The sequence below is a fragment of the Myotis daubentonii genome, chromosome 10, assembly GCF_963259705.1.
Source record: "Myotis daubentonii chromosome 10, mMyoDau2.1, whole genome shotgun sequence".
NCBI lineage: Eukaryota > Metazoa > Chordata > Mammalia > Chiroptera > Vespertilionidae > Myotis > Myotis daubentonii.
Genome location: NC_081849.1, coordinates 22,318,541 through 22,458,665, shown reverse-complemented (window position 1 = coordinate 22,458,665; position 140,125 = coordinate 22,318,541). Strand labels below are relative to the sequence as shown.

At 50.3% G+C, this 140,125-nt stretch overlaps 5 protein-coding genes and 1 long non-coding RNA gene across 11 annotated transcripts in view; 3 read left to right on the top strand and 3 right to left on the bottom strand.

Annotated features, from left to right (window-relative positions):
• Positions 1-9,158: 9,158 nt before the first annotated feature.
• LOC132211334 (speedy protein E4-like) lies at positions 9,159-9,910 on the bottom strand. Its single transcript, XM_059656056.1, has 2 exons — positions 9,628-9,910; positions 9,159-9,595 (listed from the first exon to the last, which is right to left on the bottom strand). The coding sequence occupies exons 1-2, from the start codon at positions 9,908-9,910 to the stop codon at positions 9,159-9,161; spliced, it is 720 nt and encodes a 239-aa protein (XP_059512039.1).
• A 4,237-nt stretch (positions 9,911-14,147) lies between these two features.
• On the top strand, positions 14,148-31,807 carry IMPDH1 (inosine monophosphate dehydrogenase 1). 4 transcript variants are annotated; one of them, XM_059711721.1, is made up of 16 exons: positions 14,148-14,410; positions 19,308-19,406; positions 21,934-21,982; positions 24,412-24,513; positions 24,661-24,735; positions 25,008-25,214; positions 25,349-25,436; positions 26,261-26,460; positions 27,083-27,173; positions 27,402-27,497; positions 28,855-28,998; positions 29,087-29,231; positions 29,516-29,659; positions 29,814-29,897; positions 30,431-30,447; positions 31,051-31,807. In XM_059711721.1, exons 1-16 carry the CDS (start codon positions 14,253-14,255, stop codon positions 31,161-31,163), a joined length of 1,812 nt encoding a protein of 603 aa, XP_059567704.1. In that variant the 5' UTR covers positions 14,148-14,252; the 3' UTR covers positions 31,164-31,807. The 4 variants fall into 4 exon arrangements, with proteins under 4 accessions (XP_059567704.1, XP_059567703.1, XP_059567706.1 ...); XM_059711720.1 differs by having other exon boundaries at positions 19,305-19,406; XM_059711723.1 differs by lacking the exon at positions 30,431-30,447.
• An 18,912-nt stretch (positions 31,808-50,719) lies between these two features.
• Positions 50,720-61,137, top strand: PRRT4 (proline rich transmembrane protein 4). 3 transcript variants are annotated; one of them, XM_059711718.1, is made up of 6 exons: positions 50,720-50,994; positions 52,145-52,869; positions 52,954-53,058; positions 53,643-53,762; positions 58,779-59,005; positions 60,040-60,360. In XM_059711718.1, exons 2-6 carry the CDS (start codon positions 52,218-52,220, stop codon positions 60,226-60,228), a joined length of 1,293 nt encoding a protein of 430 aa, XP_059567701.1. In that variant the 5' UTR covers positions 50,720-50,994; positions 52,145-52,217; the 3' UTR covers positions 60,229-60,360. The 3 variants fall into 3 exon arrangements, with proteins under 3 accessions (XP_059567701.1, XP_059567700.1, XP_059567699.1); XM_059711717.1 differs by having other exon boundaries at positions 58,779-61,137; XM_059711716.1 differs by having other exon boundaries at positions 52,145-53,058; positions 58,779-61,137.
• A 4,980-nt stretch (positions 61,138-66,117) lies between these two features.
• On the top strand, positions 66,118-101,121 carry RBM28 (RNA binding motif protein 28). Its single transcript, XM_059711715.1, has 19 exons — positions 66,118-66,343; positions 70,555-70,713; positions 71,010-71,104; positions 71,484-71,559; positions 72,025-72,117; positions 73,068-73,139; positions 74,168-74,366; positions 74,535-74,677; positions 78,247-78,319; positions 83,492-83,601; positions 86,988-87,061; positions 88,552-88,687; positions 90,490-90,554; positions 92,289-92,447; positions 94,486-94,635; positions 94,969-95,043; positions 97,612-97,868; positions 98,467-98,566; positions 100,598-101,121. The coding sequence occupies exons 1-19, from the start codon at positions 66,226-66,228 to the stop codon at positions 100,730-100,732; spliced, it is 2,289 nt and encodes a 762-aa protein (XP_059567698.1). The 5' UTR covers positions 66,118-66,225; the 3' UTR covers positions 100,733-101,121.
• Positions 100,965-101,850, bottom strand: LOC132242727 (uncharacterized). Its single transcript, XR_009454698.1, has 2 exons — positions 101,712-101,850; positions 100,965-101,486 (listed from the first exon to the last, which is right to left on the bottom strand). It is a non-coding gene; the product is annotated as an uncharacterized LOC132242727 (long non-coding RNA).
• Positions 101,851-137,296: 35,446 nt separating this feature from the next.
• Positions 137,297-140,125, bottom strand: part of LEP (leptin) — a 3,675-nt gene continuing 846 nt past the window's right edge. The window contains exon 2 of the mRNA XM_059656105.1: positions 137,297-139,286. Within this exon, the coding sequence (XP_059512088.1) occupies positions 138,927-139,286 (360 nt within the window). The 3' untranslated portion in view covers positions 137,297-138,926. The remainder of the gene's footprint in view (positions 139,287-140,125) is intronic.

Here is a 140,125-nt window from a genome sequence, read left to right as displayed (position 1 = left end):
TTTTTTTAGTTTTAGTTTTATTCATTTCAAACGGGCCGGATCTGGCCCACAGGCCGTAGTTTGCCCACGGCTGCTCTAGCCACTGAGCAAAACAGGTCAGGGCAGAGCTAGCTTTTAATATTTCATTTTCTGCCTGAGCAGTGTGGCTCAGTGGTTGAGCATCTACCTATGATGGTTCAGATTATTTTGTAATTCAGATTTTGATCTGAATAAGTGCCGGAAGCTGGTCCATCCTTGCTGCTTGACACAGTCGCTACAGGGAAGAAACATCTGCACAGCATCTGTTTCAAGGGACCTGGCATATATGGCATACTGTTCTTAATATGCTTGCTCACCTTCTTGGCGCTATGTGTTTTAACCAAGGTCACCTCTCTGAGAAAGGTTGTTTCCCCAGGTAGGGATTTTTTCCCTGAAGTTAGGGAGGGAATAAAACCCCTTAACTAAATGCCAGGCGGGTAGTTAGTCACTTTAACTACCAACAATCACCCTTAAGCTACATAATCTTTACTCCCTGGAATGGAGATAAGAAACACCCTAACCTTTGGAATAGAGATTGACAGGATTAAAATCAACTGGTATAAATACAGATGTAACAAGACAATAAAAGAAAGAACTTGGCTGGAGATCCTGGCTAGAGATCCTGGCTAGGCTGCTGATCAACTGAACGCTGTCTCCGTGTCATTCCTTCTTCACCGACTCTGTCCACACCTTTGGGGATCCCTGGACCTGCTGAAGTTGGACCCCAACATCTGGTGCCCAAACAGGGACCTGTAGGTAAGCCCTCCCGCACTCGGGACAGATAGGACTGCACTGTAGGGTGCTTCAGACCCCCCTATAGAGGATAAGTAGGGTAAGAGGGTGGATAGTACAGAACTTAGATTGATAAGATGGGTCATACTGAGTCTAAAGAAAAAAGACTCTGTATTGATCTTTTAACACATATGCTTGCTAGCAGAGGAGTTAAGGTTACTCCCAGTCAGACAGAATGTTTTATACAAAAAGTATGTCCATGGCTTCCTGAGGAAGGAACTGTTAATTTAGAAACTTGGACTAAGGTAGGAGAGCAATTAAAGAATTATTACAGCTACCATGGATCTGAGAAGGTCCCGGCAGATACCCTTTCCCTCTGGAATTCAATTCGTGACACCTTGGCACCAGAGGCAGAAACGGTTGAACTTTCTCAAACTTTAAATAGTTCCTCGTCTCCACCTAGAGAGGACACATCATTATTGTCTCCAGCTCAATCTAAGAGCAATTTAGCTATGCCTACTGATCGGAAGGAGAATAAATATCATAAACATGACCCTTGGTCCTTTCAAGTCAGTAGAGAGGAGAGAGGCCCTCCCATTCAAAACAGGCTCCCCAAATTAGAAAGGAAGCCTAAACCAGGTCCTCTGGCTGCTATGAGCTCCATGTCTAAGTTTCAAAGGGCGATAAGAGAAGCTGAAGCTAATGGAGATCTTGAATTCTCACTCTGCTTCCCAGTTGCATATGAGAATGAGTTTGGTGAGGATGAAAACCCCACCTGGGAGTCTATACCTTACAAAATACTTAAAGAATTAAAATTTGCCTGCTCTGAATATGGACCTCTAGCTCCTTACACACAAACCTTGGTAGAAATCCTAGCCAGTAAATGGATGACTCCTTATGATTGGTCACAGGTTTGTAAAGCCTGTCTCTCAGGAGGCGATTACTTATTATGGAAAACTGAATATGATGATCTTGCTAAGAGAGCTGTAGCCACTAGCAAAAATTCCAGGGGAGGAATAACCCTAGACATGATATTAGGAGAAAGTGATTTTATCACGGCTCAGGAGCAAATGTATATGCCCAAAGAGGCACTTATTAAAGTAAACAGTTGTGCAGTAAATGCCTGGAAATCCCTACCTTGTACAGTAGGAAAAACAACCATCCTTACAGAGGTTAAACAGAAGGTCGAGGAACCGTATCAGGATTTCCTTTCTTGCCTCATGCAGGCAGTCAAGAGAGTAATCAATAACGAAGAGGCAGCCGACATCCTAATTAAACAACTGGCTTTTGAAAATGCTAGTAATACCTGTCAGGCTTTATTAAGGCCGATTCGCAGAACGGGAACTATAAATGATTTTATAAAACAGTGTGCTGATGTAAGTCCAGCATTTATACAGGGTGTAGCTATAGCTGCAGCTCTCAAAAGGGAGACATACCCTCAATATGTACAGGCTATAGGACAAGCCAGCAATAATACAGGTAATAAAAGAAATATGTACTGCTACTCTTGTGGCTTATCTGGGCACTTTAGCAGAGAATGCCCAAATAAAAATAATAATACTCAGGCCAGATGGCAAGCTCATCGACAGCCTGGAAATACAACAGGAAATAATATTAACCCTCCAAAAACTGTTTGTCCCCGATGTCAGAAAGGATTTCATTGGGCAAAGGAATGTAGATCAAAATACCACAAAAATGGTCGGCCTTTAAATTCTACAAACCGCTCTCAAGGAGGCTCTATCCCATCACCTCAATTGGGAAACTTGAGAGGGGGCCAGCCCCAGGCCCCTGCAATAATAGGGGCATCTATACCTTACAAAATACTTAAAGAATTAAAATTGGCCCGCTCTGAATATGGACCTCTAGCTCCTTACACACAAACCTTGGTAGAAGCCCTAGCCAGTAAATGGATGACTCCTTATGATTGGTCACAGGTTTGTAAAGCCTGTCTCTCAGGAGGCGATTACTTATTATGGGAAACTGAATATGATGCAAATTTCAATCAGTCAAATTTGCAAATTTCAATCAGTCAATGACCTCTTCAGGGCAACCCCAGGCAGTGCAGGATTGGACCTCCATTCAACCACCCACGCAATACTAACCCCAGAATCGCCAGTAGCAGCCGTTCCTACAGGAGTGTCCGGGCCACTGCCTGAGGGAACTGTAGGTTTAATATTAGGACGGAGCTCCACCTCATTACAGGGGATCTTAGTCATCCCAGGAGTTGTTGATGCAGACTACACAGGAGAAATACAGATTTACTTTCCCCACCCACCACAACTATACAGATTCAGCCCAACCAGAGAATTGCCCAATTAATCCTGTTACCAATACATAAAATAGGGACAGCTGTTACCCAGGAAGCCAGAGGGGCCGGAGGCTTTGGATCTAGTGATGCAGCATTTTGGATACAAGAAATCCATGCTGCTAGACTTACAAAAATTTTACAAATTCAGGGAAAACCAATTGAAGGTCTATTGGATACAGGAGCAGATGTTTCCTGCATAGCAGGGAAAGATTGGCCCTCTTCATGGCCCACGAACACCACCTCCACTTCCCTAGTAGGAATGGGCAAGGCATATAATGTAAAAAAGAGTTCTCAGATTCTAACTTGGGCTGATGAAGATCAACATTCAGGAACATTCTGTCCCTATGTAATTACAACTATCCCCTTTACATTATGGGGAAGAGATATCTTTTTTTTTTTTAATATTTTATTGATTTTTTACAGAGAGGAAAGGAGAGAGACAGAGAGTTAGAAACATCAATGAGAGAGAAACATCGATCAGCTGCCTCCTGCACATCTCCCACTGGGGATGTGCCCGCAACCCAGGCACATGCCCCCGACTGGAATCGAACCTGGGACCCTTCAGTCCGCAGGCCGACACTCCATCCACTGAGCCAAACCGGTTTTGGTGGGAAGAGATATCTTGTCTCAAATGGCAGTTCTATTATATAGCCCCAGCGGTGTTTGATTTACTCCTGTTACAAAATATTACAAGAAAATGAGTTTAAATATTCCTCTCCTCATCATGTTCTATATTTGTAATATACTAAATGTAGATTCTGAGGGAAATTCCCCGATGTACAGACATTGGAACCCTGATCTAACTAAAACTAAAGCCCTCATCAAATGGAGAGACTTGCTTACAGGAGCCTGGAAGGGACCTGATGTACTTTTAACCTGGGGGAGAGGATATGCTTGAGTATTTCCACAGGACGCAGACTCACCTGTGTGGATTCCAGACCATCTAGTCCGACCTTATGTCTCACCGCCCTCTGTCTCCGCCTCACCCTGGCACACCTGACCAGTGCCCGTCTGCAGCAGATGTGCAGCCCTGAGCTGGAACAACCTGTCCATTGGGAGGATCACATGTGCCTCCTTTTTGTCTGTCCATATGTCCCAGCTTTGCCCCACATCTCCTTTCCTTTTTTTTTTTTTTTTAATCTGACTACTTGTTTGCTGGTTCTTTGGCCTTTCTCCTTCTCTCCTGAACACAGCCTTTTCTAAAATCTCTCTACCCTACTGTTCCAGGAAGGGCACCTCCCTTTTCTGGGGGTGTCTGGTATATGCCCCATACGTAGAGTTGTCTTGTGCCAAGAGCCTGACATCCTGGGCTGAGAAAGCCCTGTCTCGGGACTCTCCTTTGTCCTGTATTGGCCCCTCTTGCCCTTGTGTCATGAGGGACCCCCTTCTCACAGTCCATTTGCCCACAGCTGTTGCCTGAGCTCTCTGTTCATGCTGAGGTCATGGTGGCTGGTACCATGGATCTGTCTCTTGCCCAATGGCATGAGCTGGGCCCTCCCTGGAGAAGAAACCTGGGTTCCCCAAGATATGTGATCAATGCCGGGGCCCTGCCAGCAGGCAAGGGGAGCCCAAGGCAGTCGCTGGGCGTGGAGGCCACAGGGGCATAGGCTACCAAGGAGACAGAACTGAACCTCACATCACCCTGTTTGGCCCTGGAGGATGCTGGTTAGCCAGAGACGGGTAAGAGTCCTCAGGGAAGGAACAACCTAAGACAGGCACAGTCGCAGAGGGGCCATCAGGAGACAACTTGGGGGTCAACAGAGGTGGGGCACAGACCCTCACCCCCCCAACTTTGCAGAGGCCTGAACCCTCACCCCTTCTGAGGGAGGTTTCCTGTCCCCATGGCTGTTTCGCTTCCCACGCCCAGCTCAGATCGGGACCCAGGTAAAGACAGAGACTGGCTGACAGCAGCTGCCCTCTCACCGCAACAGGACTTGTTTCCCATTTCTACCTTGGACCACAGGGAAAGGGGCAGCTGAAGGAAAGGGCTGTGTCAGGATGCTGCCTTCTTCCCTTTCTTCTCCCTCTTTTTTCTAAACATTTCCATGCCTTGTAGTTCTTTTGCTTTCTCTTCTTTTTCTCTCTACTACCCTCCATTTCCGCCTCATCTTCCTCTCTGGTATCATCCATATCGGCCGACCCAGAGGGCACAGCTAACTCCTCCCCGGACACGAACACCACCATCAAGCACGGCCCTGATGGACCCTTTGATGCAGCCCTTCAACTCGCTGATGCTTCAGGAAGCCCGTCGCCAATGACATCGCCCGCTAGCCAGATCAACAAGGACAACCAAACCCCCGACTTGAGGACAGCTGAAATCTCTTGACTGAAGAGGCCAGCAACCTTCTACAGGAACAAGGCTCCTTGTGCACTCCATCCACTATGTTTATAGCTGTGCTCGCTATCATTGCTTGTCAGTCTTCTTCCGAGTCTTAAACAACCCAATCTGAGAGGTGGCTGCTGATTTACACGCGCTATCATTTAAAAAATAAGAAAGGGGGAATTTGCTGGAAGCCGGTCCATCCTTGCTGCTTGACACAGTCGCTACAGGGAAGAAATATCTGCACAGGGACCTGGCATATATGGCATACTGTTCTTAATATGTTTGCTCACCTTCTTGGCGCTACATGTTTTAACCAAGGTCACCTCTCTGAGAAAGGTTGTTTCCCCAGGTAGGGATTTTTCCCTGAAGTTAGGGAGGAAATAAAACCCCTTAACTAAATGCCAGGCGGGTAGTTAGTCACTTTAACTACCAACAATTACCCTTAAGCTACATAATCTTTACTCCCTGGAATGGAGATAAGAAACACCCTAACCTTTGGAATAGAGATTGACAGGATTAAAATCAACCGGTATAAATACAGATGTAACAAGACAATAAAAGACAGAACTTGGCTGGAGATCCTGGCTAGAGATCCTGGCTAGGCTGCTGATCAACTGAACGCTGTCTCCGTGTCATTCCTTCTTCACCGACTCCGTCCACACCTTTGGGAACCTCTGGACCTGCTGGGGCTGGACCCCAACAAATAAGTATCACTGGAAATATGTGGAGGTTAGCTTGGAAAATTTTTTGTTGCAGGTTCCATTTATTGTAACAAAATGTCTGCAGTAGATATAGCAAAGTTTCTTGCTAACAATCAATTGTTTCTAAGATTTGATTTGTGGAGAGAACGGACTGACCATTTAGGAGTAAATATGAATATCTCTACCCCATAAAAGTGTAACATAGGCCTAAAGTTAGCTATAATAATAACTTCAACTGGTATTTTTGTAACATTTGAAAAGCATGTATTGATGTATTCATCAGATATTTATGGAGCACATGACATTAATAACAGTGTGCCAGGCACATTAGGGCATACAAAAGAATCTAACCATAAAAAGGAAATACATTTTATTGATTTCAGAGAGGAAGGAAGAGGGAGAGAAACATCAATGATGAGAGAGAATTATTAATAAGCTGCCTTCTGCAAGCCCCCCACTAGGGATCGAGCCTGCAACCTGGGCATGTGCCCTGACCAGGAATTGAACCATGACCTCCTGGTTCATGGCCAGGTGGTTTCCATACATTTTTGCACCTGAATTCCCAAAGTCTAGACTAACTTCCACCCCTCAATTTTATTTTTAAGAAATGTTTTATTTATTGATTTTTTTTTTTTTTTTTTTTTTTTTTTTGGAGAGAGAGAAACATCAATTTGTTGTTTCACTTGTTTATGCATTCATTGGTTGCTTCTTGTATGTGCCCTGACCGGAGATCGAACCCACAACCTTGACATATGGAGATAAAGTCCTAACCACTTGAGCTATCCGGCCAGCGCTACCACTCAATTTTATAGCCCCCATATTTATTGCATCCTAATCCTATACATGTATTGATTCACATACTTTGTTTCAAGCTAGGAAGGACTTTCCACAAGATCTAATCCAATACTCTTATTTCTCAGACCATGAAATAGGCCCAGTGAGGATACCTAGGTCTTTTATGTGCAAAAACTGAAACAGTCCATTGCCCTGCCTGCTTTAGGAAGATTAGTTTTGCTTTAGTTCTGGCTTCTTCAAATAGTTCCTTTAGACCCGTTTCTCCATCTCAGCACCATTGACATTTGGGACTGGATAACTCTTTATTGTGAAGGGCTGTCCTATGCACTGTAGGATATTTAGTGGCGTTTCTGGACTCTACCCACTACATACCAGTAATATGCCCCCCCCCCTTAGTCATGACCATAAGAAATGTCTCCAGACACTGCCAAATGTCCACGTGAGAACCACTGCTCTAGACGTTACTATAGGTAAGATCCCTTCATATGAAATGAAGCCCTCGGGTTATCCCATCAAAATGTGATTGTTTTAATGAATAGTTTGCTAGCAAATCTCATTTGTAGTCAACAAGCTCCAGAGAAAAGACAGAGCCACTCTATAGTGAGCACCAGGTCCAACCAGGACTCAGGCCCACTCATTATGTGCCATTTATTTATCATATTCTGTCTACTTCCAGGGGCCTGACTCACTTCTTTCTCAGAACAACTGCCCCACTTTGTGTGTTTCCCATGAGTCTGGGCTGTATGGAGGGTGCCCATCTGAGCCCTCCCCACATCGTCTTCTTCTTTTTTTAAAAAAAATATTTTTATTGATTTCAGAGAGAAAGGGAGAAGGAGAGAGAGAAACATCAATGATGAGAGAGAATCATTGATTGGTTGCCTCCTGCACACCCCCTACTGGGGACCAAGCCCACACCCGGCATGTGCCCTTGACCGGAATCGAATCCAGTACCGACCCTTCAGTTCACAGGCCAACACTCTATCCACTGAGCCAAACCAGCTAGGGCCCCGCATTGTCTTCTGAGTGCATTTTTCTTTCTGCCCCAGTGGACTTTAAGGCCCATGACAGCAAAACAATAACCATCTTGTTCACCATTAAACTCCCAGCATCTAGGTGGCGCGTGGGAGGTATCCAACAAACATTTGTTGAATGAATATGTAATAGAAATTATAATACATTAGCTGTGAGTCAAAGGTGCAGAATTTAGCTACAGCTCACATAGTTTACAATAATCATTACTTCTGTTTATAAGGAGCCTACCACGAGGCAGGAACTTTGTGTTATCTTGCTAATAGCAAAGCAACCTTATGAGATAGCTATTATTTTTTTTAAAATATATTTTATTGATTTTTTTACAGAGAGGAAGGGAGAGAGATAGAGAGTTAGAAACATCGATGAGAGAGAAACATCGATCAGCTGCCTCCTGCACATCTCCTACTGGGGATATGCCCGCAACCCAGGTACATGCCCTTGACCGGAATCGAACCTGGGACCTTTCAGTCCGCAGGCCGACGCTCTATCCACTGAGCCAAACCGGTTTCGGCAGCTATTTTTTTTTTTTTTTTTGAAGGTGAGAATTTCATCTTTATTATGCTTCCTCAAGAGATGCGTCGCACCGTGCTCCTTAATGATCTACAGTATCATACAGACTGTCATCCAGGCAAGTTAAAGAATTACAACTCAGGCCTCGCAATTCAATAAGCAAGGCCAAAAAGTAAAAATGTATAGTTTCAACAATATGGCAGAACTACCCACCTAGCTGTAAGATAACTGGTATTATATAAATACAATGTAAAAACCCTTAAAAATGCAAACAAAATTATATTCACAAATATATATATAACAGCTGTAATGCCCATCAAAAAACTTTGTAGAAGCAGCATGTTTTCAAAACTACGCCTTTTTAAAACTATTTAAAATAGATATACAAATGTTAAATATAAGAATAATAGTCCAGTGGGCAACATTTTCAAAGTAAAGTGATAAAATGCGTGGCCTACATGAACCCGATGGCTCTAGTTTTATACTTTTCAGGTGTTCCCCTGCCATTCTGAGCCCCTACACGCCTCCTTCTGATGGTTCTCGTCTATTGAAGTCAAGCATCTAAAAAAATGGAACCTCCGATTTCTACCTCAGGGGAGATTTGAAGGAAAGAATCTGAAATGTTGGGTGGTGCCTTAGGAAGGGATGGAACCTTAAAAAAACACCTGGTTCCTATTGTCCTTCTAAGCCCCAGGGACTAGAAGTGGCCCCGGGAAATGTGATAACTATCCGGCTCCTTCTAGAACATTCTGGGTTCTGCGAGACAATCTGCGCCGGAGGTCCTCCTCCCCTTCCTCGTGTCTGTCATTAGCGTCTGCATGGACTCCCTGCTGAAAACTGGAGTCCCCCCTGGGCTCAGCGATCTGAGGCTCGGGCGGTCCCGCCCCCACACCCAGAGCTGGGGGTGGAAAGCCTGGATCTGCTCATACTCTTCCCGCGTGACCCTGGCCCTCCGGCCCATGGAGCGGAAGAACTGGAACAGCAGTTTGTGGAACAAGGGGCGCCCGGAGCACCTCCTCCCGTAGATGAAGGACAGGATGGCCTGCTTCGGGGCGTGGTTGTCCTCCTCCATGTCGCTGGCCAGGTAGAGGGCCAGGAAGAAGTGGACGCGCTGGTACTGCCAGGAGAAGAGGCCAGCGCGGCCCAAGTACGCCACCACCATGGCCAGGAGGTACTGATGCGGGGGGACACAACAGAATCCTCACCCTTGTCGGAGACCCTCAGGTCGCTGTCCCAGGCCAGGAACCGCTGGATGACGGGGTCCTCGAGCAGCCTGGTGAAGGCCTCGTGGTGCTGGGGTAGCTCTGGAGACACGCGCTGCCTCTTCAGCTTCATCCTGAGCCCACGCAGCCTCACCACCACCCAGGTGCCCCTCGTCCCCGGGGCGGCCTCCTCCTCCTCCGTGGACCGCTCCCTCCTCCCCTTCCGGCCGGACGCTGGGGCCGCGGGCAGGACCCCTCCACCCAGGGCGCTTCTCTCCTTGGATCTCATCTCCTCACCCCTTCCTTCGGCCAGGCCTCCCTTTCATGGGGATATTCTTGTGCCCCACTCCCGGCTGCTCCTCCAACCCCTGGCTTTCTGGGTCTCCGCGTTGGGTGACGCACCAGATAGCTATTATTAACCCCATTTGAAAGATGAGGAAACTGAAGCTCAGAGAGAGTTCATGACCCAGATTTGGATCTAGGCTCATGTAATTGCCAGTCCTAGTCCTCTCTGATAGGTTCTAGACCTCCCTTATTTAGTCTGAAACCTGTGTGTTGGTTCTTTCTGTGTATAGAATGAGTGGTTCATGAATAGGGACCAGAAAAATGACCATCATTGTGTACAATTTAGATCTGTCCACCTCTACCTCTTTGAGATAACGGCAGGGATGTGGAAGTAATCTTTTTAAAAAATATATATATTTTATTGAATTTTTACAGAGAGGAAGGGAGAGGGATAGAGAGTTAGAAACACTGATCAGCTGCCTCCTGCATGCCCCCTACTGGGGGTGTGCCCACAACCCAGGTACATGCCCTTGACTGGAATAGAATCTGGGGCCCTTCAGTTCGCAGGCTGAAGCTCTATCCACTGAGACAAACCCGTTAAGGCGGAAGTAATCTTGTTACACAAAATCGTCTTAGTCCATTCGGGCTGCTGTCACAAAAATACCAACATTAAACAGCATTTACTTCTCACACTTCTGGAGGCTAGGATGTCCAGATCAAGGCACTGGCAGATTCAGTGTCTGGTTTTGGCTCAGTCTTGGTTCATATATGCTGTCCTTGTATGACATTAGGGGCAAGGGAGCTCTCTGAGGTCTCTTTTATAAGGGCACTCATCCCATTCATGAGGTCTCCATTCTCATGACCTAAGCACTTCCCAAAGGTCCCACCTCCAAATACCAGCACACTGCGAATTAGGTTTAACATAGAAATTGTGAGGGAACACAAACATTCCCTTTAATAGCAACTATCTTGTCTAGAGTGACAAGATTTCACATGAGGCCCATGGTCAGAGAAACTGTTTTAATCCTGAATCTGGAGAGTGGGTGCATACATATATAGGAAAAGGTACCAGGCAGGATAAACGTTAAGATCTTGCCATTGGCCCTGGCCAGGTAGCTCAGTTGGATAGAGTGAGCGTCATCTCGATATGCCAAGATGTGCCCGTACATCAGGGCACATACAAGAATTGAACTATGAATGCATGAAGAAGTGGAACAACAAATCTCTCTTCCCTCCTCTCTCTAAAAATCAATTTTAAAAACTTATCATTATATAAATTAATTTCCTTAGTTTTTTGAATATTAAATTTTTTTATTTCCTCTCATCAATTTCCTTTGTGAAATAGTTGCTGACCCATAACTCTGCTTTTTAAAAGAATATTAAATCTTTATTGTTGACAGTATTGCATAAGCTCCCCCATTGATCCCTTCTATGCCCCTGTCCCCTGCCCCAGCCTTCACCATCCTATTGTCTGTGCCCATGGGTTATGCACATATGCATACAAGTTTTCTGGCTGATCTCTTCTCACACACCACTGCCTTCCCTCTGAGATTCCACAGTCTGTTCCAGGCTTCTATGTCTCTGGATCTATTTTGTTCTGATTGCTTAAAAAAATGTATATATATAAATTGATTTCAGAGAGGAAAGGAGAGGGAGAGAGAGATAGAAACATCAATGATGAGAGAAAATCATTGATCGGCTGCCTCCCGCATGCCCCATACTGGGGATCAAGCCCACAACCGGGGCATGTGCCCTGACAGGGAATAGAACCGTAACCTCCTGGTTCATAGGTCAGTGTTCAACCACTGAGCCACGCTGGCCCAGCTGCTTTGTTTTTAAATCCTCACCTGAGGTTATTCCCCCCTTTTCCATTGATTTTCAGACAGAGTGGAAGGGAGGGAGGAGGGGGAGAGAGAGAGAAAAAAAAACAAAAACATCCACATGGGAGAGACACATTGATTGGTTTGCCTCCCACACGTGCCCTGACTGGTGTTGGGTATCAAACCCGGTACGTGCCCCTGACCAGGAATCACCAGGAATCGAACCCTCGACCTTCAGTTTGAGGGCCAAAGCTCTAATCACTGAGCAAAACTGGCCAGGACAACTCTACTTCTTTGAAATGCACCCAATGTCAGTATTTTTCTTTTTTATCCTCACCTGAGGATATTTTTCCATTGATTTTTAGAGAAAGTGGAAGAGAGAGGGAAAGACAGAAATAGCAATGTGAGAAAAACAACATGGATTGGTTGCCTCCTGCATGTGCCCTGACCAGGGCCTGGGCCAGGGAGGACCCTGCAACCAAAGTTCCCGCCCTTGACCGGAATCGAACCTGGGACCCTTGGGTCCACAGGCCAACGCTCTATCCATTGGCCCACTGTCACTATGTTTGTTTGTTTTATTGTGTTTTTGTTAATCCTCTCCTGAGGATATTTTTCCATTGACTTTTTTTATAGAGTGGAAGGGAGGGATCTAGGAAGGGAGTGGGGGAGAGAGAGATATCAATGTGAGAGAGACATTCATTGGCTGCCTCCCGAACTCGTGGATCCAGCCTGCAACCCAGGTACCTGCCCTTGTAGGAATCAAACCTGGGACCCTTCAGTGTGCGGGCCAATGCTCTAGTCACTGAGCCACACTGGCCAGGGCAGATTGTCAGTTTTTAAAAAGTATATGGTATGAATGATACCAGAAAGGGGACCTGGCCCTGAATGGGTCTGCCTAGGGCTAGCTGGTAGTGTGTGGGTTCTTGACTTCATGCAGGAAAATTCTCAAAACATGAGTCCAGATTCATTCTAGAGGCATTTATTAAAGCTGGGGACAGAGAGACAAGAAAGGGCTGGGAAAATGAACCTGGTCTGCTTTGGCTCACTAAGAACTCCAAGAAAAGGGCTCTGGGGATAGTTCCAGGGGTTTGCCCATTACTGTTAGGGGATGAACTACCATTGTCCGTTGCTGTCCTGATTGCAAGCCTCCTGAGATCCCTTAGAGTTTAAGAGATTCGTGCCTGTCGGGAAGGAGGAGGAAGCGCGGGCATGCACCCGGGAGGGAGAGCAGGAGCTGGACCTTTGATTTTTTTTGTTTTTTCTTTCTGGACCTTTGTTTTGAGGGGTTATAAAGGCTGGGCCTTTAAGGAAGGTCTTAGGGGGGATCTCAATGGAATATTCATCAGTTTTATGCTGATGTGCCAAAATGAAATTTCTTCCCTTAACTTTGTCTGTCCAGTGGCTGGCCAATGGCACTAATTGGATTTCTGCTGTCTCCCTGAGTAGGGTGATTTAAGCATTTACCCTCTGGTTGGGGAGACGTGCAAACCATTTACTTGTAAGTGTCTCTGGTTTAGGGAAGATAGGATTTACTAGATGCCTGCAAACTGCTTGGCATCTAGATTTTCCATTGAACTCTGCCTCAGTTTCCCTGTGGTCCTGGCTTATGGGCCTGTCTCCTAAGAATTGTTTATCTACTGTCTTCTCAAAGATATTGCCTGAGGGCAAGGACTCCTACCTCTTCTTGCCACTTTTGCTAGGTGCTCCACCAACAGTCAACAATGATAACAAAGATGACTTAGGAAAAGGTGTGCTTTCCAGCCAGTAGGTGAACAAGTTTGAGGCCCTGTGCGCTGAACCCCCATCCCTGGTTGTGGGGTAACTCAAGGGAAGGCAGGCAAGGACTGTTCCTTAAGGCGCCTGCAGCCTTCTCTCTTCCTTCCTCAGGCAGGGGCAGGTAAGAACCGAGGAAAATCTACTTTCCTTCCGTCGGAGGAAGTCTGTTGAATAGGCAAAGAGGGCAGAGCGAAGGGAGGCGGGTGGTCCCCGCCTATTCTGTCCTGGCGAGGGAGGTCTGCCGCTCGCAGGTCCTAGGCCAGTGATGGCGAACCTATGACACGCGTGACAGGCATTGGGACGGGCACAAACCACGAAGAAAACCCCGGCCTCTAAAGACACTGCTCTCCTTTCCTCTTCTGGGTCCTCAGAAGGGACCAGGAGGACCTGGAAGGTCCGTAAGGCAGGCAAGGGGCAAGGGTAGCTCGCTGAATCCGGGACGGTAGAGACTAGGGAGTCTGGGCGGCAGCGCGGAGGGGCTGGGGGGAGCGCTGCGCCAGGGCGGAGTCCCGAGGACTCCGGGCCTTCCCTTCGTCCCGCCCCCCCGCCGCCCCGCCGCCCGAGCTGCCCCGCCCCCCCCGCCCCCCTGCCCCCCCCCCGCCGCCCGAGCTGCCCCGCCCCCGGCACACAAGCCCCGCCCCGGAGGTCCGGCTCCGTCCCAGGGATGCGGCTGGCTGCGCTCGCTCCCCAGCTGGGGCCCGGGGAGCCTCCGGACGGAGAGGCTCCCGCCCGCCCCGAACCGTAGGCTGCATGGAGGGGCAGCTCACTGTGCCACCCGGGTTGGGGCCACCGCAGGAAGGCGGAGCCGCCGCTGTTCCGGAGCTGGGACCCCGGCAGCACCCGGGACACGAGACGGCGGCGCAGCGGTACAGCGCCCGCCTGCTGCAGGCCGGCTGCGAGCCCGAGAGGTGACGCCCAGGGCAGAGCGCGCGGGGCGCATCCGGGGCGGGCGCGGCGGCGGCTCGGGGTACCTGGCGGCTCTGTGCGGGAGGGCAGGGGCAGACCCCACCCTCCTGACCCTCTTACCGCCTCCACCTCTAACTTCCTGAAAACGGGGGGCTCAGACGCCGAGCACCCAGCTTCGGTTGGGGCATGCAGGCAGGCACTGTGAAAAGGGTTCGGTGTTGCGGTGCACCGGGGAGTAAATCGGGAAGAAAAAAAAAAAAACGCTCCCTAAAATCTTAGCCCTGGATCAGACCTCCGAATACACACCCGACGACACCTGGCCCAAGTGGCTTCGACTACAGGGGTTCAAACAGTGCTTGTTGGAGAACCTACCCAACTGTGCTTCCTCCTCCTTAGCTTGTTTCCTCTTAGAGTCTTCTTACTGGCAGGTGTAGGTGTCCCGATGGGTGGCCTTCTCAGAGCTGGTGACGCTGTCCCCTCCTCACTGCTCACTGAGGTCTGATGAGGCTGCCAGTGCAGCTCACATCAGGATCGCTCCTAAGATGCAGGACCCGCTCCTACCCTTAGTCTGCTGGGGTCTGTAAGGGTCATTGGAAGAGTGGGAGTGTTGAGCCGGACCCCAGGGGACTGGCTGAAAAGGAGACGGTAGCTAATCTCTGGATTGTATCACAGCTTGAAATGCAGGCCCACTGTCCTTCCGGTCCAGAGGATTTGGACTTCTTTCTCTGCCCCATCTGTTGGTGCTCAGCAGCTTGGGGAGGTGACCGGGAAGCTGGGTTGGGGGGAGAGGGGGCGAGTCTGGGGGGAATTAGCCCTGCAGCCGTACCCAGGGCCTGGCTGATTACGTAAAAACTTCTAATCTAACCGCTTAAGGGGTGCTGGGTAAAGCCTGGCCTCTCCTGCCCCATAGGCTGCCTCTCTAGAATTGAGTCAGGTTTGGGCAACCCCATCCTTCCTCCTATCCTGGAAATCTTAACTGCTGGGGCTCAGGGTCTGGGATGATACAGAGAGGCCACAGGATGTGAGGGAGTGGGCTGGAGCACCCCCCGCTTGATAGAGGCAATGACCTGACTAGAGCAGGTATTGAAGTCTATCAGAGCTCAGACCAGGCCCACCTAGGAGCACCCCTTCTCTGCACCGAGGGCCATCCCCACCCCACCCCAGGCTCCAAAGAGCCTGTGTAAAACCTGAGCCCCAGGCAGGTGGTGTAATGAGATTCAAAACCTGCTGGCTAACCTCCACCTGCTGCTGCTGGCTGAGAGCTGTGGGAAGAGGACAGGGTTCCACGAGAAGCCCTGGGTTTTTTTTTTTTTTTGTAATTCTTTATTAGTTAAGGTATTACAAATGTGTCCTCATCCCCCTCCATAAATTCCCATCCCCTCCCCCCCACTCATACTCTCATCCCCCCGTTGTCCATGTCCATTGGTTTGGCTTATATGCATGCATACAAATCCTTTGGTTGATCTCTTCCCCTTGCCCCCTCCCTCCCCTACTTTCCCTCTGGGGATTAATAGTCTGATCGCTGTTTCTCTGTCTTTGGATCTGTCTATGTCAGGGGTGGGCAAACTTTTTGACTCGAGGGCCACAATGGGTTCTTAAACTGGACCGGAGGGCCGGAACAAAAGCATGGATGGAGTGTTTGTGTGAACTAATATAAATTCAAAGTAAACATCATTACATAAAAGGGTACGGTCTTTTTTTTTTTAGTTTTATTCATTTCAAACGGGCCGGATTCCGGCCCGCGGGCCGTAGTTTGCCCACAGCTGGTCTATGTTGTTCTCTATATTCCACAAATGAGTGAGATCATGAGGTATTTATCTTCCTCTGACTGGCTTATTTCACTGAGCATAATGCTCTCCAGTTCCATCCATGCTGTTGCAAAAGGCAAGAGTTCCTTCTTTTTCCCCCTGCAGCGTAGAATTCCATTGTGTAAATGTACCACAGTATTTTTAATCCACTCATCTGTTGATGGGCACTTAGGCTGTTTCCAAATCTTAGCTATGGTGAATTGTGCTGCTATGAACATAGGAGTGCATATAAGATATGCCCTGGGTTTGAGGTCAGGGTTATTGCTCTCTGGCTTGTTTTGGGGTAGCCATGTCTCCTGTCCCAGCTTAGCAATGCCAGTGTTGTTATTGCCCCCACCCCCCACAACTACCCTAAAAATGTTTTGAAATCTTGCCCATTCAAAAGCCCAGGCCAGATAAAGACCTCAGGGCTGCCTGCATGGATCTTGGTGCCCAGCTAGGACACCAGTCCCTTCCCCCACCCCGAGGAAAGGACTGGAAGGGACTTAGGCCCGCTATCCGGCCCTGCTGCCTTCACAGCTGCTAGGTGGGGAGCCTCAGGGGACCAACAGCCCTTCCTTGGCTGAGGAGGCCCACTGGTTGCCTGGTGTCTCCTCCCCATGGAGGAAGCAGCTAGGGGAGATCAGGAAGAGGGAGGAGGGAGGAGGGAGGGGGGAGGTGGATTAACAGTCTCTGGAAAAGGGCAGCCTAACCCAGGGCTGAGCCCAGCAGCTTAGAGTAATGAGGAGCCCTGACACAGGTCAAAGCAGGAGGAGGTGTGGGGCGACAGGAGAAGGGGAGTAGGGCTGTGCGGTCTGTTGTCACCAGGAAAGGGACCCTCCTCACAACTCAGTCTAGCAGCCTGCTCCCCTGGGTCTGAGCTGTAGATTGGGGCACATGTCACTAGAGATGGCAGAGCCCAGCTGCTATCCTGGACTTCCGGCCTGGTGGAACCCTAAATAGTGCCCTAGCCACTTCCCACCCATGCTTAGGGGGTCGTGACCCAGGGCAGGTTCCTTAGAAACCCAGAGCGATCCCATGGACAGCCTGTGCCCTCTGCCTGCAATGCCATTACCAGAGCGATCCCATGGACAGCCTGTGCCCTCTGCCTGCAATGCCATTACCAGAGCGATCCCATGGACAGCCTGTGCTCTCTGCCTGCAATGCCGTTACCCAGGCTGCCATTACTCTGAATGGCCAGGGTGCTGTCTTTGCCTGGCCTCACTACTCTGCTTCCAGGTGACCACTAACAGGTCCTAGTGCTGGTCCCCTCAGGGTAACCCCCTTCCCCACAAGGCGCATGTCCTCTAGATGAGTTTATAAGAGCTGAGAAATCGGAAGTGCTCCCAAGGCGTCCATGGCAAGCCTCAGCAGAGAACCCCAGCAGGCGGGCTTTCTTCCTGCCAATGCCAGAGGGCCTTCAGAGGCCCCCAACAGGAACTCTCCTTGGGGCTCCACTGGCGGGGAGGGTCTGTGATGTTCCAGTCCTTCACAGGAAGAGGAAAGAGGACACTGCGGAAATCTGTGAGCTCCTCCAGCACTCCCAGCCTCATCGTCCTAGCTCTGTGAGAGGCCTCCCCTCCCCTCTGCACACAGATGGAACAGTCTGTGTTTTCCTGGTAGGGTCCCCGGGGGCGGGGGAGGGGGGCGGGGGGGGCGGGGGGGGCGGGAGGGGTGTCACTGGGGGGGAGGCTGGGCATCTCAGGGAGACTCCCCTGGGCCTGGCTGTCACCACACTGCTGAGAGGTAAACAAACCCAGACTCCCAGAGTTGGGGAGGAATGGGGAGAGCACTACAGACAGCCACCTTGCCAGGGAGAGGACTGTGTCCCTGCCCAGCCTTTCTCTCACCTCACCACGAAGTGAGCTGTGGGGACCACAGGAAGAGAACGGGGGGGACCAGGCGGTTTGGGTGGGGGAATCTACTCTCTAGCTTTGCTCAGGAAGTAGCATTAACAGTGCTGATCACCCAATAGGAAAGGGTCTTCCCCCTGCCACACCATCTCTCCCCCCCCCCCCCCCCCGCCCCCCATGTGAACCAATTTGCTGCCAAATCTTTCTGCCCCCAAGTAGGAATCTTGATCTTGCTGGACCCATAGGACCTCCAAACTTCTGCTTTGGCTAATTCTCAAAACTTCTCTAGCCTTTGCCCCAATTTGCATGCATCCCTACCTGCCTAAGGCAGGCCTGTGATCCTCTCTCTTCTTCCCACCACACTGCCCTCCCAAATGAAAACAAACTTCTCCCTCTGGTATCCCTACCACGTTCGGAGCTGGGGACGGGAGTCAGAGGCAGTACCCCCCACCCTTTTGCTTTCTGAACTGTGGGTTTTGCATCTGTAAAGTGGGGACACCTAATAATGGGCAATTTAATAGATTGTAGAGTGAATATGCTCATTGATGAAAAATGCCTTGTAAACTGCAGAGGGCTTGAAGGCCCCCCAAAGATCAGGGAGTGTCATTGGTAAGAATGCCCTCCCTCTAGGAATGAGGTCGGGATTGGGGAAGGTGGGATTTGAGGGAAGGTGCATCCTTAAACTCCTATGTGTTGGGGAGCTGTTGGCCCCGGCAGGACTCCGGACTCCTGGTCACAGTTTGGGCCTTAGCCTTGGAAAGCCAAACCGTGTTAGAGGTCCCTGGGGGTGTGGAGGAGGCCAGGGGAGACCCATGCCGGTGGAGGCCAGGTGGACTGGGGTGGGCCAGGCAGCGAGCGGGCCCGGGGACGCGCTGCAGGGGGCCTAGGAGGCGGGGCCGGGCGCGGCGGAGGGGGCGTGTCCCGGTTTGGCTCGCGGGGCGGGGGTGCACCCCCTGCCCCTTCCCGATTCGCACCCGCTACCCCAGCCCAGGTCGTGCGTGTGTGTGCGCGCGCGCGCTGGGCTGGCTCCGCGGGGCCCTTTGTGCGGTGGCGCGGCGCGGCGCGGGGCGGAGGCGGTGGACTCCCGCGGGAGGGGCGGGAGGAGAGGGCGGCGCCCAGGGCCAGCCCGGCTGCCGCAGCCCCCGCCCCCGGCCGGCCCGGCCCGCGGTAGCGGCGTGGCCTGGGCGTCAGCAGCTGCGGGAGCAGCGGCGGGGCGGCCCGCGCGGGTGTTTATGTCGGGTCGCGGTGTGCCCCAGCAGCATGGCGGATTACCTGATCAGCGGCGGCACCGGCTACGTGCCCGACGATGGGCTCACGGCGCAGCAGCTCTTCGCCAACGCCGACGGGCTCACCTACAAGTAAGCGCGGGGGCCCCGGCCCCACCGGAGTGCGGGGACGAACGCGCCGCGGTCCCCCGGCTCGGGCCCTGCACGTGCGCCGCGTCTGCGGTGGCAGCCGCGATCCCGGCGGCTGGGAGCGATCGGGCGGGGAGGAGGAGGATGGGGGGCGGGGGGCTGAGCAAGGGAAGGAAGGCGGCCACTGCCGAGTGCAGATGGACGTGGCATAGCGACCTCGCGGCCCTAGGTGCCATGCCCCGTTTCTGGGTAGATCCGGGCCCGGCCTTGCCCCTCCCCCTCGCATGGGCATATTGGCTGCTTGAAGGGGCCCTGGGGTGTGTGGGAACCTGAGATGTAGGAGTTATGGAGACTTTGCCCAGACCTTGGTGCAGGACCTCCTCTCACTCACTCGTAGCGTCACTGGGAAGGCAGAGAGGGCCTGCAGCCCAACTATGACAGCTGCTCGGGTGTTGCCCCCAGGAGAGGCCCAGCTGGACCGTGGGGGTGTCTGTCTCCCTGTTCCCATCGTCCAGTCCTCTTTACACTGCGCCTCTGTCGGCCCACAGGCTAGCACTAGTGCGCCCCTGGGAATGAGTATTGTGTGACTGCCACCCCCAAGGCCACCCCACATGGGATTTTGGAGGAGATCAAGACCTTTTTCTCTCTGCCTCTGGCTTTAGTTTGCTTTTCTGTGGGCCCTGGGCCAGTTGTCCTGCGGGCTGCAGGCCTGGCACTAGCTCTCCTTCTGGCTGCAGGACTGTGTCCATGCCAGGAAGGAGCATCAGAAGCTTGGGGCTGAGGCGGAGTGGGGCTGCTGGCCAGCCAAGAGCACCCCTGCCCAGTCTCCTGCCAGTCCCTGCCAGTCCCTGCCCTTGCCTGTAAGCGCTTCTGCTGGGCAGGCAGTTTCCCTAGACACCAGGTGTCTCCTGCCTGCCCATAGCTGGGATGTGGGCCAGGTGAGGGGTGCATAGATACCTAGGACATGTCAAGGGGCCCAGACTCTTGCATTTCTTCTCCAGCCTGAACGTGAGCCACAGAGCCTCTTTGCTATTCAGCAAGAAGGGCTGCCATGGGTCAGAGGCAGTTAAGATTCTCTTCCTTCGGCAGTCTTTTTCATTTTTTTATAATTTTTAAAATTTTTATTGATTTCAGAGAGGAAGGGAAAGGGAGAGCGATAGAAACATCGATGATGAGAGAAACTCATTGAAGGGCTGCCTCCTGCACGGCCCCTACTGGGGATCGAGCCCGCAACCCAGGCATGTGCCCTTGACCGGAATTGAACCCAGGACCCTTCAGACCTCAGGCCGACGCTCTATCCACTGAGCCAAACGGGCTAGGGCTCTTTGGCAGTCTTTGATGAGGGGGGAGAGAGTATCCCTTTGATATATTTTTCACTAGAGTCTGCCAAGGAAACTCCCTAGGGATATTGCTCTGAGTTGCTCTTGGCCTTGGGAGGTTAAAGACCCCACCCCTCCCATTCACCCTGTTGCTTTTCCTTCCTGTGCTCAGGTGCCAGCTGCTTTTCTTAGTCAAGTTGGGAGTGTTCCTGAAGTGTGGGGGGACTGAGCCATCGGGGCCTCTGGGCTGTGTACTGTGCTTTGCCATGCTTGTGCAGGCCTGTACCCCCTTCAGGGGTTTGCTGTGACCACAGCCCAGTCTAGTGTGTTACAGCTGCCATGCTTTGGCTGGGGTCCCAGGGTTCTGGTCCTAACCGGAAGGCCCCTTCCTCCCCTTCCCCATCTCAGGCCATGCCTGTTGGTTGCTTCAGTCCAACTGGGCAGGCAGCAGTGCCTGCTTTGTCAGAACATGCCCTGCTCCTGCTCAGCCCCTGGGGTCCCTCGAGCTCTTACGAAACCTGTGTGACTGAGCAGCCCTGACACTTGGCTGTGTGCAGCTTGTCCTGTGCTGTGTGGTGTTCATATGCTGCACTTATAAATTGTTCTCAGGCTCAGCCGGCGTGGCTCAGTGGTTAAGCGTCGACCTATGAACCAGGAGGTCACGGTTCAATTCCCGGACAGGGCACATGCAGGCTTGATCCCCAATGTGGGGCATACAGGAGGCAGCCGATCAATGATTCTCTCTCATCGTTGATATTTCTATCTCTCTCTCCCTCTCCCTTCCTCTCTGAAATAAATAAAAATATATTTAAAATTAATAAATAAGTTGCTCTCGGGTTCATTCCCTGTCATCTCCCTCTATTAAGATAGAGACGCTTTCGAGGGCAGGCCATGTATCTGCCTTGTGTGGCATTGTGGGAACTTTTCCTTGGTGAACTCTGAGCCCTGGAGGCAACAGACATTTGAGCAACTGCCTTGGTGCCACCCCAGATCCATAGACCTTCCACTGCCTTTGTGTGTAGCTCTCTGAGCTGAAATCAGCAAGATCCTAGTCGGGGTCACAAGACGGGTTCAGCCCTGAAGGGACAGCAGGGACCAGAGGGCTCCAGGCGCTGCCCCTCTCCCTACCCCATGCTGCTTCCCCTGGCATGGCAGGCCCTGCCCCTTTTAAGTACCCCTTCTCAGTAACACTCACTTTTCTCTCTCCATAGCGACTTCCTGATTCTCCCAGGATTCATAGACTTCATAGCTGATGAGGTGGTGAGTACCTCTTCTGCCAACCCCGGGGAGAGAGGCTGTGCATATGGTGGAAGAGTCTGATTTCTTGCTCAAGGGCAGGAAGAGAAGAGGCTTTTCTTGGGAATGTGGTGGATGTAGCCTTTATTGCTGCCAGAGAAGCTGACACAGTGCAATGGGCTGTGCTTAATGTGGCAGAGGCAGCTGCAGGGATTCGCGGTCTCCTGAGTGGTGGGCCTGGCTCAGGGCCAGAGGGCTCTCTGTCACTGACAGAGCCTGCCACAGGGTTCACAGGGAAGGGGGTGGGCGTGCATGTGGCTGTCTTTTTTTTTTTTTTTTTTTTTTGTGGCTGTCTTTTTACTGTAAACTGGAAGGATCAGGTTTTTGTCTGAAATGCTGAGCAGGGACATGATAGAAGCCAATAAAATGATGCAGACTTTGAATGACATGGACAGACTTGTTCACAGATCCAGATATACAAGAATTGGCAAGAGGGTTTAAAGAAGTTAGATTTGCCTTGCTTGCCTGAAGGGTTCAGCTATAAGCCAAGTGAATGAGCAATATCTTTTACCTAATTAACATATGATGAACTCACAGAATCTAGGGGTGTAGTGCTGATAGAAGTAAGTTATTTCACAGAAAAGTTTGATTATTTGCTTGGCCGGCGTGGGTCAGTGGTTGAGCGTCGACCTATGAACCAAGAGGTCATGGTTCAATTCCCAGTCAAGGCACATGCCCAGGTTGCGGGCTCAATCCCCAGTGTGGGGCGTGCCGGAGGCAGCCTGTCAATGATTCTCTCTCATCATTGATATTTCTATCTCTCCTTTCCTCTCTGATATCAATTAAAAAATATTTTTTAAAAGTTAGATTATTTTTAAAAATATATATTTTTATTAATTTCAGAGAAGAAGGGAGAGGGAGAGAGAGATAGAAACATCAACGATGAGAGAGAGAATCATCGATTGGCTGCCTCCTGCTCGCCCCCCACAGGGGACCAAGCCCACAACCCGGGCATGCGCCCTTGACTGGAATTGAACCTGGGACCCCTCCAGTCTGCAGGCCAATGCTTTATCCACTGAGCCAAACCAGCTAGGGCAAAAGTTAGATTATTTTAAGGTGAATTCATACATACTAAAAAACATTCCTCTTGTCGCTGTTATCAGTGATATTTACTGAGGTCTGATTCTCTTGAAAGGCCAAAGGGCCTAAGTGTGCCTGGCTCCCTTGACCCGGGGAAGTGTTGGCCCAGCCCGTGTAGCCAGTGCTGACCCAGACAGATTTTTAGGGGGAAATTGGAGCTATTCTGGATATTTGCCTTACGACAGCAATAAGGAAGCCTTCATGGCTCAGCTGTTCAGTTGAACCAAGTTTACCCAGCACCTGGCTTTGTGCCAGACCCTGGGTAGGATTCTAGGAAGAGGGGGACAGAACAGATCCCTTCCGGCCATCGAGGGTCTCTGTCCTGTGGCCTCTGTCGGGAAGGCTGTGGCTCTTCGGTGGTGTGATGGGAGAGGAGAAGGAGGAGTTCTCTAGTCTATGGGTCCAGGGCTCTTAACCAGGGTCTATGAATGGACTTCAGGGGCCTGTGAATCTCCAGAAACTATATACCAAAGTCTGTGTCTGAGCATTTGGGGTCTAGGATCCATAGCTGTGGCCCACACCTCATGATCTGGCCCTGCCTACCGTTCATAGGCAGATACCTCCCAGATCTGTACCCGGAGCCCTGACCTTTCCTTGAGCTGCAGTCCCTCGGCCATCTACTTCCCTGGATGCCGAAAGACGCCTTCCCATGCCTTCCCCCTCCCTGTCTCCACATCCTCTGCCTGGACCTGTCAGCGGTCTCCTTGCCGGTCCCCTTGCCCCAGGATTTGTCACCTAGAATCCATTCTCCATTCTCCACATTGGAGGCCGAGTGACCTCTTTAAAATAAGTCAAATGGTGCCTCTCTTCTGCTTGTGACCCCGGCAGTGGCTTTTCATCTCCGAATCTAAGCTGTCCCTGGCTTTCAAGGCTACACTTCCTTGCCCCTGCCAGCCACCTGCCTCTCTCACTTCCCTCTACTCCACTTGCCTTTTTCTTTCTTAAATGCATCTCAGGAAGACTGGGAATCAGAGGCTGGAACCACAGTCCCTCAGACTTGGACTGGCTGCTACTTGTCGTCTCCTGAGAAAGAGGCTTTCCTGACCACCACACCCCTCTTCCCGTGGTCACTTTTCCTCTTGCTTTTCTTTGGAGCCTTCATCCTGGCTGAAATGATTTTGTGCATGTGTTGCATGCTTGTCTTCTACTTCCCAGTGGAGATTAAACCATGGGAGCGATAGCAGGGGCCTCATCTGCCTTGTTCACTGCTGTATCCCCAGGCCCTTCCCGGGGCCGGGCACATGCAGGAGCTCTGTGAATGTTTGGGGAGTGAATGATCACACTCTTCACCTGCACTGTGCCTTCATCCTCAGGACCTGACTTCAGCTCTGACTCGAAAGATCACGCTGAAGACGCCCCTGATCTCCTCCCCCATGGACACTGTGACCGAGGCTGACATGGCCATCGCTATGGCTGTGAGTTGGGCACCTGGGTTGGGAGTCCAGGGTTGAGGGGACGGAATAGGGTGGGCTGGCAGCAGGAGGAATTGGAGTCAGGGGTGGGGTTTTCAGAGTGAGGAGGGGCGGGCCCCTGGCTCTGACCGTGCTTCCCTCCCACCCCAGCTGATGGGCGGTATTGGTTTCATTCACCACAACTGCACTCCAGAGTTCCAGGCCAATGAGGTGCGGAAGGTGAAGGCAAGTACCAGGCCTACCCCCGGGAAGAAAATGCCACCTGGCAGCCCCCAACTCCCTGGCCAGCCCCGCAGGCTGGTGCATTCCCTAGTCGATTGCCGTGAGGTCTTGTCTGCCCTTATCCACAGTGGGGGGCACAGGGCCCAGCCCTCATTTCCCACTGGCCCCTCACCCCACTCAGGGCCCTGGCCAGGGCACCTTCTCCCCCTTTGACCAGGCTGGACACCACCTCAGGCTTTCTTCCAGCCTTTCCTTTCCCCTGTCTCTGCCCACAGAAATTTGAGCAGGGCTTCATCACGGACCCTGTGGTGCTGAACCCCTCGCACACCGTGGGCGACGTGCTGGAGGCCAAGATTCGGCATGGCTTCTCTGGCATCCCCATCACGGAGACCGGCACCATGGGCAGCAAGCTGGTGGGCATTGTCACCTCCCGAGATATCGACTTTCTCGCAGAGAAGGACCACACCGTCTTCCTCAGCGAGGTACCTGTAGGGCAGGGAACGCGTGGCCGGGGCAGAGAGAGGACCCCAAGGTGTCTGTGACAGGGACCAGAGGGAGGTCTGGCTCCCTTCTCTCTCACCTGCCAACCTGCAGGCAAATGTTCCTGGCCCCACAGGTGATGACACCGCGGAACGAGCTGGTGGTGGCCCCAGCAGGTGTGACACTGAAAGAGGCAAATGAGATCCTGCAGCGCAGCAAGAAAGGTACCAGGGAGCAGGCAGAAAGCTCCAGACCCGCCCCAGCCGGGCTTCCTGTACCCCGGCTCCCCCTGCTCCTTCACAGCCGTGCAGGTTGTCCCAGCGGGCAGACGGGGCCTTGGGGAAGGCTTGAATGACCCCAGGCTGGAGCATGATTCCTGAGGTCCTTTTCTTGGCTTAGGAAAGCCTGCCCCTTGTTCAGCATCTTCACGGTATTGGTTTCCCCAAAAAAGTAGCCCTGGGAAATGTTCATCATGAAAAAAGGGCTCTGTGGGCTTATAAGTCGGAAAAATGCTCTTTTCTATATTCCCTATCAATGCATAACAAATTGTACATTAGCTTATTAAAGGCTCCGAGAAGCCCTGAAATCAAGTCAATTTGACATGGGATTGTTGACATAATATTCATTAGTCCCTGGGAGACACTGGGACGTGCTTCCCTGGCCCACACTGGGTTGTTCTCTGGGGGTGGAATTGTACAGGGCACATGTTTCTCCTGCAGGACAGCCTCACGTATGTGCCCTGGTTAGGAGTTTTTGACCACTGTGGCCTGTGGCCCAGCAGGTGAGAGGCTGCCAGTGCTCAGGGGCTGCCCACCCCAGCCTGGCCAGGCCCCAGGGCAGGAAGTGCTCCAGGAGCGCACTTGGCTTCAAGGTTCCTTTGCTTCCTGTTCCTGGGGAAGAGGTCCAGGTCGCTAGGAGGGCTTCCTGGGTGGTGCTGTCACCTAGCGGCTGGTTTGGGTATTTCAGTGGACTCTCTGGCGTGGTCCACCCCACTCCCAAGAGGACTCCGGAGGCGGCTCCTTCATCTCACCGCTGCATTCCTCCTCAGGGAAGCTGCCCATTGTCAATGATCGCGACGAGCTGGTGGCCATCATTGCCCGCACCGACCTGAAGAAGAACCGGGACTACCCTCTAGCCTCCAAGGATTCCCACAAGCAGCTGCTGTGCGGGGCAGCGGTGGGCACCCGCGAGGACGACAAATACCGCTTGGACCTGCTCACCCAGGCGGGCGCCGATGTCATAGTGCTGGTACGGGCACCCCCCTGGGAGCAGCGGGGTTCCGTACAGTAGAGGCTTAGGGAGATCCAGGTTCGGCTCTGGTTGAGCCTGGAGCCACAATCAGGAGGGTCCGTGGTACTGACGGCTAAGACCAACTGTGGGCCCCTCTGAGGGCCTCTGGGCGACTCACACGTTGACCTGATGGTTATAGCTCACATTCATGGGGAACCTCCCACTTGTCAGGCCCTGCTCTAAGACCTCTGTGTCTCATTCAGCCTTCCCAACAGCCCCCCGAGGTACAGTTTCCACACCCCTTGTCAGATGAAGAGAGGGAGGCGGAGGAGGTTAAGTTCTTCACTTGGTGAGTGAGTTGTAGGAACAGGACAGGCCTCAGGTGACCTTGCTGTGAGGACCAGTCCATCAGTGGGTGTGAAACTATACATGAATGGTCTTAGCTTTTGGAGGAAAGCAGGCTCTTTTGAGACTCAGCTGTCAAGTATCTTCCCAGAAAAAAAAAACTAAAAAAAAAAAAAAAAAAAAAATTCTCAGAGCATTTTTGTACAATTTTAGGAGTTTGTCCACTCAGAACCCCCTCTCCCAGGGAGGATCCTCAGCCATCATAGCCTAAGCTGCCCTCTTCCCCTCCTCTCAGGACTCATCCCAAGGGAACTCTGAGTATCAGATCGCCATGGTGCACTATATCAAGAAGAAGTACCCCCACCTCCAGCTGATTGGGGGGAATGGTGAGTGTAGAGCCCCCATCACCCCTGGCCCTTGCCCCCTCACCATGTAATTTCCTGTCCCTCCGCATCCTAAGGTGATGGCAAATCTACATGGGAGCCTGGGGGCTGAATGAATGGGCTTTGGTCACTGTAGGTGGGGGTGGGGCTGGACTGGGGTCCCAGGGCAGGGCGGGGGCATCCCATCCTCATACTGTTCCTCTTTCCCTGCCACTCCCCACCTTCCCCCAGTGGTGACAGCAGCTCAGGCCAAGAATCTGATTGATGCTGGTGTGGACGGGCTACGTGTGGGCATGGGCTGTGGCTCCATCTGCATCACCCAAGAAGGTGGGTATCAGTAGGAGAAGAGTGACTGCCACTGAGAACACCCCAATGGCCCTCCATAGGCCCTGGGGCCTCACTCTTGTCCCATGGATACATGCCGAGTGGCTTGCTCTGCCTGGCTCCTTCCTGGGATGGTGGGTTCGGGGGGGGGGGGGACCCAGGCTCAGACTCTGCCTGTCTGGCTCAATGACTTGGGGGGAGGCAGGTGTAAGATGAGGTTACTGAGAGCTTTAGGTGTGTGCCAGCCTGCTTCTCAGATTCTGGTCAAGGAGACCCAAGCTAGAGGCCCAAGGCTGTTGTGGCTACTTCTCTGGCTGGTGCTTATGGGAGGCTTGCTCACAGTTTGGATTAGCTTCGTGACGAGGCAGATACCTAAGCCAGGGAGACGCCATGTCCTTAAATGTCTAAGAATGTATACTTTATCACCATGTGCTGCTAGCGAGGGAGGGGCTCCACTCAGTCACAAAGCCCTTTTGCAGGGTAGACACCCAAACACGAAGAGGAGGGGAGTGGGACCCTGACCATGTGTCCCCCCTGTGGTTGAGGGGTGTTCCTTGGAGGCTGGAGGCTGACGGGTGGGTCCTTGCTTGGCCTGAGGGGAGGGACTGGCCCCTCTAGGGAGGGTCATTTCCCTAGAACACTGAGTGATCAATTTGGGGTTTTCTGCTCAAAACATCTCCCTTTCTGGCCTTCAGAGCCTCTGCTTTTAAGTTTCTACCCTTCACTTTAGCTGACCACTGCGATGAAACGTGGGCCTTCCATTCAGTCACTCAACAAATATTGAGTACCTATGTGTCAGGCATTGTCCTAAAAGTTGGGATTCAATAGGGATAAAACAAAAGACCCCCTGGAGAAGGCCTCTTCCTGGCTTTATCGGGCCTTGCATCCATCCCTACATACATGCTGGTTCCTTATCATTCCCATTTGGAACCTCACACTTAAGGACCTTGGACAGTTAAACTTAAACAAATGCAAGGCAATAATATCCCGAAGGAGGTGATGATTACCCTAGTAGCAGGCTTTGCAAACAGAGCCTCGAAGGGGAACTTGCATATGGAGACAGGTGAGGCTGGGGGCCACCAGGCCTGAGTGCGCCAGTGTAGGGGGTGCAGTACTCCGAAGGCCAGTACTGACCCCTCTCCTATCAGAGTGCCCCATAGCGCTGCCGTGGATGGGGTGGTCTGGGTCTTTGGAGTGACAGCCACCCTAGTGTTATTTGCTGCCACCCGTCTGTCCCTCAGAAGAAACATCGAGGCCGGCCTGTCCCTTTTCCTGAGTGGAGGTAGGACACAGGGAGAAGGGGCCTGTCTCTGGCCCCTCTGTTGCTGTTGACATCTCTGTCTTGCGTCCCCTCCCACAGTGATGGCCTGTGGTCGGCCTCAGGGCACCGCCGTGTACAAGGTGGCTGAGTACGCCCGGCGCTTTGGGGTGCCAGTCATAGCTGACGGTGGCATCCAGACTGTGGGGCAGGCGGTCAAGGCCCTGGCCCTGGGAGCATCCACAGGTGAGGGGGTCTGCTAGGGATTGGGCAGGCCTGTGAGGGGCTGGGAGCTGGGCTAGAGGCGCTGACCCTGCCCCTCCCCCCACCGCAGTGATGATGGGCTCCCTGCTGGCCGCCACCACGGAGGCCCCTGGCGAGTACTTCTTCTCCGATGGGGTGAGGCTCAAGAAGTACCGGGGCATGGGCTCCTTGGATGCCATGGAGAAGAGCAGCAGCAGCCAGAAACGATACTTCAGGTGCCCTGCCCTGAGCCCTGGTCCCAGGCCGATCAGCCCGCAACCCTTCAAGGGTCCCCACATGCCTTTGACGTCCCAAATAGCACCGAGTCTCCATATTATATTTCTGGGAACTGAGTCACGGGGCACAAGGAGCGGACCTCCTGACTCGGAATCCATGCTTGCTTATGCTTTAGCCCGGGGTGTGGCTGCTTTGGGGGTTCTTCCATTGGTGCCCTTGAGAGATGGGGTGAGGTCCCCTGAGCCATGGGCTGTCTGGCTCAGTCTCCCTGCCCTCCATACAGTGAGGGGGATAAGGTGAAGATCCCACAGGGCGTATCAGGTTCCATCCAGGACAAAGGCTCCATTCAGAAGTTCGTGCCCTACCTCATAGCAGGGATCCAGCATGGCTGCCAGGATATTGGTGCCCGGAGCCTCTCCGTCCTGCGGTGAGTGCTGTGACTGGGGGCAAGGGCGTGGCAGGTGGGTGGCACCTGGGAGGCTCTTGGCTCCCCCACCCCTGCTTCCTTCCTCTCCCTCCCTCTCTCTCCTCCCTCCCCTCTTCCCTTGGTGCCCTGACCTGCCCCAACAACCTGCCTGCAGGTCCATGATGTACTCGGGAGAGCTCAAGTTTGAGAAGCGGACCATGTCGGCTCAGATCGAGGGTGGTGTCCACGGCCTGCACTCGTAAGTCGGTGGCCTCCTTGCCCCAGCTGCTGGCACTGGGTCGGGCAGGTGGGACCGTGGTTCAGAGGCTGAGCTGAGGTTTCAGGGGCCCCGCGGACCATCTCCACCAGGGATGGTTATTGCTGCGGGATGTCTCCATCACCCTCTCCTCCAGGGCCCAACCCACCCTGGAGCCCTGTCCTTGAGCCCTTAGGCAGACAGGCCCCTCCCCTCTCTTTGGGCCGCTCCTCCTAGGCTCCCATCCCTTGCTTCCTTACAAGCTTGGTGGCTGGTGGCTGGTGGCAGGAGCTGGCAGTGTTGGGCTCTTGCTGGTGGCAGCCCCAGGCAGGCAGGTATAGGCTAGGGACGAGTCCTCTGGCGGGAGAAGCAGAGAGACAGCTGCCAGGGCCAGCGCTGGGGCGACCATGGGTGGGAGCAGTGCTGGTCAGCAGCAGTAGTAGCAGGCATGTGGCCCCACCTGGTCGAGAGGGCCTGTCCCCCCAGGCATAGGCGGGCATCTAACCTCTGTCTCTTTCTGCCCCACCCTCCCGTAGCTATACCTTTCTGCCGTGTAAGTAACTGCGCTGCCCGGGCAAGCGTAGAGTAGAGCAGGGGCACTTTGGGTGGGACCTGGGCTCGGGGTGGGAGGGGGGCACTGCATTGGGGGCGGCCCTGGGGTGTAATCATGGGACATGGACCCTAGGACTAACACCGTGGGGAGGGCAGCCAGCAGTGGCCCCTCCTCCAGCAGAATCTGTAGTGCAGTGCGATGTCCCTGACCACAGGCCCGAGGCTGCCTGCCTTGGACTGGACCCAGTGACCACAAGGGGCCTGGGCCACCTGATGGGAAGGGTTGGGATGGAGATGTGGGCAGCAGAGGTTCAGTGTGGTCAGGGCCATGCCTTCCTGACGCTCCCCCCCAGCACTGAGGACAGTCTGCTCAGCTCTGACGGTGGCCTGAAGGAGCATGGCTGTCTCTGGGCCTGGGAGGACAGAGGCACGGGGCCTGCTCTCCCCCCCCCCCCCATGGCTGAGAGGCGGGAGCTTCAGCAGTTCACGGCCTCTCTTTCATCTGGGGGGCTGCCTGACACCCCTGGGCCTAGGCAGGGGCGTCTGGGAAGGGAGCAGGGTCCACAGGCCCACTTTCAGTGCCCCTCCTGCCTTGTCCCCACAGTTACGAGAAGCGGCTGTACTGAGGACGGTGGTGGAAGCTGTGGTGGAGGCCGAGGTGGCAGAGAGGGCACGCCCCAGGGTCCCCCGTTAGGCACAGCCTCCCTCCATCACTGAGTGGTCCACAGATTTGCACTATGGGGCCCAGTTCCTTTCAAGGGCGAGAGCAGGGGAGGCTCGGAGGGTCTGCGGGCCCTGCTGGGCATCCCCTGCAGAGTCAGGGTGCTCCTGGGGCCTGGCTGCCCTAGGAGCGCCCCCACCGGGTTCCCCTTCTTCAGCCCTCCCTCCCCCCGAGCCCACCAACCTGGGCTCTCAGGCCTTGCGCCTGCCTCAGGTTTTCTCACTGCAGTCTGCTCCGGCCTGGCTCCCTCCCCTGGGGCGGGTGGCCCCTCCTGGCTTCTCCTATAGGGTTCCTTCCTCCCCACCCCTCACCCCAGAAATGGTGCTCTCCTGGCCCTGCCTCTGGCTCCTTCCTGGGCTACTGCCCTCTCAGCCATGGGGTACTTCTGGGCTCCTAACCTAGGCCAGAGGGAGGTCTCTGCCCCCTTCCCCTGGCCCTAGGCCTCCTGCTCCTCAGGCCACTCTCTCTTCCCCTGCTCTGGGGAGGGGGCAGCCCATCATTTCTGACTCACCACCATCCCCAGGTGGACCAAGCCTGCCCTCTCCTCTCAGCTGCAGTTGAAGGCTTTAACTTTGCACACTTTGCGTCACAGTTATGTTGTATATTAAATAATCTGAATAAATCAAGAGGTTACAATGTCTCTGCTGTCCTGTCTTTGTCCCTTGTCCACTGAGCAGTTGACCCCCATCCTGCTGGTGAGCTGGAGCTCAGAGTCCCATCAGAGCCAGGCCCAGCCTCCCCAGGAAGGTGCTGAGGGCACTGAGGTACTCCAGGGGGTGCGGTACAGGTCGGCCATAGTGGGAGGCCTCCCAGACCCGCTGCCAGCAGCTTGTGCAGGCAGGCAGTATTGCAGAGGGGAACCTCATCCGAGGCTGCCAGAAAGCACCCATCACAGCCTCATAATGCCAAATGGTTCAGCCTGGCACAGGTGGGATTAGAACATGGCTGTGGCCCTGACCCCCAGGCCTAGGGCCTTGGTCTCATCAGCTGAGACACACCTGTGGGGACCAGGTGGAGGGGGTTAGCTCCCACTGTTCGTGTGCAGCTCATGACCCACCTCCCAGCCTCAAACCCCTTCTGGTGCGACAGCCCGACACATGGACTGCTGAGTATCCCTGGCTGTCCCGGGACAGTCACATGGTCTCCCTCTGACTCTGTTGTTACAGTTGGGCAATGGTCACACAGCTGCCCTCCTAAGGTACAGACACCATTCAGGACAGAAGCAAGGAAGGTGGCCTGGGATACTCTTGTGTTGGGAATGAGCAGAGGGTGCAGTGAGGACCCGGAAGCATTCCCATGGCTGTGTGGTAGGCAGCAGGAGTGGCAGGAACGGCACCAGGTGTTGGACCCGTAGGGTCAGGCCAGACCTGGCTCAGCAGCCTCGGTACTTGAGTTCTGGCTAGGAAAGAATTCAGAGCCAAGACCCAAACTCTAAGAGACCATTCATTTATAAAATATAGAGGTAGAAGAAGTAATTTGTAGAAGAAATGGGCTTAGGGAACAGGTTATAGAGCAAAGGAAGGGCCCGTGGAGCTTGGGAGTGAGGAAGGTGATGGTAATGCGCCTGGGAGGAGGGGAGAGGGAAGGAAAATGCGCTGGCGTGCTCCCACTGCGTCCTGGGGTCATCCATCTGTGCGGCAGTCCTGACGTCAGCCATGGCACTGCTTGTCTGGTTTTGCTGCTTTTCTGGGCCTGGAGCTGAAATACCACTGAGGCCTCTATGGAGGAAAGGTCAGGGGGTCCAAACCGCAAGGTAGAGCGATATGCTAGGGGAGGAAAGGTCACCCTGGGGATGAGGTCCCACCCTACAAGTGTCCTTTGCGAGGCACCCAGGTCTTTCTGCCCTGTGACCTTCTCTACCTGGCCCATCATCCTTGCTCTGCTCACGTCTGACTGCCTACCACAGCTGCCTCCCGGCCACACTTGGCATGCCATGCCAGTACCTGCCCTCCCTCAGGCCCTTCCTGAAAGAGTCACTTGGTCTGGGGCCAGCCTTTCACTGTGCCACTTTCCAGCTTTGTGGCATCATCAGGGATGAGAAGGAAAAGGCTAGATGGCAGGACTTCTGGGTGGGGTCAGAGCTGGTTCAACCACTGTTCCTGGAGTTGTTGCAGAGTGACTGGCTCATTGAGTCCTCAGAGGCCTTGTGCCCTGGAGTCTGTGGCCTCCATGAGCTTCTAGAGCCCAACATGACCCAGCCGGGTGGGAGAAGGATGCCTGGAGACCAGGGGATGGGAAAGGATAAGAGGGGGTGGACCAAAATGATGCCATGTTTCATGGTTTGCCTTGCACATTGGTTACCAAAACCATGCAGGAAGCAGCTTGACCAACAGCTGAGATGGAAGAGATCGAAGGGGTTTTAGAGAAATGCCATGTCACTCAGCATCAGGGATGCGAGTGATTCAAAGAGAGAATTCTCCTTTTGAACTAGACCTAATTGGCCAATTAGAGCCGGCCAATAGAATGGCTTGCCTGGCATTAATAGCCGTCCAGTAACTTGAGGTATGTTAGCATTCATTCGGCCTTTCCAGAGGAAGTTTAAACACAGTGATCCTCAGACTTCGGTGTGTCCGATTCCCTTGGAGAGCCCAAACACACCCAGAGGCCCAGGCCCCCTGGAGCAGGGTGGGGTCTGGGCCTCGCAATTGTCCCTCGGCCTCAGGTGACTCTGATACATACCAAAGTTTGAGTATCACTCTTTTAGAGGACATTTGAACCTCCAGCTACATGAGACTCTTTCCAAAGCATGTGCCCTAAGAAATGAATTTCAGATGACATAGCCCTCCCTCGTGGTGCATTGTGGGGATGATGGGAGAGAATGTATGGAAGGTCATAGGGGCTCAGTCTCATCGTGTCCTGTTTGGCATCCCCTTCCCCAGAGAATAGCTGCTGGAGATGAATACATGCCAGGCTGGACCCAGACAACACGCTCGTTCTGGGCTGTAAATTCAGCTGGAGTGGGGGAGGCCCGGTGGAACAAAGGGTAAGGAGGGCACATCAGGTGGACATTCAGAGGCAGTCCAGAGCCACGTTTGGGACAGATGCAGATCGCAGACCCCATGGTGAGCAGAATGTGTCCACCTGGACTTCAGCCTGGCTTGTGTGGCCCAGGTGCCCGCTCACTTTCCCCCCTGTCACCCTCACCCAGCGCTGAGCCGTCGAGAGTGCCCATCACCAGGATGTTGAAGATGTGGCTCTGCAGGTGCCAGGCCACACCCAGCTCCTGGCTCGTGAGCAGTGACATGTACGCAATAGTGTAGCCACCCAGGGGGAGGGCGTGCAGCACCAGCAGGCGGCTAGCCAGTGCCCTCGGCTACAGCGACTCCAGCGCCCGGCAGCCTGCCCCGGCAGTGGCTCAGCTCGTTCTCCACGCCAGCTCTCCATGCCAGCATGTCAGAGCCACCGGCCAGGCAGAGCTACAGGTACTTGGCTTGCAGGAGCAGAAGGAGCAGCTTGGGATCCTGGGAGGCCGGGCTTGCAGTACCGGTGGGTGGGATGGGACAGGGCCAGGCTGTTGCACGCTGGAGGACAGACATAGGAGGAGCATCACTTCACTCCGGCCCGACTTTTCCTTTCACATCCTCAGGCTGAGAACAAGGGCCCTAGAGCGTACGACCGGGGAGATCAGGATGAGCCAGACTAGCCCACTGAGGGCCCTTCCAGTTTCTTCTTCCACTTTACCCTGAGCTTTTTGTCCCTTCAGGGTCTCTCCTGGCTTGTAAGGGCCAGAACCCCAACCCCAGACTCTCTGGGTGCCCTCCTACTTTACACACAGGCTGCCCTTATTAGGGGTTTGGGGGGGCAATCCTATCCACCCCAATTTAACCCTAGCAGCCCTTCTGCCTTCAGCTGAGGAGACTGGAGGCAGGCCACCTGGTCAGAGGGTAATGCCAGCGTAGCCCGTTGTGACCTCTCAGGCCCTAGCCCCACAACCCTGCTCCCTACACCCACTGTCCTTGGGACAAGGCCCCTACCTGCAGGGTGTGGGAGTCACCACCAGGATCCTCCTTTGCTTCCTGTCAGCTCGGGAGGGAAGATGGGTGGGGTCAGGTACCCAGCAGACTTTGTTCCCCAGCTTCCTGCTCTACGACCTTTTAAACCATTAGGTGGTGCCATTGGCTACAACAGCCACTGGGTACCCGGCTCCCAAGTCAGCTATGCCCTCACCCCCCGCCGCCCCCCTCCTCCCCCAGCCCAGCTGGAGTCCGGGAGGTAGCCCCCCAGCCCAGTTAGAACACGTAACAAGTTGTAGTGCAGTAATAGCCTGGGACAGACGGCCTTTCCCTCTCCATGTGCCTCAGCTCTCTACCTGTGATCCTAACAGAGGGAAGAGGACAGCCCCCCACAGCACTGCCCCAACAGCTTCCTGTCTTTTTTTTAACCCTCACCCGAGGGTATGTTTCCATTGATTTTTAGAGAGAGTGGAAGGGAGGGGGAGAGACACACAGAGAGAAACATCAGTATGAGAGAGACATTGATTGGTTACCTCCTGCATGTACCAACCTGGGGCTGGGGATGGAGCCTGCAACTGAGGTATGTACCCTTGACTGGAATCGAACCCAGGACCCTTCAGTTGGCAGGCTGATGCTCTATCCACTGAGCCAAACTGTCTAGAGCAGCTTCCTTTCTATTTTAAAAATTGATTTTGAGAGAGTGAGGGCTAGAGAGATTGTTCCACTCATTCATGCATTCACTGGTTGCTTCCCCTATGTGCCCTGACCTGGGATCAAACCCCACAACCTTGGTGTTTCAGGGCAGACACTCTAAGCAACTGAGCTGCCCTGCCAGGGCCAGCTTCCTGGCTTTTGATCTCACACATCAGCTGCTCTGCTTCACCCTTCACCTTTCAGGGCAGGCTGAGCTCAGGGTGCCTCCGCAGCAATCCCACAGGAGACCTGTCCTCTCCCTACCCCCCCCCCCCCCCCACAGCAGCTTTCTGCTTCTCCCCAGCATTCCCTTTGAGGCAGGCTGACCTGACAGGCTGTCAAGGTGTGTGGGAAGGTTCTCCCCCCCAGAGAAGGAAAGGGGGGTCAGGACTAGGACACTGCCAGGGCAGAGCAGCTGGGAGGGAGGAGACAGCCCAGAGGGGATGTTGTGTTAGGACCTTGCTGTGACCCCACACGACACCCCCACCCACAACTTTAACCTTTGCCTCCCCACTGCTCCCTCCCTGTGGAAGGCGGGCTGGTGGGGAACGGAATGTGTGTCTGCACTGCGGACTCGCTTCGAGCTTCTCGGGGAAATCAATGAAAGAGAAGGGATTTCTTCTGACCCCACACTCCCCGGAGTCCTGCTCCTCTGTCCTTGGTCCTTCCCTGGGGAAGGACGTGGCTCCCACCCTGCCTGAGGTCTGTGGTGCTTCCAATTCCTTTCTATGCTTCTGGTCTCTGGGAAAATCTTGGGACAAAGAATAGGAAGGATCTTTGATAATGGAGATGTTGGGGGAGGACCGGCAGGGGCCCTGTAGGGTGTTCCCTGCTCCAGGACATGGGACTTCCAGGTCTGGGTGCTTTAGGAGCAGTGTGACCCCGAATCCAGTAGGTGGTGCCAGGACCCAAGGACCCGTGGGGCCCCAGGGAACGGGTGTGGGGCAGTTTCCTAGGCAACAGACAGCCTTTCTGGAAGCCTGCCCTTGGCAACTATTCCCTGGTTGCTGGCGTCCGTAGTAAAATATGGCTTCTGAAGACAGGAGAGGCTTGGAGGTAAACTAGTCTAATCTCAGAGCGGCGGGAGGCGGGCTGGGGCGGGGAGAGGAGTCTGGAAGACCTGCTTCCCGCTGTCATGGATTACTGAGCACCAGTCGCTGGCAGGTGCATGCCGGCAGCCTCAGCGGCCCTGCAGCAGCACGTATTCCTATATTGTGGGGGAACGGGAGGCACAGAGAGGCACGGCTGCTAAGAGGCGGGCCTGCGAAGACGCTGGGCCTGCCTACACGTCCTCCAAGCCTCCGAGGGGCAGAGGGCAAGGCCTAGTGGGAGCCTCGGAGCTGCAGCCACGGATCAAGCGAGAGAAAAACTGAACCTCCCTTTTCCAGCCCGGCTCTCCTGCCTCCTCCACACACACCATCTCCGACCCACCGTGGGGCTTCTCTCTGTCGGAGGACCACTGAGTTGAGGGGAGTAAACTTAGGAATTCTGGAGGTTCTGTGAGCCCTAGAGAAACCCAGGACAGGAGCGCCCTCCAGGAAGGACGGGACTGCAGCGCTGGTCGGGGAGCAGCAGGAAAGGATTCCATTTCAGCAGTTGTGTGAGGAGAAAGCCGGCTCAACTGGGTCAAGGGACAGAGCTTTGGAGGATTCAAATTCAGTTCAAAGATCTAATCTGCTCGCACTCCCTGCGATCCCATCGCCTGGCTTCCTCCACACCCCCCCCCCCCCCCCCCCCGCCAGGACCTCATGCTGGGCACCACCAACGGGGAACTCCTGCCTCGTCTCCTGGTGTGGGCTCTCCAGAGGAACCAAACCCACAGGAGACGCGTTATAAACATGTGAGCTCGTGTGTATTATAGGAATATGTGGGGACCGTCATCACCCTCATTTCCAGAGGAGAAGACAGGCTCAGAGATGCAAAGTGATTTGCCCAAGGCCGCCCAGCCACGCAGTCACGGAGAGGAGATAGTGACCCCATCACTCACTCTGTGGCCCCCAAATACCTCCTCTTCCCACTCTCCCCGGCAGCGCCCAGGGTTGGAGAGGGAAAAGGAAGAGAGGAAGGAAATGCTTCCCGCCCACCAGGATAGAGGTGTCGCTGGCCTCCTCCCTCCATTCCTGTACCTCTGCAGCCCTGGGGTAACTGGGCTCCCGCCCCTGACACCAGCCTTCTTTGCCACACACACACCCTTGCCTGGGGCCTGTCTGCGCAGGGATCCCTTTCTGGTCCAGTGAGGCATGTCACCCCGGGCTGACAGGCGTCCGGATGCCAGGACAGCTGTCGCTGGCCAAGGGTGAGGTCACAGGCTGAACACCCCACGCTGGCCTCTGTTCACAGGCTTACTCCTCGCCTGGCCTAGTTGCAAAAATTGCCCTCTCACCTCCCTCCTGCACCACAGCTTCACCCCAGCAGGCGCTGGCCTCCTCTGGCAAGGCCTAGCGTATTAGTTTCCTGTTGCTGCTGTAACAAACTACCACAAACATAGAAGCTGGAAACAACACAGATTTACCATCTCGCAGTTCTGGAGGCCCTCCAGGCGCTGCCCCTTTTGGAGGCTCCAGAGGAGAATCCTTTATCGTGCTTTTCCCAGCTCCTAGGGGTGCCTGAGTTCTTTGGCTCATGGCCCCTCCCTCCATCTTCAGATCTCCTGTCTTTCTGACCTCGGCTTCCATTTTCCCATCTGTTATGATTCTGACCCTCCTGCCTCCCTCTAACAAGGACTCTCGTGATTCCATTGGGTCCACCCGGGTAATCCACAGTCATCTCCCCCCCTCAACACCCTGACGTAGTCACATCTGCAAAGTCCCTTCTGCCGGATGAGGTCACACGCACAGGGTCTGGAGAGCGGGGCATGGACTTTTCTGGAGGGTATTACCCTCTCGCACCTCGCTAGGATGCTCCCCTCCGTAGCTAGAGGGAGTATCTGAGGCGTGTGTATACCCATGGACATCGCACACCATCCCTAGGAGGTGGGCCGGATCCCCACGGTAAGGATGAAGAGCCTGGCTGGCTCCAGAGCCCATGGACTCGCCGTGAACCCAAGGCTGACTCAGCCTGGAAATGGACCGCTCCCTCCTGGAAACCACACAGCCACCTCGGCTTTGGCTGTGAGTCCTTTGGGTTTACCTCTTGGCCTGGCCGGTAAGCTCCCTGAGGCCCGGGGCACAGAGGATAGGTACCTGGGCAGTGTCGGACCGAAGGAGAGAGAACTTCGTGGCTGGGGCTCGGGGATGGCCCCTGGAGGCTCGATGACCGCCTGCCGTGTGGATGCAAGATTGTGTGTCCGTGCCCTTGTCTGGGCAGAGGGAGCCAAACTTCCACCAGATTCTCAGAAGGGGGATCCACCTCCAAGGATCAAGAAGCCCTGCTCTAGGGTCTGCCCTCACCCCCTTTCCGGGGCTCCCTTCTCCGAACCAGCCTTTTACCAGGTTCATTCAGCCCCGGGGACAAGGCGGGGGGGGGGGGCGCTGTGAGGAGGCGCTGGTCCATGAGGCTCCCTGTGAACCGTGTGGCTCTAGAGATCCACCTCCGTCCCCTTCTCCCTTGTTCATTCAACGAGTGGGTATTTTTTGAGCTCTCGCCCTATGTCACCCAAGCCCCCCAGACACTGGCTGTGAGGGCTGGGGCAGGAGCTGCACCCACTTTCCTTCCGTTGGCAGAGCCTGGTCCCCCAGGGAAGTGCACAGCCTTGCCCAGGGTGCCCGGATGAAGCAGTCTCTCCTCACCTCCGCTTCTCAGTGTCGCCTCTGGGTCCCCGTAGCGCCGCCCAAGCTCCCCCTGAAGATCCGGAGGTCCCCACCCCGCAGGCCCTTCCTGCCCTGCCCGCAGACATGACTTCACCTTCCTATCAGCAGCGGCCCAGCCCTGAGAGAAGGGGCAGGGCCTCCTTCACAGCCCTGCCCAGGACAGGACCGGAACACAGTCCTCCCAAGTCACGCGGACTCAGACTCAGTGTTAGGATTTTGGAATTAGGGATGAGTTCGCTGAACGGCTTATTTCACCTTGTGAAACAAGAGGTGTTTTAAGTAATCTGCTCTAGTAGCAGAGGCTCTAGTATTTCCAGTTAGCCCCCCTCACCCCGGCCCTTCTTCCCGGAAAGGTTTTACAAAGGGGTTCCTCCAGCCCCGCTCCCACAGGCAACCCGATCAGGGGCTACACCTGTGGTGGGAGCAGGACGCCTGTCAACATAAGCTGCTTGTACCCACAACCGGCACGCGAGATATCACACTTCCCACTCAAGCCCAGGAGAGGAGGTGGGTGAGGGGGAGAGAAAGGACCGGAAGGCATCCAGAAGGGTTCCTCTCTTCTCACCAGCAGCCCCAGGCACGGAGCACGTCCCCTCCCTCATTTCCTGGGCAGCCCAGGCCCTCTGGTAGGTGAGGTGGTTGCGTGTCCCCAGCATCAACTTTACCATTTAGTAATTCTGACATTTACATAACGGAGGCCTCAGGTATCAGGACGCGGGAGGAGGGCTGAGATGAGGACTAGAGATTGCTGCGAGATTCCTCCCAGCCCTTGCCACGGGGAGGCGGGAGGCCTGCACAGGTGAGCTGGGGAGCCCCCCTGTGTTGGGCTGTTGGCTTAGAAGGAGAGGGGCGTGCCTTCCACCACCGCCAGCCTGACCAGGCCTCCCGTGGATGATGCCCTGGTAACTCTGTTGTGTCCTCCCCCAGCCCTGCAGGCCTCTCAGCTGCTCCTCTCTGTCCTCCAAGCACCTGAAGGATGGGGGCATTACCACGGGGTGGGGGGTGGGGGTGAGGGTCAGAGGCAGAAGCATCTAGGGGCAGCAGGTCTCCATTCCCCTGCTGTGGAAACAGCTGAGTTCCTCAGGCACTTGTGGGAAGGCTTCAGGCTGTCAAAAGGCAAACCCCAGCTGAGGTTTGCTCCTACTCCAGTTTGTGTGGGAGGAGGGGCTTGGAGCAGAGCCCCCAGCGCAGCCACTAGCCTATCACCCATCCCACCCCCAATCCCGTGCCTGGGTGGTCCGTGGGCGGCAGCAGGATGGGAGGGGCAGATGAGGGGACCTCCGCTCTAGGAAGGGACTGTGCTTTTTCACCGGGATGTGAGAACCAGGACACTTTCCCCTGGGGCCTACTCTGCCCTATAAAACTTAAACAGATCTACTTTGCAGATGGCATCACAGCTCCTGCCAGCCACAATCTCGGTCCCTTTACCTGCTGGCTAGAGCGCACCTTGTAGGCCATTCCTGGTAGGAATCCTCTCCCAGCCACTTTCATCTCTTCCTTGTCCCCACCCTCTCCTGGTACCCCCATCCCCACCAATCTCTTCTACTCACTGTCCCCAAACTTCTCCTCCATTCCCCCCAGTGGGTTTATTTGTCACTCCTGGAACCATGACACCATCTATAATAATAAAAGGGTAATATGCAAATCGGCCAAATGCCGAACAGCAGAAGACTGTCTGGATGACCAAGCTATGACAGGCACTGGCGCCAGGCCAGCCAAGATGGGTGCAATGCAATTGGTTGGGGGGCCTCCACCATTGCCCCATGATTGCCCCGCAGAGGGAGGCCCAGGCCACTGGCAGGCAGGGCGATCAAGGGGGGGAGGGCGGGGCTCTGCAATCACCCCAAAGAGGGAGGCCCCAAAGAAGGCAGCACTGTGGTGGGCGGGCGGGGCCTACCTCTTTGGGGCCATGGATTGCAGGGCTCCTGGACTGTGAGAGGGCGCAGGCTGGGCTGAGGGACTCCCCCCAAGTGCATGAATTTTGTGTACCGGGCCCCTAGTAGTAATATAATAGCGAACATGTCCATAGTATTTTTATGTGCCATTTCTATGTGTTCAGAACACTTCGTATATACTAATTCATTCAGTGCTCCTGGTGACTCTGTGAAGGAAGCACTATTATCGCCCCCACTTTGCAAATGAGGAGTCTGACACACTGGAAAACAGTAAGGGTGAGTTAAGTCTAAAGGCTGCAGAAACGAGGAGATGGAGATCCATGAAATACACATTTGGAACAGCTGTCCTTGTCAAATGATTAAAGCATTGCTTTGTTTTTTTAAATTACAGAGTAAAGCGTGCAGCAGACCTCCCTGACCCTTGCTCTATCCACCCCTAATCCCCAAGAACTAAAGACACAAAGAGATGAAACGCAAGGGACTCGCTGGAGGGACCCTCTGCCAGTTCCACATCTACCTCTCCCCAGCCAAGGAGCCAGCCACAGGAGGGGAGGGGGGAGACCAGAGCAGGTAGGGCTCCTGGGTTCCCATCTCTGTTCCTCAAGCCTCCTTCCCCTCACCGCTCTGCTTCTCACTCGCCCCACTTTTCTTTACCTCTCTTGGAGAGAGCAGGCAGTCACCTGCAGGCACTGGCCTTCTGGGTGCTGGGAAGGTGTTCTGACCTCCTGGGAGGGGATAGCCCCACAGAGCTGGGCTCAGGAGCCCGCCCTGTGTCTTTTTTGCTGATTTTGCTGTGGCCCTTCTCCCTGTCATCCCCCTCCCTCTGCCTCTCAGGACCAAACCAAACGCCATTCTCAAATGGCGAATGCAAGCCTCATGCTGTTCCTGGTCCACTGTCCCCTCCTAGGAGTACCCTGGAATGTGCACCCCCTGTCCTGGGAGAAGGGGCAGAAAGCCTCTTAGCATGAATGGAGGGGATGTGACAACCAGGATCCCCTGGAAGTGAGAGAACACTTGAGCCCTGGAAGGCTAGACAGGGAAGTGACTGCAGGGACTATGTTAGCCAGGACACTGGGAGGAGATGAGGGGGATCCTAGCATGGGATCCAGGAAGAGAACAGGATTCTTGGATGGTGGATGGGTTCAATGTGTTGATACACCCACCTGGGTGATGTGTGTTGTATTGATTAAGAAGTAATTCATAGCCCTGGTGGGGTAACTCAGTTGGTTAGAGCATCGTCCTGATATACCAAGGTTGCAGGTTTGATCCTGGTCAGGGCACATACAAGAAGCAACCAATGAATGCATAAATAAGTAGAACAACAAAATAAAAAAAATTAAAAAAACAAAAATTTGCCCTAGCCTGTTTGGCTCAGTGGATAGAGCATCGGCTCATGAACTGAAGGATCCTGAGTTTAAATCTGGTCAAGAGCAAGTACCTTGGCTGCAGGCTTGATCCACAGTGTGCAGGAAGCAGATAACCCATGTGTCCCTTTCACATCGAGGTTTCTCTCTCTGTGTCTCTACCCTCCCTTCCACTCTCTCTAAAAATCAATGAAAAAATATCCTCGGGTGAGGATTAACAAAAATAGAATTTTTTTAAAAAATATATTTTATTGAATTTTCACAGAGAGGAAAGGAGAGGAATAGAGAGTTAGAAACATCGATGAGAGAGAAACATCGATCAGCTGCCTCCTGCATGCTCCCTACTGGGGATGTGCCCGCAACCAAAGCACATGCCCTTGACCGGAATCGAACCTGGGACCCTTGAGTCCACAGGCCGACACTCTATCCACCGAGCCAAACCGGCCAGGGCCAAAAATATAAATTTATATAAATTAAAAAATTAAAATTTTAGCTCAGCCAGTGTGGGTTGTAGTTGAGTGTTGACCTATGAACCAGGAGGTCACGGTTCGATTCCTGGTCAGGACACATGCCCAGGTTGTGGGCTCAATCTCCAGTATAGGGCGTGCAGGAGGGAGCCGATCAATGATTTCTCTCTCTCTCTCTCTCTCTCTCTCTCTCTCTCTCTCTCTCTCTTTTAAGATTTCCAGATTTTTATTCCTGGAATTGTACAGGTATTAAAGTACAATAAATACAAAATAATGCTTAAAAAAGTCAGTGTTTATGTACAAATATTAAAATCAATGCAACAACTGCAATTTCCTCTTGAACATCTGTTAGATCTTAAGCAAAAGAAGCCAATTTGAAGAGGTACATAGTGTATGATTCCAATCAAATGGCATTCTGGGAAAGGCAAAACTATGGAGACAGTAAAAGGATCAGTAGTTACCGGAGGCTGGGGAGAGGAAGCAGTAATCTAGGTGAGATGTTGTTGGTGATGGAGAGGTGAGGGGCATTGATGTGAGAAGGGTTTTGGATTGCTGATGAATTAGATGTAAGGGTGAGAGCAAGAGAGGAATGAGGCACAGCAGCTCTATTTTTGGCCAGTCAACAGAGTGGAGAAACGTAAAACTATTAAATAAAGTAGGAAAGAATGGGAGGCTGAGGAAAAAGATCTTTTGGTAATGGGGTGTGTGTGTGTGTGTGTGTGTGTGTGTGTGTGTGTGTGTGTGTGTGGAGAATGGTTGGGAAAAGAATTCCATTTTGGACGTGAAAAGTTGGCAGCATCTCTTAGCTAAGTAGAGGTGTCAGGGAGGTGGTTGAACAATATCAGTCTGGAACTTAGAGGTCAGAGTAGGTACTTAAAGCCGTATTACCAAGTGAGGTCACCTAGGCAAGGAAGACTGGATGTGGAGGAGGCAGAGGGGCAAAGGAGGAGAGCTGGGTAGGTGCAGTGTCTCCAGAATCGAGAAGAATGAGTGTGCAAGGAGAAGTGACCGATGGGTCTACGGTTTCAGGAAGGTCAAGGAAGAAGATTATGGTCCATTGGACTTGACCATTTACAGGCCATGGCGACTTGACAAGAGCTGTTTCGGAAGCTGGACAGGAGGTAAGAAAGCAGAGACGATGGTGCAGACGACTCTGGAGAATTTCTGCTGTGAAGAGCAAAGAAACGGGGCAACAATTTGGTTAGTGCTTCTTCCCGCTGCTTTGACCTTCCTATTGATTCTTGTGCCAGAATCACAGTTTTGTAAGAAACTATTGTAGCTCTGTAACATAGTTTAATATTTATGTAAATGATTTTTAAATCATTGCAACTTTGTAATTAGCTTAATATTTATGTAAATGAGTACATATTACCCAGGGGAGCAAGTTTTTGCCATACATCCTATTGGCCACTCTTCTTTTCCCAAAGGTTCTCCAGTTAGTCTTACGGGTGAGCATTAGAATAATTATTTCAAATTTTAAAAATCTCATTGATATTTTATCTTAATTGGAATAGTACTCAGCATATAAATCAAGAATTGAATGACCTTATAAAATGTTGAGAGGTTGATCCAAAAACATTTATCAAGGTCTTTTCCTTTTCTTAAGCTTTATTGATGTATAGTTGACAAAATTATAATATAGTTAAACTGTATAATGTGATGATTTGATGTACATACACATTATGAAAGGATTTATTGAGGCCTCTTTTATATCTCTCAGTAAAGTTTTGTAGTTTTCTTCACACAGGTTCTTTTCATTTTGTAGAAAGTTTCTCTCTTTAAAGTATTTTGCCTATATAAAATGTGATTTTTCTTCCAATCCTTATGTAGAAAAGCTATTGATGGAAATATTTTGCTTTAATTTAATTATATTTTTCTAATTTTTTCCAAATGTTTCACAATGTAATGATATTTTGGCTTCTCCTTACTCTTTTCCAATATTTTACATTTATTTTTACTTCTCCTCTTCTCCTTTCTCTATTTCTCTTCATCTTCCTCCTCCTTTTTCTTCTCACCTTTTTGCAATGGTAACAATTTGCAAGTCAAAGTTAAATGTCAGCATTAATAGCAAGATTTCCATTTTTAATTTTAAGAAATTTTAAAATTTTCACTGTTAAGTATAGGGTTAGCTATTCTTTTGAAATAGAATTTTTATCAATTTAAGAAATATCCTTCCATTATGATTATAGTTTTCTTTTAAATATTTTTATTGATTTCAGAGAGGAAGGAAGAGGGATAGAGAGAAACATCAATGATGAGAGAGAATCATTGATCAGCTGCCTCCTGCACGCCCCACACTGGGGATTGAGCCTGCAACTTGGGCATGTGCCCTGACCAGGAATTGAACCATGACCTCCTGGTTCATAGGCCAGGTAATGATAGTTTTCTTAGTTGGTCTATTATATTATTATTATTATTATTATTTGCAGGGCCCACATTTCACATTTTATTGCACTTTTTCCACAATCACTGAGTCCTGCTGGGCTGTGCCCAGGGCTCCAGAGCCAGGACCTGGAAGGTGAGGCTGCGCAGCAAGCCATTCCCATGGAGGGGCTGTCCCAGGGACCCCGTGAGGGCGACCTCATGGCCATGGTTGGGAGACCTGTCGAGGACTGAACCCCACACCCAGCGCCCACGTAGGTGGCCCTCAGGTCTTCCCACCGCCTCCCGGATGCTGAACCCAAACAGGGTGGCCTATTATATTATTGAATGCATCTAAATTGATATTGAAAAAAATGTATCGTCATTCAGAAGAGTATCTAAAAGTACATGCAAAAAAGTATATATTATTTTAAAACAAATAATACAATGAACACCTATATATCTACCACATAGGGTAAGAAATAGGACATGACCACTATCTTAGAATCCCTGAGTTCCCCTCCCCCAGTCATGTTAACTTCCCTGTTCCTGCTCCACCCCAGGGAAGGAGTCTCTTGACTTTCAGGTAAATCCTCCTCTTGCTTTTGTTAATAATTTCACCACATATGTGTATATTCGCAAATAATGCTGAGAAGCAAGCACAGTCCTAACTGTGGAAGGAAAGGACAATCTCATGCTAGGTGAAGACTTCGGGAGAAGAGATGCACAGAGCCTCTGGATCTTGGTGTGGCTTCGGCTTCTCTGAGAGTTTACAAGGACCTTTTCTGGGCCCATCCATGGGCAAGGTCCTGCGGGAGTCCTGGAAACACAGACCTCACTGAAGAAGGGCTGCAGTGTCCACCAGACCTTGGACAGCTGGATGGAATATAGTCAGGGGCAGTGGGCTGCCTTGTGCTCTCTGCTTCTGAGCGCACTCCTATCTCCTCCTCTCAGGGGCAGATCAACGCGGAACATTTCCTGGGCAGGCAGCAGGGCCGGAGGGGAGAACAGTAGCCTCAGTGCACTTGGTCAAAACAAGGCAAGTACAAGGAAGAATTGGAGCAGGCTCACCCAAATATTCTGCCCTGAGATTCCAAAGCTGGTCTCCCGGCATCAAGGATCTTGGCGGTGACTGCCATCAACATCTCCTGATTAGCTGCACTGCTCCCATCTGAACTGGTGCCTGTGGAGTACAGCTGACATTCTGGGGTCCCCTTCCCCACTTCCACCGAGCTCTCGCCTCTGCCTGTGGTGGCTCTCCTGTGTCCTGCATCCCACGTGTCCTTCCTTGATTTACTCTCTGGTTTCGGTAGAGCACGTTCTCTAGTACCTTTTCCAGAAACTGTGCACGGGAGGTCAGCTTTCTGAAATCTTACATGTCTGAAAATGTATGCATTCTATCATTTTACTCGACAGCTTGAGTGGCTAGAAATTCTAGATTGAAAGTAAATTTTTTTCCCAGCATTTTGAAAGCATTGCTTTTAACTACTAGTGTTGCCTCCGTGTGGGTTTATTTTCATCCACGATCTTGGGTCTTGGTGGATCCAAGACCCTTATGATCTGGCAACTCTTGTCCTTCTGTTCTGGAAAATGTCCTCAAATGAGTTCATTGGTGATTTTCTCCCTTCCATTTTCCTCCTTTTTTTTCTTTTCTTTCTGAAACTTCTATAGTAATAATAATAATAATAATAATAATAATTATTATTATTATTATTATTATTATTATTATTATTATTAATCACTCAAGGATATTTCTCCATTGATTTTTAGAAAGAGTGAAAGGGGTGGAGGGAAACAGAGAGAGAGCTGGCCAAGGGTGGGGATTGAACCCGCAACCAGGTATGTGTCCTTGACTGGAATCAAACCCAGACCCTTCAGTCCACCGACTACGGCTGAAACTTCTATTATTTTGATGTTGAACTCCTAGCATTGTCCTCTAAGGTTCTTATCTTTTCTGTCCTATATGTTCTATCTCTTAGTATGTATGCTTTACTTTCTAGGGAGACTTAATCAGCCTTATCTTCCTATCTTTCTGCAGGTGTTATTGCCTCTGCTGTTGTGATTTTATTTTTCAAGACATAATTGTTGCTGTTGCTATTCTCTGGATGTTCCTTTGCACAGCAAATTGTTCTTATTTCATGGATAGTATATCTTCTCTTGTCTCTCTAAGGCTATTAACATTGGTCTTTTGGACACTTTCTTTTTCTGTATAACTTGTTTCCTCCAAGTTACTTTTCTGGTTGTTTGTTTTGTCGCTCTCTTCTGCATTAGAAAATTTCCTGGACATCTGGTGATCTTTGGCCATGAATAAGGTTGTGGGGGGTGGGAGGGAAGCTAGTCAAGGACGGAGCTCACAGGTTGGGGTTGCCACTGTTGGGCAATTGAGCTGGACAAACGCCTATGTCAGTATCTTTAGGCCTTTCCTGTGGACTAGTGACATACCCCAGGGTAGAGTCTTCCAGCCTCCTGCCTACATGCCAAAGGTCCTGCTCCCAGTGCTTTGGGGATTGGACCTACAACCAATGCGGGGGGAAGAATCGGGCTCTCTGCACTCAGCATCTCACATGACATGTGGTCCTCTAGCTTCCACAATGTTCAGCATACTATCTCCATTCATAACCGTACTTGAAGCTTCTCCAACCCCATACCCTCCATTTTACCTTCTTCAGAGTAAATCCTCCAGCCTCGCTGGGATAGAGGAGGGGCTGTTCCCTAGTGACTTGGAGTTCTAACTCCTTCACTTGTTGGTCCTTATATTAGCCGCCTCTCCCACAGTTCCAGAGGTGCCTTGGATTGCAAAGTTCTGTGCCTTCTGAGAACCTTGGACTGTAAGTCAGGTTGGCTCTCGATTCCCTCCACTACCAGCTGACACGTCTGTTTCTTCAGGGCTGGTAAGTCAGTAACCGCATGGGTGCCTGCCAACCTCCTGCAAAACTTTCGTGGCTGTTGTCTTTTTTTCCTTTTTGCTCCATCCTTGTAAGTTTATCTCTTGATTTAAAATTCTCTTTATTGATATTTTAGTGGGGGTTGGGGAGGGAGTGAAATTAGAAGTATTCATTCAACTGCCATCTTAACCCAGAGCCCTCATTCTCTTTTTCAATATATTTTTAAAAATATAATTCCTGGGAATAACCCTACTTGGTCATGGAGGATTCCTATTTTAATGTAGTGGGGTTTGTTTATGTCTGTCTTTCCATTTAGAAGTCATTAAGTGAACATGACTAGCAGGAAATGAGCCTTTCTGTGAGGAGGATTCAAGGAAAATGTCTCTAGCGAGATCATTTTTATTCCGTATATGAGAGAAAGCCAGCGGCTGGCTCCCAGTATGCAGCCTCCAGGCAGCCCCTAAAGGACCGGATGCGATGGTGAGCTGTGAGGGGATGCCCTTTGCAATGTTTTGCCTAAGGACCCACAGTAAGTCTCAGGCTTCACTTGACATTCCCTGGAGAGGGGCTCAGTGGTGGTCTGATTTTACCTTATATCAGTTGGGAGGATTCTGTGATAAGAAACTGAGTCCTGGATTCCTTTTTTATTTAAAACAATTTTTATTAAATGTATTGGGATGACACTGGTTAATAAAACTATGTAGATTTCAAGTGTATACTTCTATAATACATATTCTGTATTTTGCACCCAAAGTCCAATTGGATGCCTTTCTAACATGAAACCCAGTGCTCATTTGGTCCCCAGAATCATTCATTTGTTCGTTATGCAGGCATCTAATATTCACTGAGCATGTACCACGGGCAAAGCGCTATGCCAGCTCCCTATACCCGAGACAGACCTGTCCTAGGTAGCTCTCTAAGCACCCCCTGGAGAGCCTTGGAGAGCAGCTAGGGCGGGGTCAGGATCACATACAAAAGTGTAACATGGTGACAATAACTTTTCTCTCTGTGTGGCTTGTGATGAGGAATAAGTGAGGGGACTCCTAAAGCATCCAGCATGGTTCCTGGCACACAGTAGGGTGTCTGGATTTGAGGGACAGCTTTATGTGGTGCCCTCCCATGTTCTCTCTCTCTCTCTCTCTCTCTCTCTCACACACACACACACACCCTTTCACTCACGGTGACAGCATAACACGGTCCATGAAGTATTCACAGTGACCACCCTGCTCTTGAGTCATCTTCACCCCCAGGCAGCCTTTGCCTGGGCTCTCGGATTCCCGAGGCTGCACACTTTCTTTGACTTCCCTGTTTTCCTCCTGCCCGGATTGGAAACACGTTGTAAGCTTAGCTCACCATTCTCTCTGGCCGACATTTCTGAAATTCTAAGTACTTTTGAGAAATCAGTTTTAACAACAACAAAAGAAATAATAATACACACATGAACTGACACTCGCCAGTCCACCTGTGCCTAGGAGAGGCGATCTGTGTAGCAGTACGACTGTTGAAAGCCCGCAGGTGGTGGAGAGGGCAGCCGAGAGACTGGGTTCAAGTCTCTGCCAACTGTGAAACTTGGGCAAATGTGTTCATTTTCTGAGCCTTCATTTACCTATCTGTGAAATGGGATCACACACAGTCTTGTGGTGAGGACTCATGAGACAAAAGGTGTAGAAGTTAAGTGCCTATTACACTTCTACTCACAGCTGTAATGAACGCGGTGGGTCTTCTTCCATGGGGGTGACATTCTGGGGCCAGGTGTGTGTGTGTGTGTGTGTGTGTGTGTGTGTGTGTGTGTGTGTGTGTGTGTACACGAGTGCGCGCGTGCGCGCGGGGCTCAGGCCCGCGGGGGTGCTGCCCGGGGATGGGGAAGGCGTGCGTGAGGATGGCTGTGTGTGATGGGCCGCCCCGGGAGTGCGTGGCTGCCCGCGCCGGGCTGAGAACGAGGCGCCCGCGCCCGCCGCGGCTGATCGGCAGCTCTGGGTGAATGAGCGCGCGTGGGGGAGACGGGCACGGACGTGCGCGCCCGCCGGCTGGCCAGGGTGGGGGGCGGACCCCGGGCCGCAGGAGGCTGGGAGGAGGCGGGGAGCGGGAGGGGGGCCGGGGCGAGGGAAAGGGGGTGGGAGGCGGTCCGACCGCGGTGCCGCGGAGCCGGGCGCGGGAGGGCGGGCGGCTGAGCCGGGAGCGGGGCTCGCAGCCAGGAGGCGGTGCCGCGGGGAGGCAGCGCGGAGCGGGCCGGGCCGCCCGCCAGGGGGTAGCGCTGCGGGCCGCCGGCCGGGCCGGGCCAGACCCGGGGCAGCGCGCTGGCGAAGCCGCGGTGGCTGGGACCAGCCGAGGGGCGTCGGGCACGACCGAGAGAACCAGCGAGACTCCGCGGAGCATCGCCCAGCTGGGTGCCGGGGCCGCGACCTCCCTTCTCCGGGACTTGGCAGAGGAGACGCCTCCGGGAGGGAGCGAGAGGAGCAGGTCGGCCAGTCCGTGCAGGGGGAGTGTGTGTGCGTGTGTGTGTGTGTGTGTGTGTGTGTGTGTGTGTGTGTGTACGCGCCTGCAGGGTGCGTGTGGCGGGGATGATGTGTGGTGTGTGTCTGTAGGGAGTATGTGAATGTGTGTAGGGGTGTGTATCTCTCAGTGTGACTGTATATACTGTGTGTGTCTGTGAGGTAGGGGTGTGTGTGTGGGGGGGGGGGCTGAGAGCTCACATGAACCCATGTAGGAGGGAGGGTGCTCGGCAGGACTGAGGGTGTGTGTGTGTGAGCGCACTTGTGTGCAAGGCTGTGTGAAGGGTGAGTGGGTGAGTGTGTCATGGGTGCTAGGTGTGGCTGTGTGTGAAGTAAGGGTGCCGGGTGCACATGTGTCCCTGGCTCAGCCTCCCCTTCCCCATCAGATGTGCGTGCAGGGAGCGGTGCCTGGGGAGCGGGTAGGAGCCTCCTGCAGCAGCGCCTTGCCCAGCTTGCCTGCCTGGCCATCTTCCCCAGGAAACCAGAGATGGCCAAGCTGCCCCTCCCCCAAATGCTCCGAGGGTTAAGGGGAAGGGAGCAGGCCAAGCCCCAGGAGAGGGGAAAGGCTGAGGGACAGAGCTTCTGCCTTCTCCATCTCTGCCAGATCACCCAGCCGGCCTTGCCCCTCCCAGGGCCCTGTACTCCCGGGTCTGAGTGGTGCAGGGCCAACCTAAGAGGTTGTGGGGGTGGGCCTAGGTTGAGACTCATCTGTGAGGGTTCGCTTGCTCACAGTTGTATTACCAGAAGGGTGCTGGGCACACAGTAGCCTCAATTAATATTTGAGGTTGGAAGGGGGGATAGAAGAGAGGATGGGAAGGGATCTGAGTCTGGGAGTCAAGTCCATCCCATCTACTATCTGTCGGGGATGAGAGCAGCTGGTTGTGGTCTCACCCCAAATTGAGCAGGTGGGGGAGGCAGGGGTTCAGGGAGAGGAAGCCTCAGGGAAACTGAGGGGGAGAGATTTATGCTGGGCCCTGAGAGGAGGAAGGAGCTGGCACTCTGCTGGGCAGAACCCTTTGCATCCTGCCCCCTCTGCCCGCTTCTCTGTGATCAAAAGCCTCTCTCTGGGGCCATTCGCCCCAGGCAGCCAGGGCTCATGGTGCCTCTCCTTTCTCCAGGACCTTCGTGCTCTAAAAGCGCTGAAGAACAGAGGCCCTCACCCACTGAGGCTACCTGAGACCAAGTGGGGCCATGGCAGGGCACGGCTGTCTGGGGCTGGGGCTGTTCTGCTGGGTCCTCCTCGCTGTTCCTGTGGGCCCCCAGCCTGCTTCCTCCATCCCAGGCGCCCCTCTCACTACTCTGACCCCACCCCCTCAGAGTGAGGCCTCTATGCTGTCTCTCAATCTGGGACTTAACTTCAAATTCCACCTTCGGGGACCTGCTGCGGCCTGGGGGAGCCCTGTCACCGAGACCCACCCACTGTCTCCTGGACCGAGCCAGGAGCTGGAGGAAGAGGTGGCCAGTGGACTGAGGACTGACCCCCTTTGGGAACTGCTGGTGGGCTCCCTTGGGAACTACTCCCCAGAGTGGGGTTCTGCTGAAGGCAGTGCTACGCCCTGGGCCTCCTCCCTGCCTCTAGAATCCACATCCCCCCTCTCTGGGCCCACCCACCGGCCGACGGCTCCCTATCAGCCCAGGATGGGGACGGTGACCTGGGACACGGCTCTGATGGCTACAGCCCCTCCCTCCAGTGCCCCCAGGCCCCACCAGACTGAGCTGGAACTGAAGTTTGACATGGCACTGAGAGCAGGCGCAGCCCCCACGCTCGGGCATCGAACTCTGCCCCTGCTGCCCAGCCTGCGGGCCAGCCTGGCAGAAATTGCTGGGCGCCTGGGACCGTTTGGTGAGTACCCACTCCGCCCTGAAGAGAGCCTTTGCTGGGCTGCTTGGCAGGCAGGAGGGAGCTTCAGCCGGGCTCCTTTTGCAGGGTTCTTTGGCACTACTCTGTCCCCACTCCGGAACTTCTCCGGCATGAGCCCCCCAGGCCCAACGGCATCCCCAAGCTCTGCCTCCAGAGTCTCAGATTCGCCGGGTGAGTGTTTAGTCCAGCGGTTCTCAACCTGTGGGTCGCGACCCCTTTGGGGGTCGAACGACCCTTTCACAGGGGTCGCCTAAGACCATCAGAAAACACATATATAATTACATATTGTTTTTGTGATTCATCACTATGCTTTAATGATGTTCAGTTTGTAACAATGAAATTGGGGGGCACCACAACATGCGGACCTGTATTAAAGGGTCGCGGCATTAGGAAGGTTGAGAACCACTGGTTTACTTCATTGCAACTTGCATTGACAGACGACCTCTGCATGCCAGGCCCTGTCCCGGAGGCCTATGCCACACGCCCTGCCCTTTCTTCCTTGACTCAAGGGGAGGTCTGCATTGCTTCCTCCTGACCCTGGGACGTGGGCCACTGCTCCCAGGAAGAGATTCCCTCTTTGCCCTATTGAGTTTGGTTTGGTCCATGGAGCATAGCTCCTGGTGGACATGTGGCTATAATTCCTGAGACGGTGGCTCTCTGAGGGCAAGTTCTGGGGAAAGACCGGCTTTTCACCAAAAGCCCAGAGGCCAAGGCTGGTAAGATGGCACTCAAACCCCGCGTGCTCCCTTTTGCAGGGTTCTTTGGCACCACTCTGTCCCCACCCCCATCCTCCCTGGAGAGAAAGCTCCCAAGCCCAGGCCCACTAGACCCAACTGCTTCCCTGAGCGCTGCCTCCATTGCAACAACATCACTAGGTAAGTGTCCTATATTCATTTGAATGTGACAGTTATTTATTGAGCACTTACTACAGGCTAGCTGCTAATTGGTGTCCCGGGACCCTTTTGTTTCATTGTCATTATAATCATAATCACCATTCTCTTCATCATCACCATGGAGATACATATTAATGGTTTGAGAACAAGTGTTGCCGGGGCCAGTCCCACACAGAGTTAAGTAATGGTCCTATGGGAGTTTTGCAATCACAGGCAGAGCAGGATGTAGACAAATTATCAGGGGCAAACAGACACAGGAACTCCCTCATGAATTCCACAGCCTCAGTGCCAACCCCACCCTCCACTCCAGGCTGTCTGGCCTGACTCCCCATCCCAACCCCAAACTTGGGGCTCTCTCCTTTGCTGCCTGATCTGACGTGACATGCTGTCAGATATGGGCAGGGCTGGGCCCCTCATCAGGAAGATCTTGAGCAGACAGGTGCCATCCTTGTTCAAGAAAACATGCAGACAAGCCGCTGGTGCGGAGGAAAGACCAGGGGCTCTGGAATCTTGAGCCTTGGCTTTGCATCCCAGTTACTAACTGGCTGGGTGACCATAGGGCAAGTTATTTCCTGTTCCTGAGCCTAAATGTTCTCTAATATCTAGGGTTTAATAATAGTACCTATTCTGTTATTGTGAGTTTCTAGATAATGTAAGCTCCTGGCATGAGGATGGGCACAAAGTAAAAGCTCATTAAATCGTAGCTGTTAACCTTGCTTCTTCCCCAACTCATTGCAAATACACTTCCTGACCCTTCCTCTGAGAGATTGCAGACACTGGCCCCAAGATGTGATAGGAAAGCACATAACCCACAGGGCAGAAGGCACACTGGTTGGGGAGAGGTTCTGGTAGGTGAGGCCGAGGGAGCCATGGAGAGGGACTTCCAGGCCCAGCTTTGCTCTGCAAAGGGTTTCCTGTCGCTGTGAACCCGCTCAGCCACCCCACACTAGGAACCAGCTCAGCTTCTGGAAACCACTGGTCACCCAGCTTCTTGCAGCTCCAGACTCAACACACCCAACTCTGGCTTACCCCTGCTGCTCACTGCCCTCGGGGGCATGTGGGTCGGGAGGCTGCCCAGGAGCTGCTATGAGGTTGGGGGCAGGCTCCGTGGCCTCAGGGGAAGGATGCTGCCTGGCAGCCTCTCAGCATTGGTGACAGCAGCGCTGCCAGGCAGGTTTAATGGGTCTGGACAGTATCAGGGGCAGCCCAGCTCGCCAGCCCCACCCTCCGTCCCCCTCCTCACTGATGGCTGCAGGAACCCCGCCTCTTCCTGAGTATTCCTCTTGGACAAACCCAAGAGAGCTACAGTCCCCTCGGAGAGAAGGCCAAGGGGCCTATTGAACCAGCGGTGTGTGGGGGGAGTGGTGTCAATCAGGGGACAAAGGGAGTCTCTTTGTCTCCTCTAGGACCTCTACCTTAGGTGCAGTTACCCTTTGACCCCAGGGCTTCTGTTGCCTCGCATTAGGCCCCCTCACCTAGGCCAGAGCTTGTATTCAGCCAGTACACACAGAAACAGTTGCTTAAGTTGTGAAAGGCTTTTATTTCATTTGATAAGTACCCACTGACCTTAGCCCCCGAGCACTCCCCTCCACTCCCTGACCACCCTAGCTGGCACCTGTGCCATTTCCAGTTGTTAAATATTTCAAATGTCACTCTCACAAAAAGTGTCAATCCTCCATAGCCTGGAGGTGGGGGTGGGGAGAGGGATGGGGCCAGGACATTGAACAGGCTGCCGCTCCCAGCATCCACAGTGGAGCCTGCCCTTTGATCTGGGCAGCGGGTGGATAATCAGGCCTGACTTTTCCATAAATCCAGCGGTCTCCTCTCTGGGCTCCTCCCCAGCTAGCTCAGCCTCACCAATTACTCACATTGACATCCCATCTCCTCCCTCGTCCCTGAGGTCAAGAGGGGCCGCAGGGCCAGAGTGGGACCGTCTTGTAAGGGAGGCCTGCTCAGGAGAGGGATCCTAGGAAGTCACTCTCTCCTGGGGGAAACTGAGGGCTCCTCTGGGGAAGCCGCGAAAGGTGAGACGTGGGCTGAGGTCAAGTAGACCCTTTAGGCAGAAGCTGGGTCTTCCTCACCTGCCCCCACCCACGTGGCCCAGTGCTGGGTACACCGGGCATGCCGTGCCCCCTGGGAGCAGTGCCTCTACTTAGAACTCCCTCCTTTGACACCTGAGCTGTGCCTGTACTTTGCCTATTTTCTGTTTTTTATTCCTTTTCTGGCTTCTTAGGAATGTTGAAACTTGCTCTAGTTGCCATAGCGCTTTGGGACAGAGGTGAGAGATGGGGTTTCCCATGGCCCTCAGGTGCGCAGACCTCTGAGAGCTGCCCTTGTCTGTACAGTGAGCAAGGAGGAGGCGTGCGGGTGGCAGGCTGGTGGGGCTCTGGGCACGGTCTTCCTGCCTTGCTGCAGAGCCCACCACGGCCAAGGAAAGACCAGGCAAACTCATCCACTTTGCAGAAGAAGTGGGTTGGGCAAGGGCATCTGAGGGGCCCAAGGAATGGGGGTGAGGGAGGGAGCATGTGGTGCCCACCCCTCATCACCAAGCTGTCCTTTCCAGCTATGTCTTTAACTCCTCATAGCTATGTCTTCATTAGGTGTGCAGGGATGGTCAGTCCATCCAAACAGTGTTCTTCAAACAGGGTTTACAAAGTGTGATTGTCTTGATGTTCACTCATTTGAATAATCGTTGATTTTCTAAGCAAGTTTAGGATGTGCGGAGGGACAACAGTCTTTTGTTAGTTAAATTGAGAACTAGTTTGAGGCCAGAAATGGTCACACTAACACAATCGCAAGCGGATGATTGGTGATCGACATTAGCCAATAACGATGACACCAACAACAGTCACATACTGAATGCTTATTATGTTCCAGGCACTCCAAACAGCTTTGCACACATCAGCCATTTACCCTCGTAACAGCCTATGCAATGGGTACTCTTCCCCGTTTCATATGTGAATGCGATGGAACAGGGACCAGGGCACATGTTGCCATTTACAGTCGGCAGTGAGCTGTGGAGATTTAATATTTTGGCTGCTCCCTCTTTGCCCTCCACAGTTGTCTGATTCTATCTTCCCGTCCTCTCTTTCCAAAGATGATTTCTGCCTCCTCACTCCTTTTCCTTGTTCTCAGGACTGCTCTGTTTTGCAAGTCCCCAGCAGGAGCTGGCACAGCCTGGGGCGGGGGTGCTCCTGGGGCCTTCCTGATTGTGCAGCTGAGGCGTGGGTGCTGGGCATGGCTGGGCAAGGCCAGGCAATTGGGGCAGGAGTCTGTCAGGAGACCCTCCCCATCATTTTACAGCTGCCTCCTGTGTATCTCCCCATCCGCATCAGGCTGTCCCCACCCTTCTCCACCATCTTTCTCCCTCCACCCTAGCCTGCGGCTGCAGCTCTGCTGAGCCTGGTAGGTGGAGAAGGGAGAGGTTCCGCTTCCAGCACCCTCCCTTGCTGCCCGACCATGGGGAGAATCCTTGGATCTAACTCTTTCTAAGTCATCTATTGCTCCAGGAGGGTAGAAATACAGATCTTACTCCTCACCTCTTATTTGACTTCCCTTTCTCTCAAGATGTGGGGAGGGTGTTGGAGCACAAGATGAGGTTGGGAGCCCGAGTTATCGAACCCCAGAGCAATCCCTGAGGGGCTCACTCACTCAGCATTTTATCCCACTATGATCTCCCCAGTTGTTTCTTCCTAGGAGTTCAAGGGTAGCCTCAAGCCCCAGGAAGTCCATTCTCAATGCCACCTTCTAGAAAATGGAGCTAGAACTAAAGAGGCATCTATATTAAGAGCCTTAGACCAGTGACTTTGTGATTGAGTCAGGATGGGGATCACAGGCAAGGGGAGGCTGAGGGTGGGGGTGTAGCAAGCAGGGAGGCAAGTGGATAGGAAAGGTATTCTCCTCAGGGTGCTGGGTGGGGACAGGAATGTCTCACTTTTCCTCCTGCTGCATATGTGTGTAGGCGCCCCCATGCACAAGAGTGTGTCTGTGTGCCTGCCTGTCTGCCTGTCTGTGTAGAGGCTTTTCCTGAAGAGATAGGGAAGCAGTTGAAAAAGGGCAGGGGAGCCTCTCCCAGCTCCAGGATGGGAGTGGGGAGTCAGAGGTGCAGAACAAGAGATAAGCAACTGGGACTAGGAAAAGGCTCTGGAATTCTGGAAAGGGGCTCCGCTGAGGCTCAGATATGGATTCCAGTGGCAGCTCTGTCATTTGTGACCTGGACAAGTCATTTTGCCTCTCAGCAGGCCCTTAGTATCGTCACCTGGCAAGTAAGAGGATCCATTTATTCCGTGTATATCCTGTATTGTCCGGGATATCATTTACCCAACGCTAACTCTGTGCCAGGCACCATGTTAGGCTCAGGGATTCAGATGTGAGCAAAGCAAACAAAACTTCTTGTTCTTCTGAAGCTTCCCTTCAGGTGGGAGCATTGAACTAGAGGGGGCTTCCACCTCCCTCTTCCAGTTGTAAAATTCTGGGACTTTTTTTAAAAAAAAAAATCTTATTGATTTTTTACAGAGAGGAAGGGAGAGGGATAGAGAGTTAGAAACATCGATGAGAGAGAAGCATCCATCAGCTGCCTCCTGTACACCCCCTACTGAGGATGTGCCTGCAACCAAGGTACATGCCCTTGACTGGACTCGAACCTGGGACCCTTCAGTCCCCAGCCCGACGCTCTATCCAGTGAGCCAAACCGGCTAGGGCAAATTCTGGGACCTCTTAAGAAAAATCCTTTGCAGTAGAATCACCAAGTGAGGAAGGGAAAAGCACAAAGCAGGTGGCTGGGGGTGGAATGGGGGGGGGGCGGTCTATGACAGCTGAAATGACTGCACGAGGACTTGGATGGGGAGGGGAAGGTGAGAGGTCCAGTCTCATATTTAAGACGGGTGTCCTGGGTGCCATGAGGCCTCTGACTGGCACACAGGCTACTGGCTGCGGGGAGAACAGGAGTGGCAGGGGAGGGCTGCACAACTGCTTCAGACAGATGTTCTTTGCCCACAGGCGCCACCATCCCGACCTCCGGGCCAGATGACCCCTCTCCTACCAGCCTCGGAAACCCTTCTGTGCAGCCAGGGTGCGGGCCAGAGTCCTGCAGCGCTGGAGAATTGCCTGAAGGCGAGGGGCAGCCTCCTGCAGCCCCGCTGTCCCTCTTTTTCCTGACCCTGGAGGCCGACTGGGCAGAGGCCAGGGCTCGCTGGGGGTTGGCCTGGGAGGCCCATGTGTACGGGGTAGGCACCCTCTTCGGCCTGGTAGCCCTGCTGGCGCTGCTGGCTCTGGCCCTCCTGCCCTGGCGCTGCCCGCCTGGCGCCCCCTGCCTGGCGCTGCTGGACGTGCTCCTGCTCTCGGCTGGGACCACGAGGGCCTTCCCGCTCTTCTACGACGCCTATGGGCATCGCGACCGGCTGCCCGCGCTCGCCTGGCTGCTGCTGCAGGACCTCCCGCTGCCTTGCCTGGCCGCCGGCCTGGGCCTGGCCTGCCTGCTGCTGGCCCGGCCGCGCCCGCCGCGGTGTCCCGCCGGCCTGGCCGCGCTGCTGCTGCTGGGCCTGGCGCTGGCGGCCGCCGCCGCGCTCGGGAGCGCCGCCCATCGCCCGCTCAGGCCCCTGCGGCTCGCCTCCCGCGGGCTGCACGCCTTCCTGGCCGCCCTCCTGTCCGGGCTGCTGCTGGCGCTGTCCTGCTGGGGGGGCCGGCGGCGGCGGGCAGGAGCGCCCCTGGGAGGGTCGGGCCTCAAGGGCGCCACGCCTCTCCCGCAGGCGCGCAGCCCCTTCGCCCCGCGCGATTCCTGGCGGCGCGCGGCGCGCACGGCCCCGGTGGCCGGCACCTTCGGGCTGCTGAGCGGAGCCCTGCAGGGCTACGAGGTGCTGCACGCCCTGGGCTACGGCGGCCAGCCGGGCCTGGCGGGGCCCTGGCCCTGGTGGGCCTTCCAGCTGGGCCTGCGCCTGGGCGAGGTGGGCGTCGCGCTGCCGTTGGCGCTGCTGGGCCTCTACCCCGCGCTCTGCAGCCCCCGCGTGCCGCCGCGCTGCTGGGCCAAACTCTTCCGCTTGTCCCCGGGCCACGCGGCTCCGCTGCTGCCCGCGCGCTGGGTGCCCGGGTCCCCGGACAAGGAGCCCCCGGGTGGCGCCATCGCGCGTGGCGACGCGGAGCTGCTGCAGCTGTGCGCCTTGGCAGGGCCGGGCCCCGACCTCCTGTTCCAGGGGGGCGCCTGTCGGGGCTGCGAGGGGTCAGCGGCCAACCCGGCCCCCTCCCTGGCCTCCTCCCCCTGCAGCGATTGCACCGTGGACTTCCGCCCGCCGTCCCCCATCAGCCTGCGGCGCAGCATCGAAGAGGCGCTCTGCAGCGAGGCCCTGCTCGCGCCCGGTCTCTTCCAGGGCCCTGCCTTTGGGGGAGCCCTGCCTGGGCTCGGCCTCTACAGCACCGCCTCGCTGGGGGCAGTGGCCGGGGCTGGGCCCAGTGAGGGGTCCGAGGAGACCCCGGGCATCTCCGCGCCCCCAGGCCTTTCCTCTCCCGGGGCCTGGCCCGCGGGCAGTAGCGCATCTTCAGGCTCGCTGTGCGGGCTCTCCCGGGACAGCTCGTCCATGCTGCTCTGCGCCAGCCCCGACCGGCCCCCGCGCTGCCCGCTGGTCTGCGTCCTCAGCCCCCCGCGGCCCTCGGGAAGCAGCCCCAACCTCCCAGCCTCAGGATCCTACCAGGCCCTGTCCCCGTCCTCCCTCGACTCCCCAGAGCCTGCTTGTGAGCTGCAGGCCGAAGAGGCCTTGCTGCAGGAGCAATTCCTGGACGCCTGCCGACAGATCGACGAGCTGAGCATGGGCAGCGACACCATCGACCTGTGAAGAGGAAGCCCCCTCGGTGCCGGCCACACGCCTCCTCCTGGCGGCAGCTCTGCCCAAGACCGGCACACTGTAACCCTCCCCCAACCCGGCCTGGCTCAGATACCTCGCCCTGCTTCCTCCCCCACCCAGGGGCTCCTGGGTGGGCGGGCCAGCAGCCAGGCTCTGTTGATTGGGAATTAGTGCCACCTCCTCTGGAGCCCTGGGCGCTGATGCCCTCAGCTGCCATTCTAGGCTGGAGGGGTCCCTCTTTCCTTGGCATTCACCAGCAATAAAGCTCCAAGGTGCTCCACCCCTGACCGCCGAGGCCCACTCTGGTAGTGAGTGAGAGGGGCTATCCTCAGAAGACCTCGGGATGGTCCTCCGCCCCCATACCCACCTCTGCCGTGCCCAGGAATCCCACCCCCGCGTGAGTGACACTCCCAGTTCTCCACGTGACCCTTCCCTACAGAAGGGGTCCATGGCCCACCTAGGAGACGCGGCAGCTGTTGTGTGGGGGGTGAGCGCTATCAGAGTTAATTTATCAATAAAATATTTTCAGAGGAGAAAGATCTGACCTTCTTGGACAAGCTTAGATGAGACAACAGCATTAGTGGTTCTGCCAGAACTGGAAGAGAAGCAGCTTTTGGGTGGGGTGGGTCCATCTCAGACCCCAGGGACCTTTACTCCCAACTGCAAGGAGTTTTGTCCTGTGGCTGGAATGAGTCGGGGTCCTGGGAGCAGCCCCTTGAAGACCATTTGACTCTCCAGGAAGTGGCTCCCCCCCCCCTTCGCCCCCAGAGATGGAACATGGCCCTTAGAGGTGAGGCAGAAACTACAGTCTTTGGTGGGACTGTCTGCATTCCTAGGAGCTTGGTCAGGTCCTGGTGTTCAGGGGGCTCGGGACTAATTCTTGGTAAAATTCTTTGTGGAAATGTTGATACACATATCAAAGGCTTGGTCACCTTGAGCTGGGAGCCCAGCCATCTTCCTGTCACATTCTCAGAGGAATTCACACAGGCTCCGCCTACCAAGGGGCCCCTTCCAGGTTGGACTCCCAACCCTCTTCCCCTGTAGAGCACTTACCTCTGGAGGTGCAGATCCTTCCTGGAGAAAGCCTGTCTTCCCCAAACCCCCACCGTACCCTACCCACCAAAGCAGCACCCACCGTGCAGAGACATGGGGATACATCCAAGCCACCAGCACCCTGCAATCCGTCCCTTGCCCAGAGCACTCGGCTGAGCTCTGTGGCGTGCATTTATCATTTGACTAAGATGCAGGAAGTTCAGTGGCACTAAAACAGAGTCATAAATTAGGTTTGGAAACGAAAACCTGGCAGTGTTCTGGCAGATGTCCTGCACATTACAGGGGCCCACATCCTAGTCTTGAAGTGCAAAAACAGAACTAGGAGGGGCTTTTCCTTCCAACTCTGTCCATCAGCTGGTGGGGATTTGAGGAGGGAAGGGAGGAGCCAAGAGGGAAGCAGATCAGGTCCAGTGCCCTCGGGGAGAATTAGAGCACTGCTCTCCTCGCCTGCCCCGTGGCCTGGGACCTCAGAAGCAAGAGGGAGTCCGTGATGTTTGTGGGAGGAGTGAGGGGTCATATTAGGGAAGAAAATGAGAGGAGGGTGGGGCAGGCATGGTTGAGGGATGGGGCTGGATTGGTTCTGACTGTGTCTCCTCCGTCACGCAGCTCAGCTGGGCTCAGAAATTCTTGCTGCATTGTCACTCTGGGCTGAGGCCCAGAGAACTGTCAGCCTCCTAATTACAGGCATTTCTCACTGGTGTCCTGGTGGCTGTAGGGCCCCAGCATCAGAGCTGCTTTGTGGCATGGAGGGAGCGCTTGCTGTGTGCCTCTGCCCACATTCAACTTCTCTCTGCCATCTCTTTCTCACCCTGATCCTCTTGCCATGCCAGCTGCTCATTCACTCTTCCCATCAAGGGTTCTTCAGTTCATGCACACATCTCCCAACAAAGCAGTCCATGCCTCATATACCCTAGTCAGCAGCCTCTCTCTCTCCTTTTCCCTTCCTCTTTCTCTCCCCCACCCCTTCTCTCTCTCTCTCTCTCTCTCTCTCTCTCTCTCTCTCTCTCTCAGCTTTTCTGTCTGGAAGCTCTGGATGGGGCTGATGAGATGGGGGTGGAGCGGGGCAAGGGACTACAGCTCCAATACTTTTCCCAAAGACTTACCTTTGACATTACAAAGGGGCTGAGATTTTGGCGAGACAACCCTTCCCTTTTGCCTCATAACTCAGCCCATACCCAAAGCAGGTTTTCCAGAGGAGCCCAGGTAATCCTAATGCATGTATCCTTCTGTTCCTATTCTTATTACTATAGGAGACTGAGACAAACTTACCTTCATTCATTCAATTTCTTTAAAACATTTTATTGAATGCTTACAATGGGCTAGGTGCTGGGGCCAGAGAAGTGAACAAGGTGATGCTAGCCCTGAACTTAAAAAGTTGAAGGTCTTTTGGTGAAGGCAGACATTAAAAAGTTACTCTTAGACTCTGGCTTGGCTCAGTGGATAGAGTGTCAGCCTGTGGTCTGAAGGGTTCCAGGTTTGATTCCGGTCAAGGGCACATGGCTGGATTGCAGGCTTGATCCCCAGTGTGGGATGTGCAGGAGGCAGCCTATCAATGATTCTCTCTTGTCATTGATGTTTCCATCTCTCTCTCCCTCTCTCTTCTCCTATGAAATCAATAAAAACAAACAAACACCAATGACCATTGGGTGTCTGTTAACATTTTTTTTTTTTAAAAAGTTACTCTTGCCAGTTTTCTCAGTGGTTAGAGTGTTGGCCCATGGGATGAAGGGTTGTGGGTTCCATTCCTGGTCAAAGGCACGTTGCAGGTTCGATCCTTGTCCAGTTACGCGCACGTGTGAGGCAAGCAATCAATGTGTCTCTTTCATATTGATCTCTCTTTCTCTCTCTCCCTCCTGTCTCCCTCTCTCCCACTCTCTAAAAAAATCAATGGAAAAAATATCCTCGGATGAAGATTTTTTAAAAAGTTGCTCTTATAAATAATTGCAATAGAACAAGTAACTAATAACAGTTGTGAGAAGTGCTAAGGACAAGAAGCACGCAGTGATGTGGGAGTGCGGCCAGAGGGAGGAGGCTTTGGGGGAGGCTGGCTGAGAACAGCCCAGGCCTCTGTACTCCCTTTCGTGACTCGTGCACAGTGATGGATGACAGAGAGGCCAGCGGTTTATTTCCCCTGGAAGCGGCGTTGCTGGTGTGGTGCCGGGTATCACGATGCCTGCTATTTAATAAAGAACACTGCATGTGTCCTGGGTAGATGGATGAGCAAATATTCCTGATCAAAGAACCATGTGGTGTCCCTGATGTGAATGGGTAGGAGGGGCTGGGGCTGAGGCTGAGGCTGGGAGCAAGAGATGGGGAGCCAGGTCTGAAATGTAAGAAACGTAAAAAGCATCAGCTGCACTGCTATCCTCCACTAGCGCACAGAACTCCTTCACACTGTGGGTGGCTGCTGCCCCCTGATGGGCACAGGGACACAGTTTCATTTTGTCCTTGAAGGAGGGCTTGGGTCCTAGGTACTGAGAACTTAGCATTGTAGGGGGTGTCCCAAAGGAATGTTAGAAGAGCCTTCTTCTTCTGGTTCTTTCCCCTGTGCACACTGCAGCCAGGGCTGGGAAGGCCTCCCCATAGCTGTGGCCCTGAAACTTGCAATTGAATCTTTGGGGATGGAATTTTGATTCCTAGAGTGGTGAGGGGGCAAGAGAGGAGGAGAAAAAAAGGGAGGAATGTGGAATCTCAAATCAACTTGATTTGAATGACCCATCCCATTTCCTTTGTCTATTTGTCTCACTTTATCTTGGGTAGGATAAACCCCATAGCCTTAAAAATGTGTTCTCAAATAACTGTGGCATTTTCTTTTACGTATTTATTTCTTACTTACTTGGAGCTAGGCCAGGCTTCATAAATCTGCTGTTGTGTTTTCCCTTTTCCCCCATTACTATCAACCAGTTATCAATCCATCCAGAATTTATTGAAAGTAAATAGGGCTTGAGGAGAGAAGGAAACTCACTTTTCACTGTACTGTTTGTACTTTTTGAATTTTTACTACCATGTGTTCAGGTTATACCACTTGAAAGTAATTATTAAAAATGAGTCAGGTACTTTTTCAGCTGGATGTTGTGCAAGGTGCTGCAGTCTGGCACACAGGTCAGTTCCTGAGCCCAATGGGATGGCAAACATTCTTTGTGTTTCAGGATCCAGGGGCACCCAGATCCCCTGACCCGTGCTTGAGGTCCCCTTAGCTTGCATCTGTCTGATAAGCTGATCCGAGGGACGATTTCCCTCCATATCTGGGAGGGCCTAGGTCAGTGATGGCGAACCTTTTGGGCTCGGCGTGTCAGCATTTGGAAAAACCCTAACTTAACTCTGGTGCTGTGTCACATATAGAAATTTTTTGATATTTGCAACCATAGTAAAACAAAGATTTATATATATATATTTTAATATATTTTATTGATTTTTTACAGAGAGGAAGGGAGAGAGATAGAGAGTTAGAAACATCGATGAGAGAGAAACATCGATCAGCTGCCTCCTGCACATCCCCCACTGGGGAAGTGCGCGCAACCCAGGTACATGCCCTTGACCGGAATCGAACCCGGGACCCTTCAGTCCGCAGGCAGATGCTCTATCCACCGAGCCAAACCGGTTTCGGCAAGATTTATATTTTTGATGTTTATTTTATATATTTAAATGCCATTTAACAAAGAAAAATCAACCAAAAAAAATGAGTTCGCGTGTCACCTCTGACACACATGTCATAGGTTCGCCATCACTGGTATAGGTTACAGGTCTGTGTGTATAAGCTGGATGTTATGTCTGTTTTGGATGTGTTCTCATGTGATCGTGCAGTGTGCATATTGTGATTCATTTGTAAAACATTTTCTAATTAATGTCTGTCTACTTGCACTAATTGTATTCTCCATGAGGGCAGGGACCCTGTCTTTTCTCTCTCCCCCCTCCCCCCTCCTCTTTTTTGTTTTTTTGGCCTAGCACAGATAGTAGGAACCCAATAAATATTTATTGAAAGAATGATTGCACACATCTGTTTCTATGTGTGCTTTAGCAGCTATAATTTGTGAATCATCAGAGGCACAGTTCACAGTTATCCGTTACAGTGCGACAGATGTCTCCCATCCTCTGAGAACAGGAAAATTGTTTGAATGATGCTTGTCATGTGCTGTCTCTCTGTGCACTCTGGCTGCATTTTATACACGCAATCTGGGAGTCTGTGGTGGCACTTCAGAAACTATTTATTGAACATCCATTGTATGGCAGACCTGGGTGAGGTCGCGAGCAAAACGACTTCTGCCTGCCCTGGCAAACTGGGATCCATCTCTTGGGAGTGAGCTTTCTTTGCAGGTGAGGAAGCCTCGGGTACGCATGTAGGGGTGGGAGGAGCCCGGTTCAGGAAGCTCCGCCCCCAGAGTCACTTTTTTTTTCCCATCCCGGAACCTTTGTGCCCGTCCCACCGCGTTGCCTTCGGACTCTTTTCAGTACAGAGCACTTCCTGAGTCGCCCGGCTGCTTGGCGTGGTCTGCGTGCTGAAGCTTTGACTCGCGTGCGCCGGGCTCTTCCGCGGCCTCGCGCGCCGGTCCCCGGGCCTCATGGCAGGGCTGACCCTGTTTGTGGGCCGCCTCCCGCCCTCGGCCCGCAGCGAGCAGCTGGAGGAGCTGTTCAGTCAGGTGGGGCCGGTGAAGCAGTGCTTCGTGGTGACGGAGAAAGGTGAGGGGGCGGGGCGTCCGGGCGGGGGCCCGGGTTCCTGGGAGCGGGGAGCGGGGAGCGGGGAGCGGGGAGCGGGGAGCGGGGGAGGACCCTTCCCAAACTCCAGCGCGCCTGCGCTCTCTACCCGCCCCAGGAGAAGGGTCTGGGATTGAGTTTCTTTTTCAAACGGACTGAGTCCCTAGGGGTCTGTTTCTGACAGTCAAAGCATTCCCCGAAGTTCAAGTAGCGCTTTCCGGTTAGGATGCCCGCTCATGTACCATATCTCATTGGGTGATGGTGACGATAGCGACCTACCAAGAAAGCATCGCTAAGGCTTATTGAGAGTCAGCCATCGCCAGGTACGGTGCTGAGTTGCACACCGGTTACCTCATTTAATCTTCTCAGCATTCTTATTCGGTGGAGACTCTTAACCCCATGTTATTGACGAGGCATCTAGGGCCTAGACTGGGAGTTGGTAACTTCAGCTTAAGTTTGTACAGCTGGTGAGTAGTGGACCCAGAATTTCATCACCAGACACCCCCCCCCCCCCCCAGCTCTCAACCGTCATGTTACTCATTTCATATTTATTGGATGCCTACTAAGGCCAGGCATGTTGTAGGTCCTGGGGATATGTCAGTGCACACAGCCTTCAAGATGGGAAGACAGCCAGCAAACACATAAGCAAAATATACAGTGATAATGGTGGTAAAAATTAAGGAGAAAAATAACTCCGGGAAGTAGGATAGGGAGGGTCTGGGTGTGTGTGTGTGTGTGTGGATGTGTAAGGGGCGTAGAGGAGTGCCGGTTACAGTTCGAGTAGCCAGGGAAAGCCTGGAGGGGAGAGTGGACGTGTCTGTCAGGGGAGAGGAGCAGTCTAGGCAGAGGAAACTTCAAGCTCAAGGACACCGAGGAGGGCTGTGCCTGGTGTATTGGAGGAATAGCATGGAGCCCTGGGTGACTGGAGTGGAGTGAAAGGAAGGAATTAGGAGAGGAAATCGGGTTCCCAGATTATGTAGAAGCTCATAGGCCATGGCAAGGACTTTGGCTTCTCCCTGAGATGGGACACTACTGGTTTTGAGCAGGGAGCAGTCAGTATGATCTGGCTTACATTTTGAAAGATTCTGTCAGGCTGTTGTGTTGAGAGTAGCTGTTGGAGAATAGAACAGAAATAGGGAGACCTCTTGCAACAATCCAGGCGAGAGACCATGGTGTTGGACGAGGATGATAGCTATGGGTGGTAAAAAGTGATTGGAATATGGAGAAAAATACTAGAGGCCCGGTGCACAAAAATTTGTGCACTCGGGGTTGGGAGAGGAGGTCCCTCAGCCTGGCCTGTGCCCTCTCGCAGTCTGGGACCCATCAGGAGATAATGACCTGCTGGCTTAGGCCTGCTCCCGGGTGGCAGAGGGCAGGCCCAATCCCTAGGTGCAGCCCCTGGTCGGGCTCAGAGCAGGGCCAATTGGGGAGTTGGGGCACCGCCCCCTGTCATGCACAGAGCAGGGCGGATTGGGAGGTTGCGATGCCACCCTCAGTCACGCTCAGGGTAGGGCCGATTGGGGGGTTGGGGCACCGCCCCCTGTCACACTCAAGGCAGGGTCCATAGGGAGGTTGCAGCGCCACTCCTGTCATGCACAGAGCAGGGCCCATCAGGGGGGTTGGGGCTCTCTACCCTGTCACACACACAGCAGGGCCGATCAGAGGGTTGGGGCTCCGCACCCTGTCACACTGATCCCGGTGCTGGGAGGCCTCGCTGCTCTGCTGATCCCAGGGCCAGGACGCCTCTCGGCTCCCCTGATCCCTGGCCTGGAGGCCTCTCGGCTGCTGATAACCATGGCCTGTAGGCCTCTCGGCTCCGCTGATCTCTAGCCAGGAGGACTCTCGGCTGCTGATAACCTGGCTGGGAGGCCTCTCGGCTCTGCTGATCATGGGTCCGGGAGGCCTCTGGGCTCCGCTGATCATGGGCCTGGAGCGGGCCGGGAGGCCTCTTGGCTGATCACCGGGGCCGGGAGGCCTCTGGACTCCGCTGATCACCGGGGCTGGGAGGCCTCTTGGCTCCGCTGATCACCGGGGCTGGGAGGCCTCTCAGCTCCACTGATCACCTGGGCTGGGAGGCCTCTCGGCTCCGCTGATCACTGGGGCCGGGAGGCCTCTTGGCTCCGCTGATCGCGGGCCTGGAGCGGGCTGGGAGGCCTCTGGACTCCGCTGATCACCGGGGCTGGGAGGCCTCTGGACTCCGCTGATCACCGGGGCTGGGAGGCCTCTCGGCTCCGCTGATCACCGGGGCTGGGAGGCCTCTCGGATCCACTGATCACCGGGGCCGGGAGGCCTCCGACTCTGCTGATCACCGGGCCGGGAGGCCTATCGACTCCGCTGATCACCGGGGCTGGGAGGCCTCTTGGCTCCGCTGATCACCTGGGCTGGGAGGCCTCTCGGCTCTGCTGATCACCGGGGCTGGGAGGCCTCTCAGCTCCACTGATCACCTGGGCTGGGAGGCCTCTCGGCTCCGCTGATCACTGGGGCCGGGAGGCCTCTTGGCTCCGCTGATCGCGGGGCCTCCGACTCCGCTGATCACGGGCCTGGAGCGGGCCGGGAGGCCTCTGGACTCCGCTGATCACTGGGGCTGGGAGGCCTCTCGACTCCGCTGATCACCTGGACTCCGCTGATCACCTGGGCTGGGAGGCCTCTCGGATCCGCTGATCACCTGGACTCCGCTGATCACCTGGGCTGGGAGGCCTCTCGGATCTGCTGATCACCGGGGCCGGGAGGCCTCTCGACTCCGCTGATCACCGGGGCTGGGAGGCCTCTCGACTCCGCTGATCACCTGGGCTGGGAGGCCTCTCGGCTCCGCTGATCACCGGGGCTGGGAGGCCTCTTGGCTCCGCTGATCGCGGGGCCTCAGACTCCGCTGATCACCTGGGCTGGGAGGCCTCTCGGCTCCGCTGATCGTGGGGCCAGGAGGCCTCTGGACTCTGCTGATCCCAGGCCCTGAGGCCTCTCTGCCCTGCTGCTTCAGGGCTGTTTGGCTTCGCTCTGCTTGGAGCCTGAGTATGCAAATTAACCGCCATCTTTTAGCTTCTATAATTGAAACATTGTATCTTTTGGAGTTGTTGCTTCAGGAGCTCAGAGCCCCGCAGCTGCGGGGATCCTTGACTTTCTCCATCGCTGGGGCAACCAAGCCTCCTATTCTCAGCTGCCTGGCTGCCAGCCGCCATCTTGGCTGACAGTTAATTTGCATATCTCACTGATTAGCCAATGAAAAAGGTATCGGTCGTACGCCAATTACCATTTTTCTCTTTTATTAGTACAGGACATATATGTATATATATATACACTTACACACACACTAATAAAAGAGAAACATGCAAATTGGTGTCACTCTGCTAAGCCCACCAGCCAATGGATGAGTATGCAAATTAACCCAACAAAGATGGCAGTTAATTTGCATATGCAGGTGTAGATTGAAGACTGAAGACTGAAGAGGCTTGGCTTCTCCACTGCGGCCGGACCAAAGGCCTGGGTCCCGGGTGCAGGAGGAAAACCAGTGCCGGCAGCCAGGGGAAGGAAGGCCTATTGCGCGAATCTTCGTGCAACGGGCTTCTAGTATATATATTAATGTATTGTAATTGATTTCAGAGAGGAAGGGAGAGGGAGAGAGAGATAGAAACATCAATGATAGAATCATTGATCGGCTGCCTCCTGCACACCCCCCCGCCCCCGGAATGGAGCCCACAACCCAGCATGTGACTTTGACTGGAATCAAACCTGGGACCCTTCAGTTCGCAGGCTGATGCTCTGTCTGCTGAGCCAAACTGGCTAAGGCAGAATATGGATATTTTTTAAGGTAAAGCTGAGAGGATTTGCTGATGGATCAAATGTGGGGTATGAGAAAAAGAGGGGTCAAAGAGTCAAGTCTGAGTCCAAGGGTTTTGGCTTGAGCCACTGGACACATTTACTGACTTGTGGAGTACTGCTGTATGCTTCACATTCTGTCTGATGCTCATCACTTCACTGTGAGGGAGGGGTGGCATGTATTAGAATGAGGGTGAATTGTGAGTGTTTTAATTGGAGAAGCATTCTTTCCTCTTACCTAGACTTTAGGGATACTCAAGACAGGCACCTGATGTTACCCAGACATACATTTAGTTTAGTTCCCTTCTAAGTCATCAGTCTGTCTCTCTAGTGGCTGGTTTAGGGCTCTTGACTGATGATGATCTCTCCTCCTTACTGTTCAGGGAGTAAGTCATGTCGAGGCTTCGGCTATGTCACTTTTTCTATGCGGGAAGATGTTCAGAGGGCCCTCAAGGAGATTACTACTTTTGAAGGCTGCAAGATCAACGTGAGTGTTGCCAAGAAAAAACTGAAGAACAAGTCCAAGGAAAAGGGGGGAAATGGTGAGTTTCTAGGAACTGAAGGGAGTTTCTTCCAGGGTGAAGAGGAAGTGAATGGCAGGATGAGGGCGTGGGAATCTCCTAAATTTAGAGCTTCCTGAATTTCGTTTTTATATCCAAAATTATCCAATGTATTTTGTTAACTTCTAAGTCTGGGAAATCTGTGGTCCTGGGTGTTGTCATACCTGCCCCCGTGGTAAATGCCATCTGTTGCTAGCAGTTTTTTTCCTGTGCTGTCCTGGGCCTCAAGATGGATGGTTTTGCAGCACACTTACTCCATTCTCTGTTATTGTTTTTAGAAAATTCAGAGTCCCCAAAGAAGGAGCAGAAGCCTAAAAAGGCCAAAGTGGCAGATAAGAAAGCCCGATTAATTATCCGGAATCTGAGCTTTAAGGTGAGTGACAGAGAACACTAACACTGCCTATTCTGAAAGCTATTGGTCACGGGTGGAACTCCTCACCTGATGGTAAATTGGGAATGAACCTTAGCCTTGCTGAATTCAGAAAATGGGCCTGTATAAACAAGGACTTAAGACAATAAGGGAAGATGCTTCCTGAGAAAGGGTGGGGAGGAAAAGCTCTCTAATACTTGTCCTTTTTGCTTCTTAGATATAGAGCAAGATGTCTTCTATTTAGAAATGTTTGTCCTAGTTTCAAAAGTAAAAAAGGAGTAAAAATATTCAAGTTCTTCCTAATGAACTAATCTAGTAATTAATGTTTCATGTTTACTTGCTGAGATAATCTCTCTTTTTCTTTCTTTACTTTTGTCTTCAGTGTTCAGAAGATGACTTGAAGACCATATTTGCTCAATATGGAGCCGTCTTAGAAGTTAACATTCCTAGGAAGCCAGGTAGTAGCAAACCTTCATTGGTATGGATTAGATTAATATTATTTAACATAATGGTCTTTTTCTATATTACCCTTGAATTAAGCACCATTAGAACTAGAAATGCAAGGTTCATGTCATAGTCTTTGTGAGCCCTAGATAATGTGATATGTATAAAGTATTAGGCACAGTAATAAAAACCCACGTATAGTGCTTTACATGAGTATTTAAGTTAGGTATTTTTAGTTTAGGTATCCCCTGAACTAGTTAGATTTTTAGTAGATCAGAACTAGTTTTAGAAGACAAGTTACAGTTTGAGAAAATGCATTGCTCCAAGCCCAAGTCAGGGTATACTCAATAGGAGGACATAAGTTTTGGGCAAGGGCCTGGCTGGTTGGCAGGATTTGGGCTATATATTCTAGCTATATATTCTTGGGTTTGTTGGCTTTCCACCTGCTGCTTCTAACATTTTTGTACATTTGCACACAGATGGAAAGATGCGTGGTTTTGCTTTTGTTCAGTTCAAAAACCTCCTAGAAGCAGGAAAAGCTCTTAAAAGCATGAACATGAAAGAGATAAAGGGTAAGTTTTCTGTACCCATACCATTGACCTAGATATTTCTGGTGTTTGAGTGAATTAGCATAGTACCGCACTTGCTACATCTTCAAAAGGTATTTGCATTGTTGAGAGTCTCACTCCTAATATAGAAGCTATTTTGGTGAAATATTCCTAACATTTGACCTTAGGTTAAACTCAAAAGAACCTATGTCATTATTCTCTTTTTTATTTGGTAATGAGTGTTCTTTTAAATCTCTAATAAAAAGATGTCCCTGAAATAGTCATTGATGGATGCAGGTCGTTTGTCTAGGGGTTATGAGATTTGTAGGTTTTTCCCTCTTGGTTATAAGCATTATTCAGCATCTGTGGGCTAGTAAATTGACCATGAGGCTACTCTGGGTATTGATTTACCAGGTAGTAAAGAAGGATTGGCTTAGAGATTTCCTACTTTCTGAGTATGGTGCAAAGTATTCTAAAATGCCAGTTTTTCTTCTTTTTTTTAAAAAAATATATTTTTATTGATTTCAGAGAAGAAGGGAGAGGGAGAGATAGAAACATCAGTGATAAGAGAGGATCATTGATTGGTTATCTCCTGCACACCCCCTTCTGGGGATTGAGCCCGCAACCTGGGCATGTGCCCTTGACTGGAATCAACCCGGGACCCTTCAGTCCTCAGACTGATGCTCTATCCACTGAGCCAAACTGGCCAGGGCTGTTTTGCTTCTTGCTAACTGGAAACTTGTTGGTCTAACTGGAAGCAATGTTCTAATTATTTTTTAAAATTATATCTTATCCCAGGTGTGGTGGCTGTGTAGGAAGGCAGAATTTATGTTCATTGATAAAAGAAAGGTTAAGGTTTAAAAAGAATAAACAGTTGTTAGGAGTTTTATTTTAGGACCACTATTCTTTGATGAATAAGAAGCCATTTATAGGAGATAGAAGTATTAAAAAGATGTTACTTTTCTGTCTCACAGGTCGGACAGTAGCTGTGGATTGGGCTGTGGCAAAGGATAAATATAAAAATACACAGTCTGCCTCTGCCCCAGGTAAGATGTGGTGATGCTGCTTAGGAGGGGTTGTATGTTTTGGGGTGAGTGTGGAAACAACTCTATAATAAAAGTATGTATAAGGGAACCTGCTTGTCAGGGAGAATATTGGGCTGGAGATACCAAAAGCACAGGATTGCCCCCAAAATGAGACTGAGTAGTAAGAAAAACTGAATACCTTCTGGCTCAGAAACCCAGAGCTGTTTGTCAATTCATATTGTCCCGTCTGATGACCTGGTCCTAAAACATAGGATCTTTGTTTGTTTGTTTGTTTGTTAATCTTTACCCGAGGATATTTTTCCATTGATTTTTAGAGAGAGGGAGAGGGAGAAACACACAGAGGGAGAAACATCGAAGTGTCTCTCACATCAATTGGTTGCCTTCCACAGGGACCAGTGCGGGGATTGAGCCCACAACCAAGGTACATGTCTTTACTGGAATCAAATCCTCGACACTTCAGCCTGCAGGCCAACGTTCTATCCACTGAGCCAAACCAGCTGGGGTCCAAAACATTGGATCTTTTGAGTCTAAGCCCACTCCTGGGTGTGGAGTGAGTGGTGGGTCTGAGTTCATTGTTCCCTCTACTTGCTGTCCTTTTTCAGCCTTCACAGTAAGAAATGATGGAACATTGCCGTAAGTAAAAATAGGGGAAGTTAAAACTTGCATTTTACTTAGAAAACAATTGGCTTTCAGGCTACCCAGAGCTTGCCGAGATTAAAGTTCATGGTTGAACTGAACCATGCATTGTGCTGGCTGTGGTGCAGGATGGTGGGCTGTTTGTGAAGGCTCAGTTGCTGCTTCTCTCATTCTGAGCCAGGTAACCTTCAGGCTTTTGATGAATGAATGTGACAGCCTCCAAGGGAATCTCAGTGATGAGCTTTTTTTTTCCTTCATACTTCATACAATAAGAAAAATACATGAGATTCTGTAAAACTAAAGGAACTAGGAACTTGATGGTATTATTTACTTAAAATAACCTTATTTTAGATACTGAATTAATGTCTAACTTTCTTTACTTCCTTGTTTAGGTGAGGAGAAGCAACCTGAACCTAAACATCAGAAATTAGATAAAGTGAATGGCAGGAAAGAAGAGGTTATGAGAGAGGAAGAGGATGATGATGGTGATATGGAAGAGGATGATGATGAAGATGGTGATGATGGTGATGATGAAGAGGAGGAGAAGAATAAAGAATCAAAGGTGACCAAGCGTGTGCAAATTCACAAGAGGTAAGCCGCTTAGCTTGTTCTGAGACAACAGTGGAAAATTCAGGATGGTCTCTGTGGGGGGAAAACGGGCTTTTCCTGTCCCCGTCATTGCGGAATTGACGTGTGTAATAGAGTTGGATAGCCCCCTCTGTCCACCCAGGTCCTTAGTTCTAAACTGTGCCATTGCAGAGCAGTCAAGAGACCAGTGCCCTCAGAAAGCAGTGAAGAGGACCATTCCGATGAGGACAGCGGCCTGGAGGACGGTGATAGTGTTGGTAGTGAAGAGGACCTGGCTCAGAGTGATACCCACACTGAAGAGCAGGAGGATGAAGGTTTGCTTAGAATTTTCAAATTTAAATTACTACTGAGAAATGTGCATCAGTGCAGTACAGGCCTCTTTAAATAGGACCCTAAGGTGTTTGGTCAAATTTATGTTAAAATGCTGAAGATGAAAACTTTGTATTATTATTATTTTTTTTAAATATATTTTATTGACTTTTTACAGAGAGGAAGGGAGAGAGCTAGAGAGTCAGAAACATCAATGAGAGAGAAACACCGATCAGCTGCCTCCTGCACATCTCCCACTGGGGATGTGCCCGCAACCCAGGTACATGCCCTTGACTGGATCTGAACCCGGGACCCTTCAGTCCGCAGGCCGACACCCCATCCACTGAGCCAAACCGGTTTCGGCTGGTTTTGTTTTTTAAATGAGTTTGGAGTGGTGTTTGACGGTTAAGATTCCTAGGGAATTTATTTATTTATTTATTTATTAAATATATTTTTATTGATTTTTTACAGAGAGGAAGGGAGAGAGATAGAGAGGGTTAGAAACATTGATGAGAGAGAAACATCGATCAGCCGCCTCCTGCACATTTCCTATTGGGGATGTGCCCGCAACCCAGGTATATGCCCTTGACCGGAATCGAACCTGGGACCTTTCAGTCCGCAGGCCGACACTCTATCCACTGAGCCAAACCGGTTTCGGCAAGATTCCTAGGGAATTTAAAACGTAGCTTAATTCTGAGGCACTACCTCTCTCTCTTGATGATCTCTCTAATTATCCAGCCCCGAATGAAAATTGGATAAACAGGATATTGCATCTAAGACCATGGTGGATTTTAAACAACTCCTTTGAGTTGAGAGGGGGATAAAGGATTTCTTGGGGCATTTTGTAAAACTGTAACCAAATGCTGTTGCTATGTTTATCAGGAATGTTGGGTAAACTCAAAGCATTTATTGAAGGAAGTAGGTCATTACAGAATGAGGAGTGGCCAATAACTGGTCCTTCAGTTTGTCTGGATGGAGGTTTTTGTTTACTTATCAGGTCGCTCCCTTCTGCTTCCTTTTCTGTAAGGCTGGCATGCCGGTTGGACCATATAAGAAATCTGAAGGAAAAAGCTTTTTTCATGAGGAGAGAATGGTAGATACCTTAGAATCAAAGAAACTTTTATACTAAAGGGACTATAAGACCTTGCATTCTACAACCAGACTCAACTGTCTATTACCTTTCTTTCACTTGAAAAAATTATGGGACTAATCTACACTAATAAAAGAGAAAAATGGTAATTGGCGTACGACGCTACCCTTTTCATTGGCTAATCAGGGCTATATGCAAATTAACTGCCAACTAAGATTGGCAGTTAACTGCCAACTAAGATTGGCAGTTAACTGCCAACTAAGATTGGCAGTTAACTGCCAACTAAGATTGGCAGTTAACTGCCAACAAGATGGCAGTTAATTTGCATATGTAGGCACAATGCAGGGAGGTGAAAGGGAAAGCAGGAAGAAGCCCCCTGCCACTGACAGTGATCGGAAACCCAGGGGGGAGCTAAGAGCTGGGAGGCAGGGCAAAGGCGGCCCTGGGGCCGCCTTTGCCCTGCCCCCCAGCCATGATCAGAGAATCAGGTGCCTTTTCTGCCCTGGCCAGTGATAGCAGGAAGTAGGGGTGGAGCCAGTGATGGGAGCTGGGCACGGTCGAAGCTGGCAGTCCCGGGAGCTAGGGGTCCCTTGCCTGGGCCTAAAGCGAAGCCCACGATCGTGGGGCCGCTGCAGCTGCGGGTCCCCGCTGCCCGGGCCGGATGCCTAGGCCAGAGGCATTAGGCCTGGGCAGGGGCAGAGCCTGCAACCGCGGGGAGCTGGGGGTCCTCTGCCCAGGCCTGACACCTCTGCCGGAGGCCTCAGGCCTGGTCAAGGGGCCGATCCGGTGATTGGCGTTTGGAGGGTGATGAGGGTCAACGCCTCTGACCGAGGCATCAGGCCTGGGTGGGGAGCGGAGCCGGGGATTGGGGGGATATGATGGTCCCCTTGCCCAGGCCTGAAGCCTGGGTCAGAGGTGTCAGGCTTGGGCGGGGGGTGGAGCAAGTGATCAGAGGGAGATGGGGGTCCCCTGCCCAGGCATGATTCCTGGGCCAGAGGCCTCAGGCCTGGGCGGGGGCCAGAGCCAGTGATCGGGGGGAGATGGGGGTCCCCCTGTCCAAGCCTGACACCTCTGGCGGAGGCGTCAGGCCTGGGCAAGGGGCCGATCAGGCGATCGGAGGGTGATGGGGGTCTACGCCTCTGGCCGAGGCATCAGGCCTGGGCAAGGGGCAGAGCCAGCAATTGGAGGGGTCTGGGGGTCCCCTGCCCAGGCCTGATGCCTGGGCCAGAGGCGTCAGGCCTGGGCAAGGGGCCGATCCTGCGATTGGAGGGTGATGGGGGTCAACGCCTGAGGGCTCCCAGTATGTGAGAGGGGGCAGGCTGGGCTGAAGGACACTCCCCCAACACACACACCCAGTGCACGAATTTCGTGCACCGGGCCCCTAGTACATAATAATGAGAGAACATTAATAAAAAATATACTGCAGAAGAGTATTGCATAGAAAGTAAAAGTTCCTCACCAATCCCTCAAGGTCCCCCAAAGTAATCACTGTTTTTTCTTTTGTATCTTTCCAGAAATTTTGTGTGCATATATAAGCATGTATATCTATTCTTAGAAACAAACAGTGAGTCTCCCTTATTCCCAGATTCTCAGCCACGTAGGACCCTTCCCCAGAGACAACCAATGTTATATGTTTCTGGTATAGCTAAAAGTATTAATACCTTTATGGGTAAAAACATACACTTATATAATATAGTGTACATTATATGTGTGAATATGTGTTATTTTTTTAAGTGTTCTATGTTTTATATTTCTAAAAAGTTTACATTTTCACAGTAGCTTATGGGACTCTATTTTTTCCTCATATCCTTACTACATTGGATTTTATCTATCTTTTTGGTTTTTGCCAATCTGTTGGTAAAAAATTGTATCTAATTTCTTGTGCTGTTTTTCTTTAATTATGAGTGAGCTTGACAGTTTTTTCATGTATATATTTGCATATCCTTTGCTCATTTTAAATTGATTTTTTCCTTATTGATTTATGCAATATCTTTATTTTTTTATTATTATTATTTTTTTTATTGCTTAAAGTATTACAAAAAGTATTACATATGTCTCCTTTTTTTCCCCCCCCACCCTTGACAATCCCCTGGCCTCCCCTACCCCCCAGTGTCTTATGTCCACTGGTTATGCTTATATGCATGCATACAAGTCCTTTGGTTGATCTCTTACCTGCCCCCCTCCTGCCCTCCCACCCTCCCCGGCCTTCCTGCTGTAGTTTGACAGTCTGTTCGAGGTAGCTCTGCCTCTGTATCTATTTTTATTCATAAGTTTATAATGGTCTTTATTATCCAGAAATGAGTGACATCATGTGGTATTTTTCCTTCATTGACTGGCTTATTTCACTTAGCATAATGCTCTCCAGTTCCATCCATGCTGTTGCAAATTATGCAATATCTTTATATATTTAAGAAGTTAGCCCTTTGTTGTATGGCTTACACTAGTGTTTTTCAGATTGTTTATTTGTTTGTTTGTTTACTTTAGATGTACAAGTCTCAAAGAAAAAGAAGAGGAAATTACCCTCTGATGTGAATGAAGGGAAAACTGTTTTCATAAGGTATGCCTTTTTACTTTTAAGAACTGCTCTATTTGTGTTGCCGTCATAGGTTTCTCTTACCTCCCTCTCTCCCTCCCTTTCTTTTCTCTTCTCCTTTTTTTCCTCTTTACTTTTTTGTACTAGTTCTATTAAGTAGACCAGAAGTTTGATGCCTCTAAGACCATTAGCACATCTAGCTCTAGGAGCATAGCAAACAATGAGAAACATAGAATCAGAACCATATACAGAAGTATTTATGCAGAGGTTATCATATGTTGTCCTTTGTTATTTTTTTATTTTTAGAAAATTTTTTCCCATTGATTTCAGAAAGGGAGGGAGAGAGAGATAGAAAACACCAATAATGAGAGAGAATCATTGATTGGCTGCCTCCTGCATGCCTCCCGCTAGGGATCGAGCCAGCAACCCAGGCATATACCCTTAATCGGACTCGAACCTGGGACCCTCCAGTCTGCAGGTCAACACTCTATCCACCGAGCCAAACCAGCTAGGGCCTTATTTAGATTTCATTCTTTGTAATTGGGGCGGCATCATTTGGAACAAATCAATTCTTCAACTATGAGAGATATCCTACTTGCTGGCCTTTGTTTTAGTTTTTGTTTTTTAATACATTTTTATTGATTTCACAGAGGAAGGGAGAGGGAGAGAGAAATAGAAACATCAATGATGAGAGAGAATCATTGATTGGCTACCTTCTGCACACCCCCTACTGGGGATCGAGCCCAAAACCTGGGCATGTACCCAAACTGGGAACCAAACTATGACCTCCTTGTTCATAGGTCAATGCTCAACCAGTGAGCCACACCAGCCGAGCACCGCTGGCCTTTCTTTTAAGGGGAATGTTAGAGAGGGGTGACACCACTTATCTCAAACAATTTCTTTCTTCATGCCTAACTTCTAAAGTAGTGTCCGTAATAAAGTAAGGCATCCCATCTGTTTCTAGGGAAACTGAGGGAGAGAGTTGGGTGGAGATGGGGTTTATTTCATGTTCCCATTGCTATTTTAGTCCTGACTGCAATAGATGGGCATTTTCAGAAGGTTGGGATATCTTTACCACACCTCTAATATGCTTTCTTGTTCTTTCTTAAGCACCAATGTGCAGGGCTATTTGAAGCTTATTTGAGAGACTAGGGGCCCAGTGCATGAATTCATGCACCTTGAAAGGAACTGTGGGCCGCGAGGCTGTGGTGGGCACAGGGGCAGGTCTCAGCCCATCCTCTGCGCTCCCCCCTTCCCCGGCCCCTCCGGCTGTGACCCCGCTCCCACCACCACTGCTCCCACAAGCTGATGGTGCTGGCCCCACCCACACCCACTGACGGAGTGATTGGGGCCGGTGCCAGCAGCAGGTGCAAGCGGGGCTGGTGCTGTCAGCAGGTGTGAGTGGCAGCTGCTGCCCCAATCACCCTTCAGGAGCAGGGGGTAGTGGAGAAAGTCCTGAGGGGCAATTGGGGCCAGCAGCCGCTGCTCGTACCCATTGACGGCGTTGAGTGATCGGGGCCAGCTCTGGATGCCAGCAGCAGGTGCGAGCAGCGGCTCAGGCTGCAACAGCGGGTGCAAGCAGGGCTGGTGCCGGCAGTGGGTGTAAGCGCTGGGTGGGACCGTGGTGTGCGGGAGCAAAGAATTTTCAGTAACCACCAGAGGCTCGCCCCGATGACAGTGACCAGCATCCTGCCTTGGTCTGGTGCCACCCCTCACCTGCTCCACCATCCCACTGCTGCCAACGTCCGCCATGTTCTATGCGCCCCCCCTGGTGGTCAGTGCACGGTTCGGTTGTTCCGCAGTTCGGTCTATTTGCATATTAGGGTTTTATATATATATATATATATATATATATATATATATATATATATATATATATATACACACACACACACACACACCAGGTAGATGTGTATTTTATCCTCTTGCACAATCTTCTGAGATTGTTTTTATTATATAAGTAATTATGCTTAGGAAATTTAGGAAATAAATGTGCAAAAAGACACAAAAACATTAACCTTAATCACTACTCAGAGAACACCCACACACATGCCCACATCATCATAAATATTTACAAAGATGTGTTTAGCATATGCATGCTGTGCTATAACCCATTTTTTCTTTACAGCATGTCTCTCCATAACTTCTTTTTACTGTGTTATATGGAATTGCCATATAAATAATTTTGTACTCTCAGAGGATTTTAACAGGAAGGAAGAAACATCACACTTAGAAGCCTGTGATCTCAATACCAAGTATACCGTTTATGCATCATTTAAATTAACAAAGAACTTAGGAAGGTAAAGGGATGAAAGAAAGAAAACTATGTACACGATGAGGCATATTAGAAGAAGTAGTGTAGCTAGGATGTGTCTTATTGCAGAACTTTTTTTGTTTTTTTATACATTTATTTATTTTAATTGATTTCAGAGAGAGGAAGGGAGAGGGATAGAAACATCAATGATGAGAGAGAATCATTGATTGGCTGCCTCCTGCATGCCCTCTACTGTGGATTGAGCCCGCAACCTGGGCATGTGCCCTTGACCGAAACCTGGGACCCTTCAGTCTGCAGGCTGACGCTCCATCCACTGAGCCAAACTGGTCAGGGCTTACAATATTATTGACTATTATCCCTATGCTGTACTTTACATCCCCATGACTGTTTTGTAACTACCAATTTGTACTCTCTAATCTCTTCACTTGAAGGATTTCCTGACTTCTATAAAATTTTAACTGAAACCAAGATTTCACAGCAACACTGAGAAGAAAATGGCTAATCAGAGAGAGACACACACATTTGAGTGTTTTGTTTGTAATCAGGGAAAGTAATTTTGGCCAATTTATTGAAAAAGCAGGTTTGTTGGATAAATGTTAGGTTGGCTCACAGAATGGTAGTTGTCAAAGAGCAAACCTTAAGAATGGGATGAGACTCTGGACAGTTCTGGGACCTCTGCTGCAGGTGGCAGTGGGTCTTTTCTCTGAGGACGCCCCACTATTTTTTTAACTTCCTTTTTTAAAAATATATTTTTATTGATTTCAGAGAGGAAGGGAGGGGGAGAGAGAGAGAGAAACATCAGTGATGAGAGAGAGTCATTGATTGGCTGCCTCCTGCACAACCCCTATTGGGGATTGAGCTCGTAACCCAGGTATGTGCCCTGACCAGGAATCGAACCCAGGATCTTTCAGTCCGCAGGCCGACACTCTATCCACTGAGCCAAACTGGCTAGGGCTATTTTTTTTAACTTCTTAACACATTTCGTACCACTCAGGAGTTTTCTCGTGTTTCACGCGCCATCTGTTAAGGACCGTTCACGAGTGTTCTCGTTTTTCACACCCATGAAAAAAAGGAGCGAATCTAGATACTTATATAAATTTTGTTTGGTCCCTCTTCATAGAGGAAAACGTTTTACGCAGTACCATACGTTAAAAAAGTACTAGGAACTTTAATTGTTGTTTTTGTAAATAAAAATGCTATAATTATTGAAAAATAACACCTAAAGTGCATTATGATGATTTAAATAACGTGCAGTTTGCCCAAAAACGTGCGGTCCCTGGCGTATGCCTTAGAGATTTCTATGCGGTATGCAGTGTGTTAAGGTGTAACAAATTGTGTAGGATGTATTAATGTAAATGTACAACTCAGTGAAATTTCTCATATTTATATACAAGGTTTGGCAAAACATGTATATGCTCATATACATTTACATATGTATATCCTATCTAATAAAAGAGAAACATGGTAATTGGCGTACGACCGATACCCTTTTCATTGGCTAATCAGGGAGATATGCAAATTAACTGTCAGCCAAGATGGTGGCCGGCAGCCAGGCAGCTTGAAACTAACATGAGGCTTGCTTGCTTCAGTGACGGAGGAAACCAACGTTCCCGCCTGCGGCTGCAGGCCTCTGAGCTGGCAGTTTAAGAAACTCTGTAACAAATACGCCCAACTTCAGCTAGCAGATTCGCAACATTGTAAGCAAAGGCCAGAAACCTCCTTTCAGCTGGAGGCCTAAGAGCTGGAGCCAAGCCTCAAGGTAAAGCTGGCCCAGAATAAAAAAAAAAAAAAAAAAAAGGAAAAAAGGAGCGGTTGGGAACTGCAGTCACTCCCAGCCTGAAAACAGCCCTCAGCCCCTCACCCAGGCTGGCCAGGCACCCCAGTGGGGACCCCCACCCTGATCCAGGACACGCTTCAGGGCAAACCAGCCGGCACCCAACCATGCACCAGGCCTCTACCCTATATAGTAAAAGGGTAACGTGCCTCCCAGCACCGGGATCAGCATGACAGGGGGCAGCGCCCAAACCCCCTGATCGCCCTGCGGCTCTTTGTGTGACAGGGGGCGGGGCCACAACCTCCCTATCCACCCTGCTCTGTGCCTGATAGGGGGGAGCTCCCCCCCCCCCCCACGGGCCCTGCCCTGAGTGTGAGAGTGGCGGCGCCTCAACCCCCTGATCCGCCCTGCTCTGTGGGTGATAGAGGGAAGCACCCCAACCCCCTGATGGGCCCTGCTCTGTGCGTGACAGGGTACAGAGCCCCAACCCCCCTGATGGGCCCTGCTCTGTGTGTGACAGGGGGTTGCTCCACAACCTCCCCATCGACCCTGCCTTGAGTGTGACAGGGGGCGGCGCCCCAACTCCCCAATCAGCCCTGCTCTGAGCCCGACCAGGGGCTGCACCTAGGGATTGGGCCTGCCCTCTGCCACCCGGGAGCAGGCCTAAGCCAGCAGGTCGTTATCTCCTGAGGGGTCCCAGACTGCTAGAGGGCACAGGCCAGGCTGAGGGACCCCCCCTCCCCCCCCGAGTGCACAAATTTTTGTGCACCGGGCCTCTAGTTTATATATATGAATGTACACATGTATCCATGTAACCACCACCCAGATCAAGACATAAGTTTCCTTTGGGTGGGACACTGCTGTTTTGAAGTGAATCTGCATCTACAACTTCTGGTCTTTGTATAACTCTGTTCAAGTTTTAAATTCCTGGAGAGAGAATCTGATTGACAGAGGAAGGTCAAGGGGCAGAGTCACATATCAGAAACCTGGCCATTGGAGGTCTCCCCTATTAGTGCTATTCCTCAACAAGGCAGAGTGGTCTTGAGCAAGGGAACCACTCCAGTTGGTGTCTAACTCGCTCATTTTGTAACCAGAACATGGGATCTTTTGTAATTGACCTTTCTTGTGATCTAATTGTCTTCCATAGAAACCTGTCCTTTGACTCAGAGGAAGAAGAACTTGGGGAGCTCCTCCAGCAATTTGGAGATCTTAAATATGTCTGCATTGTCTTACATCCAGACACAGAGCATTCTAAAGGTATTTGTTGTCAGCTGGTCCGGCCCTAGAAGAGTGAAACTATTGCCATGGGCACTAAGGGGTTCACATTCAGCCCAAGTTTCTGTGGTCCATAGAAGCACCAAAGACATTCTGAGGTTGTCCTCTATGAGGTCAAATTCATGCAGCATATTTCATGCACCTGCCAGCCATAATTTTGTCTAAGCTTTTTAAGCCCTTATTTACTTTAGGGTAATGAATTCCATTTGTTGTTCTTTGAATTTCAAATGTGATAACATCTCATGGGTATTAATTATTCCACATTGCTTGACATTACTGGGATCTTTTTAGTTGTGTTTCTTAGAGATGGAAGATGATAGAAACTTTGTCTCAGTGGTAACAGAAAGAAAGAAAACTATATAAGAAGGGTTCTGCTATAGATTTTTTTCCCTAAAGCTATTTATTTGAGTTTCCAGGGTTGACCATTCCTCATTTCAGTATATTACTTTTCATAATCTTTGATTTCATCAATTGCAGTCATTCTCCTAAAGCAATTCTTTTTTTATGTGGTTTTTTGTTGTTCTCACCCAAGGATATTTTTGCATTGACTTTTTAAAATATATTTTTATTGATTTCATAGAGAAAGGGAGAGGGAGAGAGAGAAACATCAGTGATGAGAGAGAATCATCAATCAGCTTCCTCCTGCACGCCCCCTACTGGGGATTGAGCCTGCAACCTGGCATGTGAACCGTGACCTCCTGGTTCATAGGTCAATGCTCAATAACAGCCACACTGGATGGGCAGTGAATTCTTAATTCATTCTGATTCTTGATTCCTTTGCATTCTACCAAAAGCTATGAACCATCTCCTCAGAAAAAGGCCACTTCTGAGAGTTTGTGGGCTCCCTGGAGCCTATCCATGGATTGTTAACCTACTTTTTAAATTATCTTATTTTCCAAACTGATGAGATCTGAGCATTTTTGGGTTTTACTTGGCTAAAAAAGATGTACACGAGGCCTTATGATGGAAAGAAAATGGAACTGCTTCCTGGAGATTCAGGATCTAATCCCAGCTAGATCATAGCCCAGCTGGGTGATTTTTGGCAAATCATTTAACCACTGTGGGCTTTCATTTCTTATCTGTACAATTAGTGTGTTCAGCTAGAGTAATCACTTAAGGTGCCTTAAGCTCTGATATTGAATTATACTTCTCCATTTCCAGTATGTTTTTCTAAAAATGAGCAACTGGAATTGCATAGAATGTTTCAAGTATGGTAAGATATTGCTTTAGTGTGATGTCTTTTGTCCCTTTTAGAGTGTGTGCTGTATTGGGTTGATATTTTCAGAATGTAGTCTACAATTGACTTGCTTCAATTTCTACCTTGTTCTGTTAATTTTAGTTGAGAGTTAATGATCTTAAGTATAGTTTTCATTATTTTTTGTTAATGCATGTCTTTCCCTAGCTCATAATTAAATTTTTCTGGCGCTTTTTCTGCCTACTCACTCATACAGCCTTGGCCTCATCCTCCAGTTTATCCCATCAGCAAGCTATTTCACTGCCTGGAAGAGCTGAATATTATCTGCAGACTTTTAGGGAAGTGTTAAGACTGAATTTAATACTGACCCTGGAAATTCCAATGATACAATTCCTACCCATTCAGAGAGAAATACCCATTTTTTTCATATTGGACAAATAGGATAATCTGCCTATTAGAAACATTTCCTCCCCATCTTTCTTTCTTTTTTTTTTAATGTATTTTATTGATTTTTTACAGAGAGGAGGGGAGAGGAATAGAGAGTCAGAAACATCGATGAGAGAGAAACATCGATGAGCTGCCTCCTGCACACCCCCTACTGGGGATGTGCCCGCAACCAAGGTATATGCCCTTGACGGAAATCGAACCTGGGACCCTTGAGTCCGCAGGCTCTATCCACTGAGCCAAACCGGCCAGGGCCCCTCCCCATATTTCTGTATTTGTTTCTTTATATGGAGTATTTATTAATGCCGGGCATTATAGTAGTGCTAGGGATATGGGAACAGTCAAGAAACATGGCCCTTATTCCTCAAGCACCTAGTCTTTTTGTGAAGATGCCATCTGAATGGGGCTATAAATAGAGATGTGAGTGAAGGACCGGCAGGGTGGGACACTTGACTCTGCCTGGAGGAGGCAGGAAAGATCTCACTAGATGGTGACCCTTGGGTTGGCCTGCCCATGTGTTCTCTCAGTGAGTCTGCTGCCATTAATTTTTTTAAAAAAATAATTTATTTATTAAATTGATTGGGGAGACATGGTCAACACGAACACATAGGTTTCAGGTGTGGGTTTTTGTGTTACAAGATCTGTATATTGTACCATGTGCCCACCACCCAAAGTAAAATCTTGTCCTGTCACCTATATTAGGACACCCTTCTCCCATCAATGAGTGAAATCATCTAGCTTTTTCTGACTGACTTATTTCATTTAGCATAATATTCTCAAGGTCCATCCTTGTTGTTGCAACTGGCGCTATTTCACCCTTTCTTATGCCATTTATTCTTATTGGGGACAAAACATCACTCCCCCAGTGGGGAATACTAACACAATATTATGAAACTTATATTTAAAATAAGGTTGTGGGTTTTTTTTTTGTTTTTTTTTAAAATATATTTTATTGATTTTTTACAGAGAGGAAGGGAGAGAGACAGAGAGTAAGAAACATTGATCAGCCGCCTCCTGCACATCCCCCACTGGGGATGTGCCCGCAACCCAGGTACATGCCCTTGACCAGAATCGAACCTGGGACCCTTGAGTCCGCAGGCTGACGCTCTATCCACTGAGCCAAACCGGTCCCGGCGGTTGTGGTTTTTTTTAATGTCAATAACAGAAATTAGGATGGGCTAATTGGCCCTGCATCTAACCAGTGAGAAATTCTGGACTGTGAGTTGAGAATTGAGCTCATGGGTTTCTGGTTCACTGCTGTATTCATTTGATAGAGGCCTGAGCCTTTTACTCCACGAGGCAGGTGTCCCCATATCTAATGCCTCCCAAGTAACAATGATGACAGTGAGATCTGTAATTAATTTCAGGATCAAGTGGTCGCTGCCTCATTTTTTAAATCTTCTAATAGGCATGCAGTAAGTGATGCTGAATAAAATGTTAGGCTGGAATTTCTCCAGCATTTCTTGTGGATATTTGTTACTAAGGAGAGAGATGGGAAGACTAAAGTTCTAGGAGTATTGGAAAAGATGAGGGAAATAATAAAATTTCGTTGCGAGCAGTTGTGCTATTTTTTTAGTACCTGACAGCGCCTGTCTCAACGGCATTTAACAAAAGGATGCTACCACCCCTTCCACTTGTGTCAGCCTCCCACCATTTGTGTGTTGTCTTTGGCTTCCTGGTGGGCCATGGGAGTTTAACATTCTCACTTGAATTTTGTCTCTCTGTACAGGTTGTGCATTTGCTCAGTTCATGACTCAAGAAGCAGCTCAGAAATGCCTTGCAGCTGCTTCTCCAGAGACCGAGGTAAGGAAGACATTTCCTTTACCCTGTAACCCAGGCAATAGTGGCTCCTAGGGGCAACACCTACTGTTTATGCAAAGCATCATCATTATTATTATGTTGTCAATAATGTAATAATAGTCAAGCTTACATTTATTGGGCACTTAGTGTCTCATAGGCACGCTCATTAGATAGGCACATGCATTTTCTTATTTAGTCCTTACATCAGCCCTATCAACACTAATAAAAGAGAAAAATGGTAATTGGCGTACGAGCTACCCTTTTCATTGGCTAATCAGGGCTATATGCAAATTAACTGCCAACTAAGATTGGCAGTTAACTGCCAACTAAGATTGGCAGTTAACTGACAACAAGATGGCGGTTAATTTGCATATGTAGGCACAATGCAGGGAGGCTAAAGGGAAAGCAGGAAGAAGCCCCCTGCCACTGACAGTGATCGGAAACCCAGGGGGGAGCTAAGAGCTGGGGGGCAGGGCAAAGGCGGTCTTGGGGCCGCCTTTGCCCTGCCCCCCAGCCATGATCGGAGAATCAGGTGCCTTTTCCGCCCTGGCCAGTGATAGCAGGAAGTAGGGGTGGAGCCAGTGATGGGAGCTGGGCACGGTCGAAGCTGGCAGTCCCGGGAGCTAGGGGTCCCTTGCCTGGGCCTAAAGCGGAGCCCACGATCGCGGGGCCGCTGCAGCTGCGGGTCCCCGCTGCCCAGGCCGGACACCTCAGCCAGAGGCGTCAGGCCTGGGCAAGGAGCCGATCCTGCGATTGGAGGGTGATGGGGGTCAACGCCTGAGGGCTCCCAGTATGTGAGAGGGGGTAGGCTGGGCTGAGGGACACTCCCCCCCCCCCCCACACCCAGTGCACGAATTTCGTGCACCGGGCCCCTAGTAGGGTTATATAAGGTTAGTATAATTCTATTGCCATTGTCTGTTAAATTTTCTTAAGTAGAGATAACACTACCATTTCATTAGCTTTCTTTAGATTACTAAAAATTTGCTTATTTACAGATCAGTTCCCTCAGTTTGGGCCTACTTTGGGCCTAATCATCTCCCATAAAATAAATTATTTAGTCCTGGCTGCCCTAAACACACACATGGCCTTTTGCACAGCTATAGTAAATACTGTTAGCTGGGCCAAAATATATTGGGGTTGGGTTCCATAGCTTAATTGGCGTCTGCTGTTTCCCTTTCCTTGCTGTTTCTTGTCAGTTCCTTAGTTTTTACTTGTTTTTTTGTTTTTTTTAAAATATATTTTATTGATTTTTTACAGAGAGGAAGGGAGAGAGATAGAGAGTTAGAAACATCGATGAGAGAGAAACATCGATCAGCTGCCTCCTGCACATCTCCTGCTGGGGATATGCCAGCAACCCAGGTACATGCCCTTGACCGGAATCGAACCTGGGACCTTTCAGTCCGCAGGCCGACGCTCTATCCACTGAGCCAAACCGGTTTCGGCAGTTTTTACTTGTTATGTGTTTTAAGAGATAGGGTTGCAATCTGTTACAGGGTGGCGGGCTGAAATTGGATGGCCGGCAACTCAAGGTTGACTTGGCAGTGACCCGTGATGAGGCTGCAAAGCTCCGGACAAAGAAGGTGAAGAAGCCGACCGGAACCCGGAACCTCTACCTGGCCCGAGAAGGCTGTGAGTAGTGGATGGGAGACGTAAACCAGGCCTCTGAGAAGCTGGCCCTGTGCTGTGGCAGTGACCCAGCAATATTTATGTTTGAGGGCATGTTTCACATTAAAACCACAAATGTCCTCATTAGCAGTGTTTTTTTATTATTATTATTTTAATGTTTTTTGTTTCTGTTTTTAAAATTTTTTTTTTTTTTTAATTTTAGAGAGGGAGGAGGGGAGAAAGAAAAAGAGAGAAACCAATGTAAGAGAGATACATCGATAGGTTGCCTCCTGTACGTACCCTGACTGGGGATTAAACCTACAACCTAGGTATGTGCCCTAACCAGGAATTGAACTGGTGACCTTCCGGTGCATGGGATGATGCTCCAACCAACTGAGCCACACTGGCCAGGGCATTAGTGTTATATTATTATTTCACTTTAGTAGATGTGGCTTTCTGTTTGGAAACCTTCACCCAGTTTGTAGATGAGCCAGTCTCGTCTTTTCTGCCTGCTGGCCTTTAGATCTTTTCATCGGAGATTGGCAGGGCAAAGAGGGAGGAAAAACTCAAATTACCTTTGCTTCTTGTCATCATTTCTTTTTTTAAACATATATTTTATTTCAGAGAGGAAGGAAGAAGGAGAGAGAGAGAGAGAGAGAGAGAGAGAGAGAGAGAGAGAGAGAAGCATCAGTGATGAGAGAGAATCATTGATCAGTTGCCTTCTGCACACCCCACACTGGGGATCGAGCCCACAACCTGGGCATGTGCCCTGACCGGGAATAGAACCGTGACCTCCTGGTTCATAGGTAGATGCTTAACCACTGAGCCACGCTGGCTGGGAGATTTATATAATAAGAGGTTTTCTGAAATAGTGAAAATTACAACTAAAATTACTCTTTGGATTTAAAATGTGCAGAGTGCCTTTCTCTTAATGCCAAAAAGATAATCAGAAATTAGCTTTAATTAAAAAAAAGAGAATCCCTCCCTCTAGGTTAGTGATGGCGAACCTTTTGAGCTCGGCGTGTCAGCATTTTGAAAAACCCTAACTTAACTCTGGTGCCGTGTCAGATATAGAAATTTTTTGATATTTGCAACCATAGTAAAACAAAGACTTACATTTTTGATATTTATTTTATATATTTAAATGCCATTTAACAAAGAAAAATCAACCAAAAAAATGAGTTCGCTTGTCACCTCTGACACGCGTGTCATAGGTTCGCCATCACTGCTCTAGGTCATACAGTGTTTGTCAGCCCACCTGCTACACAACTGCCCAGTGAGGACTGGTAATGTTAGGTCATTAGCCTTCGATACTAAGCCTCTATATGGTGATTTGGCTGTTTTCTGGGCTGGCTTATTTCACCACTTAGTCATGATCCCCTAGTACATGAGCAGTGAAATTCCAAGGGCCAGGGTATAGGTGGAGCAGTTTTGCATCCAAATGCTTAAAATGTGCTTATTTTCAGAACTTCCTTTAGGCCTTTCCAGCTGGTGTTGGGCATGTAGGGGAGGGAAGGAGAAGAGGAATGAAATTACAAACTATTCAGAGCAGCAGTTGCCAACCGGTGGTCTGCGGACCACTGGTGGTCCGTGAGGTCTGAAAGGTTGGCAACCACTGATTCAAAGTATTAGTCCTTGAGAGCAGCTCTGAGCTAAAAAGTTAGCCCTGTAGCCTATTTCTGGCCCTACCCAAATGCCTCTGTGTCCTGGCCAGCAGAGTCCTCTGGGCCCTGTACAAAGAGCTTGCATCATTCAAATCACATTCCTCTTGTTGCTCAGTGAACATTCCCTTGCTGATGTCTTGGCCTTTTTCCCTCTTTCTGCAGTGATTCGTGCTGGGACGAAGGCTGCAGAGGGTGTGAGCGCGGCTGATATGGCCAAAAGAGAACGGGTGAGTAGGTTAGGTACCACCCTTCAATTCGACATGACTTATTATAAATCAATAAGTAATAATTATTGAATGGTAGAGGTGTTTATTCAAGAGCCAAGTTTTGGTAACAGGCCATACTTACACTGTTGTTAGAGAGAAAAAAGCACGCAGGTGAAACAGCAAATAACCCAAAGTTATCATAACATTAGCTCACCATTATATGCCATTAGAAGAACCGGATCTTACTCTTATTTTCCTAATGCTCAGCAGTAATGTCTGCTGAATAGTATGCTTAGAGATCATGTAGTAGACACTTAGAGGCTGGGGCTGTGTATAATTAGGTGTCAGTGTAAATGCAGGATGACATAAGAGAGGAAGTTCCGAGTAGGCTGGGATCAGTAGGGAAGAAGGTGGATGTGGGTCTTGAGATCGTTAAGATGTCTGTTTTGGGGAGGGGGAGGAGGAGGTCTCCAGATTATACAGTCATTTTTGGAAAGCTCCATGTTATGAGAGTTTCTACTGCTGACTGATGCCCTTAAATCCCTCTGCTGCTTGGTAATGTTAGTTCCCAGTATCTTTTACTTTTGCCCACATAGCTTACTTTCAGAGAGCTAAGCCAACCTAGAATTAGCTTTGGAACCTGAAAGTGCAGAAGGTGATGGACAGAGATGAGAATATAACGACAGGAAGAGGTAGTGTGTCTTTTGTGTAGTTTCCTTTCTAGACTAGTGTTCTCAACCTTATTTGTTAGTGAGCATCCGGAAATGATGGTATTTGAGGGGCATTGTATACCCTTTTCTGATCACATTGCAATAGTGACACATTTAATTTTCTCTTAGATGAATTTTTCTAGCAAAAAGCTCATAGAGTATATGCATTATAATTCACAGCAGGCACAGCTTTTCCTGGAAGAAAAATCAGACTTTTGAACTTAGGCCTCTTCAAATATCCCTTTACCGTTCATTTCCAGAGCATCCATTTATTTTGTGATTTGTTAGAACCTTTGCCAAATAAGGAGCAGCAGGAATGAGAAGACTTGATGAAAGAAAAAAATGTAATTTGAACCTTTTTTCTGCTAATTTTTCTAATTAAAAAAAAAATCAGGAGAAGAATGTCATCTTTCATCTTTGAGACAGGCTGCCCTGGGTCAGTGTTTTGTGCAGCATAGTAGAGGCTGATGCTCTAGAAGCAGAATTCATTTCTGTGGTCAGGGATATTCCTTTGCCTAAAGGTGGCAGAGTAGAGACAAGACAGCATTCTCTCAAGTATTCTTTAAAGAAATTCTATTATTTTTGGAAAGACTAATAGTTTGAGTTGGTGGGTTGATCAGGACTGGGCATAAATGTTAACTACAGTATTATTTATTATTTACTCTGTGCCAAGTTTTGAGGTCAGGATTTTATGTATATCTCCCCATTTTGGCCTTGCATCACTGCTGAGAAATTGACATTATACTAGTATTTTGATCTACAGTTCCACTTTGTAGGTGAAAATATTGTGGCTTAAAAAATTTCATGTAACTTCTCCAGTTAGGGCTGGATTTTGAATCCATGACTGTCCCACGTGCCCACCATCTTGCCTCCTGATCCTTTCTTTCCCTGTGCTGGGACCGTACAGCTGCAGGGCGGGTGATTTCCCTCCTTTTCTCTATGTGCATAGTTATTGGATGGGGTCGTGGTTCTTTCCTCTTGTAGAACTGTGAGCCTGCATTTTTAAAGGGTGGATTAGATTGCTAACAGTTTTTTGTTCTTTCAGTTTGAGCTACTGAAGCATCAGAAACTGAAGGACCAGAATATCTTTGTCTCCCGCACCAGGCTCTGCCTGCACAATCTCCCCAAGGCCGTGGATGACAAACAGCTCAGAAAGTTGCTGCTGAATGCCACTAGAGGGGAGAAGGGCGTGCGCATCAAGGAGGTGAGAGTTGGCCCTGTCCACTCAGAACTTTGGTCCTGGGTCAGATGGAGCATTTATTTTCAGGCTGTGGTGCTAGCAGATTGACACATTTTCTTCTGGACACATTGTCAGTAGACAGGGCGGACTTTGGCAGTTTTCGTGCCTTTTTTTTTTTTTGCCTTTTTTCTAAGAACTGCCTTTCACATCTGACCAGATTGCAGTAGAATGTGAGGAAGTCTCTGCCCTAGTGAAGTACTTTAGCAAGCACTTACTGAATGCCCGCTGTGTGCTCAGCATTATGCCAGGTGCTGTAATGTTAATTTTCTTGCAGAGAAAATCACCTGTGTGCTTTGCTCTTTAGAAGAGCATTTTGCTGTCCTTTAGGCTCCCAGCCCATGGTGAGAGTCCTCAGTGCCCTGTGGTGAGCACAGGGAGCTGCACAGGTCGTCAGCAGCTGTGCTAGACAAACACTGTTCACACTGACAGGGTTAGACATGGAGAACAGAAGCCTTTCTGCTTCCCGTTTCCCCCATGGCGGCTTGCATCCCTGTGTCATAGTGCTTACTATTACGCTGTCCTGCAATTGTTTATCAGTCATTTCTCCAACCAAACTGAGCTCTTTTAGGGCAGGTGTCATCTCATTGTTTCTAATGCTTGGCATAGCACCTGGCACATAGTAATCTATCGATCAGTATTTCCTGAAAAAGTAACATAGCCAGTGTTATGAATCTTCTGTGCTCTGTTTCATCCCCATAACTTTTCCTAATCCCTGAGAGCCTCACCAAAATGTATGGTATTGGTATTTGGGGAATTACGTGAGAGAATGTGAACATGCCACTCTTGGTAAAACTGTTCAAAGTGTTACTGGTATAGGGGTCAGTTGTGTAATTCCTCATATCAACATCCACAACACTTAAGTGTCTGCACATTTAAAACCTGTCATTTAGAGAAACTTACGTGTTTTACAATATCTGCATTGTATTGAGTTTTTTTCTTTAATTCTTTCATATGTGTGAGTATAGTGTCTCAGCAAGAGAGTAAGCTTCTTGAGGACAGGAACCTCATTCTATGCTTTTCTTGATTTCCCTATAGTGCACGGCACAGAGTAGATTCTGGACATACACCAAATGATCATCCAAGTGGTCCTAATGCCTAGACCTAATGCCCAGCTTCTACGAGTAATAGAATGTGAATGATCAGTTTTCCCAAGATTCCTTGCTGTATCTCAGTGCCCCAGGATGCCTATTACATTCAGCTGAAGGATTTAGGGAAAGGCCACATCAGGGAGGATCTGAGTGCCCAGCAAAGACTGCTGAAGCTTCTTTTTGTATTTCTGAGACTGCATGTGGTGCAGGCTTCTCCCCATGCCTGAAATGCCTTATCTAAAGCCATCAGGCTTTCTTCCTTCCCTTCTTTAGTAATTTCTTTTCTTTTTTTAAAATATATTTTTATTGATTTCAGAGAGGAAGGTAGGGAGAGAGAGAGAGAGAGAGAGAGAGAGAGAGAGAGAGAAACATCAATGCTGATAATCATTGATCGGCTGCCTCCTGCACACCCCCCACTGGGGATCGAATCTGCAACCCCGGCATATGCCCGTGACCGGAATCGAACCCTGGACCCTTCAGTCCGCAGGCTGACGCTCTATCCACTGAGCAAAACCGGCCAGGGCAGTAATTTCTGAGTGGTTTCTACAATGATGAGCTCTAGCACTACATTTTATCCTCAGTGATAACTTAATATACAACTTCAGGTACCATGGACCTCTCAACTTGTATGTATTGTTAGTAGTTAGTTATTATAATTTCTTCTTGGAGAGTGGATTTTATATGCATGCTTATTTGTAGGTCAGTGTCGATGTCTGTAAACCCCTAGAAAGCATGAAAATACCTATTTAATTTGCTTTGTGCTCTCAGTAGCTGTATTCTAATAAAACAGACAGTCACAGTGTTATTTTAGTACAACTCTTGTGGTGATCTAGCTGAAGAATCTGTCCCAAGAATTGAATCTGTTAAGGCCCTCCTCCTGTAATTACTGATTCTTTTTCTTGTTCTACTCATAGTGTAAGGTGATGCGAGACCTCAAAGGAGTTTATGGGAAAATTAAGGGTCAGTCCCTGGGCTACGCCTTTGCAGAGTTCCAGGAGCACGAGCATGCCCTGACTGCCCTACGCCACATCAACAACAACCCAGAAATCTATGGGCCTCAGAAGGTGAGCCTCATCCTGTGGGGAGAGCTGTTCCCCTGAGGACCTTTTACAGAAAACCATTCCTCTCCTTTGTGTCCAGTGCTCTCAGACATTTGAGTGATGGGAAAGAGTAGCAAGTCGATGGAGGCAATGAGCAGTGATTCAGGTAATAAGATGATTGGCAGGAACTCTAAATCGTGTAGACTACTTACACTACGGCCCCTTACCTGTAAGTAGAGTTAAGTGAGCAGCCACCTCTGACTTGCAGAAAAGAGGGCAATGGTGGGAGACAACTCAGCTCATTGCACTCAGAGATTAAGAAATCGAATGAATGACATTCTGTCTCCTCTGACACAGAGACCAATAGTGGAGTTCTCTTTGGAAGATCGAAGGAAGCTTAAAATAAAGGAACTGAGGATCCAGCGCAGCCAGGTACAGAACTGAAATGTTTTTTCTGTTTTTGTTATTTTTTAATTGTTGTTCATAACACATAACATACAGCCTGCTGTTTTTAAGTGTACACTTCAGTTAAAACAGTTTTTAAAGGCTATCTCTAAACTTCTGTTTTGTTCAGTTTGTGATCTGCCCCCTTGAAAGGGACTCTACCTCAGTAGGTCCTGTGTTACTCTTTACTCACCGTCCCCCAGCACTCTCTAGGCTGCCTCCTCTGCTGGCCTGTCTGTGAGAGCCCCACAGAAGGGAGAGGAAGGAGAGAAGACTGTGTGCTGATCACGCACATGCGAGACCACTTACATGTATGAACTCATTTAATCCTCATCAGCCATGTCCGGTGGACATTATCAACCCCATTTTACAAACTAGGAAATGAAGCCGACAGGGTAATAACCTGCCAAGGAACTCAGCAAGCAGCAGAGGCTGAGTATGGACATAAGTATTCATATGAAGCAGCCTGGTACACGCCCAGGCAGCGACTCGTGCAGTGCTTGGTGATGGTCCATGTCAGAATTAATGGCCACAATTAAAGTTGTGCACACCTGTAGATTTCAGCGGTCTCTTTCATAATTGATTTTTCTTCTTAGATAGCTCCAGAAATGTGATGCCTGATAGTTTTAGTACTGCTTTTAATCTAGTGTGGCATAGAGGAAAGAACAGGGACTTGGGGAACGGGAATACTTATTACGTTCACACTCAGCCTCTGCTGCTTGCCGAGTTCCTTGGCAGGTTATTACCTCTGTCGGCTTCATTTTCTAGTTTGTAAAATGGGGTTGATAATGTCCACCGGACATGGCTGATGAGGATTAAATGAGTTAATACATGTAAGTTGTCTCACATGTGCGTGGTCAGCGCACAGTCAATACTCTCGTACCCATTCCCCCCCAACACAGGATCAGACTGTTCTTGATGCCAAAGCTCTTACAGCTGACCTCGCTGTTATACCCTAGCTGGCATATGTATCAGACATTTGCAGTTTTTGTGGGAAGTGTGAGCATGACCAGTAGAGGAGTAGGTTCAGCGCTTGACACAATGCCTTGGGTTGAAAACCTGTGATCTGGTTCTGGTTCAAGACAACTTTTTACTTCTAGGTTTATTTACTGCCTTAAGCCATTGTTTCAGGAGGTGATTCTGAAGCTACTTCAGTTGTGTCTCTTATCTCCATTAGGCTATGAATCCTGAAAGGTAGACGCTATTCTTCCCATCTGTGTGTACCCTTACCACTTAGAAGCAGAGATGGCATATAACATTATATAATAGATCTTTGTGTATCAATGTGCCTATCTCAACTTTTAAAGTGAAAGGACAAAACAAGACAACATTGATTTCATGTGAAACTTCATTTTCTTTTTCCACTTTAGTGCAACATAAATATGTACTATCTTTGATGCCTTACTTCTCATAGCATCTTTTTTTATCATCTTTTTTTAATCTTGACTTATTCCTTCTCTAATGTTTTTTCCTTTTAAAAAAAATATTTTTATTGATTTCAGAGAGGAAGGCAGAGGGAGAGAGAGATAGAAACATCAATGATGAGAGAGAATCATTGATCAGCTGCCTCCTGCACACCCTACACAGGGGATCAAGTCCACAACCTAGGCATGTGCCTTGACCGGGAATTAAACTGTGACCTCCTGGTTCAAAGGTTGATGTTCAACTACTGAGCCACACCGGCTGGCCTCCCATATACACCCCGACCATGGATTGAACTCACAACCTAGGTATTGCCCTGACTGGGAATCGATCCCACAACCTTTTTGGTGTATGGGAAGATGCTCTAACCAACTGAGCCATCCAGCCAGGGCTGTCTAAGAAATTCTTTATTTCTCTTCCTCTTTTGAGGGATAATTACACTGGATACAGAAGGTTAGTGCCTTCTTCCCCCCACCCCCCCAAAAAAAAACCCCTTTAAATATTTTATGTTATTCTCTTCTTGTTTACATGGTTTCTGAAAAGAAATCCAATGTAATACTATCTTTGTTTTTCTGTAGGTAAGGGATTCCCGCTCCTTGGCTTCTTTTAAGAGTTTCCCTTTATCTTTGATTTTCTGCAGTTTGATATAATATGCCCAGGTGTAAATTTTGATAATTATCTTGTGTTATTTGTTGAGCTCCCTGGATCTGCGGTTTAGTGTCTGTCATTCATTTCAGAAAATTCTCGGCCCTTATTACTTCAAATATTTCTTCTGTTCCTTTCTTTCTTCTTCTGGTATTCCCATTATTTCACCTATAGTAATTCTCTCATGTTACTAGCCTCCCCCCCACCCCCTCTCTCCACCCCACTGACTTTCAAGTCTTGTGCATGCATGTACTTTCCCTCTGTTTCTGCATATGGAAAGGAAAATATTAATTTTGTGCCTCTACTCAGTAACCATTTGTTACTATATTAGGGCCTGTGAATCGCTTGTATTCACTTCCTGTAGTCTCTACCTTTTGGTTGGAAGAATTCCTCTCTCTTCACCAAGCTCACCTAAAATCTTCTTGTGCTGAGCGTTTCCAGCACATAACCTCATCCAGAAACCAGATGGTGGTCTCTTGTTTTATGCAGCAAAAAATGCAATCCAAGTCCACAACTGGTGAGGCCCAACAGGAGCAGCCAGAGCTTAGAGAAGACCAGAAACAGAAAGCAGCTCAAAACCACACACGGGAGCAAAGCCAGGCCCCTCCGGGGCAGAAGGGGAAGGCGGGCTCTGTCTCCTGGGCAGGGTTCCAGACCAAGGCCGAAGTGGAGCAGGTGGAGCTACCTGATGGGAAGAAGAGAAGAAAGGTCCTGGCGTTGCCCTCACACCGAGGACCCAAAGTGAGGTGAGATGCAGGAGGACGGCAGAGACCGTGATGGCTTCTGAGAGGGTTTGTTTTTGCTTAGCTCTTTTCCTCTTCGTGGCTTTTGTTTGGATGCCAGGGATGCTTAGTGCTGTGCCCGACCCAAAGCACAAGCAGAGGTGTCGGTCCTGGACCACGTGGAAGCCAGAACAGGACCTGCAGAGCGGGCCTCAGAGGAGCCTCGCAGGGCGGGCTTTCACGCCGCTTTCCTCCTTTCCTGCAGCGCTTCCTCCTGTCCAGATGGTCATCTGTCAGCTGAGGCCCACTGACTTGAGGTTCCCCTGCAGTTTCTGTTTGGGGCCACAGACTAGTGCTATGAACAAAAGTTAATCTTCAAAAAATATTTGTTAAATAAATGAAGTTATTTTGGGATTCTCTTGAGGTTTTAAACCAAAACAAAAACCAAATGTACAAATGTTGAGCCTTAGGACATTCTGTTGCAATATCCCTGTTTAGAATGACTTGTCATGGGTTAGAAAAAGCCAGTGTAAGAAAGGCATTTTATCTTCCTGGCTGAGAGAACCTCAGGAGTGCCAATTAGAGGAAGAACTCAGGGTGACCCGTGACTGTATTGTTTCAGGTTGCGGGACAAAGGCAAAGTGAAGTCTCTCCCTCCCAAAAAGCCAAAGCCCCAGATAAACCAGCGGAAGCAAGAGAAGCAGAAATCACCTCCCAAGCAGGTGAGTGGGGCACGAGGCTTCGGCATGACCTGCTCTGCTGGGCTGGCAGTTGCTTTGTACCTTGATTAGTTGGGCAAAACAAAGGGCTTCTAAATTGCAGCTACATTCAGGACTGCAGCTTTTTAGTGGATATTGAGGTACACAGTCCTAAAAGTGGGAAGAATAGGAAAATAAACCCCCACATATCAGTTACTGTGCTTCAACAGTTATCCTGTCTTACCTGTCCTCCCTACACGCTCCCTGCCCCCAGTTCATTAAAGCAAACTCTACTTTACTTGTAAATGTGCCTCATGGGGAAATGTATATTGCTCAAAAAAATACTTCAGAATGCATCTCCAACTGATCAGGGCACACACACACACACACACACACGCACACACACAGCTATGATCACATCCAATGAGTAACAAGAAGCGCTCTATGTCACCTAATACACAGCCCATATTAAAATGTCCCCAGTTGCCTCAAAAATATCTTTTTATAGTTGGTTGGTATGAGTCAGCATTCAAAGTCTACATATTACATTTGGTTTTATATCTCTAAATTCTCCCCCTCCTCCCCCAATAATATCCAGTCTTCCTTGTCAGCCCCTTTTTTCCATGCTCTCAGTTTGTTGGAGAAACCAGGTCATTTGCCTTTTAGAATGTATTACATTTTAAGTTTAGCTGTTTTGCTTCCTTATGATGTCATTTAAATTGTTTCTATAAAACCCCATATTGTCTGTACACTAGTAGCCATATCTAGAGGTTTGATTCAATTCAAGTTCAGTTTTCTTGGCAAAAGTATTTCTTAGGTAATGCTGTGTGCCTTCTGTTGCATCACATCATAAGGCATCTGATGTCTGGTTGCCTCATTTTTGGTGATGCTCCAACTCATCAGTATGTTTAGGGATTGTCTACCTTATCCCTCCATTTGCAAAGTACCCCACCAACCTCTCACCTAATGGTTTTAGCACCATTGAGGATTGCTGTATAAATCCATTATTTCAATTTGGGTTCAGAATGGTGATTTTCTAATTTTATCAATCCTTTGTTTTTTTAGTAGAATTCTAGAAAAAAAGAAACTTTTCAACTCTTTGGTTACCATGATATACTATAGGAAAGACAGGATAAATGTTAGATTTTTTTTTTCTCTTTATCAGTTTTCAGAATAATGAGTTGGTGTCCTATCAACCTCCTATGGTGACTAGTAAGATTTTATAGTATTATGAATTCCTGAGTTTTTATATACTTGATATGTTTCCATCAAAGGTAGTCATACCTGTTAGGCCAGCAGAAACTTTGCCAGGTTGACCCCTGAGTCCTTGTGAGATAACCCTGTCTTTGTTATTGTCCTTGCTTTCTAGTATAATCAGACGTCCCAGCTCATCTGACATATTTCTTCCCTGGTCCTGGCATTAGCCATTTTTCCAAAGAGCCCTACTTCCATTTAGGAGAGAATAGTCATCCTAAGTTTTTGAAATTTGAGGTCAAGCTTTCTTTCTCCTTCCTTACTCCCTTTCTTTTAAGGGTATACGAAGCATTGGTTTCCCATTATCCTCAAAAAGTCTGTGTCTGGAAAGTCTCAACCTCTACCTACTGTCTTATGAAGCTCTGTCTCTGAAATCTAGTGTGCATTGTTCTTGGTGAGGGAGGGGCAAGGACAGCATCCACACTGGCTGACTCCCCTCGAGGAGATGCAGGTGAGCATTTGGAGCGGCCTCCGGAGCACCTGAGCAGCGTGTTCTCTTTGCCAGTGGTTCCCAACCTCATTCTGGAGGACGAGGCCCAGAAATCAGGATTTTAAAAAGATTCCGAGGTGATTCTGATGTGCAGCCAAGGTTGAGAACCACTGGCTTATGCATTCCTGGCCTGATTGCTTACCAATGGGTGATTCTTTGAGGCTTTTTCTCTGCAAGGGTCACTCTGGAAGTCCCTTTCTTTTGGTGGACGAGATCTCTACACTTATTTTTTCTCATGGGTGGCCTTCGGGTAAGCTGATATTTACTGCTTGAAATTGACTATCTTTTGTTTTCTTACCTTTCATTCGTAGGTGCCTAAGAAAAAAGCTAAGGGAAATAAGACAGAAATGCGCTTCAACCAGCTGGTCGAACAATATAAGCAGAAATTATTGGGATCTTCTAAAGGAGTGCCTCTCGCAAAGAGAAGCAAGTGGTTTGACAGTTGATGCCAGCGGGCTGGATAGAGGCTGGATTGTGCGTTTCGTGGAGAAGCTCCCAGGCTCCTCCCCACCCCAGTGCTGTTTCCTAAGGGGAAGAACCCCCCCACACTGCCACTTTGTTGGGGGGGCTTCCTGGGCTGTGCTCATCTGGACTTTGTGTGGTTGTTAACCATAAAGAGAAATATCAGAGAAACATTGTGATGCTTCTTGCACATTAATTATCCAGATTATTATGTGAAGTTGTGTTTATAATTATTATCCATTTTAACTCTGTTTCTCAAATGGAAACAATTGTAAAATGCATTCTTAAGTGCTGAATTTTTAAGATGTATATTTTAAGTGTCTTCTCTAGATAAGATATTTTGTGGCTTTTTGAATAACAGACTCTTATTTCTGATATATGTGAATCCTTTATTATTTATGAACATTTTTTAAATCCTTAACTCTAATTCACTTAGAGTCCTACATACTGCAGGAATTGATTACAACAGAGCAGAGAAAAATGATTTCCAACCTAATCTCTGAGGATGGGAGAAACTTGGAAAGTAATTGAGGGCAATGGGTCTGGCAGAGAGCAAACATGTGATAATTATTTGCCAGATGAGTGGGTTATTGCTGGTAGTCGACAAAAAATCAGTTTGCAGTGGTCCACAGACACTGGCCTGGCTGGTGATAGATAACCTGCATCTTCTTTCATCACACGCCTCCGCCTGAGGACTTGAGAGGTAAGGGGTGGCAGACAGAGCAGTGAGCTCGAGGCCTAGCCTCTAGCCCAGGGGTGGGCAAACTTTTTGACTCGAGGGCCACAATGGGTTCTTAAACTGGACCGGAGGGCCGGAACAAAAGCATGGATGGAGTGTTTGTGTGAACTAATATAAATTCAAAGTAAACATCATTACATAAAAGGGTACGGTCTTTTTTTTTTTCTTTAGTTTTATTCCTTTCAAATGGGCCAGATCCGGCCCGCGGGCCGTAGTTTGCCCACGGCTGCTCTAGCCTGACCAGCCTTTACCTAATGGATGGCCTTAAACCAGACAAACTCTGTGAGTCTTAGTTTCTTCATCTGTCGAATGAGGAGTTCAACTAAAGGTTTTGTGTGATCCTTCCCAGCTCTAAACTCTTTCTAATTGATTCTTAGGCATGTTCATATTCTTTCTCAATTTAACCTCAGTAAAGACAGAGATGACTTCCAATACTTTTCAGAATTTATGGTGTCACAAAAGCTGGGAGGGGTAGTGAATATTAGAGGGTTGAGGTCCAAAAGGATCATAATAACCTGAAGAGATGAACTGAATCTGATAGGATGGAAATCACAGGGAACATCATAAATTCTCTCCCGTGGGTCCAAAAACCTTACTGCACAAGTTCTGGTGGGAGAGTGTGAGGCATTTGATTTTGCACTGGAGAAACAATGTGGCTACCACCATGTAACAGGACTGTTAGGCTGTATTAGTGGAAATGGGATGTCTCTGGTGAGTTGCTAGTTCTCAGACCAGACCACACCTGTAAGACATGTAATGAAATTAGCCACGGAATTAAACATGTCAGATGGAAACTAAATTGATCGTGAGTTGGTTGTTATTGAAGTTGGTCATGGCTAAATAAAGATTTGTTATTCTATTCTCTCTGCTTTTGTGAACATTTGAAGTTTTCTGTAATAAAAAATTAAAAGTCAGATTTGTAACTGGTACTGACCTATTTGAGAATTCTTGCAGTGTATTAGCTGTTGGTAGAGTCTGGGAGACTATAAGGGGCAGATGAGTAAAAGTCACAAGGAATCAGATTTGGACTCAGTATCAGGAAGAACTGTAATGCAGGTGGGGCCTGCAATGGGGCATGAGTCCCTGCTCTGGAACAGCTAAGTGTGGGCGTAGTAAGTCTATGATGTTGTCCAGGGGATTCTAGTACCAGGCAACTGGGCTAAAGGAGGTGGTAAGTATCAGTCAGCTCATTATTGTTTGGCCCCAAGATATGTCTCACCCCAATCCCTGAGGCCCCTTTCAAGAGAAAACCTGATCATTCTCTATGTCAGCGGTCGCCAACCTCTCAGACCTCATGGACCACCAGTGGTCTGCGGACCACCAGTGGGTGACTGCTGCTCTATGTAGTTTCCTTCATATAATTGGTCCTCATTAAGTCTGTGCCATGGTTGAGACGGCTTAGCTTCTGTTTAAACCCTCCAGTGGTTTTCATCTCACTTTTTAAAAAATTGAGGTGTAATTGGCATACATTATTACATCCCCACAAATTTCTTTTATAACTGGAAGTTTGTATCTTTTTATTCACTTCACATATTTCATGCATCATCCTCCCCCCACAACTACTAATCTGTTCTCTATACCTATGAACTTGGGTTTTCTTGTTTATTTCTTTAAGATTCTACATATAAGTGAGATCATATTGTATTTGTTTTTCTCTGACTTACTTGACTTAGCAAGGTCCATCCATGTTGTCACAGATAGCAACATTTCATTATTTTTCATGGATGAATATATACTAGAGGCCTGATGCACGAAATTCATGCAAGACTAGGCCTTCCTTCCCTTGGCTGCTGGCACTGGCTTCCCTCTGGCACCCGGGACCCGGGCTTCATCTGGAAGGTCGTCCAGAAGGACGTCTGGTCTAATTAGCATATTACCTTTTATTATTATAGTTACACATCACATTTTCTTTATCCATTCATTTATTCTTGTGATTGAAATTTCAATTTTCCCCCAAAGCATGCAATGCCCTAGGTTCTCTAGCCTCTGTCCCCTTCCCTACCTCATTTTTATCCGCTCTTGACCTTATATTCGTTTTGGGCCACACAGGCCTGCCTTCAGTTCATGTGACCTTTTTCCACCTCAGAGCCTTTATTTTCTTGGCCTGGGGAAATTTTCTTTTTTCATTTTTTTTAAATTTTATTTTATTGTTTAAAGTATTACAAATAGTAATACATTTATCTCCTCCCCCCGCCCCCGCCCCCCCCCCCCCCCCTTGACCTTCCCCCAGCCTCCCCTACCGGCCTGGGGAAATTTTCATTCAGATCTTTTGCTTAATGGCTCAAATCTCCACTGAGCAGTCTCTGCCTCCTAGAGCTCTTCCCTGACTAGAGCTTTTCTTCCCCTCCTCTCTGTCCTACCTGCACGGACTCCTATTATCCTGTTTATTACTATTTTTCTAGCACTCATCTCTACCTGAAAATATTTATTTCCCCTGCTTACTTTAGAGCAGTGGTTCTCAACCTTCCTAATGCCGCAACCCTTTAATACAGTTCCTCATGTTGTGATGACCCCCAACCATAAAATTATTTTCGTTGCTACTTCATAACTGTAATTTTGCTACTGTTATGAATCGTCATGTAAATATCTGATATGCAGGATGTATTTTCATTGTTACAAATTGACCATAATTAAAGCATAGTGACTAATCACAAAAACAATATGTAATTATATATGTGTTTTCCGCTGGTCTTAGGCAACCCCTATGAAAGGGTCATTAGACCCCCAAAGGGGTCGCGACCCACAGGTTGAGAACCGCTGCTTTAGAGCCTGAAGTTTCATAAAATTGTGAGAGGAACTTGATCTCTCTTGTTCAGTCATGTAGACAGCACCTAGAATTGAGCCTGGCACATAGAAGGTATTGAGTAAACATTTTTTTTGAATGAAAAAATAAGGGGGGCAAAGGCAGAAACAGTACTCAGTAGGCCAGAGAAAGGGTTAAATATAGCCCAAAGTTCTTCGTTCCTTGGTCCAGCCTGTGCTGTAATAAATGCTGCTTTCTTCAGAACTATTGCTGACCCAGGGATATGGCTCTTTCACTGCACTGCCTTGGGAAATGGATGAATGCTCCACAATGCCCTTAATTGGTTTAAAGATGGATACAACAGAGAACCAGACAGGGGCTTTATCTCCAGTCACCTTGAGACAGTGTGACCTGGGGAGTTTGGACTGTTCCTGCAATAACTTGACAATACATCGTTCCCAAGTCTGTCCACTGTGGAGGGAGTAGGCTGCTTTGTTAAGGTTACACACGGAATATTCACAGCCTGCCTGCCAGCTGACCTGTTTTCCCTTGGCCAACCCTGCCTGCTCACCAGACACTTTCCCCCTAATATACAGATATCTATGAATCAACATTCAGAAACACATCTTAGCATGCAGGATAGGTGAAAATCAGTGTTCCTGCAGATAACTTCGCCAGGTTTTCTTAGATCTAGATCTTTCTTCTGTCAGCTTTAGCAACCCAGGATGCTTGACACATTCAACTGCCTGGAAAGGGATTGCACAGTTCTTCTAAAGTAATGACAGGACAGGCCTGGTCAGGTGGCGCGGTTGATTGGAGGTCGTTCTGTATACCAAGAGGTAGCGGGTTCGATTCCTGGTCAGAGCACGTACTATACAGGAGGCAACCGATGGATGTTTTTTTCTCTTTTCTCCCCCTTCCTCTCTAAAATCAATAAAAACATACCCTCAGGTGAGGATTTAAAAAAAGTGATAGGACAAATTATCCACCTGATCCTCAACAAACCAGGTTCCTTGTGTGGTATCCTCCTTTGGCACACCTGGCTTTGTGTTATCTGGGCAGCTCCATTTACCTTGCCGGGAACACTAATGCAACGAGAGCTTTGCTTGCTTACTTGCTTTAGAGCCATAAGTTTCATAAAATGGAGTTTTCTGAATTAAACATGAAGGTGGAGGTCCAGACTGGTTAAAAAACAACACCAGTAACAAACATTTTTGTTAGCATCCGAGACTGAAGGCCATCAGAAAAAACTGTCAAGTTTCAGTAGTATTTTCCTGTTTGGTTACGCAGTAGCCTGGCTCAGGCATATTTTCTTTAAATAAAGAATCTTAAGGTTTGTGTGCTGGTTGATGCTTTGCGGGGTGTTTTGTTTTTGTGTTTTTTGGCCACGAGGTCGTTTTGCAGAACTCCCTGCTCTGATTCAGGATGTACAGTTCCTTCCTGAGAGTTAGCCTGCAGCTATTCTTCAACTGTCTTCAAAGGCCTGCAGCTTCTTTGGTATTTTTTTTTTGCCTTGAAAAGAGGTTTTCCAACTAAAAATTCAGAGCGCAGAACCTCAAGACTCCAGTGACCCCCTTCTCACCATGTATTTGGCCTTCAGTCATCTGAAGAAGTGGGGGTCAAGTACACCACATTGAGAGCCGACCGCCCAGGATCTTATCCCTCCGGCCGACCCAAGTCCCAGTTCTCTGCTTAGCGCCCCTGCGACTCACTTTTTGTGAAGCAACTGACAGGCATCGGCCGATTTTATCATGTAAATAGAAACTCTGCCCATGTAACTTGGAAGGTTCCTGAATGTCTCCGTAGGCTGCTCATGGCAGTAGCCACATCATTCGGCATTCGGTAAGTTTGTATTTCAATTTGTCCCAGGCGATGTCAGCTCCTGCTTTCTCCCCCTCGGCTCTAACTGGCGCTTTAAGGACCAGGATTAGGTTGCTTTGTTTCCCTCAGGCCAAGCAAAGACTTCCTTTTGCCCTAGGACCTAGGGCCTAGGTTGACCAACTGAGAAGTTACCCACCTGTGTTGCTTTGTTTTGCTGCTTTTGCCCCGTCCACTTCCTTTCCAGAATTAATTGCAGAGTTAATTACTTCAGTGGCCCAGCCACAGGTGACAGGTACATCTGCAATTACTTTGGCTTCTGATTCTGAACGTGTGTTTGGCTGCGGACAAGCCTCTGTGCTCGTGGAGGAATATACTGGGGAGAATGTGAAAGACGGGACTGACAGCCTGGAAACCAATTCTGAGAAGAAAACTGCAGAGTCACTGAAACGTCTTGGACCACCTCCAAGTGGAGCATCTTGATGGATGGTGAATCCAGTTTTCTTGGACTGGTCCATGCTGCCCAGAGCCGCTGCCTTTTGTCAGACTGAAGAGTCACCTGGAATCTCCCTCACTGGCCACTGGACAGAGGAAACTCCGCTCTGTCCTTGAGGGCAGCGACTATATTTTATATTTTTCAACACACCTTGCAATACTTTGCAATGATTTACACATAGTAGGAGATCGTTTAATTCCATTGAACTCACTGAAGGCCATCTGTCCCAGGACGGAGCTGGGCTTGTGAAGGACAACAGAGTCATTTCCTGAGGTAATGTATGTGGAAAGGGCCGCAAAATACAAAGTGATAGAAAAAAACCCTGCTGGTCATGGTCCCTTGAACACACCACCTGTGCTCTTTCTGCACTGCCTGTCTGTATGGATGTGTCTATCTCCACTCAAGTGCCATCCAGCATTCAAGTTCAGGCTCAAGGCCATTTCTCCATCGGGACCCTAATCATCCCAGGGCCATGAGATCCCTCTCTCGGTCCCTGACACACATTCTGGTTGGTATCCACTCAATTGATAGATAATGTGACTTTTCATCTCTTTAGTAGAGTTTGTCTCCCCAAGTAGACTGTGAGCCCCCTGATGGCATTATTCCCCATAATGCCAGTCCCAGGCCTGGCACATGGCTGTCCTAGTCATTGTTTACTGAGGAGGAGGAGGAGGAGGAGGAGGAGGGAGATACTAGACCATCGTCTGCTGCAGCGATCTCTCCCAACCTGTCATTTGATGTATTTTCACTTGCTCTTCTTTCTTACTCAGCCTCATTCCTCATAGTAGGCGCTCAATGTCGGTTCCCCTCACTCTCCTTTTCATCTTCCCTGCACTGCCTGGGCCTCAGTCCACCAGCAACTTCCCTCCGACGTTGCTTAATCCTTCTTGTGGCCAGAGTCCATCCCGTCCTGGCCCAGCCCTGCCGCCCGAGGGACTCTGGGAGGGACCCAGCTGCACCTGAAGGCTGTGTGTGCAAAAAGCCTTCTTGTCAGAGACTGGTTCTCGAGTATCCCCTTCTCACGCTCAACCTCCCTCCATTTGTCCTTCCCGTTCCTCTCTCCTGGGTTTGACGCTGCACTCACTGCTCGCACTTTTCACTTTTCAACCGAATGGTGCTTAAGCATTGTGCTTTCTCCTGCAGGGGAAGTTGCTGGCTTTGCATTCTTCCAGCCCACGGTGGGGAAGGCTGGCACCTCAGATGGGGGTGAAGTCCAGAGCATAGCTCCTGGACTGTGTATAACGAGAGGACGGGATTCAGGCACACCCTTCTAATAAGGTAATATATGATTTATAATGATAAACATACAGTATATTTGGTCTTTGCCAGGAGAACCAACCATGGAATTAGGAGATTGGAACTTTCAGTCCCACCCTCTGATGGGAGGAGAGAAGGTCTGGGGGTTGAACCAATCACCAGTGGCCAATAAGTGAACCAATCAGGCCTATGTAATAAGACCTCCATACAACCCCAAAGGACTGGTTCGGAGAGCTTCCGGTTGGTGAACAGGTGGAGACTGGGGGAGAGAATGGTGCCCCTGGAGAAGATGCACCTTGCCCTATGCATCGCTTCCATCTGGCTGTTCCTGAGTTATAGCCTTTTACAATAAACCAGTGATCTAGTAAGTAAAATGTTTGAGTTCTGTGAGCTGCGCTAGCAAATTAATCCAGCACAAGGAGCACAGGTGACAACCTGGATTTGCAATTGGCACTGAGGTGGGGCGGGGACAGTCTTGTAGGACTGAGCCCTTAACCTTTGGGTCCTGACCGCATCCCAGGTAGATAGCGCCAGAATTGAGTTGAATTGTAGGACACCCTGCTGGTGAGGGAGAATTGCGTAGTGTGGGGGGAAAACCTACACATCGGAATTGGATGTAGAATTGTGGCTGATGTCAGAATGATAGATAATTTACTTTTAAAAGCATGCCAGCCCTGGCCGGTTTGACTCAGTGGATAGAGTGTCGGCCCAAGGACTGAAGGGCCCTGGGTTTGATTCTGGTCAAGGGAATGTGCCTTGGTTGTGGAGGCAACCAATGGATTTGTCTCTCTCACATTGATGTTTCTCTCGGTGTCTCCCCCTCCCTCCCACTCTCTCTCTAAAAAACACACACCAAAAACAATGGAAAAATATCCTCAGGTGAGGACTAACAAAAATAAATAAACAAAAGCCCGTCAGGAAACATCCCCCTCCAGTAGCACAGTGACCGTCAGTTGCCAGGAAAGCAAAGTTGGCCAGCCCTCAACACCACCAGCTCCGCGACAGGGTTCTGGGAAGCAAAGCAGACTGGGGTTGCCTCGGAGGTGAGTAACGCCACCAATAAGGTGATGGACAACTTAGAGGCAGAGCACTTGGGCCCCTTCCTGGTCACCTGAATTCTGAAAGCATCCTCTCTTCAAATCAGACCCTAGACCAGCGATGGCGAACCTTTTGAGCTCGGCGTGTCAGCATTTTGAAAAACAAAGACTTATATTTTTGATATTTATTTTCTATATTTAAATGCCATTTAACAAAGAAAAATCAACCAAAAAAATGAGTTCGCGTGTCACCTCTGACACGCGTGTCATAGGTTCGCCATCACTGCCCTAGACCCTCCTCAGGTGGTAGGCAGATCGATGACTACAATCTCCTGGTGAAATTGAGACCCAGGCAGGGAAGGAGCAGGGGGTGGACCCAAGTCTCCTAACTCCCAGGCCAGTGCTCTGTCCTCTTCTGATCTCAGCTGCCCCATGACCTTACGCCTCTGGGGCCTGCGTTTCTCCATTGGTTCAAAGAGTTTCCTAAAGAAGCTTGGCCTCCCCTGCCCTGCTTCTCACCAGCTCCTGGATGATGTGGCCCAGAGGAGTCCATGGCTATTAGGAGGGGGCAGGGTCACAGCCACAGACTCTGGATCAAGAGTCAAGTCTGGATAAATTTGGGGCTTGGGGGCTGCTAATCAAGTTCAGCCTGGGACCCGGGCCTTTCTGAGGCAGTCCTGTCACCCGGAGCCTCTCCATCCCTTGGGAGAGACCCAGGGAGTGGGTGGGGCAGGGGTGGCGGGCCCCTCCATGTCCCTCCTGGCTTTAAACTTTTTTCCGAGTGGGAGAGAGAGCACAAAGAGAACCCTCTCCTTCCTTCGCATCCCCTTCCTGACCCTTCCCGGGCAGAGTGGGGCAGCCTGGCTGTGGAGAAGTGGACGCAGCTTGCCTGAGGAAAGGTGGTCTGGCTGTGACGGCTCAATCCAGTTTTGCAGAGCGGTGATCATGCCGCCCATAACGGGTTGGAGCACTGCTCATTGCAGATGAAGACTGGCTGAGCAGGGCTTGTTCAAAGCCCTCTCATACCCCTTCTCTCAGGTGATCTTGGCGACAATTCTGGCAATGGTGCCCACCCCCGTCTCATAGCCGATGGAAACAGAACGTCACCCTCCGAAGAACCCTCGGCTGCTTGGGTTAGGACCAGAGCAGGGCTCCAAGCTGGCCCAGAGCTCTGTCTCTGGGGCCTATTTAGGAACTATCTTGTATTTGAAAATACTTTTTCCAGCTACACCAAATGTTTTCAGGGTAAAAGATTGTTTCTTTCTCTTTTCACATTATGTGGTAAGAAAAGGGAGGACATTTTTCTTCTCACACATTCTTTGGATGACCGTGAAGCCTTTTTTTAAAAAAAATATGCTTTTATTGATGTCATAGAGGAAGGGAGAGGGAGAGATAGGAACATCGATGATGAGAGAGAATCATTGTTGACTGCCTCCTGCACACCCCCCACTGGCTGCAACCCAGGCATGTGCCCTGACCGGAATTGAGCTGTGACCTCCTGGTTCATAGGTCAACACTTAACCATTGAGCCACGCTGGCCAGGCAGCAGTGAAACCTTTTAAAACTTCCTGCATGTAATAGATGATGCAAAGTTTTTATAACGAATTATTAATGTAAAAATTAATTCCTTTCCTTGACCAGTTCTTTCCCCCCAACTCAAGGGCAAAAGAAACCGGTGATCACATATTTTTGTACTGTTTTTTATTTTTCCCTCTCTCTGTCTCCCCTGTGCCATCAGTGCCCAGTTGTACCATATACATAACAATAGATGAAAAGAGAGTTGAGCTGTGAATGCATTTATCTTGTGGCTTCCTTGGCAGTAGCCAGAGCTCCATACCTTGGCTTTGCGCTGGGACTGCCAATGCCCAGAGGCTGCTGGCTCCGCTCGGTTTTATAACGGCCTTTCCTGGAATTTGCAGACATCCTCATTCCCTGGAGGTCAGATAATGGCTATTTATTTTCCATAGTTATGAAAACCTCCGGGGAGAGCTATGGCCATTTAACAAGGGCTGTTAAAGGGACATTAGGATTGAAGTGGCTGCTCAGGAAATCACATACCCTTGCTTCCCTGCCTGCGGGGACAGTGCCAGCTGGTGCCCACCCCCGTCTCACAGCTGCCCCCGCAGCCATCTGTGTGTGGGTGCAGCTGGCCACGGGGGAGAACCCTTTGCCTCTGTTCTCCTAACTCCCGGGAGGATGGAGGCTGGGTGCTCTGCGCACAAATAGGAGTTCCTACAGCGGCTAACACGGCTGAGCACGCAGCGTGTCGGGTGTGTGCTAAGGATCATCTCGTTAAGTAACATGTGTGCAACCGCTACCCCCACACCCGGGGGCCCAGATGAGGACGATGGAGGGAAAGCTGTATAGGAAGGCAAGAGGTCCCTTTCTCTCTGCTGGCAGACCTTCTGGGACAGGAAACTTACACCTACCAAAGCACCCCACCCATCTCACCAAGCTCACAACACACCGTTCATCAGGGATTTGGGCTAATTAACTGAGCTATCCCCTCTGCGCACCCAGAGCGCTATGGACCCCTCAGCAGCGCCACTGAAAGTCTATTTCGGGTTTTTGCCCTTCCTCCTGGGGTACAAGCTGCAGGAGGTGGGTGGGGTGGGTGGTCGTTCTGTCTGCCCAGGCCCAGGGCATACTTGGGAAGGAAGCAGGCACTTAAATAAATATGAGAGTGGTCTTCATGCGGCCCCCCAGCAGCAGTGGAGGTCCAGGGTGGGGTGGGGGTGAGGCTGCCTATACTTCCAGGAAGTGTAAACATCCCCGGGGGTTGAGGGCTGCACACCTGGGCCAGGGCAGGGCCTCTATGGCTCCCAGGGACTTACACAGGGCCACTGGGCTTGGGGCATCTCCATGAGATTTAGACAATTTAGAGCAGCGGTTCTCAACCTGTGGGTCGCGACCCCTTTGGGGGTCAAACGACCCTTTCACAGGGGTCGCCTAAGACCAGCGGAAAACACATATATAATTACATATTGTTTTTGTGATTAATCACTATGCTTTAATTATGGTCAATTTATAACAATGAAAATACATCCTGCATATCAGATAGTTACATGACGATTCATAACAGTAGCAAAAATTACAGTTATGAAGTAGCAACGAAAATAATTTTATGGTTGGGGGTCACCACAACATGAGGAACTGTATTAAAGGGTTGCGGCATTAGGAAGGTTGAGAACCACTGGTTTAGAGTCTTAGCAAGGGCTTGGGGTCTCTTTCACAAGGGCACTAATTTCATTCAGGAGGGCTCCACCCTCATGACCTAATCACCGCCCAAAGGACTCACCTTCTAACATCATCACCTTGAGGTTAGGATTTCAACAAATTAATTTGGGTGGGTGACATAAACATTCAGTCTATTGCACTAAGTGAAATAAGCCACAAAAGGAAAATGTATGATTCCACTGATAAAAGGTACCTAGAATAGGCAAATTCATAGAGACAAAAAGCAGAATACACGTTACCAGAGGCTGGAGGGAGGGGGAATGGGGAGTTATTGTTTAATAGGAATAGAGTTCCAGTTTGGGATGGTGGACAAGTTCTTGAAATAGATAATAGTGATGCTTACGCAACATTGCGAATGTACTTAATGCCAGTGTATTGTACATTTAAAAATGGTATATTTTATGTCACATATAGTTCCCCACAATATAAAAGAATTAAAACCATCCATAAAGTCACACTGCCCAGAAAAGATAAATGTTTTGGCTGATTTCAATCCTTTTCCTTTCCTTTTATAAAATTTGGTTTAGAGCAACCATATAATAGCAAGCTTTTTAGTTTTACATTTTTATTGTGAATATTTTCCATGTCTTTAAATAGATTGAAATCACTACCTTTAATGGTTGCATAATTTAACATTACATGGTTGTGCAGCGATTCCTCTATTGTTGGACCCTGCAGTTGTTTCTAATTTGTCATTATTATAACTAATGCAGTGATGAACATCTTTGTACATAAATATTTGCCAATATTTTAATTGTTTCTCTAAGATATATTTTTAAGAGGAGAATTAGTCGATCAAAGGTATGGCTTTTTTAAAGTCTCTTTATACCTAGCACCAGATTGCATTCTAAAAAATGTACAAATTTGTATTTTGACAGTATTATGGAGGGGAAACAATTTTTACCGCACCCTTATGGGTATTAAGCACTATCAGATAAAATATCGTTAATTTGAAAAGCAAACGTTATAATTTATGAGGACTTGATTACTAATGAGATTAAGCATTTTTTATGTTTACAGTCACATGCATTCTGTGAGTTGTCTGTTCCTGGTCTCCACCCATTTTTTTTCAGAGATTTCCCTTATATATTAAAAATAATGGTCACTTGTCATTTTGTAGCAATTACATCTCCCAGGTTGCTGTTTACTTTTAGTTTTGGGGAAGCAATTGTTAATGTAAGTTTAAGGTTTAAAAAACAAATAAACAAACAAACAAACAAACAAACCTGGAGGCTGGAAGTCTGGTGATAACTGGGCTGAAATCTGTAGGGGAGGAAGGACCCTTTCTTGCCTCTTCAAGCTTCTGGTGGCAGAAGCTCCTTGTCTAAAGCTCCCATCTGTCTTCACGTGCAGTCTTCTTCTTCTTCTTCTTCTTCTTCTTCTTCTTCTTCTTCTTCTTCTTCTTCTTCTTCTTCAAAAATATATATTTTTATTGATTTCAGAGAGGAAGGGAGAGGGAGAGATAAAAACATCAATGATGAGAGAGAATCATTGATGGGCTGCCTTCTGTATGCCTCCCACTGGGGATTGAGCCTGCAACCTGGGCATGTGCCCTTGACTGGAATCGAACCCAGGACCCTCCAGTCCTCAGGCTGATGCTCTATCCACTGAGCCAAACCGGCTAGGGCCATGTGCAGTCTTCTCATGAGGACACCAGTCACAGTGAGTTAGGGGCCTGCCCTACTCTAGTATGACCTTACCTTAATTCGTTATATCCACAAGAACCCTCTTCCAAACAAGGTCACATTCCGAGGTGCTGGGGGCTAGGACATCAACATATCCCTCCCCTCAAAGGATGTAACTCAACCCATAAAAACTCTTTCATCACCTGGAATCTATTTATTTGGATGGGTGTTGTGAGAGAAGGCATCATTCTTCTCTCCACTCCCCCATATGGTCAACAAATTGTCTCTATACCATTTCTTAAATAATGTAGACTCTGACAGGAATTTGATGCCACCTTCTTTGGACACTAGATTCTTGCACATTAACTTTTGCTTGTAAGTGTGACCCAGTAACGTGTCCGCCAGCTCTTACACTAGGGCTATACTGGTTTCGTTATTTTAGCTTTATTGTATATGCAACATCTGGTAGGGCAAAATTCCTCCTTATTTACCTTCAAATATTTTTCTTAGCTATTCTTATCGATGGATCTCTTCTGCTAAACTTCAGAATAACTGTAACAGGAAAATCAATGGGTCCGTGCTGCCTATGAGCCAATTAAGCAGAGACAGGGTTGAATCATACATGAGCGTTTATTCCAATACTGCAAGCGGTATGGGAGAGCAGCAGGTCATCCACAAAAATCTGCTCTGCCCCTCCCCATAAGCCAGCTGCTTATATTGGGTAGAAGGACAAAGATTACAAGGGGAAGTAGGCAAAGGGTATGCCAAATGGGCAGTTTATAGTAACACAGGCTGGAGATTTGCAAAGGCCTATGGGTATGCAAAGGCTGGGGGTCTTCAAATGGCTTGTGATATGCAAAGGGCTGAGAGTCTTCAAAGGGCTCTGGTTTCTGCAATAAGGTTGTTAATCTTTCCGTGATAATAGGCAGCTCCCTGATGGGGAGGATGGGCTGCATTTCCAGGTGAGCTCCCAGGTCCCATGGGCAACTCCCAGCCAGGTTAGAATGTGCCTTCTTTAAATCAGAACAAAATGGTCACTGTTAACAGAGCATGAATAATATTTCTTACAATTATAGCTGGTCTCCAACATTCTATTTCTGTTCCTATCATAACTGGCATGCTTAACAACAACTTTGAACTTTTAATTGGACTGTGTTAAATCTACAGCTTAGCTTTGCAGCATCTTCAGTCTTTCTGTGGAGGAACATGGCATGCCTTTCCATCTAATTAATTATCCCATGTGTTCTAGAGAAGTTAACAAGTTCTTAAGATAGAGTTTTTCCATTTTCCACATTTGTTGGTAAAGCCAATTCTAGGTATTTTTGTTATTGTTGTTGCTATTGTGACTAAGCTCTGTGCTCCCCCATCCCACTCACCCTCATTATATCTCCTAATTGGTTATTTCTGGTTGATGAGGAAGCTATTGAATTTTGCATATAGCCGCTTTATTAAATTTGCCTGTTAGTTCCAATAGCTTTTCAATTTATTCTTGTAGGTTCTCAGGAGCCTTTTGCTGAAACCAATTCAAATGAATAATTAACTCTCCAGCTGAATCAATGACCTTCCCAAAATCATGTCTCTTATAAATGTAGGAGTTTGGCTGAAGGAGACTGTGTGAATAGGGACCTTGGAAAGTTCTGGCAGCCTCCAAAAAGCTTATGTTCTTTAACTCATAGTTTCATTGCTCAAAATCTGTCCTAGAAAAAAGTGACCACACTATGGACCAAAGAATTTAGGTGTCAAGATATATTGCAATGTTTTTTTTATTTATAAAAATATTTAAAATAATAAGACTAAATTTTAAGAAAAAACAAAAAATAAAGAAAAATAAAACATCATCATCATCACCATCATCATCATCATCACTATAGCAGATAACTCTCTCTGAGTGTTTACTCTGGGCCAAGTAGCTCTAATTCCTTTTACATGTACTCCCTCATTGCATCTTCACACTATGAGCTAAGTTATGCCATTATTTCCTATGTTTGGTTTACAAAGGAGGAACTGGGAGCACAGAGAGGCTCAGTTAAGGGCCCAAGGCCTGTCAGTGGGTAAGCATCAGAGCCAAGATTCGGTCCCAGAGCCTGCTGCAGAGCCAGGGTACCTTGCATGATGCCACAGGCACTCAATACGGTATTCTGAATAAACACATGGCTAGATATATGATAACACCTTAAAATATATATTTTTTTAATTGATTTCAGAGAGGAAGGGAGAGGGAGACAGAGATAGAAACATCAATGATGCGAATCATTGGCTGCCTCCTGCATGCCCTCTGCTGGAGATCAAGCCTGCAACCCAGGCATGTGCCCTGACAGGGAATCTAACTGTGACCTCCTGGCTCATAGGTTGACGCTCAATCACTGAGCGTCACCGGCCAGGCATATGATACCACTTTTGTAGTAGCCACCATTCTCCAGAGGAGATTATTAATCTATTTATCAATCAGTTGATCAATTGAGATTTATTGTGAACAATTGGCTCATGCGAATGCGGAGGCTGAAAGCCCCATAGGCTGCCATGTGTCGGCTGGAGCCCAGGGAAGCCAGTCGTGTCATTCGGTTCAAGTCTAAAGGCCTGAGAACCTGGAACCAAAGGAGTGGATCTGGGCTGAGGGCAGAAGATGAGAGGTGTCCCAGCTCCTGCCTTTTGTTCGGCTCAGGCCCTCCGTGGCCTGGACGATGCCCACCCACACTGGAGAGCGCAGTTTACTGAGTCCACTGATTCACATGTTAATCTCACCTGGAAACACCCTCCCAGACACCCATGGTCATGAGTGCAAGCAGGATACTCATGGCCGGTCAAGTTGACATAGAAAATCAAATGAACCACCATCTACAGTCTTTGAAAACACGTTTGTAGGGAAAGGTTTATCCTCTACCATCCAGGAAAACACGCACTACACAGCGTTAAAAAGTACAGTCTTATCTCAGCTATGTAAAGGAGAGGACTGGAGACAATATGGCCAGTTTCCCTATTGGTTGCCTCTGGGTAATGGGCCATTAGTAATTGTTTTCCAACTTCCTTATATTTTTCTGCACGTTTCATATTTTCTACAACGAGTATATATTTAAGCGAATTAACCCTGAGGGCTCGGGCAGTGCTGGAACCCTTGCTGCCAGAGGAGTCTGTGCAGGGGGTGCCTCTGGCCACCACCACCTGGATGGCCTCTTCCGGGAGACCCTCAGCTGGGACAGCGACCACATGCCCCCCTCAGTGTGGACTAGCTCCCTCAAGTGGGAGAATCCAGCTGCTGCAGGGCCAGAAGTCTTCCTGAGACTGAGGTACGAAGGGGTCCTATCGCGTTCCCCCAGCTATGACCCATCCCAGGAGTACTGGGCAAGATGAAAAGGAGGGTATGTTGGGAAGGGCAGGCCGGGAGAACGGGATCTTGGTGTCCTCTGCACCACCTCCCCTCTGCCCTTTTTCTCCACCCACAGCTTCAGGTGTGTGCCAGGAGCTGTGAGGTCCCCCCCCCCCCACCCCCCCGTGACAGCACCTGGGGAAACAGGGAGGAGGCACAACCCAGTCTCCTTCTCTTGGAGGCTCGGGTTGGGGGGGAGCGGGTGGGGAGAGCAGAGGGAGGCTGATCAGCAGGGGAGGCCCTGCCACGCCCCTTCTGCTAGCAGGCTTAGCTCATGGTGAATTCTTGTGGCCCCCACAGTAGGGTCTGGGTTTCTTCGGCCTCCTGGACTGTCTCTGGATAGCCAGGGTGCGTTGCCAGGAAAAACCACTGGCGGCAGAACTCCCTGGCTCCCAGAAGTAAGGCCAACAGATAGAATCTAAATAAATAGAACCCATACCCTCTTTCCCAAACCCCCAAACACAGTTAAAAACCAAATACCTCTTGGCCCCAAAGATCTACCTTGACTAGAGAGAAGAAAAAGGCATGGGCAGTTTTCGAGTTTCCTGGTCCCCACTCTTATTTCAATGAGTAAGAGCAGAGGTGGTCTTGTGTGTGAAAGGGACAGCCAAATTGGAGAGAGATTTCACTCCCCCCTCGCCCCCCAAACTAGATTGTGGTGGCGTCAGTGCTGTGCGAGGTGAGGGTGAGGTCTTCTCTTGGCCCATTTCCAGCCCTGGGGCTGGGGCTGGGGCTGGGGCAGGTGAGCTGGCTTCCAGGCCTGGAGGGAGGGCTTGCACCCAAAGAGAGCACTGCAAGGCCTGTCCTGGGCCCAGAGGAGAGGGAGGGTTCAGGCCTCACTTAGCTGTGATGAGTACCTTTCTCCCTTCCCTCCCTCTGGTCCCAGTCCGCCTCCAGGCTATGGCCACCAGGCTATGGCCACCAGGCTATGGCATTGTCATTCCACCCTGGCTACCCAGACATCGGGGGCTATGGGTGAATTTAGGTCCAAGACTTTTTTTTTTAAACAAATATTAGTGGTCTTCCTAAGGCCCAGTTACTGAAGTCATAATACTAAGATTTCTGTCTGAGGGTAGGGTTCAGTCACTGCAGTGTTAGTGCATGTAGTGTTAGTGCATGTAGTGTTAGTGCATGTAGTATGGAGTGCCTGTAGTATGGAGTGCCTGTAGTATGTAGTGCCTGTAGTATGGAGTGCCTGAGTGTTTAGTGCTTGTAGAGTTTGGTGTCTGGAGTATTGGTGCTATAGTGTTAAGTGCCTGTAGTATTTAGTGCCTGTAAGTATTAGTGCTTGTGTTTAATATCTGTAGTATTTAGTGTCTGTAGCATTTAGTATCTGCAGTATTTAGTGCCTATAGTATTTAGTATCTGCAGTATTTAGTGCATGTAAGTATTTAGTGCATGTGTTTAATATCTGTAGTATTTAGTATCTGTAGTATTTAGTGCCTGTATTTAGCATTGGGAGTATTTAGTGTCTGTAATATTTATTTATTTATTTATATATCTATTTATTTACTTTAATTCTTTTTCAGCCTGAATTTATTTCTACTTAAAAATGCTCAAGACACTTTAACAAGGCCCAAAGGTGTCCATGTTTAATTTAAGATCATGCTGAGGTGTCCTCCGGTTTCTTCTTTTCTGAGGCATCAATTTAATCCTTGTTAATGAAACACCCCGAGCATTCTAGTTGGTTCTTGGCGATTTCCTGTGACTCGCAGTACCTGTCATAAATGGCCACCGGGTTAGGAACAATGAGAAACGTAACACCAGAAACAATCGCGAAATGCCTGCAGATGCTACTGGAAGATCCTTTCTGCATTATTCTTCGCAACCAGGCCCAGTGATGATCCATTTTAGCAGCGGAGATCAAGGTGTGTGTCAGCTGCAAAGACTGGCATCACATGCAGCTCTTTCAGAACAGAAACCAGCAGACACCCTTCAAGGCACAACACCCGGAGTCCATAGTATTTAGTATCTGTGATATTTAATGTCTAAGTATTTAGAGTCTTTAAGTATTTAGCGTCTGTAGTATTTAGTATCTGTGATATTTAATGTCTAAGCATTTAGAGTCTTTAAGTATTTAGCGTCTGTAGTATTTAGTATCTGTAGCATTTGGTGTATGTAGTATTTAGTGCCTGTAAGCATTTAGTCTCTGTAGTATTTCGTATCTATAGTCTTCAGTGCCTGTATTTAGTGTCTGCAGTATTGGTGCCTATATTTAATATCTGTAGTATTTAGTGTCCATAATACTTAGCCTCTGTAGTATTTAATGTCTGTAAGTATTTAGAGTCTTGACGTATTTCGTGTCTATAGCATTTAGTGCCGGGAGGATGGAGTGGCCCCAGGACTTAGTGGTGTTGTTTGGCATCCATCACTTTTAGAGGGCGTGCTACTCGGTGGCCGTGGGCTTTGGTGATCTTCCGGAATTCGGTGATTAAGACTGTGCTCTGAGCTTCCTTTGCTGCCTCTGAACAAACTGCCCTCCCAGCAGTTCTGCTGCTGCCCTGCCAGTTCAACCGCTCCCTGGGCCCACGTCCTCTGCTCACAAGCAGTTTTTCAGTCCCTTGGCACAGCTTCATTTAGAAATGCACGTCTCCACAGCGCCCGAAAGGTTTCTCTGCCGTTTTTCAGAGTTCAGCTCTTTCTGACTCATTTCTTACATGTCTCTCCGCCTCCCCCGCCCTTGCCCCCACAGTGAAGTTCTTTTCCAAGTGGAATCTGTGGATTTTTCCATGCCCCGCCTCTACCTACAGAACAAGGATGTGATTTGGCACAAGCTTGGGGACCGGACAGAGCAGGTGTTTGTCCAAAGGGATCGCTGGGGGGTGGGGAGCTCTGGACGGTGAGAAGAGGGGGCTACTGGCTGTGACTTCAGTCCCAGGGGTTGGGGGCTGGTGCGGGGTGAGGGGCTCAGGCTCCGAGGCCAGAAGGAAGGTTCATGGCCCAGGCCCACCCCTGGCCAGTGGGCTCTCCCAGGGACCTCTCTGAACACCAAGGGGGGAACAGTCCCTCCCTGCAGGGGCTGTGAGGAGGTGGAAGCGGGGTCAGCACAGTGCACGGCACTCTCCAGCTGCTGAGCTAACCGAGAGCACTGACAGGCAGGGCAGGATCTGACTGGTGGAGCTGCCAGTGCCCCTGGGGTAACCTGAGAAGCAAAGGGAAGGCTCTTCCCAACTTCTCTCCACCAATAAGGAAAGCTTCACTGAGACCTGGATGTCCACTATCAAGGCAGCTAATTGTGCCAATTTCTCCTTCTCTCTCCCATCTTACATTAAAATCTGGCCGGAAGGAGAACAAGTATAGGTCCCAACCCATTGGTTGCAACTCTCCTTTTTTTCTTTCCTTCCTTCCTTCCTTCCTTCCTTCCTTCCTTCCTTCCTTCCTTCCTTCCTTCCTTCCTTCCTTCCTCTCTCTCTCTCTCTCTCTCTCTCTCTCTCTCTCTCTCTCTCTCTTCTTTCTTTCTTTCATCTTTCTTTCACTGATGTTGAGAGAGAGAGAAAGAGAGAAGCATCGATGTGGGAGAGAAACATCTATCAGTTGCCTCCTTCACACGCCCCGACAAGGGATTGAGCCCAAAACCTGGGTCCATGCCCTGACCAGAATCAAACCTGCCAGACTTCAGTGCACTAGGTGATGCTGTAACCAACTGAGCCTCACTGACCAGGGGTCTCTGTCTCTCTTTTAAAACAAATTCATTTAATTTTACAAACATTTTCAGAGCACCTACTGCCCTACTATATGCAAGACAATGTGGTCATACTTGAACAAGAAAGAGATTTTCCAACTTGAGAGAACTTCCACCATCTATTCACTCCCAGGGTTTGAGCAGGGGTTTCGGGGGTCCCTATTTGGGTCCTTCCAGGGAACATACTTGTCTAGTTGACATCTGTCCTGCTCCCCTGCCATCTGGTTGGCACCCCTTTTGCTTCTAGTTTTTTAAAATACATTTTTATTGATTTCGGAGAGGAAGGGAAAGGGAGAGAGAGATAGATATATCAATGATGAAAGAGAATTGTTGATTGGTTGCCTGCTGCATGGCTCCTATTGAGGATTGAGCCTGCAACCCGAGCATGTGCCCTTGACCAGAATCGAACCCGGGACCCTTCAGTCCATAGGCAGACTCTCCACTGAGCCAAACCGGCTAGGGCCCCTCCCTCACACTAGCCCCGTAAGCAGCCACGCATGCCTGGGTGCTGTGGTTGCTGCTAGCAGGGCTGGTCCCAGTGAACTGAAAAGACAGTCCGGCCACTCTTCATTTTCTTGGTTTCCCTTTGTCCTATAATTTGGGATACACTCTGAAGTGTCTGAAAATTTCAGACGTTCATGACAATTTAAGAATTGCAAAGGCAGGAATTTAGCCTGGTCCCTGGGGTAATGTAGATTCTCAACCAAGCCCTTTAGCCTTTAGATTAAAATAGAGACATTTAGTATCATGAAATGAGGGCCCCCAAACACTCCCCAGCTTCACACAGTCGTCTCCCTCAGTGCCATTTGCCTCAGTCACCGTGGCTCCTCCCTTCACCCAGCAATCCCGGAGCTCGGCCCCTCCTGCCTCCTGTCTCTCGCTGGAATCCTGCTTTTCTCTTTCTTTGCAGTCCCTGGTTCAGGTCCCCACGATCCCTCATCTGGATGACAGCAGCAGCCTCCTCACTGGTCTTTCTGTCCCTCATTCGATGTGTCCTTTGTGCTGCAGCCAGAGTGATCTTAAAGTGCCCAGCTGACCGTGTGACTCCTGGCTCCCGACCTTCCGCTGGTGTCCACAGCGTCAGATCCAGGCGATCTGAAGGTGGTCCTGCAGCATCTGGCCTGGCCCAACTCCAACTCTCCCTTTTGTCCTAAGTGAGCTTCATTCAGTTGTTTAGAGAGAGTGGAAGGGAGAAGGAGAGGGGGAATGGAGGAGAGGGAGAGGGGGAGGGGGTGAGGAAGAGAGAGAGAGAGAGAGAGAGAGAGATCTATGCGAAACACATGGTTTGGTTGCCTCTCCACATGGGCCACGCCTGGGACTGGGGATCGAACCTGCATCCAGGTACATGTCCCTGACTTGGAATAGAACTGGTGACCCTTCAGTGCACGGGCTGATGCTCTAACTGTTGAGAAACACTGGCCAGGGCTCTGTAAATGTATCTGTTCTGAACACTTTATATAAATGGAATCACACAATGCGTGGCCTTTTGTGTCCGACAATCGCCCCCCCCCCCCCCCCCCCCCGCCACTTACATAATGTTTTCACTGTTTCAGAACCTTTCTCTTGTCCTGGAAATTCCAAAAACGGTTATTCTGCACCCCCCACCCCATGACCCTACACCTGGAGAATCCCTGCTCAGCCCTCAGATGTCAGCTCTTCTTTGGGGAGCCTTTTCTGACCCAGACCTGTGACTCCTGAGTTTGGCTGGGACCCCTGCTTCATACCACTGCACTTAAAAAATATATGTATAGATTTAAAAATCCTCACCCAAGGACATGCTTACCGAGAGGGAGAGAGAGAAAGAGAGAGAGAGGGAGAGGGAGAGGGAGAGGGAGAGGGAGAGGGAGAGGGAGAGAGAGAGAGAGAGAGAGAGACATTGATTTGTACGTGCCCCCAAACCTACAACCCAGGTGTGTGCCATGACCAGGAATCAAACCAGCAACGCTTTGGTGCACAGGATGATGTCCAGCCAGCTGAGCCCCTCTAGCGGGCAGGCTACGGCAACTTACCTCCCCCGGGACAGCCATCGCCACATTGTTTTACTAATCTAACGGTTATTATGTGTGTAGCTTACTCTCTCCCTCGCCATTGGGTTGCTATTACTCATCTACTTTGTTCTCCTGCCAGACTGTGAGCTCCATCAGGTCGAGGACCCACTGTCCTGTTTGCTCCTGTGCCCTGGGGCCTGGCACATGTGGGCACGCGCTGCGTGAGAAAAAGTGGAGCAGACCGTTTGGGTCTTTGGCAGCGTCCACTGGTAATTCGGCACAGACACCCCGAAGCTCGCCGTGAAGCCTCCGGTTCTTTCCCTTTCTCCTCTCTGACGTCAGATGGAGTTAGGGGTGTGGAGGGAAGGGCTTTGGACAAGACCCCATATCTCAGAGAACCTGGGACAGTGGAGGGGAACTGCCAGCCCAGAGACGTGGTGGGTTTTGCGCAGAGGCGTTCAGGAGAGGCGACGTGCGAAGGGCCAGCTCCAAGCCCCGAAGGCCAGCCTGGCTGCCTTGGCCCTGTGTCCCGGCGCAGAGCTGGGAATAGTGCCCGGTGGGGGTCTGGTGAATGAAGGAATGGAGACATGCCTCCGCTTTGGGATTTTCAGCTAAAAGCACCTGGTCCTTCTGTGGGGCTGCAGTGCCAGGGTGAGGCTCTTCCCGGGGCCTGGCACCCTGCACAGTCTGTCCTTCCTGTCCACGTGGCACCATGGGGCCTCATGGCTGTGACCCAGGAGGGGGCTCTGCCCCACGGGAGCTGTGCTGGAGCCCACGGAGGAGAGGACTGAATCCCAGAGATGGGGCTGGGCCTCCTGGAGTGCCCTGTCCAAAAGGCAGTCATCATCTTGGGGGTGTTAGCGGGACGCTGTCAACCCCAAGGGCTCCTGCCCTCTGAGTCAGCAAGTACAGCCGGGCGTGAGGGAGGAGGGACCTTGTTTCCAGAAGGTTCAGTTCTGCCGCCCACTTGCACCTTGATCATTGGCATTTAAAACTCTATCAAATGTTCCCTGGGGGATATTTGTAACAGAGGTGTACATGCTGCCCAAGCAGCCCCCCAATTGGAGGGGGTGGGCAGGCCGGAATGTGGAAGATCAGCGTGCATTACCCATTATTCATTGTGGAGGCATTTTCCTTCTCTCTCTAACTCCCATGGCAGCGGGGTGCGCTGAGTGTTCATATCCCTGTTTTGCAGATGAGGAAATGGAGGTCCGAATGTCTGGCGTTGTCTGAGCACAGGGGAGGGAGAGTATTCACCTGGGGGCCACATCCTCTCTAATCTCCTTCACTGCTCTCCAGCCCCACTCCCTGCCCCCACCCCATGTTGGCTAGGAGGCGACCCCGTATCTCCCTGGGGCAAGCAAGCGGGTCTTGGGAAGAAGCTCAAGTTCCATGAAAGCCAGCTGGAGGGCTGGGCTCACCAGGCTTCCCCACAAGGGGTCTCCCTTGCAGCATCCTAGGGGACCATCTCTGGGGTAAGCTGCTCACCTGGGCGGAGGTGGGGTGGAGGCTGTGAACTTGGGAGCTGGCCTCTGCCCTGGGGGAGGAGGAGCAGATGCTGAGTGAGTGCACTGAGCAGAATGGAGCAGAAGCAGGGGCCGCCTGGGGCTCCCGCAGCGAGCTCTGTGGCTGTGCCTGGACAGGGCGTTGCTAGGCAGGCGAGGCCCCTCCACAGCCTCCCTGTAGCAAATAAAAACGCAGGGCGCCCAGCTGAGTTTGCATTTCAGACATACAATGGATCGTGTTTTAGTATAAGTATGTTCCAGAGAAGCAACAGATGACTCTTTAGGGTCAGTATATCCCAAATATTGCTGGGAACGTAGTTGTCCTAAACACTCAAACTGGTAGATTGTTAGACCTGAATGTAGAATAGTCATTTTGTGGGCAGAGACCTTCCAAATACTCCTTCCAATCTTAATGCTCAGATGAGAAATGACTGGGTTGCTACGCTCTGATGATTATTACCATCGCTCGGTTTGGCAGCTGACAGTAACCATGTGGGATGAGGACAGGACCTGCTCACCGAATGCAGGGAAGATGAAGCGGGTTAGATGTACAGCACTTACTAAAGGGCCCAAATGCTGGGGGTGGAGGGCGTCTGTGCGCTGGAGAGAAAGGAGCCTTTGTGGCGGAGGGAGCACAGGCAGGCAGGCAGGGCGCCCACGGGACCACAGGTGACTGTCGCCCCCGGGTTGCAGCGCCCAGCCCTCTCCAGCCGGTGTCCCTCGAGGGCTGGTATTCAGTTTCCCGGCCAGAAGCGCGGGTTCCCGTAGCGCGCAGCGCGGGGCTGGCCGGGGGCGAGGCCACGGGACCTGGGGGCGCCCGGGGCACGTCTCTTCCCTTTCGCCCCCTCTGCTCTGCTGGGCTTGGCATTGCTGACTCCAGGCGGGGAGGAAAGGCAAAGTGGGGTGGGGAGGCTGGTGGTGGAAAGCCAACAGACAACCCTACAACACCGGAAGTTTGCCGAGCGGGTGGGATTCTCTCCGCGCACCAGCAGGTCAGCGCGCGGCGCGGCGGGCGGGTCCGGGGCGCGCGGTAAACACCGAAGCAGGAGACCCCCCCCCCCCCCCCGCGGCCCGGCTCTTGCCTTGGACCTTCCTGATAAAAGGGCACAGGGTGGGCTCCACGAGGAGCAGGGCGGCCATCGCATAGGCACAGCCGAAAAGACAACTCCTCCCAGGACTAAAGGAAAAGAAACCGCGGTTTTACGAGCCTTTGGGGGAGACCTGTCCCCTCCAGTGCGATTCGATCGCGTGAGATTCCTAGTTCCCTTCGGGCTTAACCCCAAACCAGCCTGTCTCCCGAGGGGCCCAGGCGCGGCTTCCGATCCCTGCTCAGCGCAGCAGCCGCCGCCCCCACCTGAGCGGGCGCACGAAGCGACACCCGTTTCCTGTGCGATGGGGGCGCGCGGGCGCGGAGGCGCGTGCCTGTGGCTGCGGGACGGTCTGACTGGTGCCCTGCCCGACCTGAGCGGTGATTCACGGAGTCACAGGACCGTGAATCCAGACCAGCCCGACGCCAGGGAGCCCAGCACCAGGGCTTTCCAGATGCGGAAACGGAGGCTCCAAGAAATGAACGCGTTTGTCCAGGGCCACCCGGCATCAGGATTAGAATCCGGGGTCTGACGCCCCGGTGCCGGGGCCCCCGAGGCCAAGCGCCGCCTGGCGGTGAGAATCGGGTGATGGCGTGAGGGATGGTGTCAGGGCGCAGCACCGCGGCCTTATTTGGAGGGGCGAGGATGGGCGGCCAGCCATCAGCCTCTGGGAACACATCCGCGGCCAAATCAGCTTAAAGGATTGGCAGCCAGGCATGGTCTGCCCCCGCCTCCCCCTCCACGTACAGGTCCCAGGGCTACCTGGTTCCCGACTAAGCTGTTTAGAAGGCCTTGAAGCCGCCTTTTCAGACGCGTGGCTCTTCTGGCTCAAGGTCATGTAGTGTGGCCGTCACAAAAGACCTCCTTACACACACACACACACACACACACACACACACACACTTCAGGATAAGGCCCCTTTCTCTGCTGTTTACCCTCATTGAATATTGTATTACATCGACAGTGATTTACATATAAAGAAATGTGGCCCTAGCTGGCTTGGCTCAGTGGATAGAGCGTCAGCCTGCAGACTGTAGGGTCCCAGGTTCGATTCCAGCCAAGGGCACATGCCTGGGCTGCGGGCTCAATCCCCAGTAGAGGGCGTGCAGGAGGCAGCCGATCAATGATTCTCTCTCATCATTGATGTTTCTCTCTCTCCCCTCTCCCTTCCTCTCTGAAATCAATAAAGAAGTATATTAAAAAAAAAAGAAAAAAAGAAATGTGAACAGTGATCCACGTGTCAGCAGCAAGCTCACAGCCAGGGATGTGGGAGGGGGCCACATCTGCACTGTGGGTGAGGACAGAGAGGCCCCCAGAAGTGGGACCTGCCAGTGGTGCCTCGTTCTGCACTGCCCCTTTCCTATCCCATGCGTCCTTCATCTGAACAGCACAGAAACTCGGAGAGGTAGACTGGAGAGCTCTGGTGGCCTGCCCAGCCCCCACGGCCAGAGTGACAGGGCATGGGCCACACCCCAAACACCTGACCCTGGCCAGCTGTGATTTATCGAGAACCCCACCCCAAGTCCCTCCCCTCCCCGGATCTGTTAGAATTCCTAAAACGTTGCCATTATAATCCCAGCCCCCTTTAGTATGGTAGGCTTTGTGGGGGCTTCAAAAATTTCCTCTTTAAAGAAATTATGCTAGAAGGAGCCTTTCATTAGTCACTATGACTGTACAAGGATTCTGGCACCTGCATGGGTGAGGGAGTGGGGGGGCATGGTAGGGGCACCGGGACCCCAAAGGTCACCTTTGTGTGTTTCCCACAGCTCTGAGGGCCTCCTCTCCCTTCTGTGCAGTAGTTTGCCTGCTGGTCTATGAGCTCCTCTATTTTCTCCTAATGGCTTTTGTTTCTCCTGGGCCTAGCACAGTGCCTGGCAGAGTAGGCACTCAGGAAATGTTTGCCAAACAGCTATCTTGACCACAACTCCTCATATGCCAGGATTTAATTGACCTGCCCCAGAACCTGCTGGGACAGGGCAAAGGGCTGCCCTCCCCTCATCCTCCCAGCCTCTGGTAGCCAAAGGTTGAGGATATTGATCAAGAAGGCCAGAGATTCCTCTAGAAATGTTTTTCAAAATCTAGGCTCCGGCAAGGGACTTGGGGATTCCTTAAACAGCCCATGTGCATTTGGGTGTAAACACTCGGCCAGCCACTCCCCAACATGCCTATTAAAGGCATCCATCAGCCAGCCCTCCTGGCCGGCAGCTCTGGGCAGGGCGGCTCCTGACCTCCAAGATGCTGCACCGAGCTCCCTGGGGCTGCCTGGGGCTGCCTGTGCTGGGCCGGGGCCGCCTCCCCCTCCCCCAGGCCCCTTGCGGCCGCTTGTCTTCCCTCCTGGGCTGGGCCTGGGCTGGGGGCGCATCTGCATTTGGCGGCGGCCAGATTAATCTCTGTTACCTTCCCTGCTGACGGTGCAGGAGCTGGACATGTCTCTTCCCCCCCATTCCTCCCACCCCCTGGGAAAACAAAGCTGAATGTTCCCGAAGCCAATGTCCTCGCTAACCAAGGAGATTCTGGCTGGGTCGGGTTCTAGGAAGAGCAGGGCCAGAGTGTGTTCTTAGGAGGGCAGAGAGGCACCGAGGGATCTCTTAGCTCCCCAAACAGGGCAAGTGGGGCAGGGCCGGGAGACCAAGTGATGCAATACCAACAAGCGGAGACGGGGAGAAGCCCAGAGAGAACGGGGTGAGGGAGGAGGAGGAAAGGCTCTTTTGCAGGAGATTTTATTTCCATTTATTAGCTTTGAAGTTAGAGCTCAAGTGGAATCCAGAGCAGAAAGGCAATAAAGAAGCAGGGGAGGGAAAACACGGAGCTGTCAGGCAGCTGCTGTGCGCTTCAGTGACTGCAGGGGAACTTGCCCCAGGCTCAACCCCACGCCAAAGGCGGGATGCCAGGAGTCACCACCACTCCCCACTCCCCCCCACCCCCCGCCCCCTCAGAGGGACATAGGAGAGGGGCTTTCCTGGCAGCATTTTTCTCAGAGACAATATCATTCTGGAGAGCAACCACATGGCATTCTGGCTCATTTCTGTATTATTATGGCTGTGTGCTAGGAGCCACTCAAAACCCCCTGTTAACCCTTTCACAAGGAATTCAGATCAATTCTAGTACCTCCAGTTTACAGAAGTGCAAATGGAGGCGCAGAAAGGGTAGGTTACTTGCTCCAAGTCACAGTTAGAAAGCAGCTGAATTGGGACTCAAACCCATGCAGACTGATAGTTGAGAAAACTCGAGAACAAAAAGGAAAACAGATCTTAGTCAGGGAATCCAAAGAGACCCTGGCTGTCATTTGAATCCAACTCTTTGTTTTATCAACCAAGGACTAGAGATGGGGAAGAGACTTCTCCAAGGCCCTTGGTACTAGCCAGCTCCAGGCAGAGTTAGGATTAGAACGCTGATCTCCTGCATTCCAGTTCCTGGAGCTTTTCGTTCCCCCAGCTCTTGGAGGTGCCCCCCAGGGCTTGTAAACTGGCTTTTAAATAGTCTCAGTGTCTCCCAGGCTTGGGAAACCAGTGGAAACTGGACCCCTTTGTCTCTCTCCCCAGTCCTCTCCCGCCACCTTGCCTGGCCAGGTGGCTCTGAGGCAGGTCTGAGTTCCTCAGGCCTGGCCATGCAGCCCAACAGGAAGACAAGGACGTTGCAGGTCCTGGGAGGCAGGCAAGAGGTGTCGCCGAGGGAAGCTGCCCAGCTGGCCCTCAGCAACCAGGGCTCTGAGTCACCCAGTCCCCCGGGGCCCAGTCTGGGACATGTGAGTGGACTTTCTATGCTCGGATTACAGCATACATTCCCAGTTCTTTGGCAACCTGAATACTTAAAATTTTCAGGGTAATTTTTTTATCCAAGGCATTTTTTCTGGATCACTAATGTCTGGTCCATAAGATATTTTTGATTCAACAGATTTAAACCCACTCCCCTCCAGACAAGACAAAGGGAATTTGTATCTTCCTTTAGGGGGCTTTCCAGAGAGCGTGGCGCTGGGCTGCACTGGGTTCCCAGCGTGAGGTCATTTGCTCACTCCTGGCATTCTTTTTCCATTTAGGAGGAGCGGCTGGCTGCAGATAGTCCAGCTGGGAGAAGGAGTGATTGGAATAGGAGTCCTTTTGGATGGAAGTTTCTGGTATCTGCTGTTTTTCTCTGCCACCTGGCAGCACCTTGGAGAAGAGAAGCCGCCAGCAGCACCCACCTGACCACGCAGGGCCGCCTTCTCCCAGGCTGGGGAGGGCCGAGTGGGGTGACTGGGTCCCTTTTCTGCCGGCCCATGCGGGCTTTGCCAAGCCCTGTCCCCTTCACCTCACACATTGCTGGGAAGGCGCTCTCATCTCCCCAAACCCCAGCGAGAGGTCTGGGCCCAACACAGAGCAGGTTTCCCAGAGTGCTCTGGGGCTGGGTCACCTCCCCTCTGGCCGGTCTGTCCTGCTGAGCTCTCAGGGCTTCCACAGTGAGTGCCCGGGACAGGGCTGGAAGGGGGGGGGTCAGGGTGCCATTTGTAGAGGGTGCCCTTTACCTTGTCACCTTGCCTTTTGCTCAGGACCAGGCAGAGTGTCTGCATGAGGGAGGGTGGGGGGTAGGTTTCTAGGAGCAGGACCAGGACTGGGAGTCTGCCCCGTTCCCAGAGGCTCTTTCTCCCAGCGCAGCAGACACTGTCTCCTCTGGCCACCGAGCTCCCTCCTTTCCTTTGGGAACGAGCAGAAGTGGTGAGTGGCATAGAAACCAAGGAGGAGGCCATGCTTCTCCGCCCAGGCTCTTTAGTGTGGAAGACAGGCACAGAGGGAAAGGCGGGGCAGCGGGGGGACAGGTGGAGGAGAAGAGCATCCTTGGAAGGGAACCCCCAGTATATGAGGCTGGAGTTTCCACTCAGGCTTGAGATCTCCCCAAACTTGTCCCATTTCTCTCTGAGCAAAGCCCCAGTCCCATCCACGATCCAGTTACCAGCCCCTTTGAGGGGAGAAGGGGCGGGGTAGGGGTGGCAGAGCTCCAGAGCAGGGCTGAACCACCTAGATGGGGTGCCTGTCCGGAGCCACAAACTGCCCTGCAGGGGGCGGGCTGGGCTGCACCTCTTGGACCTGCTTGCGGGTGAGCCCGAGTGCCCGCATGCTGGGCTGGGCTCCGCTCACGGCTGTCGGTGGCTCTGTGACCCTGTGTTCGTGTGTTGGTCCTTTGGAGCTACTGTAGTTTGTATCCCACAGACTAACTCTGCTGGGGCATTGGCCCTGATTAGTTTTGCAGCAATAAAGGCTCATCCTCTTCAATAAAGCCTTGAATAAATACCCGCTTATTACTTGCCAATGTGTTCCCACTACCCACGGCAGCATAGCTGTGTGACTTTCGGCCAGCCCCTAACCTCTGTGAATCTACTTCCGTATCGAAAAGGCATGAGTGTAATACTACACTCTTCCACCCAGTTATCGCGGGGACCAGATACAACCATGTGTGGGAAAGCCCTTCTGGAGGGCCCGGTGCTACTCCACTGGGAGGGATCATGCTGATCATCATGCTTATTATAAAGCGCCCGGAACAGCTCTGCCTTGCAATATGCAGTGTCAGCAGCATGTGCTCCCTTACAAGGAGGGAAAAAAGGAACCAGTTTTCCCAAAGGAAAAGAGACGAAGCAGAGAGACCAATAAAATAGTCCCAAAAAGGGCAATGACCATTTGGATTATTTCATATCAAGGCTCAATACACAATAATCAATAACAAAAAATTTTCCATTCTTATCAGAAGAAGTTCTCAGAGCCAAGGACAATCACCTCACTTTCTTCTCAGCCTGAGGTCAAATGCCCTTTTTTTACCTAATGCTATGAGTTGAGGTTAAGAGCTAGTAGAAACTGGTTTTGGTTCTTTGTACAAATAAGTGAAAGGTCAAAATGAGCTTCCTCTCGTTCTTCTCCTAGAAAGAAATCCAGACTGGAATGGTGCTGTAGAAATCAGAGAGGACAGGACAGAGAAGCTCAAAGCATTTCTGGCGGGGTCATCTGTTGTTGTTGTCTCCTCAGAATCCATTCCTTTCTCTCTTTTTTTTAAAAAAAATATTTTTATTGATTTCAGAGAGGAAGGGAGAGGGAGAGGGAGATAGAAACATCAATGATGAGAGAGAATCACTGATTGGCTGCCTCCTGCACGCCCACTACTGGGGATCGAGCCTGCAACAGGTGCCTCCTCCCTCTTTTTGTAATAGAACCTTCTTTCCGTAGGGAAACTACCCTTCATACTCTCATTCTAAGTGGGATTGACCCCCTTCCCCAGTTTCTGGGATGACTCCTATCTGACCAGAGTACTGTATCCTTCTGGCCACAGTGATTGGTTCAGCAAGAGGCATGTGATCCAAGCCAGGCCAATGAGAGCTAGCCCTGGGACTTGTGCTGGAATAATTAGCAAGAGAAGTTGCCTTTTCTGGGGAGTTGCCCGGTGGAAGGCAGAAGCTGGGCATTTTTGGTGGTCACTCTTACTACCACCTGAGAATGAAGCCAGGTTGAAGGCAGCAGAGCTGAGGAATGGAGATGATTCCCTCTAATGGGGAGACATGGGAATGGGATGGCAAAGAAAAGATAGTTGGAAATCTGTACGTACACCTTTGGGGCGGATAAAAATATCTCTATCTATCTATTGCTATCTCTATCTCTATCATTCTATCTATCTATCAATCATCTATCAGTCATCTATCTATCTGGCACATATCTATCTCCAGCCTGGGTACTGCAAGTTCAAAGGCTCAGGTTCTAATCCTCAGATGTGAGTCTTTGGGCACTGAGACCTCTAAGACTTGTTTCCATCATCCAATACATGGGTTAAATAGTAAACACCCTCCATTGCTCCCCCAAATGTGGGGAGGTGATAGGTCCCTCCATCCTGAGTATGAAGGGGGTGGTTTTCTGGACTGTTGTCATGATCTCCAAATAATTACTGGGCTGTGAAGACCACTTTTAGATTTTGAGTCAGACACAAGGTCAAGCCCAAGTGAGGAAGGGATTGGTGGTTTCCACTTTCACGACCGTCTCAGGACTGGGGACCTGTGTGTGGGGGGGGCGGGGCGGGGGAGGGGAAGGCTCCACTTCCTATGGTTCATGCGGCACCTGCTAGTTCTCCCTCAGGTAAATACATTTTATCAACAGAAAAGGTGAAGCTGTGAGGACTGGCATTTCCTCAGGAAAAATGGCCCAAAAAGGGTGGGACAGTCAAGGCAACTTCAGGGTTGGTTTTCTGATCTGTATATTTCTCGGGGACACCTGCCCGAGATGAAACACTCACCTTGGACAGCAAGGCCCTGTCTGAGGTTCAGCCGCATTCAGTACCGAGGGCCTGGCCCAGGCCCCAAGGGGAAGCCTAACACGCACTCTGAACAGGCCCTTCAGCCTGCCCCGTTCTGTACCCTCTGAAATCCCTGGAGCTTAGGTAGAGGGTGCATGGGAGGGGGGTGGGGGGGGTGGCTAGTGGTCTGCACCTGCACTGGGAGGGGAATGGAGTAAGCCAGTGAGAAATGGGATGAGCCTGCCTGGCTGGCCCCAGGGACAAAGTTTTTATTTTATTTTATTTTTTTTATTGATTTTAGAAGGGAAGGGAGAGGGAGGGAGAGAGAGAGAGAGAAACATCAATGATGAGAGAGAATCGTTGTCGGCTGCCTCCTGCATGCCCCACACTGGGGATCCACCCTATAACCCGGGCATGTGCCCCGACCAGGAATCGAACCATGACCTCTTGGTTCATAGATTGGTGCTCAACCACTGAGCCATGCCAGCCGGGCTGGGGAGAAGGTCTTGAAGATAGGGAAAGAGTATTTTAAAATATATTTTTTTCTTACGATAACTAAGTGGGAAAAAGAGACAAAAATCCCATTTTCCTTCCCAAATGGTCTGAGACTTCTCTTCCTGTGGTGCAGTGTATTTAACATGGAGGGATAGCCGCAATGGGGACACCATGGTTTCCCTTGGGGATGGAGAAGGGGCGTGCAACGGCTTCCAGGGGCACCCGGAGACCCAGCAGGGATGGGACCGAGCTCAAGGCCCTTATTCTGCTTCTTTGGTCTTTTTTTTTTTTTTTTTTTTTTTTTTTTTTAAATGAGCATCAGGACTTGCCTTTCCGGCGTCTTGCAGCTGGCTCTTGCCACTCTCTCCTTGTTTGACTTACTGAGTCTCTGTGTTAGTCGCTGTTTCACACCCACACTGACAGTCTGCCCTCCTCCCAAGGCCCTGGGACAGCTGCCAGGCAGTGAAATCAAATGTGAAGTTAAATATAATTCAGCCATCGTCATGCTCCCAGTCTCCCTCCACCCCCCTCCCTCCCTCCTTCCCCAGAGAGCAGGGTGCCCCGGCAGTGGTGCCTGGGCGAGTGAGCCTTTCCAAAAAATGTTTACTCCAGAAGCTTTACCCAGAAGTAGAGGAGAAGTCCTGGTATAATGAACCCTTGTGTGCCTACCATCCAGCTTTAACACTTACCAACATTTTGGCTGATCTTGTTTATTTAATTTCATCTATATATCCAATAAAATGCATATACATGTGTTTTCCTGAAGTATTTGAAGACAAGTTCCAGGTATCATCTCATTTCGCCCTAAACTGCTTCAGCCTGAATGTCTGATAAATAGGGAAGCATTTCAAAACAATTAGTCACTATGCCATCACCACAGCTAATAATCTGAAACAGAATCCCTATTCAAATTTCTGTTGTAGTCTCAAAACTGTTTTGTTGTGTTTTTTTTTTTACAGTTGGTTTGGACGTATATCTTTGATCTCAAAAAGAAGTTTGCTGAGAAAATTAAGAGTGAGCAGAATTCTAATAAGAAGTTTCACCTTAAGGATTGTTTACAGACTTTTTGCAGAACTTGCTTACACGTGAATAATGGGCTTGTTGTACAAGTGTCTCAATTCCTTTGTCCAAATGAGAACAGAGGGCCTGTGCTGTGCCAGACCCTCCAGCCAGGCACTGGGGGAGAGACCCTCCCGCAGAGCTCACCGCCCTCCCGGGGCAGGAGGGCGAGGGGGTGAAAGCCTGCAGGATGGCTTCCTGGGAGCTCGTGCACAGGCAGGATGGGGCCATGGGAGCTCAGTGGAAGGAAGAGCTGCAACTTCAGGCCCTGTTACTGTAAAAAAAAAAGACATTGCATGAGGAAAATATTCAACAATTGAGACTCCTTTAATTTAGCCTGATTTTTTTTCCAATCAGTTATCATAAGATGATGCCGTAAATTGAATGTTTTTGTTCCCCCCAAATTCATATGTTAAATCCTAACGCCCAATGTGATAGAATTTGGGGGTAGGGCCTTCTGGCGGCAAATTGGTCATGGGTGTAGGGCAGCGGTTCTCAACCTGTGAGTCGCGACCCCTTTGGGGATCGAATGACCCTTTCACAGGGGTCGCCTAAGACCATCGGAAAATGCATATATAACTTCATATTGTTTACAGTAGCAAAATTACAGATATGAAGTGGCAACAAAAATAATTTTATGGGTGGGGGTCACCACAACATGAGGAACTGTATTAAAGGGTCGTGGCATTAGGAAGGTTGAGAACCACTGGTGTAGGGCCGTCATGAATGGGATGAGGGCCCTTATAAAAGGACCCCAGAGAGCTCCCTTGTCCCCTCCACCTTATGAGGACCCAGCGAAAGATGTGGTCTACGAAGCAGGAAGTGAGTCCTTATCAGACATGGAATCTGCTGGCATCTTATCTTGGACATTCAGGCTTTGGAACCGAGAGAAATAAAGGTCTGTTGTTTATAAACTACCCAGGCTATGGTATTCCGTTATAGCAGCCCAAACACACTAAGACAGGTGATGTTCATTTTAACTTATATATACTAGTATTTCTTCTCTTTCACTTCCTTCCCTTCCTTTCCTCCCTCTCTTCCTTCCTTCCTTCCTTCCTTCCTTCCTTCCTTCCTTCCTTCCTTCCTTCCTTCCTTCCTTCCTTCCTTCCTAATCTTGTAATTCTTCCATGTTAGTAGGTTCTCCTCCTGCTCTCTCCCATGCCTAGCTTTCCTGAAGTGGATTCCCTGTCTTCTTCACTCCTGTCGGCCACATTCCTTGGGATGACCCAGGGGCTCTCTGGGTTTTGGTGTGTGGCCCCTGCACCTCTGGGGACCTATTTCAGAGAGAGAGAGAGAGAGAGAGAGAGAGAGAGAGAGAGAGAGAGAGAGAGAAGAAGGGGGGAGAGGGAGACAGAGAGAGAGAGAAGAAGGGGGGAGAGGGAGAGAGAGAGAGAGAGAGAGAGAGAGAGAGAGAGAGAAACATTGATTCATTGTTCCATTTATTTATGCAATTCACTGGTTGATTCTTTTTATTCTTTATTGATTAAGGTATTACATATGTGTCCTTATCCCCCAATTGCCCCCCCACCCGGCTCATGCCCTCACACCCCTGGTGTCTGTGTCCATTGGTTAGGCTTATATGCATGCATACAAGTCCTTTGGTTGATCTGTTCCCTTCCCCCCACCCTCCCCTGTCTTCCCTCTGAGGTTTGAGCATCTGATCGATGCTTCTCTGTCTCTGGATCTGTTTTTGTTCATCAATTTATGTTGTTCATTATAATCCACAAATGAGTGAGATCATGTGATATTTATCTTTCTCTGACTGGCTTATTTCGCTTAGCATAATGCTCTCCAGGTCCATCCATGCCGTTGCAAATGGTAAGAGTTCCTTCCTTTTTATAGCAGCGTAGTATTCCATTGTGTAGATGTACCACAGTTTTCTAATCCACTCATCTGCGGATGGGCACTTAGGCTGTTTCCAAATCTTAGCTATGGTGAATTGTGCTGTTATGAACATAGAGGTGCATATATCCTTTCTGATTGGTGTTTCTAGTTTCTTGGGATATATTCCTAGAAAGGGGATCACTGGGTCAAATGGGAGTTCCATTTTTAGTTTTTTGAGGAAACTCCACAGTGGCTGCCCCAGTCTGCATTCCCACCTCCCTGGTTGATTCTTGTATGTGCCCTGACCAGGGATCCAACCCACAATCTTGGCATATGGGGACGATGCTCAAACCAACTGAGCTACTGGACGAGGGCTGCAACCTTGCTCCACAGTTCTCTCAGCGTCCAAATCCATCTCTTTTTGCTCTGTGGTTATCTTATTTTGGGTTCCTCCAAGAGCAGCACCTGAGACGAGGGTTCTGGCGCAGAAGGTGTTTGGGAGGTGACCCTAGGAAGCGGAAGTGAGGGTGGGGAGAGTGAGACAGGGAAGGAGGGGCCAATTAAGAGTGCTTCATTGATTGGGTGACTGGTGTGGGCACTGGGCTCAATCTGGGTACGATGCACCTCAGAATTGCCCCTGGGGAGGGCGGGAGGCTGGCGCATTTATCCACAGAGCCTCATCCCTACTGGTTGAGAGCCTCCTCCAGGGCCATCACTCTCCCTCTTAGGCTGGCCGTGTGGGCTGACATGTCTTCCTAAGGCATCAAGGTGGCGAGATCCTAGGAGAGCTGTGCCAGGGAACTGCATGTCACAGCTGCAGCTGGCCTCAGGGGTGGCCAGGGCACCAGAGTCTGCTGAGCACCTCCATTCCTGCTGCTTCCCTGACTCATTAACACTGATAACAACATGATTTAGTAAGTGCTTTTTGTATGTCAGTCACTGGGCTTCCATCGTCCCAAACATACTGTCATTCAGTCTTCTGAAGGCCTATGAGGGAGGTTGTATTATTCTTCCCACGTACAGGTGACAAATCGAGGGTAAGAGGTTACAGAGCTTGTCTAAGGGCTGGGCACCCTCTGGGCTGGGGGCTGGGGTTGAAGTGAGAGCTGGGCATGGGGGCTCTGTTACCTTCTTTACAGCCTTGTTCCCCCATCCTCAGGCCAGGGACCATAAGCTCCCAGGGCCAGGACCCCTTGGGCTGAGGATGACAGTGTACCCGTGAACTTAACCCAGGGATTTGTGTAGTCGGGCATCCCCAGACTTAGATCCTGAGGTTGAAGCCTGGAATAAATTGCTCTGTCCTTTTGGAAAAAAGAAGTGTCGTTTCTTTAAAATACGTTTTTATTGATTTCAGAGAGGAAGGGAGAGGGAGAGAGAGACAGAAACATCAATGATGAGAGAGAATCATTGATCGGCTGCCTCCTACACGCCCACACTGGGGATGGAGCCGGCATTGGAATCGATCCCCTTGTGCCCTTGACCGACTCGAACCCAGGACCCTTCCATCCGCAGGCTGACACGCTATCCCCTGAGCCAACCAGCCAGGGCTGTAATTTTTGGTTGTACGATGCTGTGAAGCAAGCATCTGGGGTCTTCTGAAAGGTCCTTCTGGCTTGATTTGATGCTTTTCTCACTAGACTCTGCAAAAGTCCTGACTTTGGAGGTTGAACATGGCCAGGTGCTGTCCCCAGACTCTGCCAGCTGTGAGCTGCTGCCTCAGGCGAGTGCAAGAGAATGCCTGAGGGTGGAAAAGGATCTGGAAGGACAATCTAAGAAACACCCCCTTCCCTGCTGACCCCGGAGTCACCTCACAGAGAAGGGAATGACTCTCCAGGCCTCTGCTCAGACACCCGCTGCTGTGGGCTGGCCTCCTGAGCCCCTGGGGCTGGAGGAGCGCAGGAGCTGCTCAGAAACAAGGCAGCTCAGACAGTCCCTGGAGGCTACCAAAGGGGCAAACACATCACCCCCAAGCCTCTGTTACCCACCTCAGGCCTGCGGGGACTGGGCGGATCATGGCACTAGCACCTTCTAGCCCCTGGGGGTAAGTGCAAAGAGAGTGTTGTAAGACATGGGTCATGGCCTAGACTCCTCAGCAACACAGGCCAAAACATTCTCTCTTTCTTCCCCTCTCTATTTTATTTCATTTTGTTTGCCTTGAGTTTCTCCCAAACACCTTCTGCTGGCAGCTAATGGAGTCTTGACTGATACAGAAGTCAGCCACTTTCCTCAGCTGCCACGTGACCCACTCAGGCTCTCCAGCCACACCTGACTGCCCCTCTTCTCGGGTCTCCCCTTCCGCCCCCACCGGAGCTAGTGCACAGGAAAGACTCGGCCTCCGTCATCTACAAGGAGGTGAGTTTGTGTCCATGTGCTCCTGGTCCCAGATCACTGGAGTTTAAAGCCTGTTGCTGATGGAGACGTGAAGGGAAGCAGATTCACTTACATCTACCTTGAACTAGACACTGTGCTGGGTCGTTCTCTCATTAAATCTTCAGAGTAATCAGCCAGATGTTTTGGGGGATGGGGACCCTTGAACTCATCCATGGAAGTGACTCCCTTGGATGGGCCAGCCCTCGAGTCCACCCCAGGACTCGGGTTGAAACTCTCAAGTCCTCATGTTCTGCAGAGATGACTGCTCTGTGCCGGCAACCAGAACGGTCTTGTCTTTGCGAGCCTGCGTATCTGGTGGAGCCTGCTATGGAGCTGCATGTCTTTGTTTGCTGGGGTTTTATTCATTTATTCAAAAGCTTGGTGCTTCTCAAGGCTGATGTGCAGGCCCTCCCTGGCTCTGGGGCAGCATGTGCTCACGCTGTCAGTCCTGTGCTTCGGGGGTCCTTCAGCCCAAACAACTGGCGGCTGGCTGTGGCCAAGCCCCGGCAGAACTGACCTTCGGGAAGGTGGCTTGGAGGAGTGAGAGAGAAAGGGACTGGAGGCCTGGATCAACATGTCCACTCAGGCTCTCTCCAAGCCTTCAAGGCTTCAGCACCCAGGGCTGAAGTCCAGCTGCTGCAGCATGTCCTGCAGAGACCCCTGCAGCCTGCTGAGGACCACCACCTCTGTGGAGTAGAGGGAAGCTTCCAGGGCATCGTCCAGGCCCTCCAAGGTCTTCAGACTCCTGGTCCGGGGGAAGGGGCAGCTGTTGGAGGAGGCCAGCAGGTGGAGAAGGTCCCGGAGGTTCTCCAGGTCGTTAGATATTTGGAGCACGTTTCCGGAAGGCAGGCTGGTGAGGATCTGTTGGTAAATGGCCAGTGTCTGGTCCATCCTGGACAAGCTCAGGATAGGGTGGAGCCCAGGAATGAAGTCCAAACCAGTGACCCTCTGTCTGGAGGAGACCGACCGCTGTGCAGGAGGAAGAGGGAGAACGACAGCTCAGCAAGGCAGGAGACAAGTCCCTTCTCTAAAGCCCTTGGCCTTTCATTGAGTATGGAGGTTCATTTCCTAGGTTGCTTCCTTTCCCTCTTCTGCACCATCCCGGCCTGGGCCCTGATTTCTTGTGCCCAGGTGCCTGCCAAACCTCTCAGCTGGCTTCCTGGACTTTTTGTCCTCCTGCCCTTCCCAAACCACCCTGCCCTCCACTTTCAGACCAACCTTCCCAGGTCGGCCGTGCCTTCTCTGAATGGCCTCTGCTTTAGAGCCAGTGTGACTCCCATTCCGTACTGAGTTAAGTCTCTTCCCCAGGCACCGAGATCTTCCATAAGCACTCCCTCTCCAGCCGTCTTCACTCCCTTCCTTTCCCCGTAAATTCCTCCCTTCCGGTCAGATTCTTCATGGACCTCACCCCTTTAGGCCGCCCCCAGCGTCTGTCCCGCCTCTCTCCTCTGCTCCAATAACTCTGGTTACCAGGAGGGCTTCCCCTTCCCAACTGCCCACAGCTCCCCCTGCACCCACAGCAGGGACCCTCTGGACATTTCCCGTGCAGCCTTGTCAAATAACTATTTTGAAAGCAATGAAACGTAAGGGTTTCTCTCTGTAAAATGTCCAAGACTTTGTCTTGTTCTGAGCTGTCCCTGCTTCTGGCCACCTAACTTCTCCCTTCCCAAGGCCACTGTCAGATGCCCACAGTGACCAGGAGATATGGAAGTCCATGCAGGGTAAAAAGCAGGCGTTTAAGGCTGGGGACTACAAAAACTACAACTGCAAACCTTTAATGAGGGCACACTCGGTTCTGGTCCTGCGGG

Excerpts from the sequence above, each read along its gene's own strand:
- PRRT4 (XM_059711716.1), top strand. The coding sequence starts at position 52,218 with ATGGCAGGGCACGGCTGTCTGGGGCTGGGGCTGTTCTGCTGGGTCCTC. Across the intron at positions 53,059-53,642 it reads CAGAGTCTCAGATTCGCCGG|GGTTCTTTGGCACCACTCTG; the intron begins GTGAGTGTTTAG and ends TCCCTTTTGCAG. Across the intron at positions 53,763-58,778 it reads CATTGCAACAACATCACTAG|GCGCCACCATCCCGACCTCC; the intron begins GTAAGTGTCCTA and ends CTTTGCCCACAG.
- LOC132211334 (XM_059656056.1), bottom strand. The coding sequence starts at position 9,910 with ATGAGATCCAAGGAGAGAAGCGCCCTGGGTGGAGGGGTCCTGCCCGCG. Across the intron at positions 9,596-9,627 it reads CGACCTGAGGGTCTCCGACA|AGTACCTCCTGGCCATGGTG; the intron begins AGGGTGAGGATT and ends TCCCCCCGCATC.
- IMPDH1 (XM_059711720.1), top strand. The coding sequence starts at position 14,253 with ATGGAGGGGCAGCTCACTGTGCCACCCGGGTTGGGGCCACCGCAGGAA. Across the intron at positions 24,514-24,660 it reads ACATGGCCATCGCTATGGCT|CTGATGGGCGGTATTGGTTT; the intron begins GTGAGTTGGGCA and ends CTCCCACCCCAG. Across the intron at positions 25,437-26,260 it reads CCTGCAGCGCAGCAAGAAAG|GGAAGCTGCCCATTGTCAAT; the intron begins GTACCAGGGAGC and ends ATTCCTCCTCAG.
- RBM28 (XM_059711715.1), top strand. The coding sequence starts at position 66,226 with ATGGCAGGGCTGACCCTGTTTGTGGGCCGCCTCCCGCCCTCGGCCCGC. Across the intron at positions 71,105-71,483 it reads TCCGGAATCTGAGCTTTAAG|TGTTCAGAAGATGACTTGAA; the intron begins GTGAGTGACAGA and ends TTTTGTCTTCAG. Across the intron at positions 73,140-74,167 it reads ACAGTCTGCCTCTGCCCCAG|GTGAGGAGAAGCAACCTGAA; the intron begins GTAAGATGTGGT and ends TTCCTTGTTTAG.